Below are 136,704 nucleotides of genomic sequence, written 5' to 3'. Positions count from 1 at the left end.
TTTTGTGAGTGTTTGGCAAACATATGACAAGTACATGAGAAACTTTTTATGCCACCTCATCTGCCCAATGAACCACATCAACTTGAACACTTATACATATCGCGTATGCAAATTTTCTTGAATTCAAGATTAATCTTGAAGACCTACCCTTAACAAAGTTGGAGTTGATCAATGTAGCAAACAATTTTCATATCCAACTCTGAAATGTTGGAGGTGTGTTCTTCAGACCAAAACCCATCACAGGACTGGCCCATTTCGTCACAAATAATTTTTTTTCATTATCTTCTTTTGCCATTAGATATGATTGTATCCACAAAATCTATCCAAAAAATTGTATACTTCATGTGCAGTCCAATTGACAACATCAAGCAACATATTGCAAAAGGGTGGTGGAAACAGAGTTGTAATTGTAGCTGCATTAAGGTTCTTGTAATCTACACAGATTTGAAGCTTTCCATTCATCTTTGGGACTATTACAATGCGCAAAATCCATGTCACTTTTTCAAGAGGATAAATGAAACCAACCTCTAATAGCCCATTGATTTCTTGCTTACTTGCTTAGTAAAATTTGAATTCATCTTGTACTGTCGCTAGACTATAGGAACCACATCCTTCTTTAAGTCGATACGGTGCACACACATTTGGATAAATTTTTTTCATGTCTGTGTATTCCCAAGAAAAAATTATCATTGCACTCTTTAAGCAATGTTAGCAAGTTATTTTACAATTGGTCTTCCATATGAACATTGATTTTTATGGTGTTGGTATTCTCCTTTATACCCAAATTGAGATATTTAAGATCATCTTCTTTGATTCATGACGTTCTTTGCATTTGTTCTTTGTACGCTACATTGGCTCTTGTAATGGCACCCTGATTCCACTCTTGTTGATGAGAAACTTCCTCGGTATTGGATTCTACTTCTGACTCCATCACATGTTTTCCTAGCTTCTATAATTTCTGATTAAACTTGAGTGTGAAAATAGCAATAGATATTTGGATTGGCATCTATAATTTTTTCTTTCTCATCATCATCAAGTCTAACACCGTGTTTACCCTTGAGCCATCAATGAGTAAATTTCCTTCTTTAGCACCACCTTTGCTATCTTTTCCAATTTCATCTTTCCACTCCAAAGAATAAGCTTGGATGCACCTTAATCCTATTTGATACGTGCGACTTTGAACCTTAGCCTTCCTGAGGCATTGGATATGGTGTGTCTCCTTCCTTCATTTTCAAGATGACAAAATTAACATGAAAGATCAAGCCTTAAATCTTAATTTGCTGTTTTGGTATGATGCCTTGTGAACTGGACTGTGTTGATCTGCATTGTCATGAGGAAAAAAGCTACATCCAAATTTGACAGACCCATATGCTTGTGCATGAGATACATAAGATGTTACTTTGGATCAACCATCGAGTAATGTCTCGGGTAGCTCCACTGCATTGCACCTTCAAAGGGATAGCCTTATAATCCATGTCCTCTCATTTTGCTTGAAAAGCTGATAGGTTGTTTGGTGGCTGTCGTACCTCTTGAATGGATTTATCCACAATGTTCAGATCATTTTCTAATGAACACAACTCTATTAAGTTTTCCCAAACCTTGGTACCATACGTGATAGATGATCTAGTGTTATCTGAATATGTGCTTGCTTCAAGGCTTTCAATAGATTACTAAACAAATTTTCTGATGCAGAGAACTTACCTCCAAATTACATTCCTCGAATTTCTTTGGACTGGATTTTTTGACATTAGATTACTTGTGTTATTGGTATGTGTCCGTCCCATTGTGCATAGATGCCATTACAAGTTGCCAACCACATTGGTCTTATCTTTCCCCTACTACTTTTGGATCTCCTTCGGTAAAGCCATTCCTACTTCTTATTGATCTTTCCATCACAGTTGTTTGTCCTTTATAATTGGCTTTGGTAGTCTGGATTCTCAAACTGGACTTGTGGATCGACTAATTGCAAGAAATTAGCCTTTGTTTGGATCCTCCTAGACTCCCTCTATCTACATGCAACCTGAGCAATTGCATGATCATGGAGATCAATTTAAGTGTTACTTAGATTAACAAAAGTCTTCTTATCGAATGTAAGTGGTAGCTCGTGAAAGGTTACGGCATTTGCTTGCACTAGGGGTTGTTGGTCTTGAGTTGATGGTCCATGTCTCTCAACCTTTACTGCCATACCAAACTATCAAAATTCCTCTCTCTTGTTTGTTCTTGACCTGTAGTGAACAATTTTTTCCTGTGCAAAATTCTTTTCTCTTGTTTGTTCTTGACCCATAGAGGGAAATTTGATTATGTGCAATGTTCATTTACCAAACCAATAAGTTCAATCTTTGTCTACTCTTGAATTCTTACACCATGTATTCCTTTGCTAGTTCCCAATTATTTTTTTCCCAATTCAAGTTATTCCTTTGTTCAGGTGCTTGACGGACCGCATTTGGATCCAACGCATCTGGTTTGCACCAATATTTGGAGTTCATGCTAATTGTTACCCCAGATTCATTCTTGCATTGGGATTGTACCAACATAACTCCATGGGATGATTCTTTTGAAAATTCTAGCATTCAAACTTTGGATTGCCTTGGTGACAACCAAATTCTTCAACTTTTATTCTATATGTTTCTCCACTTTTGATAATGTGGTTTCTTTCTTCTGTTTGCGTTTACCCTTTTTGACTCTATTTTTGACTTCTTCTACTACTTCTTTTCCTTTTTCTTATGCTTCTTGTCATCATCATCACATTGACTCCTTGGCACTCTCAGTATTTGGATCCAAAGGAGGTTCCAATGTTGTGGTTGCTTTCTTCTATTTGTGTTTATCCTCTTTGGACTTCTTTGACTTTGTTTTTGACTTCTTCTGTTGCTTCTTTTTCTTTTTCTTTTTCTTACGCTTTTTATCATTGTAACTAGACTCACCATTTTACATCTCTATATTAGGCTTTGAATCTCCTTCAAATAAAAATATAACTCCTTTGAATTAGAATCCAATTCACTATCCAAATATGAGTCATCCTTCTTTAATTTCTTTTTGCCATGCTACATCTTCTTTTGGCTATTTTCACCGAGTCAATGAGTGCATTAAACCCTCATGTACATGCTCTAATCGTCCAATTGCACTGTGAATCTCTCCTTGAACTCCCTTCTAGAAGTATTTAGTGAGCATTCCATTGGTTTGTCGTTTCTTGAGATCCAATCTTGCGTTTAAGTTATGGAACTTTTGGGCATAATCCTCTACCAACAAATTTTAAATCTCGATTCCCTCAGCTTTTGCCTAACACTGTTTAAGGTCTTTCTTTCAAAAAAAAAGGTAATAAGAGTGCCACACAATATAGTCTAAACCATATCCACAAATTGCTCCCTCTTCTCCACATTACCAAACATCATCTTGAAGCTTCTTGCTTCCTAGTATATTTCAAATTGTGTGACATGGATGTTCGGGTCTTCTTTTTTGTGACCTTTGAAATTTGCAGCTTTTCACTTCAAAATCATTGCATTTTGGATTTATATTTTTTGGGGGAGAACCTACTGGAGGTACTATGGGTGGGGCACCTAGTGGTGGCACAGGTGGTGGTTGTTGCATTACTAGTAGAGTCACTAGATTTTGTTAGCTGCAGACCTATAGGTTGAATCACTTGTGGTTATGATTGTTGCTATTTCTATTGTTGAGTACTTAGAGGGGGAATTACCTGCACTTGTTGTTCATCTTCTTCATAATTTAGATGGTGTTTGTAGATCTACTTTTGATACTACTTTGAGATCATACCTTTCATCCCCATCCAATGATGCCAAAACTATTTTGGCATCATTAGATGGTGTTTGTAGATCTACTTTTGATACTTCTTTGAGATCATACCTTTCATCCCCATTCGATGATGTCGTCGTCCTCCAATTTTTGAATATTAGGTGGTAATTCCATTGGTCTGGATCACCCTATCTACAGAGGGCCAAATTGTAGACAATGCTTAGACCTCCAATTCTGGAATGTTAGGTGGTAATTCCATTGGTCTGGATCACCCTATTTAGAGAGGGTCAAATTGTAGACAATGCTTAGACCTCCATCTCACCAATGTGATAGTTCCAATGATGGCTGCAAAATTTGGGTTTGCTATCAACTAGGCTCTGAAATTTGGACCCCCATCTGACCAATGTGATAGTCTCGATGATGGTTGCAAAATCTAGCTATAAAATCTAGGTTGGCTGGATATCTACTAGGTTCTTTCAATTGAACCCTTGGAGTAGCCATCTATAGAACTTCATCAACATTTTGGGTAGCCATCTGTACTTCTTCATCCATGTGTGATAGTTCATCAGCATGGATTCTGATATCTACTATGGGTATTGGAGGGCTCTATTGGTGTCTGATCTGCTCTTGCTTGAGTCAAGTTTGACATCATGTGTAATAGGATCCAAACCCCTGCCCCTCATATCCATCTGACATGCAATCTTTTGCATCTCACTTTCCATACCAACACACCTCTTCTAATTGGTCTTTAGACAAGGGAGATCAAAAACATCATCAGTTTCAAGCACCAAAACCCTTGGGTACTTGCGTCATTTTGAAATTCTAGACTGGGGTGGTTTGGCTGTTGAAATAAAAAACTAGTTTTTGATCACCAAACAAAAAATAACAATCCTTCAAGTTGATGAATGTATCACCAAATGTGCTGAATGTGAATATTCATGGGTAACAATCATCATATTCATGCGAGTAAATATCAGCTCCATTTTGCATAGCCTATGGACTGCAACATCTCATTGTTACTATGTGCACTCAATCATCTTCTTTCATCCATGTAACTAGTCTTCCACAGCGTTTGATCTAATGACTTAATTGAGCCTTTAAGTTCAGAAGATTTCTAGTGTTGATGGGGTTAAAGATTTCAAAACATGTAGACCAGAGGTACATTTTGGAATATGTAATATGCCTAATAAACATGATTCAAAATTTAGAATAAAAAATTGGTGACTAAACCCATTGAATAGATATTGCAAATTTCTTCAAATTGATGCATGAAACATAAAACTTAATCATATTTAGAAATACAAAATATGAATTTTAAAGTAGAGACAGTAAAGACTACAAACTCTGCATATATTCAGTTATCAATCACATCATAGAGTCTTTGATAATCTCGATTATAAATGATTATTGGTTATACAACCATACATGTGAGATGTTAAGAATCACAACCCAACAAAGGTGGTCTTCATAGCTAAAATAACAAGATGATGTCCTTATGCATTAGGCTATCTTGCATACATATTTGCTAAGAATATTTGGAGTATATTTATCTCCAGTTGAGCAATGAAAGCTCATCAAAATTCCCAAAAATTTGGATATTTTTCATTCTTTAATGACTCTACATCCCTTGCTCACCAACAATTCAAGAGTTTTTTTTTTGGTCCCAAAAATCCTTGTTTTACCATGGTTGATCCTAGACCTTGAGGCTGAGCAAAATAATTCCAGACATTGCATTTCTCATTCTTTGATGACTCTACATCCCTTGTTCAACAATAGCTCAAGGGTTTTTTTTTTGGTCCAAAAAATCATTGTTTTACCATGGTTGATCCTAGACCTTGAGGCTGAGCAAAACAATCCCAATTGAAACTGGATCAATTTGGGTGATATATTTGTTGACTCATATTCTACCTCCCATCATCTAATTGGATATGTTTTATTAGTTTGTCTCTGCCCACCATTCCCTTGTATACACTTTTTTGAGTTTGCTTTTTTTGTGAGCTTTTTGTAAGCTCATAACTTTTGGTGAGCTTTCAAATTGTAGAATTATAGGAAAATCCTTAAGCAAGGTGAGCTTTTTGTAAGCTCACAACTTTTGGTAAGCTTCCAGATTTCAAAATTGTAGGAAAATTATAGGAAAATCCGTCATCATATAATTACAACAGGCTTCTTCAAAGACTTCACCTTGGTCTAGAAAAGCATCCCATCAACTACTCCACACCAGCATGCACATTATCTATAACCCATTTGTCCCCTCACTTCTCTACCTAGGCCCGTGCCTACTTCAAATTGCTCATTGCCTACTCGTCGTTGATTATACTGCTGCTGTCTTACTAGGCTGACTAGGTTGGGCTATTGCTTTAAGGAAGCTTTGCAAACCGACTAATCGAGCACTGATGCATAGATCTTGGACATGACATGTCCAATCATTATGGCCCTATATTTTTTTGTGCCCATGGGATCTCCTACCTTGTGAATGGGAGTGATGGTGTTAAGGGTCTAGGTGTGAGGGAAACTGATGCAAACCTCTTCGTTTTAAAAATCTTTGCTAAGACCATGGCCAAACTATTTATTCTATATCCAATGAACTCTATGTGTAGGACCTCACATTCGGCCGATGTGAGGCTTCAGGGCTGCATGTTTGACACCATAGGCTGTGAAAAGTGTGCGCGGTGCTGAGAGATTAAGTAATCGCTGGTTGGGGACATCATATAGCACATGTGCATAGGAGTGCCAGAGTTTGGTGTCTATTGATAAGCAAAAAAAGGGAAAAATCCTAGAAAATATTTGATTACCAATTCTTAGTTGAAGATGCAACCGGGACACCAGCAGAATCAGTAGCAGCGTGGAGCTCAATAGGAAAGGAGCATATGCACATCTACCCAGAGCACGTATCTTATCATAAGACTCAAGGACAACTCCACAAAACTGTTTGAAAATAAACACACAAACACACAATAGATCTCTGGTTCATAATGCTGAAGACGAGGATGATTTTAGATTAGAATAACTGTCACAAACACTTCTGCCAGTTCTCACCAACCACATAAAGCTACATATCCATAGCTCACAAGAAGACTTATCCTCGGGTTTGCTCAAGAATTAATCACAAACAATTTCACAATCATCTTTCCATCACCAATTAGGCTGCGCATAATTTGAGGCAAACTCCATCTTAAGTGGCTCAGACGTCAACGATGTGCTCCCAACATCAGTTCAGCAAATGATCAACCACATGAATATCATAAAGCCATAGGAGATCAACCAGTCACATCACTAGAACCATACTCTTCTATCTCCACGTCAAGAAGATTGGTGCAAACAACATTTGTATCGCTAGGCCATCCACGTACATGCGACATTAAAGAAACAAAATCCCTTTATTTTTGCCCATAGGCCAACCAACCGAACAAGTCAAAGGCAAGCTTCTCCTTATGATCCATAAAAGTTAACGAATTGCATTAATTTGCATTAATCATTAGCAAAACGACAATCCTTCATGATCCTTTGAGGAAACGTCCAATTCCTTTAGGACTTCCCCACAATGGAATCATCAATTTCAGATTCAAACTATTCAACTTTTCTTTATTTAGATCAGCAAACCAACATGAGCTATTGAAGGGGAATCCAATTCCTTTAGGACACTCTCCCATTCTGAAATTTTCAATTCCCAGAACCCTATCCACTTCTCTGTGTCAAACTGTGCCTCCAATTCCAGCGTGCTCTCTTTGCAAATTTCTAGCAGCTCGCCATCTCCATGTGATTCATGCCAGCTCTCTCTCCAAAAGCATACAAATATTCATCATGTAGGCACCTCGCATGCACATGCTAACCTTCCAAATTTCCAGCCACCCCACCACATAGAATTTACCACTCTCCTTTTCTTTCCCCCAAAACTTAGACCAAGGCATTTAATCCCTAAATCCCAACCTTAGGAACCACCCTTTCCACATAACCTTCAAGCAAGGCATTTAATGCATGCATACCCACATGTGACCACACATAAATCAACCCCAACCCGTACATGAATGCTCACTTGACTTCACCACAATATGGAAGACCACTCATGACAATATGAACACTTGGCAAAGGACTACAAAGATGGACATATATCATCCACAACCAATGCATGCTTACCAGGTCCTTCAGGAAACTTGAATTCTAGCTAACTCATTTGTCAGTTTTATCTTTAACTCTGCTACCTGCTATTGTAGATAAAATTTTTGCTCATCGTACCCAATTATGGATCGGTCTAGACCTTCTCGTAGGTATGTGTGCGCATATGGAGAGGGTCTTTTGGTTGTGGCATATCAGGTCTGTGCATACGGAGAGGGTGTCATCATTGGAACTATGGCATATTGGGCCGTGTTCGATCGGGCTATTGGGGTTTGGGGGGATTTTGAGGAGGGGCTCGGCCATTCCTTGGTGGCCATGCTTGCTATTGCCCACTGGATGAACTAACCCCGTAGCTATGCTGGGGTTTCAGCCCAGCTAGGGAGCTACTGCCTGTTGCTATGACTTGTTAGGCATACGGAGGCTGGATGGAAGATGTACGGAGGGTGAACGAAGACTGTACAAAGAGAGAGAAGACCAAAGAGGTCCAAAGAGCCAATGGAAGGAGCAGAACTCTTTGTGTCATTGCTTGCTGCACAACCTTTGCATGGGCAACTAATGCATGTAGTAGGTACTCCAGTTCCACCCATCACCCCCCATGCAATACAAGTAGATGAACATCATCTTGTTCTACCTCACGATCAACTCTCGCCCTCACATCAATCCACGCCTCTTCCATGTGGATTGATCTGCCACCATGACACACTCTCTCTCTCTCTCTACCTGCTATCTACATCCCTCCACCTCTCTCCACTCCATTCCTCTCCATGCCCTCTCTCTACATGCCTCCCTCTCTCTCTCCACCCCCTCCCTCTTCATCCCTCCATCTCTCTCCATTGCATCCCTCTCCACCCCCTCTTTGTACATGCTTCTCTCTCTCCACCCACTCCCTCTACATCCCTCCTCTCCCCACTCTATCCCTCTCCCCCCCCTTTCTCTACATATCTCCCTCTCTCTCCACCCTCTCCCTCCACATCCCTCCACATCTCCATTTCTCTCCATTGCCTCTCTCTACATCCCTGCACCTCTCTCCACTCCATCCCTCTCCAACCTATTCTCTCTACATACTTCCATCTCTCTCCCACCCTCCCTTGACATCCCCTACATACCTCCCTCTCTCTCCACCCCCTCTCGCCACATCCTACACCTCTCTCTAGGATCTACACATGTGGCAAATTCAAAAATATATTGTGCCATGCTAGCAATTAAAATTTCAGCTCCCAAAGCTACCTACCCTACCAACTGCCTCACTGCTTTTTCCCTCACCCTCCTTCCTTTACCACACCCCTCAGATCTCATCATTTGCTAAATTCAATTGCAACCCCTTACATCTCATCTCTCCCCCTCAACATTGATTTGCAGTAGCTGTGGGGGTTAAAGGTCACTATGCCTTTACCCCAGTTATGTACAATACTCAAACACATATATAAATGAATGAAAAAGAAGATTAGGGTGGTTCTGCACCCACCAAAACTTGTGTGGCTCTCTGTTTCTCTCTCTCCCTCTTCCGTTCTTGCTTCCATTGAGAGCATTCTCAACTGGTATCAGAGCCCAAGTGATCTAGCTGAGCGTGCATGAATGCTTGAAGCTCAACAGTTGTGTGGGAGGAAGGAGAAGCTCTGTGGGAAGCTTTGTGGGTGACTTTACTTGTATCCGAGTGTATAGAGACCTTGGAGGAACCTTTGGAAAAGTCACTTTGGTTTTGCGAAGTGGTTTTGAGAGCCTGTTAAATGTTTTCAAAGAAAAAAGTCGTTTTTTGAGCTTTTCCCTGTTCCGTTCGATGACAGAGACTCCATATTGCCTTGTAGAGGCAATTATTGCTTGCTTTTGGTGTCCACTTCACTTCAGGAGCTTGGGAACACCTTCATTCTTGAATCTGGGATCATTTCATTGGATTTCTGACTCATTGTGTCAGTTTCTACATTTTTCTGCCCGGGTGTTAGAACTCAAGTTTGGAGCAACCATTTGCAGATTTGTTAGTTCCAGTGGACTCAGGAGGTCCTAAAACTTCTATGTTGCTCATCATTCGCACTCCGGTGGAGTTTACAAATAGCTCTGTTTTTAAAAACGTTTTTTAGTCCGTGTGTTGGACCCAGTGATTGAGACCACGGTTTCCAAAACCGTCTATCCCATTGCGTTCCGAACGCCCAAAAACCCCTACCTGTCAGTTCTTACGCGATTCGGTGGAGGATTTTCAGAGTTATAGATCTCTGTGTATTCGATTTCGTCTCTCTATTATGCATTTTTCATTCTAAGGTTTTGAAACCTTAGATTTATGCCACATGGCAGTGGATAAGTGTTGACTCCCATTTCTCACTCATCGGTTGGGATTTTGGAGTTCCGGCAGAAGAGAGATATTTGCATATTTTCTTGCTGAGTCCGATTATGCAATGGTGTCCATGTTTTAAGGCATCTCAAGTTCTATTTTCGGTAGCGATCATTACCGTGGGACCATGATTTCTTGAGCATACCTTATGCAGATCACTCTAGTTACAGTTTGAGCGGTGTGCGCTCATTCGTGGTGTGCATTGGGTTGCAGTGGATGATTTATAGGCCATTTGGATGCATTGTGGTCCTTATTGGATGCGCTGATATGCCCAAATTGCCTTGTGGAATGCTATTTTTTATGGACGCTTTGCACATGGATGCTATTTTATGCTGAGGGACAGCTTTGACACATTGCAAGTGATGCACTGATAGTGCTATGCTCTCTTGGATGAGATATTATTAATGCATATGCCAGTGGATGGTGTTTATGCTTGAGTCATTTGGCACTTATTGGCATTTTGGATTGCCATTGCAGTTAGCATTTTCTTTTGGGCTAGATTTGCTCATATGGATGCATAGTATATGCACATGAGTCAGATGCTTTGAGACATGAGTTTTGGTGATATTTCACTCTATTGTGGCATACACATTTGGGTGCACCTGGTATTTGGTGTGATTCTCTCTTATAGGCACTAGCATTTGGGATTTTGCTTTATTTGCATTATGGCATCCTCTTCCATGTTTGAAAAGGAGTTTTTCAACATTAAAAATTTTGATGGGACAAACTTTTCTTTGTGGAAGGAACAGATAAGGGATGTGCTTATTCAAAAGAAGCAGATTAAACCCTTGGCAGGGATTGAAGCTAAGCCTACAAATATGTCTGAGGATGATTGGAATGAGTTGGATGCATAAGCAAAGTCTACTATTAGACTTCATCTTGCAGAGTCAGTTTATTTCACAGTAGTAAATGAGCAAACTACGGAAGATTTGTGGAAGAAACTGTGTGCCACTTATGAGAAGGAGACTGCCTCTAATAAAGTTTACCTCATGAAGAGGTTGTTTGAGCTACAGATGAAGGAAGGGGTCTCCATTGCTTCTCACTTGAATGAATTCAATATTATTTTCAGCCAGCTTTAGGCTCAAAGGATGAATTTTGATGCGGAGACTAAGGCAATATTTCTCTTATGTTCATTGCCATCCTCATGGGATACCTTTCGTACAGCTGTCAGTAACTCTGCACCTGGTGGAGTACTGAAATTTGATGATGTTACGGGTAGCTTGTTGGCCGAGGAGATTAGACAGAAGCCTATGGACAGCTACAAGCAAGATGCAGCCTTAAATGTGCAAAGGGCCAAATCACAGTTCAGGGGGAAGTCCCAAGAAAGAGGAAAGTCTCATAGCAAATCCAGGGCATGGAACATTGAGTGTTACCACTATGGCAAGAAGGGCCATATGAAAAAGGATTGCTACAAGCTGAAAAGAGAAGCTGAAAAGAGAGCAAAAGGATAAGAAAAAGAATGCAAATTGGGGTGCAAATCAAAAGGAAGAGAGTCCAAGGGAGGACAAAGGAAAAGTGAAGATCGAGGAGATCAATGCAGTCACACATGATAGTGACAATGACGTTCTCTTCATGTCTAGTTTATCTGTAGAGTTGCTTACCACTTCAGAAGATGCATATTCCCAAGATTGGATTTTGGATTCTGGTGCTTCATTCCATGTTACTCCCCATAGGGAATGGTTCTCCACTTATGACAGTGGAAAGACAAGTTGTGTGCATCTTGGAAATGACTATGCATGTGACATAGTCGGAGCAGGTGACATAAAGTTTTCTTTTGCAAATGGGTCTGCATTTATTTTGAAACATGTGAGATATGTGCCTAAGTTGACCAAGAGTCTTATTTCAGTGGGTCAGCTAGATGATGCTGGTTTTCACACCACTTTTGGCTTTCAGAGTTGGAAAATTCAGAAGGGCTCTATGCTTTTGGCCAGGGGTGCCAAGTGTGGGACTTTGTATCCCTTACATTTATCAGGGGTATTTGATCATGTTGTTGCAATAATCGAGCATCCAAGCACTTCTTTGTGGCATTGCAGGTTGGGGCACATGAGCCAGAATGGAATGAAACTCTTATGCCGTTTGGGTTATGTACCGCATTTGAGTTTCTCTGATTTTGAATTTTATGAGCACTGTCTCTATGGGAAGCAGACTAAATTAGCCCATAAAAGAAGGGGAAAGAAAGAGTTTGAAAAGCTTGATTTGGTGCATTCAGACGTATGTGGTCCCATGCCTACACGGTCAGTAGGCGGGGCTGAATACTATGTGACATTCATTGATGATGCAACTAGGAAAGTGTGGGCTTATGCTATAGCTCAAAAGAATGATGTGATGTGTTCCAGGTATTTCAGAAATGGCTGGCCTTGGTTGAGAATCAGTCAGGTAGAATGCTTAAATGCCTATGGACTAACAATGGTGGAGAGTATCTCTCTCATGACTTTCAACATTTCTGTGATACATGTGGGATTAAGAGGGAGCTCACATCCCCTTGTACTCCAGAGCTAAATCCAGTTGCAAAAAAGGTGAATCGTACCATTCAAGAAAGGTTGCAATGCATGCTTTCCAATGCAAGTCTTTCTAGTGGTTTTTGGGTTGAGGCAATGAAGACTGCAGTGCATGCGATCAATACATCACCTAGTAAGAGTTTGGATGGTGGTATTCCTAAAGAGGCATGGAGTGGCAAGAAGCCCTCTTACTCTCATTTGCGTATATTTGGGTGTGAGGCATATGCACATGTGCCGAAAGAGCTTCGAAAGAAGCTAGCTCCTAAGTCTAGGAAATGCATCTTTCTGGGTTATGGTGAAAGTGGAGAGGGGCTATCATCTCTGGGATCCAGAAGCAAAGAAGATCATACACAGCCATGATGTAGTCTTCAATGAGAAGAAGATGCATAAGGTACCCATGAGGGATGTTGAAATAAGGAGAATCACTTTTCAGAATGTGAATCCACCTGCATATGTTGATAGACAGCAAGCTGTCCATGCACCAAATGTGCAAGAAATGGTACCACCAAGTACTCCCACAGATATACAATCAAGGGTAGATGATGGATCATCTATTGGTGGAATTGATGAGCCAAATGTGGCTGATATATGCAGGTGGGACAGCAAGCTGAAATGCCGTTGAGAAGATCATCTAGAGTGTCTAGACTGCCTGATAGGTTTGTTCCAGGGGTAGACTATGTGATGCTTACTAATTGCGGGGAGCCTTCTTACTACAGAGAGGCTATGATGCAGGATCAACGCAAGGGTGAGTATTCTATGCAATCAGAGATGAGTTCACTTATGAAGAATAAGACTTAAGACTTGGGACTTGGTTTCTTTACCGCATGGAAAGAAAGTGTTGCCATCTAAATGGGTCTACAAAATGAAGGTCACAGGTGATGATGTGCCTAGGTACAAGGCCCGTTTGGTCGCTAAAGTGTTCAAGTAAGAGAAGGGTGTGGACTTTGTTGAGATATTCTCTCCAGTTGTGAAGATGACCACACTTAGATGCATGCTTGGACTAGTGGCATCAAAGGATATGGAGCTTATGCAGATGGATGTCAAGACAGCTTTCTTGCATGGGGATTTGCATGAGGAAATTTACATGGTGCAGCCGGCAGGCTTTGAAGAAAAGGGAAAAGGGCATTTAGTTTGCAAGCTGAAGAAGAGTCTCTATGGTCTTAAGCAAGTGCCTAGAGAATGGTATCAAAAGTTTGATGCTTTCATTCGGTCCCAAGGTTTTAGAAGGAGTGAAATTGATCACTGTCTCTACACTAAAAGGACTAAGGATAATAGCCTGATAATCTTGGCACTATATGTGGATGATATGCTATTGGCTAGCAAGAATACTTATGAGCTAGATGCATTAAAGGCCAAGTTGCATGAGGCCTTTGATATGAAGGATTTGGGACTTGCAAGTCATATTCTTGGTATGCGCATCACGCGTGATCGGAGTAGGAAACTCCTTTGGCTTTCACAAAAAGAGTATGTTACAAAAGTATTGCAGCATTTCAATATGAAGGGGGGGAAGGCAGTGAGTACTCCATTGCCTCCATATGTGAAATTGAGTCATACAGATAGTCCCAAATCAGATGAGGAAAGGGCCATGATGGCCAAGGTTCCTTATGCATTAGCGATTGGGAGTCTTATGTATGCTATGATAGCTACTAGACCAGACATTGCATTTGCAGTGGGAGTTGTTAGCCGATATATGGCTAATCTAGGAAAGAGGCATTGGGAGGCAGTTAAGTGCATCATGAGGTACATGAAACCAAGGAGATGTGCATCTACTTTGGTAGAGGAGACATGCGTGTACTTGGGTACACAGATTCAGACTATGCAGGGCATGTGGATAGTAGGAGATCTACTTCTGGTTATGTGTTCACCTTTGCAAGTGGTGCAGTGTCGTGGATGTCTCACGCACAGAAGTGCATTGCTTTGTCTACCACAGAGGTTGAGTATGTTGCAGCCACAGAGGGTTGCAAGGAGGCTATATGGCTTGATCGGCTAGTGGGAGATTTGGGGATTCATACAGGTGTACCGACATTGCATAGTGATTCCATGAGTGCTATTCAGTTAGCACGAAATCCGGTTTTTCATGCAAAGACTAAACACATTGAGGTCAGGTATCATTTCATCAGGGAGGTACTTGAGGACAAGTGCATAGAGCTTGTCAAGGTTCATATAGATGATAACCCTACAGATATGCTGACGAAGAGTCTACCTAGTCAACGGTTTGAGTAATGTCGTGTATTGATGGGCATTGGATAGCATGCTCACTGGTTGTTCTCCCTTAAAGGCACATTGTCCTTTAAGTGGGAGGTTGTGGGGGTTAAAGGTCACTGTTCCTTTACCCCGGTTATGTACAATACTCAAACACATATATAAATGAATGAAAAAGAAGATTAGGGTGGTTCTGCACCCACCAAAACTTGTGTGGCTCTCTGTTTCTCTCTCCCTCTTTTGTTCTTGCTTTCGTTGAGAGCACTCTCAGTAGCCCCTCCTTACCATCATTTTTCATCCCCATTGCTTCTCATCTCTCCCCCTATGAATTGCTTTCTAGCAGCCCTCTTGTTGTGTCTCACGTGGACCTCCTTGTAGCCCCCATCACGTTGCAGCCCTATGAATTACTTTCTAGCAATTCTCTTATTGTGCCTCACGTGGAACTCCTTGTAGCCCTCATCTTCTTGCAGAATTGCACTTGCTTGTAGCCCCCAATCACTGGAAGCTTTTTTACTATGCCTTTTCTTCTTGTAGTCGCCTCCTTGACAGATTCCCTTGCTGTAACTTCTCTTGTTGCGGCCCCTTCCCCTTGTGCATATCCTTTGCCCCCCTTGCACCAAACTTTCTCCTCACTTACAAATTTGTAGTATCCCCCTTGTGAATTGCAACCTCCTCCTCTCTCCCCATCAGCTCAAAAGTTGTAGCCCACTGGCTCCTCTTTCCCCCTTAATTGTGGTTGCAACCCCCCACCATCGTGCTCCTCTTCTCTCCCCCTCAATTGTGACTTGAGGCTACCCCTTTGCTTCTAGCATCCCTTTGCCTATGTATAGATTGTTGTATGTGGAGCTTGATCTTATTTTAGAGGTTGTTTTTTGTTGTGCTTTGGACCCAAGTGTGTTTATACCCTTCCATGAAGGCGGGATAGGGGCCAAAAAGTCCCCCCTAGGACTATCATGGGGAGGTTCCTCCTTTTCACACCATTTTCCACAAACAAAAGGGAACCCACAAATGCTCATGCTGGCCACATCTCACTATTTTCCTATAATAAGTGGCAAGCAACTATCCCATCGATAGATGTAGTCATTTCATCCATCCCAGAGGGTTATGTAGGTGGAAAACTTACATTAGTGGACTCTACCAGGTCATCTCCCTTATATAAAACTTTGGATGAGACCCTACTCTTTGCTGGCTATGTTGGGCATTCTCTTGCCTATGTACAACTCATGTTTCTTGCAGCCCATATCAAAGCACATGACTCAGATGTCTAGCTAGTTTGGTTTGAATCTAGCTTTGGGTATGGGCTCCTACAAACTATAGGCCTATCTCATGGGCTCCATCTTTGAGATATGCAATAACCTCCTTCTCTTTCTCTTAGGACTCCCCTACTCCTCACTTCACATAGAATGACTCCCTCCGCCTTTAAGAAAAAGGTCTCCTGTGTGCTTAGAGGAGGACTTGGATCAAAAACTCTTCACTATGCCCTTGCAGGAGATCTTGGCAAGCAACTTGTAGTCATCTACTAGCACATGTGATCTCAACATTGATATCTTGCATTGATGTACACTTTAGAGCTTATGGAGGGTCATGGCGTGCAAGCTATGTTTGGAGAGTATGGTGAGGTGATTGACATGGTTGACCCACATGAGTTACAATGGGTGGGAGTTGCACTTCCTCTCAGCAGAATTGTATGAGAGGTTGTATGAATGGTTCAAGATTAGCAAACTCAAGGACTGTCTAGGAAAGAAACTACCTCGGAAATTCATTCTATCTCTTCATTTTCATTCTAAAGTGTTTAGTGGAATGCAATTTGTTGGCAATTCAAGAGTGTTAATTAGAATGAATTTTATAGATTGTCTATTCTATTAAGTAAGCACAATTAGAAAGCATGAAAAACTAAATATCATGCTTTTATCAAACCATAGCTTATTATACTTCGTCTTTATAGAGTTTTCTTGTCGCTTTTTATAGCACTTATCAGAGGCTTCATCAATGAGAATCAATGATTATTTCACTAAAAAGTAAAAAATCTACTAAGACTAAATATATAGTATGACTATTTTTATACTCTTAAAAATCAAATTCAAGATTTAAGACTAGAAATGATATAATTATAGCTTTTAACCTTGAAGATGTGCTCAAATGGCCTTTTTTGTTTGATTTGAGTGGCTAAATGACTATGTATGGACATTGGATGTGAAAGTTATGACATTCTAAAAAATGTTGTCCAAGATAACTTCACCACCGAAACTACCTTGGAAGGCTTCCTACAAATGGCTTTATTGGAGAAACCCCCCATAAAAAGGGGTGATGAGAGCATTTCTTCAAAGTCCAAGGTAGTTTCACAATGAAAGTGCTTCCTTCAAATGAGTTTCTTTGGAGAAAACCCCCATGAAGAGGGGTTATGAGAGGTTTTCTTCAAATAGACTACCCTTTTAAATAGCAGTTATAAGGGGATTTTCTATGAGAACCCACTTTATATGTGGGTTTTTTCAAAATCCTTTCCATCCCAGTATCCACCATGCCTAACATCATTGTCATTATTAGATGAAGTCCTCCATCTTTGTGCTAAGATCTATGGATAAACATATAGTTTCTATGAGAAACATGGTTTTAGTGACATACCCTGATATGCTTTTTTTGAAGTAGAAATATGAAAATTTTGTCAAGTTTTGGCTCAAAAAAGGGCCACCCCCCAATGATAGCTATGCCTAGGCCAAGTGGTCTATGTAGATTGCATGGTGGATCATGGATGAGACCTTTGCATTTTGGGTGCTACACTTTTCAAATCGATGGGTCAAACTCAACACATGCTATCCTAAAAACAACATTTGAAGCTGGAGTTGGAAAAGGCCACAAAATCTCATCGCAAGGAATGGCATGCCAAACTTTAGGACAGGGACGAAGAAAGGAAAAGATAGCAAGAGTAAAAACTTAATGAGAAGGAGAAAGTATGGAAAGGACAACAAGATGCACTTCAGTATAGGCAGCATCCCCTTTAGAGGTAGGAGGGGGAAGCACAACACAAGCCATGCAAAACCACCACACAGTCCAACAAGCAAGGCTACAATAGGGGTTGATTGTGCTATAAGAGGCTTGCATGTCTATGGTGTCAAAGCATGAGAAGTCTAAAATGCAGGTTTTTAAATTTTAGACTCAACTTGTAACAACGGAGCAGAGCCATAGGGACTTATCACAACTTTGTGCGAAGCATTCAACACTTGAAGAGTCCCAATTGACTTTGCAGTACGAGCATCTTTCCCTAAAGGTTGAAGTTTCTCTTCTTAGATCCCAGCATTCCCAATTGACTTTGCAGTACAAGCATCTTTCCCTAAAGGTTGAAGTTTCTCTTCTTAGATCCCAGCATGATCACTACAAGTTGGGCTACCATCTCTACAAGTCTAAATATAAGGAGTTATGAATGTTTTGTACACCATTATAGAGGAGGATGATACCCATTTGGGCGATCTGTAGCTTTATCATAGTTTATGAGATGTAGTGGACATGAGCTACTCTTTCACCTTGATCCAATGAGTTTTAGCTTCTAGAAAATCTTTATATATCTTTTTAGTTATGTAATTTCAAATTTTTAACACTTGTATATATGATGGTTTTCTTTTCACCTAGGGTGGTCTTCTTGTTATTTTCATTTATCAATTGTAAGGCCATGATCCATTTCTATTTTCCTCTATCATTTTTCAATTGCAAGGCCAAGAACCATTTTATTTTTCTTTGTAAGGCCACAAGCCAAGGCATGTAACTTCTCCACTACATTGTATTGAACATAAACATGAAGATATACATGTGAACCCCTTAGGGTTAGGGTTTGGGTCACTTTGTGTATTCTTGGTGAGATCTCTTTGTATCATTTGAGAGGTGGACTTGTGCATTTGACTTTATTATTCATGTTAGTGACTCATGTACTTCGACTGACTTGGTGAGCTTGTTTTCCATTTTTAGTGACTTGTGTACTGTGGCTGACTTGGTCATCCTCTTGTCATTTCTATTCCTCTAGCACGTGCATTCAATTATGACCCTTTTGAGTATGAATATTGTTGTTTTCCTTATGTGTGTTCCATTTCCTCTTTTTTCATAGAGTTTTATTCCATCATGTACTGCACCATCAGTAGCACCATAGTCCACTCCATTACCACTGCATAGTTGTACCATCACCACATGATCCACTACACCATAGCATACATACCACCATGCACTCCTGGCACCTCACACTAATGGATATTGGTCTCTAATAACACCTCTAGAAGTGATAGGACTCCCTTGAGAAAATCCCATTTTTTATATCCCATGCTCTTGTTGTGAATTCCTTGTACCTTTCCCAACCCCAACATCACTTGCTTGCCTTATGATCACCCACTATTCTTTAACACTTTATGCTTGCCTCTACCCTAACCCCCTAGCATTTCCTCTTAGCCATTCTTGCCTTGTACACTTTATGCTTGCCTTCCCTTGAGAAAATCCAGTTTCCTAGATCCCATGCTCTTTTTGAGACCTTGTTTCCCAACCTGAACAATAATAGATTTTCCTTGTGATCACCCATTATTCTTTAGAGTTGTATGCCCCCAAACTCCCTAGCATTTACTCTTAGCCAGGGCTTGCATTGTGCACATTATGCTGCCGCCCCTGCACTTTCCTCTCAGCCTCCTAGTCAAGCAAGTCTTAAGCATGCTGCTAGATCAATAAGGTACATTCTTTCATTTGTGCACAAAACTAAGTGTTTTCTCCCTTCACATATAAGCCTCAATTTTAAGATTTAACCACACAATTGAAAGCATTTTTCTTATGTAGTGTGGTGCAATCCTAAATAAACTTTATATGAAGATGGTGACTTTGGTTTCTTAGACCAAGTCTCACCATTGCACATTTAAGCAATTTAGAGCTTTAGTATGTGGTTTCAATTTTCTTATAAAGCTTAAAATACAAAATGGTATCCTAATCATGCCATTTTCCTACTAAGTTGTGAGCCATACGTTAAACCTTAAACCATGTTTGATAGTGTACACTAAGTAATCCTATGGTAGCAACTAGTTGATGCCTCCCTTGATAATGATTCTCTTATAGGGACCACTCTTGACTCAATAATATGCCTAATGGTATGCCATCAATTTTGAATTCCTATTGACAACTTTTGATTCTTAATAAGAGAAGGGGGGTTTATCATGTAGCATTTGTGGTGAAGATGAATGATATAATAGGCCAACTAGCAATGGCAAACAAGTCAATTGATTTAGATTTCCTTAAGGAAACATCCTATACATGCCCATCGAGAATCTATCATTGTTCCACTTGAATCAAATTGTCCCATGGAAGTAATCAAAATTATCTACATGTCCAACTATGATATTGGAACCAAACTTTTTCAAGCTCTAATTTCTAGTCACTTTCATATCCTTGAAATTTTTTATGCACATTGAATAGGGTGGGCAATCAAAATGGCCCACTTTTATATGGGTGCCTTTGTGTAGACAAAATAAGCATTATTGGATTGTGACTTCATGACTCTTCTTTCTATATTTTTAATGTACTTTCAAGGTCTCATGAGCATAGGACGCCCATTGGAAGGGTTGGAAATAAAAAAGGATCATTTTTGTGTGTGTGGGTGCCTTTGTATAGGAAAAACACACATTAGTTGATCATTGCTACATGTCCAAGTATTTTATTATAACTAAACTTTGCACGACTCTTAAAAAATATGCATCTGTGTGCTTCTACCATCATGTCATGTGTCCAATGGGTATGATACTTTGTAGAGGCCTTAACATGAGTAATCTCTATGTGTTTCAAATTTTTATCTAATTTGGATTTCATTTACATGGTGAAACATCATGCACCATGCATACATGCTAAGAAAATATGCATCTGTGTGCTTCGACCATCAAATGTATGTGTATAATGGATATGACACAAGGACTTAATGTGAGAAATATCCATGAGCTTGCAAATTTAACTATGATTTGTATATATTTTTTATAATAAGACATGCATATTTCCTTGTTCTTTAATCATGCACCATGTATAAGTATGGAAAAACTATGCATCAATACTTTTGCATAAAAAAATATGTGTATTTTATTATGCATCATGCAGAAGGGTTAAGAAAATATGCATCAATGTTCTTCTACCACCATGCATATGTGTTCGATGAGTGTGATACTTTGCAAAGGCATTAACATGAGTAATATCCATGCGTAGGCAAAGTTTGATGAGATTGGATATCATTCACATTATCAAACATGTTTATTTTTTGTTTTTTAAATTATGCACCGTGTGTAAGCATTAAGAAAAAATGCATTGGTGTGCTTCTACCATAAAATGTAGGTGTCCAATGGGTATGGTACTTTGCAGGGCTTTAATGTGACTGATATCCATGTCCTTGCAAAGACTTATGTGATTCAAATGTTATTGTCATTGTAAAACATGCATAATTTTTGTATTTGTTATCACGCACCCTCTATAAGTGTTAACAAAAATGTATTAGTTTGCTTCTACCACCATGTATGTGTCTGATAGGTATAATACTTTTTCTAGACATTGATTTGAGTAATATTGATGCTTTCATAGATTCTACCACCATGTGTATGTGGTTGGGTATTATACTTTTATAGAGGCCTTAGTGCAAGTAATATTCATGTGCTCAAAAAGCTTGATGTGATTTAGACATCATTTTCATGGTAAAACATGTGTATTTCTATGGTATTTATCATGCACCACGTGTAAGTGGTAAGAAAATATGCATCAGTGTGTTTCTACCACCATGCATGTGTGCCCAATGGGTATGGTACTTTGCAAAGGCCTTAACATGAGTAATATCCATGTTCTTCCAAAGCTTTATGTGATTCAAATATTACTTGCATCATCAAACATGCATATTTTCAAGTTTTTTGATCATGCACCATGCATAAGAACTAAGAAAATTTACATAGGTGTTGTGCCTCTACCATAAAATGTATGTGTTTAATGGTATAATACTCTATGGGGTCCTTAATGTGATTAATTTCCACGTTCTTGCAAATTTTGATATGACTTGGATGTCTTTTGCATCGTAAAACATGCGTATTTTTGTGCTTTTTAAATGCACAATCATATGCATTAAGTAAATATGCATTGGTGTGCTTCTATAACCATGGCTATGTGTTTGATAGGTATGATATTTTGAAAATGAATTAATTTTGAACAATGTCTAATCCACATCAAGGCTTGCAAGATAATGCAAGTGCCTATAAACAAGAGACATGGAAGGTTTAGTTCAAATTCGATACTGGGATAGGTGGCAGCAATCGACCGATTCTTATTTTTTCTACATGTAGGCACCCACACATATGAAAGGTGGGCAACTTGATTGCTCACCCTTCAAATTGGAGTCCAATGCTAATTAAATATTGCAAACACATGCAAGTGACTAGAAATAAGAGCCATGCAAAGGGTGGTACCAATCTGATACTCGGACATGCGGCTATAATTGATGAATGTGGCAAGTTTAGATTTCATCATGATGTGGCAAGAGGGCCTCCTTTTGATGATTTGGCATCTCACATGTCCTTTTGTGGTGAACTAGAAGGTCCTTCTACATGGACAAGTTGCCCCAACGTGAGACCAAGATCTAGGTAAGTCCTTGAGGGGAATCTCTATCTTGGACCCTCACTTGGGAGTGGGTGTTGCTTTGCTAATGACCTATAAGTCAATCACAGGAAATGCATCTTCTTCTATAGTGTAAAACCAAGCTCAAGGTGATTCCTTGAAAAGAATGTCTAAAAATGAACCTCGCTTCCCTAGATGAAAATCTTGAGGAAGACCAAGAAATATTGCCCGCCTTTGGTAGATTCTTTACTCATTCAACCTCCTAGATTACACACTTCTCTTGACAAGCGGCCATTTGGCTTTAGAGACGATGAGGTGGCTACTAGCTTGTGATCCATCAAATCACACTAAAACAACACGTAATCCGAATCAATAAAAACTCAAATCAAAGAAATGGTCCGTTCATTTACTACATAAAAAAGACAAGGAGCCCTCAAAATAAACCCTTTCACAATTGCAACTCAATTCAAGAACAAAATTATTTTTTGACATCTAAGGACTCTATTGACTGACTAAACTTAAGACTACTACAACATCTTATTCCATGAAGCCTAAACTACAAACCAACTCTCATTGCGCTAGGCAATATCAAATCAGGTCTCATGGACCTTCCAAGCGAAGAAACTCAATGTCGCCTTCATCTTTATGTAGAAGCTAGAACTTGGATTCATGTTGCCAAGTGGCTGCCATGCATAGAGCAACCTCTACAAGCCAACCCTAAGTCACCAATTCCATGAGTCAATCAACAACATTGCCACAAGCCCAACCTCCACCAATGAATCACCAAATGTCACCTCCTCTCACCAATGATTGGTCCATGCAAAAGACCCTTACAAAGATCACATAGCTAACAATCCCCCCTAGATCTGCTGAGCAGGGGTACATATGAAACATTCATAAAAAGTTGTTCATGGTGAGCCTTACACAAAACTAGAAAATAGTGATAGAAAAATTCATAAAAGGGTGTTCATGGTGAGCCTTACACAAAACTAGAAAACAGTGATAGAAAGCTACCCATGCCCCTCAATGGATCACCACCCACATAGGGCAGGATGACAAATATGTGGATTACCCATGTAGGCACAACCCAATAAAAATAAAGCTCAAAACAAACATTTCTTAGAAAGCCAACCATCTTCTTACACACGATCTTCTTCCACTACCAGTCCAATGAACTCTTTTGTTGGAGGGGTCTCCTCAGCTCTACATATGCCTTTTCTTTCTTGGACTGTGAATCATATGCATTCTTGTAACAATGACGCTCATCATGACCATCTTTCCCATAGTACAGACATTTCATTGGCTCTTTCCCTTTGCTATAGTCCTTCTTTTTTTGTCTTTTGTTGATGAATGCCATATGTGCAGGTTCCCCAACTAATGGCATTAAATTCATCCTCCTCACCTCACACAGTAGAGGTGCAACAACATCAATAAACTCAATCTCATCTAAACTAACCCATAAGATTTTTACTAGAGTTGGATATCTCTGAGAGATAGTGGAGAGAAGTACTGCTTTTGAATCCTCATCATCCAGCTTAGATCCAAAATGCAAACAATTGCTTCAAGAGAGATTATAATCAGTTTAAATAGGTGCCCAAACTCTTAGCCTCACCATTTGAAATCTAAACTAAGGAAAGACTTGGAATGCTTCATTTTTGCACCAAACAAGGTCTCTAAAGTTGTCCAGTTGTCTGAAGCATTCTTTGACACCTAAAGGGTTGGAAAATTATGGTCCCAAGGCTTTAGCTAAGACGCCGATCACTTTTCATTCTCTAATTCCACAAAGACAGTTTGTCGGGATTGTTGTCCTTGGGTGCCTGCCAAAAGGCTCCAAAGGTCTTTTTGCATGAGGTCTAGCTTTGTTGATAGCTACCACGCCACAAAGTTTCATCCATCAAACCTCAGAACTAAACTCTCCCCCGACTTATCCTTCTTCTAGGGATCTATGCTTATGCTCGAAATATCTGTTTGTGGACGACTACATGGAAAATTATTTCCGATCTCCATTGCTTCTTCTTTTCTTAGTATTGCATCCAACCCTCTATATACTCCCAATGCAAGTTTTACCACTCCTATCTATATGCCTTATCCCTTCCCCCCTTGTTTGTGCACTTTCCCTTTTCTCCCATGGCCCCTTACCTCCCTTGCACCCCCTTCTCCACCCTTACATGCAAGTTTGAAACCCCCACCCACACTTGTGCACATGTCCCTCCCACCCCCGTTATACAACCACCCCCCAACCTTATGCACATGTCCTCTCCTTGTGTGCATGCCTCCCCCCTACCCTCAAGGGAGCTTACATGTTCCCCCATCCTGCCTTATGCACATGTGCCCTTGCTCCCACCCACTCACGTGTGCATGTGTGACCCCCCGACTTCCCTGCCCCTCCCCATTACTACCCCCTTGTAGGCATGTGGAATACTTGATTGCCCCTTGCATGTATACATGTGCACCCCCCCACCTTGCATGCATGCACAAACCCCTGCTTGCCCCGTCCTTGTGCACATGTTCCCCCTACATCCCCTTTCATGGCCCTCCCCTTCTATATAGGCCCTTCCCTTTTCTCTCATGCCCCTCCCCACTTGTGTCCCCCCCCCGGTCCGTTTTATCACCCACCCTTACATGTATGTGCAACCCCCTGATATCCATTGTGCACATGTCCCCCCTCGCCCCCCTTGTGCACCACCCCCCATTGCGCCCACCTCCCACTCATGCTTGCATGCATGCACAAACCCCCGCCCCCCCCACCCTTGCCCCCTCTTGCACATAGTCCCCCCTAAACCCCCCTTGCAGTGCATCTGCAATCCCCTCCTTCCCTTTGCTCCCATGCTGCCCCCATCCTCCTTATGTGCATGCACACCCCCTTACCTCTTGCCCCCACCCCCACCTGCCCTTGTGTGCATGTACAACCCCCCCCCATCCAAACTACCATGGACCCCCACATTTGCATGCATATGCCAAGCGCCAACCCTCCCACCCTTGTGCGAATGTCCCCCTTGCCCCACTCTCTATTCCCATACCTGCTGACCCTCCCCCTTTGCTACCATGCTTGTGTACCACCGCCCATGCCCCACTCCACACGTGTGCACATGCGCAACCCCCCCTTTGTACCCATGTGTTGGAAAAGTTATTGACAAAATCTTATGTTTGATTTTCAATCACACTATCAAAAGGGATAACACACCTTTCCTCATCCAAACAAGGACCCTCGGCAATCATTGAGATAATCATAGTCATCCATGTCAATAGATATTGTCGACTTTATAGGATTACTATGCCTTCTAATAGTGAACAACCCTTAGTTATCAAGTAAATTCCAATCTACAAGTTTCCTTTTCAACAGTTCAACAATATTGTAATACTAATATATTTGGTGTTGCAATTTGAACCTTTGTTTCATCTTTTGCTTGTGTAATTCGATGTACCCATGTTGAAGCACTGAAAGAACAAGAAACAAGCAAACACATAGGTTCATTTTAGATCAATCAATCATACAAAGACACATAAAGTAAAAATGCTAAAATACTTAGGACTTTCACAAGCTGTTTGCTTTTTTTTGGTAATGTTAATACTGCTTGTATCAAGTATACAAAGAGAAGGATAAGAGAATGTTTAAGTCTATATCTTGCTTCAATCCATCCTACCTTACTTATAGACACAAGTTCCTTTGTGAACATGACCATACACACACTCTCTATGTTTGAACCTACATATTTATATGCTCACTTGCATGCATGTGATTTTCCAATCACCACACAACTGGTGACGCTTTGACTACATTGTAAGATATCACCCTCCAATGAATATTGACCTAAAAGAATGACATACTTATGCTTTAAAAAATATATCAATGTGATGTCAATTCAGAATTATTTTGAAGCAACTACTTCAATGGCTCAGTATTTGCTTTCGACTCATCCCCCTTAGAATGAATTAAATCTAGCTACACATAAAGAGGTCATTGGGCATTGCCTTTTTATTGTAGCTCCTCCCCCAGCATTTCCACCCTCTTTCTTTTGATTTATAGCATTGCATCAACAACTTGACACTAGCTAGATGGTGATGACATGAGCATTGAGATTTTGACATAGTGTCCCTTTGTAGCTTCTCCACTATGCTCAAGGATGCTTCTCACAACGTGGCCATTTGCAACTTGAGTGCCCTTGGTCTTTGTCCTTTGAGAATTTTATCCCATTTCAAAGCTACTCCTCAAACGGTTCATGTGTTCTCCTACATAAAAATGTCAGTCTCCAACGCCATGCTATATTTGAATCAAATGGAATAGAAATCATAGAAGCTCACTTATCTTAAATACGAGATCGATTACATGATCATGGCCATCTACAAGCCTCCCAATATCAACACACAATCGCTTCTCACTCTCCTCTACCACGTGAAAGAAAGAATAAAAATCCTCATGGGTGATTTCCAACATGGACATGCACAAACAAAATTCAGCAACATCAAAACTCCTCACTTTAGGACAAATACAAATTCACATTGAAGTTCCCACAACAATGTATGGAAGCGTCCTTGATCACATTTGGACAAACATTCCCAAAGGCAAAGCCATTACACGAACCTCTTATGCGTACTGGACGGACCACTCTGTTTCTTGCATATAAAATTTAAAAACAAGAGCTAACATATCTATCTCTTGAGGGTCCATATGGCTTTGCCACCTTGTTTTTTTAACCCAAATTCTTGCATCTCATTTCTTCATTTTTGTTGGTCAGTAGAACTGATTTGAGCTAGTGCGACTATGGCGGATCCTCAGACTGATGTTGCCTTGCCCGACGTATTTTTAACCGCTGAAGAAGGAAAGGAGGAAAGTATCTCAGCTGCAGAAGACCACGATCTGGGAAAACCCAGTAGCTCAGCAGATATGCTTCCTCCCCAGGTCGGGGACATCCGGCATTTCGATGAGAACGGCGTTCCCCCTGGTGGGAGAGATAAGCGCGGCCTTAGCCGTGTGGATACAGATGACGCTTATGTAACCCGAGACGATCTCGAACCTTTCGAACGAGCAGACCATTCAGAGGAGTACGACCCAGCTGAACCTTTGGTCATAGAAGACCTTATGCGGAAGGATGATTTAGTCCCTGGCGTGGAGGTACCGGAAGGCGTCGAACCAGGCGTGTTGGATTTCATGAAGAGGGACCCCGAAGAGGACGCTGGAACGGAGGAGGATCAGATGGATTTCGCCCGAGAATTGGAGGCTTTCTTCACGGAGAGGAAGATGGAATACAAGCATCCCAAATTTTATGGGCAGAATTTGAATTGCTTGCAGTAAGTTTGGTGCACCACTTTAAACTTCCGAAACTATAAGTTTGTGCGTCATACATTGAACTTCTGAGACTGTTTCGCACGCAGCATCGCAGAGGGTTTTACAAGCCCTTTTACCACGTGCTAAGGACGAAGTCCCCAAGCTCTTTTGTCCTAGATTTGATCTTTGTAGAGGTAATATTGTATCCATCGGAAATATGGTTCGACCGTGAGATTTTTAAACAGCAGAGTTCTGTTTGTGTTTTGCGATGCAGACTATGGAGGACTGTTGTCCGGCTAGGCGGTTATAAATCGGTAAGTTTTTAAAACTAAATCTTTGTTAATCTGCATCAATTCAAACGCTCATGGACTGCCATAACCTATTTTCGAAGGCAAGAAACTCAGCGCCTGGACTGGTGTAGGATGGAATTCGCATGGTTTGTATTTCCATGCGAATCCCTTTAAAGAACTGGAGTAGAGTAGAATGGACCACACTTTGGCCCTTTGCAACCAAGTAGGCCAGTGTGATCGAGCTAAGACCCTAAGGCCACCGAGCGGGAAGGAGCTAGTACAAATGCTAAAGTTGTGGAGTACCAAAAGTCCCACTTCAGCCTCTTGTCCTTGTGTCCCTTGCCCCCGGTGCCAACGTCCCTTTCCATTCTTGCAGCCCCATCCAGGGGTGGGCTAGGGCCATTCCTTGCAGCCTCCCTTTCTTTGGCTTTCTTCGAGTTTTGGAGAGTTGAGCCGTGGAACTACATGCATGTTTGTCGCAGCTGCCCCCATAGTCTAGAGGTCTCAGTCATTTGTGTTTGGCCCGTGAAAGGGGGTGTGCTGAGGCAGCAAAGTCAAGTGGGCTCAGGTTTCCTTTCCACAATAGCAAGAGACAAGGTGTGGTCCCAACAAACTTCGATTGGATTTTTAGGTAGTTGATGCTGTCACTCATGGGACGATCTTTTTTGAGGGGCGATACATGCCATGTGGATTAGGTATGCCCAGCCTCTTCGGATGGTGGGACCACATGTTCGGTGCGGCATTAGTGGTGTCTCTTTCAAAGCGATGGACGGATTGGGGCTGTTCAAAGCATTCATTGCAGACTTCATCTACATGAGTTGGACAGCAATGATTTTGGACGTGCATAGCTTTCGTGATTGTGGCACGTGCATGTTAGTAGCCATAGATAAGAGTTGCAACGAGCCCTTGATGGGCGTTCGATGGATGTGTTGATGCTACAGGAGCATATGTTCTAAGCAATGAATAACACTAACGTAGCCACTTGCTTCTCGATCATGGTTTTGAGATTTGGTCATTGGTGGTAGGCCGTCGCAGAGGAGTTTTATTGGGTAGGCCTCGGCGTAAGAGGTCTTTGATTAGGGAGAGCCGATAGGGGTCCAGGCAATGTGGATGTGCATTCTGTTGGGGGATCTCTCGTCTCGGGATCCTCGGTGTTTACGCATCTACATACCGCCAGTAGAGGCCCCCCCTATTCGGTCGAGATGCATGGAGGGAGCTTAAGTTCACCCGACTCTCAAGCAGCCTTCTTTTCTCCTTTGGCTAGCGATGCTGTTATTGTCAAAAGGAGGACTTGATAAGTGATGTTTCTCATGCATATACCAAACACATTGAGATTCACTATCATTATGTCACAGACAGGCCTCATGCACGAGAGATCACATTGCCCTATTAGGATACACATGACAATGTTGCTGATCTATTCCCCAAGGCACTATCCAAATAAAAGTTTGAAGCTTTCGCAAAGCTTTAGGCTTATTTCCTTTGATGATTTATCCATTTATTCACACTGTCACAACAAGCGGGATATTAGAGTATGAGTAGTGTGTATGAGCACACCCTTGGGACACTTTTCCACTCCAATCAGGAGGCTTTTCCCCCTAGGGTTGGTATTAGGATTAGCTTCTTTTGTAGAGGATATATTTCTCAATGTCATAGTTACCACACGTTTCCATACATGGATTTTGGAACGTGTTTGTGTAATCATTTGGAATTTTTTCTAGAAGTCTTCCAAATCATTTTTCATGTGCCTATGCTATAAAAAGTTATATGCCTACTATAAACACACATGCTTGGGTCCTAAACTACATGATTTCGTGCACTAATGGCACTGGGAAAACTCAGGTACATAGAATAAAACATTTCAGGAGTGAGACATTAGGGCTCTTTAGAAACTCAGTATAGCTGCTTATGCTTGGGCATTGATGACGACATAAGCATTTGCTTCGCTTGCTAACACTGTGTACCTTCAGTTTTTCAAAAAATTTGTTAGCTCATTTCCGTTTAGATCAACAAAAATCTGAATTTGTACGATTGGATTATTCTTATCTTACAAAGGGGTGTGTGTGTGTAACGATAAACTAGAAAGCTAGTTGCAACTATGAATTCACATTAATATTTGTGAGAGTGCAGCAGAAACTGAACAAAAGAGAGAGCACACACTGCAAGAACTGAACTGCATAGAGAGAGAGAGAGAGAGAGAGAGAGAGAGAGAGAGAGAGAGATTAGCGTCTTCAGAAAGCCTCATGGGCTTATGGGACAAAGTACAAAGTACAAAACAAAATCCTTACATCATCTGGATAAACCAGAGAAGGTCGAGGAGTGCACATGGCAACTCAGCTCGAGCTTATTTTAACACACATCTAAGTTGTAGTTCTATATCAAAATGGCCTGCATTACATCAGTTTAAGACTAAGGGTCTTTAGATTTAGATTTGAAATCTCGAATTAATGCTATTCCGTCTCGGTTGATTGCCCATTTTCCAGCTTTTCGTGCATCCTTGGCTTTAGTGAGCTCACTATTCCTTTGTTTGAGTTAGAGTCGGGGTGAGCTCCTTAGATATCCATATCTTCGCACCCTTCAACTTATTTGTCTGTCGGAGGATATTGACTCTCTCTGTCCTTTTATTGAAGTAAACTTGCACTTGTGTTCCCTTTCGAGCGATGTAGCTAATATGGGTTTCATCCCATTCAATTTGTGGTATATTCTTCTTGAGGCATATTATCTTCTCATCTTCGGTGAAATCTACATCCTCACTAGAGCAGCCAAAGCAATCCTTGGGCAGCCCCCCAATGCGTAATATTTTCTTGTTATTTACTACTGCTTCCTGCTCTCCTGCATAGAGATCTGCTCTATTAATTTTATTGCTGGCCACAATAGCCATCTCCTCCTTGGCTGAGCTAACTTGAGTATCGATCATCTCTTTGACCGTAGAAACAAGTGTTGGTGTTGGCGGAGAGGTGCTGCATTTTTCCATGACCTCTGCAATGATCTCCTGCTTGTCCTTACTCTCCATCTCCTTCACTTTTCTTCCAAGAGCTGCAACCATAAGCCTGAGCTCTCTAACTTCTTGCTGTAGGTAGTAAATTTGTTCCTGTGGATCTGATCCAATCTTTCTTTTGAATGTCAACGCATAGGGACTAGATGTGGCTGCAACGCAGGAGTACGAAGGCTTACTGGTCGGGGTAGAGGCAAACAACTTAGTCTTGGGAAACTCCATATTGGCCTGCATAAGTCTGAGAAACCCCCTTGTTGAAGCTAACCCCTAAGCTGGGCTAGGGGTTCAGCCCAGCCTAGGGTTGTGGGAAAGAGGGCGACGTTGCTGGCGATGTCCTCGTCGAAAGGCAGTACGGGCTGTACGGAGGTACGGGGCCTTGTACGGCGTTATGGCAAAGGCAAGGTGCTGACGACTGTTGTACGGGGAGGTACGGAAGAGGTACAGGCCTGTACAGGAGAGGTATGGTCGACGGGAGAGGTACGGCTGATGGGAGAGGTACAGCTTGTATAGGAGAGGTACGGCCGAAGAGAGAGAGAGAGAGAGAGAGAGAGAGAGAGAGAGAGTGCAAGGGATCATAGGAAAAGGCCCACAACTGCCACAATGACATGAATACAATGGTGGAAGGAGGGCCTATAAATAGTCTTGGCCCCCTCCAATCGATCAGCTACATATGGCCAACCATGCTGCGACCTGATCCTCTAGTTCACCCTCTAATTCTCCCTCTTCTTCCCCAATGCCATGATCTCCACCTTCCTCCATTACAATGTCATTATTGTCACATTCGTCCTGGCCCATATCGTCATCCTCATCGTCTTCCCTCACTCCTTCCCTACAGATGATACATCAAGAGGTGCTAAAGTCTAACAATATTATCCTACGGCGTACATAATACATGATACTATCATAATTCTTGGGTACACTTGCACATGAGAAGGTTCAAAGCTTGAAAGAGCTTTAGTAAAAAATAAATATAGACTCAGAAGAATCAACTTTCAAGCATGAGTCATAACAACTTACATACTATACGCAAAATTCCAATGCTCAAGGCTAAAGCCATGAGTCATGGCTTACTAAAGTTTTAAGTTATAAATACCAAGTTCACACATTTATGAAAATGTTAAACAATAGTTTCAGATCCTAACATACATATGGCATGAGGACTATGTAACCGGCCTTTGATCAATAAAGGGCAGTGTAACTGACTCTATTATCTCACAAATCTGAAATACAGCCAACTTGAAACATTGCCATTGCCCACAAACAAAACTTAGAGCATATAACTTCACTGCATAGCATCATTGAATCATTTAAGACAAGGGAGGCTAGAATGCCCCTACTCAAAAGCATGAAGAGTGACACCTGTTGGCCCCAACACTTGGCGCCCCTTGCGGTATTTATTTAATTACTGGTTAGCTCAAATACAAAGGGACTCCCTTCAAGAGGTCACCTGCAGGTGCAACCCAGTACAATGCCAACCCGTGGCTGTGCTAGTGACCAACTCCCAGTGCTATTCTCTTGGTTCCTTTCAATAGTCATGCATAACACCAGTAGAACAACCTGACAGCATGCCAAGCAATGCATTCACATATATCCAAGCCATTACTGATAGCCACTGCACCCTCAGGAAGAGAGTATCACAACCGGTGCCCCAATTTTCTCCGGGGCCAATGGCAAGGCATCCAACCTTGCAGAATCTCAGTAAGAATGACAGTAGCATAGAGTAGAAAGAGAAGATAAGAATCAAGCCAACAGAAAGAGCCTGTTTCAGCTCAGAACAGCCCTAGAAGCTGGTTGAATAATAGACAGCAGACTCTGGTAGGAGGGAGCTGCCTATGAGTGGCTTCCAGCACCAGAAGGTAGGGTTCAGCAAGCTGAAACAGATCCGCCATGATTGCGACCACCAGAATCGATATTCCAGCCCACTAGCACCTTTGTTTTCAATGCGCCTTGCACCAAGCAGGAGCAGGAAGACTTTTGTCATGAAGAAAGTCGAGAAAAACTCCAGAGATGGCCCAGAATGGAGGCGTCCAAGTCCAAGAAGCATGCCAACAACAAAGAGCACCAAGGGGAGGAGAATTGTTGCGAAGAAAGCTCAAAAAACGACTTCAGCCAGCAAGAGGGAGGCTGCAAAAATCTGCCATCCTCAGAATGAGGCTGCTCCGGTAGGGGAGAAGACTCAAAACTGCAAGGAAGGGAAAGGAAGGGCTCCAGGGCCTTCCAGGGGCTTTCAGGGGTGACACAAGGCAAGCGGAGAGGCCACACATAGACACATGTACAAAATGAGGCGTGGGATTTTAGTGCCCCTAGGGGAGTCAGATGGCACACCATGACTCTAATGCTTGGGAACCAATGACCCTAGTTTGTAGGATCTCAGGGGGTCAATTTTTATAAAATGACCCCACTGAACCAAACCAATGACCTTAGAAATTGAAACCACTCTAATAGCACTAGGAGTTGCACTTATTGCACATGAAATCATAGGTACCTTTTGGGCATTAACTAAGGCCCTTAGCCTGGTACCCTAGGCTAAATTCAGTGATAGGTAGTTTGGACACTTCAGCATCACCACTACGTGACTTTCCAAGGCAGCACGGGACCAGTTGATGGAGTGCAAGGGTAGTACAGATGATTGTGATAGCTTCTCTAGACGATTTGAAGTACGATAGGACTCCTTTTGCACAAAGTACAACAGCCAAAAAGCGGCATTTCAAAAAGCCACTTGTTTGAAAACGTTAATAAGAAACGATTTAAAATTTAAAAAACGTGTTTCATTGCAACCTCATTTTGGTCATTCTTTGTAACACAACTCCTGTATTCTCAATACATCTCCACAATTGGTGTTCTCCGCTCAGCCCATTCCCAACATCGGTTCCCGACCCTTCAAAGCTGTGCATGCATCTGTGGGCTCTTCTTGGGAGATACTTGCAAGTATTGCAACGTGGCGTATAGAGAGCTAGACACACAGAAGCATTGAATGGATCCTAAGTCCACCATTCTTTTACTTTGGCCACTTTATGGACGGACACTATACATACATTGATGGCGATTTGGGAGACCATGCAAGGGTCCTCTTTGGCAACGTCCGCTAGAAGGGCTATGTTTTCTAGAGAATGGGCGGGCTCGCCCTTCTTCTCTAAGACTACTACAAGGTTGAGATGGCATTTTCAGCCTCAACCTTGGTTGTTTCCTACCTCTTTCTAAGGAGCGTGCTCTCATGGGTTGTGTTCATACTTAATAGAAGTCTTTTTTCTGCCCAAACAAAAAAAATCGGTTCCTCTTTTGGTATGAAATGGTGTCCTATGTTGCTTGCCATACACACACCCTTAGCATAATTCCCATTTGCCAATCCTAGTTAAACCATGAACCAGATTGTTCTTTGTTATGAGCTGTAATGATTAGTCAGCTATCTGAGCCTTGGATGACATAAATTTGCTTAGCTGTGAGCAATTAAGCATACTCTACTAGCCAAAAAATATACCATCTCTTACACAATGGGCAAGAGTGATGATACCGCAAATCTCTCTCTCTATGAACCAGATGTACGATAATTCATAAGATCCATCAAATGTTATTAGTAGTATCAATTCAACCATGTGTTTGGGAATGAAGCTTATAAGAAGACTTTCACGTTGTGCGAAGCTTGCAAAGAATGCCTTCTAGGAATTCCTAGGAGTAGGCTTCTAAGTTTTGGTCCCACTGGAACACTAGTGCCTTATGCAATTCATTATAATACCTCGTGGTGGTGATGTGATGCCATGCTAAAGGTGACAGAAACTATACTGAAGATAGCATACATGTTGATAAGCCATGGTAAGAGCTCCAAACTGTGAATAACCATGCGTGCAGGATTTGTAGAAGATAACTGGCCCGGTGTGATGTCCTGTCACAAGAACTCACACAAACAAAACTCACACGTGTGGTCAATAGACATGAGATCATAATAAATGTAAACACAATATCCATTAACAATCCAAAATGTTGCATTCCTTCCGTCGCCAAAGCAGTTGTCCTCAACTGACAACAACTAGGCGGGGGTACTTAACTTCATAGTAGCAAGCAGACGTTTGCATACTGCAAATGTTTGTATCAGAGGGGTGGTTCAAAAAGCGTGGACCCTATAAAATACGTGCTATTTTCCCTGGCTGCTGGTTTTCCCAGAAGTAGCACTTCAGAAATACACTTGCTATTTATCTAACTACCTCCTATTTTGCTGCTGTTATATACCTGCTGTTTTTTGCAGAAATAACACATCTACCAGAAATGCTATTCAAATACATGCACATCAGCAATACATATCAGAAATACTACTTCAGAAATATACCAGAAATACTACTTCAGATTTACCTGTGCTATTTATGTAACTACCTGCTAGTTTGCTGTTGTTAAATACCTGCTGGTTTTTCTCAGATATTACACCTCAGAAATATACCAGAAATGCTATCCAAATGCATCCACATCAGCAATTCTATCAGAAACACTACATCAGAAATATACCAGAAATACTACCTCTCTAGTCTAGCCAATGAAGCGTACCCTCTACCCAAGTGGGCTTGCATTGCGGGTCTCATAGTGAAGATGGGTCTGGAGAAGACAACCACAAGATACGTGTATGATGAAACTATCTCAACAGGTGACCCATCAAACGTGAACTGGTGGAGCATCGTCATCGACGTGTTGGCATTGGGCCGAGGTGTGTCGGTGAGAGGGGGTGTTGGAAAGGTCACCTCCCCATTGTAAGCCCCCATATGAGGAGAGCATGGGGGGGGATGAACCTGGGTCTTGAGAGACTGACACATGGGCATGGTTATGTCTGCCATGAATCAAAGAGAAAATAAAAGAGATGTACCTGGAGGGACCATAATGGCTGTAACAGACGGAGCTGAAAGCCAGGAGAAAGAGATGCACAGAACATGGATCTGGCCTGGAAGAGGAAGATCTGGAGCAGCAAACATGGCAAGGACTTCCCAGGGAAGTAGCGCCTGTGTGGCAAGCCAAAAGACGGAGTTTGTGGGCAGGAAGGCGACCTGCAACAGAGCCAGAATATGGCGCAATGGAAGAGGCAGATCTGGAGCAGCAAACATGGCAAGGACTTCCCAGGGAAGTAGCGCCTGTGTGGCAAGCCAAAAGACGGAGTTTGTGGGCAGGAAGGCAACCTGCAACAGAGCCAGAATATTGGCGCAATGATGACGGGACAAACCAGTGGACAAGTGCCCTGTGTAAGTGGGCTGGTTGGGCTGGGAATAGCCAGCCAACCAGACCTATTGATAGGCTTGGTACTAGGCCAGGCCATGCCTAGAAGTGTGGGCCAAAGGCTCTAGAAATGAGAGCCCCCAAGGGGCATTTATAGAGCAGACCAGGTTAGTCGGATTGTTTGGGTCGGTCAGAGGCAGCCTGACTGGTCGGCTATTTTGAGCAGGCCTTGGGCCTATAAAAGGAGAGGCCCTGGGCCTCATAATTCATCCAACAAGTCAGCCATCAGAGGAGCAGCAGGAGCAGCTGTACTCACACCCTCAGGCCTACAGCCAGGAGGCAGAGGAGACTAGGAGTTGCTGTAGACTAAGTTCATCAAGGGCTGGACCTTGGCTGTCTTCTAGGGCAGCAAGGTGTTGTGATCTGGACGGAGAGTCTACATACGTTCAAGTTGGAGCACGCGGGCTCAAGTCTAGAGATATCTGGCAGATAGTAGAAGTACCTTGTGGTAAGATCAAAGGACCACACGCTGGTGGGACTTTGGATCTCTCTCTCTCTCTCTTGTTGTGTCCATAGTTTTGGACGGAAATATATTGTTTTGTTAGCTTCTATATCTGGGTGGATCATCGTCTATTGATGAGTCTGCACATCTATGTGATGCACATTAAGTAAAGAAGTTTGTGATTCCACACCTCACACACACTGTGTGAGATCTTGGGCTATTCTATTAGTCTTCTGCTGTGCGTACCCTTTGTTGGTTGATTTCTAATAGGCTTTGCTTCCAGGCCCATGGCCTCTTTGGCACGGCCAATGCTAAGGCAGTGCAGCCTATAACCATGGTATCTGCCTCTTGCATGGGTGCATGTCCCTGCTCATACTGTATCCACGCTGCATTTGCTTGACTAGTCTCTGTCTTCATGCATATTTCCTTTGCTGAAGTGGGTGTGAATGGACATGCAATTACTCCAACCCCAGAAATAACCAAGATGTGCGCTCCAATCCTCTTAGCACCACCTTGTAATTCATGTGGGCAATAGATGCACTTGCATAGTGCCATTCCTAAGCCAATGACTTTCAAAACCTGCACATGGCTCCACTCCATGCCCCTTGATCTGCCCATTGCAAAAATAAACCTGCAAATCTCAAAGTAGAAACAACGCTTAAGGTGCGAGTAGGCACTCACTCTTTTCCCACAAATTTACACCAAGATCTTAACATGGGGGAAGAGAGTGGACACCTTCTTGCCAAACATGTGTCACGCATGGATCGCTATTTGGTCTCCGCCAGATATCATTACTGCCACTACACGCCAACTTAACTGCAACATTCATTCTCGTACTATTCTCTTAAATCGGCTCGCCTTTGATAGGAGATGACTTAATGTGATGGAAGTTCTCCCTGTCACCGGTTTATGGGGCATTTAACGCACGCTAGGCTTGGTCTACTGGTTCACTAAACCTCCTCTGCATCACTTCCTCGGGTCTTGCCCCCCCCCTCCCACTTCCTTGCTACCAAGTCGTCTCTCGCTTGTTTGGCTCTTGCTACCTCGCTTTTGAGTCATCTCCCGCGGGTAGTTTGGGCTCAATAAATTATGAGATGTATGACAGAGGGGAAAAATGCATCTATTAAAAGGGCTATGAAAAGAAGTGATTGATAAGCAATACAAACCTTGTTAGTGAAACAGGGAGGGTAGTTTACATCCTTCTGGACGCTTACAATTGCTACCAATTTCTTAGGGTCTATTAGAATGGATTTCGTACCTGGGTTACCTTCTACAATCAATGGATGGAACTTTATATAACCATTTAAACTGCTTCCAAAAGTTGTAGAATAGTTTATGGAACATGATTTCAGGTTGCACGGGGTCTTAAATGAAATTGTTAGTGATAGAGATGCAAAATTCATGAGCAGTTTTTGGAAGAAACCTTTTCTCTAGGGGGAGCCTTATTGGCTCCTATTACAGCTTACATCTTACCATGGATGCGTCAATAGGTTAATGGATCTTAGAAGAAGAGTATCTCAGGTACTTTGCTTTGAGACACACAAATTCCAGGATAAGTGGCTTAAGTTTGCAGAGTAGTTTTATAGTTCTATCTACAGGCATGAGTCTCTTTTGAGCTCGTAGGACACTTGACAAGCAGATTGCAAACCAAAGTGTGTAGGAGGAGTTGGAGATGACAGAATACCAGAAGGATTTTGGATGAAAAGCCGGGGCTTTATATTACTATTTTAGCAGAGATACCGGTATGGATGAAAGTGTGGAAGTGGACGGATAGAATGTGTATCATAAAGGATTCTGGTATTCAAAGATCTTATATTTCAGAACAATATGCGGGTGGGTACTATTGTTGAGAATCAGCATCTCCAGGAGTGGCCAGCCGACCAGCCCCCATGCAGCAAGGGGGGCCAGAGGGGGTAGGCTGGCCGACCAGCTGGTCGGCCCAGTTGGCCTGACCGACCAGGCTGGTCGGTCCAGCCAGACTGGCCGACTTCCCCCTTGGCCTGCCCTATAAAAGGGCCTCCTTCCCTTCACTTCCTATCACTTCTTCCAGCAGCTCCTCAAGGCTCTTGTCTCAGCCTGCTCCTGGCCATCTTCACCGGAGCCTCCCTTCAGCTGTTCTGTTGGCTGCCCACGCTCCCTCTGCAGATCTTCTGGTGCAGCCCCTCCAGCCTTCTTGCTCCAGGCTCCTCCTGCCTCCTCGTTGCAGGCCCCTCCAGCCTTCTTGCTCCAGGCTTCTCCTGCCTCCTCGCTGCAGGCTCATCCAGCCTCCGTGCTCCACGCTCCTTCAGCCTCCTCGCTTCAGGCTCCTTCAGCCTCCTCGTTCCTAGGCTCCAGCCTCCTCGCCTCAGGCTTCTGCCTCCTCGCTCCAGGCTCATCCAGGCTCCTCGTTCCAGGCTCCTCCAGCCTCCGTGCTCTCAGGCTCCAGCCTCCTTGTGCCCAGATCCTCTGCTCCAGTTCAGCCCCTTCTGCAGCTCCTGTTTCTCATCCTGTTCAGGACTCCTTGTATTACAGTTGCTGCCCTGGTTTATGGGCTAAGTTACAGCAGATCTGTTTGTGGCACATCTTGTTGTCTCTAGTATTCTCTGTGTGATTCTGTAGCTTCAGTTTGCTTACATCTTCTGCTGCCACTCTTGACATGGTATCAGAGCACTAGGTGCTCCCCATCCTCTTGGTTACTGAAGCATCCACCAACACCTAGATGATTTCTTCTATGCATCTCTCTTGCTGGTCGGCAGCCTATGTTCCTCCTGCCTCTGTGATCAGCCCGTTGCCTTCTCCTCCTGCCCCGAGATCGGCACCTTGGTCACTTCTCCCTCTGGTTGGCATCACTGCAGGCTCCTAGTTTGCTGGTCGGCATCTTCCTAGGCACATGTCTTGTTGGTCGGCAGTACCTCTTGTGCACCAATTTTGGTTGGCATCCATCCTACCCCGAAGCCAGGCACCAGTCGGCATCTTGAAAATTGGTTTTGTGAATTTATTTTGAAATTTTGCTCCCAAGTCGGCATCTTGAAAATTGGTTTTGTGAATTTATTTTGAAATTTTGCTCCCAGTACCCCGGACTATCAATAGCAGCCTACTGCTTCATCAAGAGCCTCTCCCCCCCTTCCTTCATCGCACATCGGGTCGGCTCCCGTCTTCACCCGTACGACTTTATTCAGGGGTTTCTGGCAGAACTTATTGGCTCTTGATCTTTGGGTTCGATTGTTCTCTGTTTGGTATTGAAACACATGGGGGGCCTCAGCCACTCAAGAAATCATCAGTCCTGTCTAAAAAGTACGGATCTCCACACCCAGATACAGATCCCAATCCTTCCCCACTTCTCCGAAACTCAGAAGTTTGATGGTACTAACTATGACACCTGGAAGGATAACATCGTCGCAGTTTCAGAGGGGGACAGACATCCTCTTCTCCATTTACTCTCTCGTACAGGTTCTCATCTACCGGATTCTCTTCACCGACAAACCTTCCTCATTTGCACTACACTCCGAGTCTTGGATTGTTTCTTCACATGGCCCCAACCGGAAACATACTCTCGAGGGGGACTCTCCCGTTCACCATCCTTCAACAGTCCGGCTCGTCATCGACAGTACCAGCTTCTTGCGGACTCACCCAGCTCCCTGCTTCTTCTCTGGCTACTTAACACTCGACCGGATCTCGGCTTTTCTGTCGGCACCCTCAGTACCTTTATGCAAACCCCTTCGCTTTCTCATTGGCAAGCTGCTCGACGTCTCCTCCGCCATCTTCAGGGGACCTCTACTTTCGGGCTCTTATATACTGCCGGTGGTTCCTCTCCTTCCCCGCTCACTCTCCGAGGTTGGAGTGACTCCGATTGGGCTGGCGACCCCAATTCTCGCCGCTCTACCATGGGCTATGTTTTCTTCTTTGGCTCTGCGGCTATCTCCTGGTCCAGTAAACGCCAACCCACGGTCGCCCTATCTTCCACCGAGGCTGAGTATCGGGCTATGTGTAGTGCCACCTGTGAGGCTGTGTGGCTTCGGCGCCTTCTTCTCGATTGTGGTTTTCAGCAATCCACTTCCACACTTTTTTTGTGACAATCAAAGCTGTATTGCCCTTGCCCGCAATCCGGTTTTTCATGCTCGGACAAAACACATTGAAATTCAGTACATCTACACGCGAGAGAAGGTTCTTGACGGTACCATTGTGCTCCTATTCAGCACCACTTCCGACAACGTCGCCGACATATTTACCAAATCTGTTTCTCCTCCCCTTCTCCAACGTCATACCAGCTCTCTGGGTCTTGTGCCACACCCTGGAGCTGAGAGGGGGTGTTGAGAATCAGCATCTCCAGGAGTGGCCAGCCGACCAGCCCCCATGCAGCAAGGGGGGCCAGAGGGGGTAGGCTGGCCGACCAGGCTGGTCGGCCCAGTTGGCCTGACCGACCAGGCTGGTCGGTCCAGCCAGACTGGCCGACTTCCCCCTTGGCCTGCCCTATAAAAGGGCCTCCTTCCCTTCACTTCCTATCACTTCTTCCAGCAGCTCCTCAAGGCTCTTGTCTCAGCCTGCTCCTGGCCATCTTCACCGGAGCCTCCCTTCAGCTGTTCTGTTGGCTGCCCACGCTCCCTCTGCAGATCTTCTGGTGCAGCCCCTCCAGCCTTCTTGCTCCAGGCTCCTCCTGCCTCCTCGTTGCAGGCCCCTCCAGCCTTCTTGCTCCAGGCTTCTCCTGCCTCCTCGCTGCAGGCTCATCCAGCCTCCGTGCTCCACGCTCCTTCAGCCTCCTCGCTTCAGGCTCCTTCAGCCTTCTCGTTCCTAGGCTCCAGCCTCCTCGCCTCAGGCTTCTGCCTCCTCGCTCCAGGCTCATCCAGGCTCCTCGTTCCAGGCTCCTCCAGCCTCCGTGCTCTCAGGCTCCAGCCTCCTTGTGCCCAGATCCTTTGCTCCAGTTCAGCCCCTTCTGCAGCTCCTGTTTCTCATCCTGTTCAGGACTCCTTGTATTACAGTTGCTGCCCTGGTTTATGGGCTAAGTTACAGCAGATCTGTTTGTGGCACATCTTGTTGTCTCTAGTATTCTCTGTGTGATTCTGTAGCTTCAGTTTGCTTACATCTTCCGCTGCCACTCTTGACAACTATGTCAAATGAAATGGTCTTCCAGCAGAGGAATCTTCTCCAGCATTTCATTTGTCTTCGACTAAAGTGAAGGGTTTACTGCAGCCAGTTCATGCAGGCTAGACATTGCCAATTCTAAATGAGCACCATGATTGGAATGCTTCTGCATGTGTAGTCTGCAAAAGGAGCAACTATTTTAGCTCCCTGCTTGTCATGAACAAATTTTGGGAGTGCTGTAACAAATATTGTTTACTTAGTCTACACGAGAACGTGTTATGGCGAGAAACCCCTCGGAGAGTAATGTTAAACTTAGAGCTCATATATGAGAGTCATTAGGGAACTGAGGTCGAGCATTGCATAGCTGCCATGTGGCATGAGTAGAATATTAATCCATAAACATAGCTGGCTAGGGGCCGTCAGTGTCACGGGGGCGTGAAATTCTAAGTACTTTAATGTACCACAAGACCGTGACAACTTTGGTTTTAAAAGTCCAAGTGTGGGCTTAATAATGTGTAATTAAGCGCGGCATGGTGCCTAGCACATAAGCGTAATTAATCCCTAGGCCCAAAGGCATTCCAAGGAATTAAAAGAGTGGTTGTTGGGAAATGATGATGTGGCATTTTTAATGGGCCCCCTAGAGGGCCATGTACCTTCAGTGGCCCCCCTAGAGTTCCAGGTGGCTCTAGTGCCTTCTACATGCTCCTTTGCCATTCCTGGACCTTCCTGGGCCTTCTAAACTTCACATGTGTGATTTTCTCTCTCATCTTCTCCCTTTGTTGAGATTTTGGACTGGTTTTTCAGCCTCCTTCAGTTGAATTCCGTTTTTCTTCATAACTCCTCACCCGTTTGGATTCCTCGACTTCCGTTTGGCCCGATGGCTTCCCCTCTGCCTCCCCTTCGTAGTGATATGCTTTTTCCTCCGTGCGTTTGGTAGAACGGGCAGAGCTGAGCACTTCTTTTGCTGGTCGAATTTGCAAAAGTGGCTTTTTCTGGACCTTTTTGCTTCTACCGCCTCCTGGGCCTCTCCTCTTGCAAAGCTACAGCTTTCTGTTGAATTTCGAGTGGTCCCACGCGTTGGTTGACTGGTTTTTCTCAGTTTTGGAGGACTTTTCAGCGATGAAACTTCTCCAAAACCTTCTCACTGTATTCCTCTCTAAAGCACACTTCTTTTGAGCCCAAGAACTCCCACTTCTTCGCGACAGAAGTGCTTCTTTTCGCATTTTTCAGTGGAATTCTTGCTGGTCGGCTCTTGTGAATGCTCTTTCTTCATGCCTTTGCACTCCTCTTTGGCTGAGAATGCAATTGGGCATTGGCTACTATGTCCTCTTGGCGATTGAGGACTTGGTTCGAGTTTTCAGGGCTTGGTGAGTTGTGATTTTGCTACTGCAATTTCTTTTTGCCATAAGCTATTGGTTGGCCTCGTGTGCCGTCTCTTTCTTGGCTCACAGGTGCCGAGGTACCTCTTTCTTGGCTCACAGGTGCCCAGGTAGTGCTACATGAGTCATTCTTTGGTTGGGTGCTTTGCTGATTTTATTTTGGAGCTTTGAAAAGCTTTGTGAATGCCATCTGGAAACCACTCAAAGAGAGTGCAGCTGGGGTGCAGTGTGATTGCATCTGGACAGCCAATGGAATTGCACTCGGAAAAGAGAATGCCTTTGGGTTGAGCCTATGGGTTAAGTGCACTTATGTGATGGTGTTCTATGCTTGAAAGCCTTGCGAAGGCTTAGTGAATTGGGGCTGCGTGCTCAGTTGCAGGGAAGGTCTCCCAGATGCAACTTGTAATCATTTCACTGTGAAATATAAAGAAATACCGAAAGGGGCGCCACGGTGTTTGGGGCCAATCGGGTGCACTTGTCTATGTCTATTGAGTAGGGGCATTCTAGCCTCCATCCCTTTTTCAGTGGTTTTGTTTGTGAACAAATGGGTAAATGCCAAATGGTGATCATGCAATGGTTAATGGTTGTGATATATGCTTTGTGAGCTGTAAATAAGTGCTGAAGTGATTAAAGGTTTAGTTATACTGCCCTCTGAGTGATTAGAGGCCGGTTACATTGGTTCCATTGCCGGGATACCACACACTCTTTCTCAAGAGGTGGGCCTCGGTAGTTTGGTGGAAGGATATCTTTGCTGCACTTTTTGACAGCTGAATATTACAACCATAAACATGGTGAGTACCCATGAGCAAGAGAGCTCCACAACTCCTCAAAGGAGAAGGCAGGAAAGCCTTAATGATCCAGCTAGTGTACAGCTGCAGGGAGCACAACAAATTCCTTTTGAGCAGGCCACACATGAAGCTACAACTGAGCTCAACGGTGATACTAGTTCTAGCAGTGAGTCAGATGATGCTACTATGTTGAATGCACAGCTTGCAAGTGCAGTGACTGCTTTGACTCAGCTGGCCCAAAATTTGGCTCAGATTGTGCAAACAAATGCCAAGAAGAAGAAGAAATCAACAAAGCACAAGCACGGAAAGAGTGAGTACACACATGCATCAGCTTCTCATGGCGGACCGCACACTCATGCATCAGTTTCCCATGAGGGATAGCCATCAAAAATGACTCAGAAAGTGACTTCCAAAAGAGAGGAATCACCCAAAAGAGCACTTGAGAAAGAGGTACAAAAAGTACAGCCAGTGCAACAGTATGAGCAGCCAGCACAAGGCCTTGGTTTGGGTACTTCTACTCCTCAAAATAATAATGTGCAGTCCATAAATGTGGCTCAACTACCTTAGCCATATTTGAGGCAGCAACCTGAATATTTTGGTACAGATTCTATCTTTGATGCTATGTTGATTTCACCGCCAATTGGGCATAGAAAGCAAGCCATGTATGACAATGTGGGAATGCAGCCAGGCATGCAAGCCACAGCATATGCTCCCATGCGTAATGTTCAGCCAAGCATGGCTCTCCCTAGTGAAGGGAATGCTGCAAATATACAGCCATCTTTGGGACAGCCAATATCAAATGTATATAAAGAATTTAAGGATGGTGGTTCTCATGTCAAGTTTGATACATATAATGGAGTACAGGACAGGTACAAAGCCCTCACATTCCTTCAACAGTTTGATGCTGCATTTCTTGGGGGTTTGTTTACAGAAGCATCCAAGATGAGGAAGGTTGCCACATTTTTGAAAGGCAATGCACTTAAGTGGTACACCAACCTTATGCTTCATGGAGATGCACCTGCTACTTGGCTGGAATTTGAGCAAGTGTTCTCTTCTACTTGGCTTACTCCAACTTTTGAAGTTGAAGTACTTTCACATTGGCATGACTCGTCATACAAACTTTTAGCTGAAGCAAAAGTTGTGTTCTGAACCCGTTATTATCTTGCCAGATCTTGCAAAACCCTTCGCTGTAACTTGTGATGCATGTGGGAACAGCATAGGAGGCACTTTGATGCAGGATGGCAGAGTGGTTGCATATGAGAGTAGAGTTCTCAAAGATGCTGAATTGTACTTGCAAACATACGAGAAGGAAATGTTAGCAGTGATACATGCTTTGACCACATGGAAACATTACCTTCTTGAAGCTGATTTTTATGTGCAGACAAATCATCAGTCACTTAGATATTTTTTCACGTAGAGAAAATTATCTGAAAAGCACATGAGATGGGCGAACTTCCTCTCAATGTTTCATTTTCAAATTGTACATGTGCCGGGTAACAAAAATGTCGTGGCTGATGCACTTTCCAGGAAACCACAGCCTGAAGCAGTCTCCAAGAAACCCAGTGTTTCAGCAGTGAGCATTGCTTACAACAATGTGTTAGATGTGATGAAAGATCAGTATGTTAATGATGCTGATTTTTCAACTATTTATGATCAGCTTTCTGATGGTCAAAGGCATGATCACTATATGTTGAAAGAGGGTTTCATTTTGATGCATGGACGACTCTGTATCACTGATCAGATGCGACATAAAGTCATAATGGAAAGTCATGCTCCTCCATATGCAGGACATAGGGGAATTACAGCAACAATTACAGTAGTGGAGCAATACTTTTATTGGCCATCTTTGAGGAAAGATGTGGAAGAATATGTGAGAACATGCATGGTTTGTCAAAAAGTAAAGTTTGACAGGTTGAAGGCACCTGGGTTGTTACACCCTTTGCCAATTCCGAATAGACCATGGCAAAGCATAGCTATGGATTTTGTGTTTGATCTTCCACGTACTCCTACTGGACATGATGGATTGTGGACAATAATTTGCAGGTTTAGCAAACAAGCCCACTTTGTGCCAGTAAGAAAGAAAATTACAGCAGATCAAATGGCCAAATTGTTTTTGCAACATGTCTTCAAGTATCATGGGATGCCTGAATCCATAATCAGTGATAGAGATCCGAGGATGACCAGCCTCTTTTGGAGAGGACTGTTTGAAAATATGGGCACTACGCTGAATTTTTCGTGATCTTTTCACCCTCAGTCTGATGGACAATTGGAGAGGAAAACTCTACCATCTTGGATATGTTCAAATGCTATGTCTCAGACCACAAAAGCAAATGGGAGCATTATTTGCCTTTGCTGGAATATGCTTACAATAATACGGTACACACATCCACAGGTAAAGCACCTTTTGAAATAGTGGAAGGTGCTAGGAAGATACCTCCCATTTTGCATACAAAAGAGAAAATCTTCGAAGCTGATCGTTTTGTGGAAAGCCTTGAAGAGGCTTACAAGAAGATCAAATATGCCTTGCAAAGAAGTCAGGACAGGCAGAAAAGAGCAGCAGATAAGCACCACAGGGAATTGGTATTCACAGAAGGTGATTGGGTTTTGCTGCGTTTTCAGAAGGCAAGGCTGAAAAATAAGAAAGGCAAGGAAAGGTTGTACACAAAGCTGAACATGCGTTACTATGGTCCTTTCCAGGTTTCTGAAAAGATAAACGAGGTAGCTTACAGGCTGAAGTTGCCTCCGCATTGGAAGATACATAATGCCTTTCATGTGAGCTTATTAAAGTAATATCATGGAGATATTCCCGAGGATTTACCTGATGAGGTGCAGCCTGAAGTGGAAGAACAGGATGAACTTCTGGTCCCAGAGTAGATTTTGGCACACAGGGATAGAAAGCTCAAGGGTAAAGTTATCCGTTGCTACTTGGTAAAATTTCAAAATTACCCATCACTTGATGCGAAATGGATGGAGGAAGGTGAACTGGCAGATTCACCTGGGATATTGCAGCTTTACCTTGATGCTTTCCAATTGGAGCCGACTGCGGTCCAGGCTCCTACAGGTAGTTCAGCAGAGCGAGCGTCTGGAGCATTATCTGGTGTTCGAGAGGGCGGTAGCACCTCCACTCCCTCAGTACAGACAGGCTCACTGTGATTTCATGAGGTCGCTTGATGACACTGTATGTTTCATCCGAGATACTGAGCTGACAGTATTTCTGCTGTGAGACTTCATGATATTGATGCATCTTGACTATTGATCGCCGAGGATCACATAGATTTTGAGCAGTGTATATGGATGGATGCATGCCTCTCCTAGCCATATTTTCACTGTCTTTGTATACTATAGCTGCGGCTTTCTTGTATACTCTTTTATGCTATATTTCATGCTCGCTCCTGTGTTTTGGGGCAGCAAACTGTGGTTTGCTGTTTCAAAGTACTTTAATGTACTACAAGACCGTGACAACTTTGGTTTTAAAAGTCCAAGCGTGGGCTTAATAATGTGTAATTAAACGCGGCATGGTGCCTAGCACATAAGCGTAATTAATCCCTAGGCCCAAAGGCATTCCAAGGAATTAAAAGAGTGGTTGTTGGGAAATGATGATGTGGCATTTTTAATGGGCTCCTTAGAGGGCCATGCACCTTCAGTGGTTCCCCTAGAGTTCCAGGTGGCTCTAGTGCCTTTTACATGCTCCTTTGCCATTCTTGGACCTTCCTGGGCCTTCTAAACTTCACATGTGTGGTTTTCTCTCTCATCTTCTCCCTTTGTTGAGATTTTGGACTGGTTTTTCAGCCTCCTTCAGCTGAATTCCGTTTTTCTTCATAACTGTTCACCCGTTTGGATTCCTCGACTTCCGTTTGGCCCGATGGCTTCCCCTCTGCCTCCCCCCTCCCCTTCGTAGTGATATGCTTTTCCCTCCGTACGTTTGGTAGAACGGGCAGAGCTGAGCACTTCTTTTGCTGGTCGAATTCGCAAAAGTGGTTTTTTTTGGACCTTTTTGCTTCTACCGCCTCCTGGGCCTCTCCTCTTGCAAAGCTACAGCTTTCTGTTGAATTTCGAGTGGTTTCACGCGTTGGTTGACTGGTTTTTCTCAGTTTTGGAGAACTTTCCGGCGATGAAACTTCTCCAAAACCTTCTCAATGCATTCCTCTCTGAAGCACGCTTCTTTTGAGCCCAAGAACTCCCACTTCTTCGGGACAGAAGTGCTTCTTTTCGCATTTTTCAGTGGAATTCTTGCTGGTCGGCTCTTGTAAATGCTCTTTCTTCATGCCTTTGCACTCCTCTTTGGCTGAGAATGCAATTGGGCATTGGCTACTATGTCCTCTTGGCGATTGAGGAGTTGGTTCGAGTTTTCAGGGCTTGGTGAGTTGTGATTTTGCTACTGCAATTTCTTTTTGCCATAAGCTATGGTTGGCCTCGTCTGCCGTCTCTTTCTTGCCTCACAGGTGCCCAGGCAGTGTTACATGAGTCATTCTTTGGTTGGGTACTTTGCTGATTTTATTTTGGAGCTTTGAAAAGCTTTGTGAATGCCATCTGTGTCACCTAAATTTTCTAATCTAACCTCTACTGCAGATCACGGGAGCAGCACCATGATTCTCCTCCCAGCCAATTCTTGCTAAGGCTACAAGCGAGGCAGAGAGCTACGTTACCAAAATCCACGTGTATCAAATCCTTCTCTTCTCTCTCTAGCCTTAGCAAACCCCAAATCCCTAGATAGATCTAGATGCCACATGTCATCCATATAGGGCCTTCCTAATGCAACATTTCACCCCTCTCTTGGGATGCATTTAATTCCTTGCCCCTAGGCACAATCTTAGCACTAGGCCCTTGGTCTCAGATCTATCTAGTCTGGTGCTATCAGCCCTCACCTAGGACCTTGACATTAAATCCCTCCCGATCATTTACATGAAGCGCAAACGCATATATTACAGAGATAGATCCTTTAAGGGAAATGTCGACTGATTCTTCCGAGGTCATGCTACCTCAGCTAGAGCGTAACATTCCTTCCCTCTTCAGACATCAGCGTCCTCGATGATAAAGTCTGGGAACACTCTCCGCAACTGATATACGGATTCCCAGGTAGCTTCGGATAGAGGCTGACCATGCCATGCAACCAACACCGTGGGTATCTTCCGATTTCGTATTTGCAATGTTCCTCGGTCCAGGATTCTTGTTGGTTTGCGCCTTGCAATATCCTCTATCTCCTGAAACAAAACCACACCTTCGATTAGTGAGTCACCAGTATGTAAAAATTTCTTTAAACGTGAAACATGAAAAACCGGGTGCACCTTACACCCCTGTGGCAATTCTAATTTATAGGCTACACTGCCTATTCTCTTTAGAATTAACCACGGCCCACAGTATCGAGGTGATAACTTAGCACACTCTCTTGAAGTCAACGACTTCGAGTGCGAAGGAATTCTGAGAAAAACTTTTTCTCCTTCTTCAAATACTCTTATAGACCGATTTTCATCCGCATACACCTTGGCTCTATCCATAGCCTGGCGGATATTAGCTCTCGCAAGTGCTAGCATCTCCCGCATCTGAACTACAAAGTTCGCGGCACTAGGCACTTTCTGAGGTACTCCAACTATAGTTGGATTGGCTGGTCTATAACCATAGTTCAGCTCAAACGGACTGAACCTAGTAGATGAATGTTTCCTATCATTGTAGGCAAACTCCAACAATGGCAACCACTTGTCCCATGTATGTTGCCTCAATGACACATATGCTCTCAGCATATCCTCTAAAGTCTGGTTGACTCTCTCCGTCTGACCATCCGTCTCAGGATGATCCCCACTACTCATTCCCAACTCAGTCCTTAGTGTCTCAAATACCGCTGTCCAAAAATGACCGGTAAATCTGACATCTCTGTCTGACACTATTCTAGGCAATCCATGCAGACGAAATATATGTCTAATAAACAAATCCGCCACTTGCGGGGCACTAACAGACTCTCTAGTCGGAATGAAGTGAGCCATCTTGGTTAGACGATCAACCACCACAAGGATAGAATTATACCCTCCTTGTGTTGCAGGTAGCCCTACAATAAAATCCATGGAAATGCTCTCCCACTTACTTAGTGGTATTTCCAAGGGCTGTAAAAGTCCGGGTGGCTTCACCTGCTTGGCCTTACTTACCTGACACGAGAAACACCGTGTCACATATTCATGAATATGCTTTTTCATCTTTGGCCAAAAGAAGTCTCGCTTCACGAGATCATATGTCTTCTCGACACCTGGATGTCCCGCATACGGGCTATCATGGCATTGTCGAATGACTCTCTGCCTGAGATCATTCTGACCAGGTACTACCACCTTGCCATTTCTAACTAGCATACCATCCCTTATGGTATATCTTGCATAAGTTTGGCCTTTTCTGGATGCCAGGTCATCCTTTTCATTTTCCCCGGGTTTTAACACATGAGTCTTAGGCCATAAGCTCTGGACAAACTCGTCCACCTTCTGAGTTTCTCTGATCTCGGTCATTAGAGCACTCTCTAATACCGTGAAACTCAGGTTGTGCATAATGCGAGACAACGCATCAGCAATCTTATTGTCTTTTCCTCTTCGGTACCGAATCGTTAGATTAAACTCCTGCATGAGCTCTGCCCACCTAGCTTGGCGGCCCCTCAAGTCAGGTTGTTTACAAAAATGTTTCAGAGTATCATGATCCACATCCACATAAAACTCTGAACCATACAGATAATGCCTCCATGTTTTCAAAGCATGGATAACAACATACAACTCCAATTCATGAGTTGACCAATTCCTTTGAGAGGGAGAAAGCTTCTTGCTTTCAAAGGCTATTGGCCTTCCCTCTTGAAGGAGGACTGCTCCTACCGCAATGCCACTTGCATCGGTTTCTAGGAACAACGGTTTCTGGGGATCAACTATTTTTAACACCGGTCCTGAGACCACAGCTTGTTTTATGGTGTTAAAACTTTCCTGTTGATTCTGTCTCCAAACAAAAGGTACTTTATCTGAGGTCAGATCAGTCAATGGCGATACTATTCCGGAATATCCTTTGATATGCCTTCTATAAAACTGGACAAATCCCAAGAATGATCGCAACGCGGTCAGACTCTGAGGGATTGGCCAAGTTAGTATCGCAGCCACTTTCTTCGGATCCATTTCTACCCCCTGTGGAGTAATTATGAACCCTAAATACTCAAGCCTAACCATACACAGTATAGTTTTCTTTTTATTCACATAAAGACTGGCTTTCCTCAAAGTACTGAACACTATTCTTAAGTGTTCACGATGCTCAGTAACACTTTTACTGAATATCAAGATATCGTCAATGAAATGTACTACGAACTTTCCGATATACGGACGTAGTAAATCGTTCATAAGCATGACGAAGGTCGCTGGAGCATTGGTAAGTCCGAAGGGCATTACCAAAAACTCATAATGACCAAACCTGCTCCTGAAAGCGGTTTTATGCACATCCTCGGCTCTAATCCGGATCTGATGGTAGCCGCACTTAAGATCTATCTTGCTGAAAATCACGGCTCCATGTAGTGCATCTAGCAAATCATCAATCCGAGCCATCGGATACCTGTGCTTAACAGTGATATTATTCAATGCTCTGTAATCTATACAGAGGCGAAATGTATCATCCTTTTTCCTCTTTAATATCACTGGTGAAGCAAAAGGTGAGAAACTTGGTTGAATCTGCCCCAACTTGAGGTATTCTTCCAGTTGCCTACGCACCTCCGCCTCTTCAGCAAAACTCATCCTATAGGGAGGTCTATTTACAGGTTCTGCCCCCGGGATCAGTTCAATCTTATGCTGAACTTTCCGCTCTGGAGGTAACCCATAAGGTAGTTCATCCCTAAAACATTCAGAGAACTCCTCTGTTATAAGATTAGCCAGCTTGGCCATCTCACCACTTTGCGTAACATCAGTGCTAGTCGAAGAATCATCCATCGACTCTACCGATGCTGTGCAAAGGTACAAAAACTCTACTTGAGCTTTTCTGATTTCCATCACGGAAACCAACGGTCCCTGAGGTATATCTCTTTCACCTCGCAAGACATAAAGCACATCATTCATCTTGAATTGATATACGGCTGGATTCTTCCTAGAATGCCACGCCATTCCCAGGGCTATATCCGCATGAGCAAGCTTGGTTATTTCAAAATCAAGCTTCTCAGCATAGTCCTGAATCCGAAGCTCTAACTGGGTAACCCTTTGGTCCCATACTTCAGTTGAACTTCCATCGGCCATCTTGACTGTATACGCATAGTCAGATGGACTTGTCTTTAATTTCAGCCTCTTCACGAGCTTGGAGTTAATCACATTGTGAGTTGACGCTGAGTCAAACAACACAATGACATCATGACTGGCCACTTGCCCTTTCATTTTGATTAACTCCGTATCATTGAAGGCTGTGTACCCCGTTGCTGCGGGCTTAGATAGGATGTTATCAGGTGCACTCGTCACTAACTTAGTAACAGACACACAGAACAAACAAGGTACTAACCTCTGAGAAGATCCCGCTAGCTGAATCTGCATCTCTTCCGCTCTGGGACTTCCCTGCATCTCCACGTCGCACTCTGAGATCACCATCTCAGCCATCCGACGATCTTTATTACGTGGACAATCTCTCCACTGATGAGGTTGAAGGCAACCAAAGCATAAGCCTTCTCTCCTCGCTTTTTCCCGCTGTTCTGGGTTCAAGGGAGATTTAGACCAAGCCCGAGCTGCCATTGGAGTTACTTTCCTCTTCACTCCAATGGTGGTACTTGGTTTAGGAGTTTCAGCCGGTCTCGCCTGCTTGGCTTGACCACTCGGCTGCGAACCACTCCCTCTACTAGCCCACTTCTTCTTAAACCCAGATTTTTTCGGATACCCATACTGGGTTCCGACCTGTGCAAACCCACTTGGCTTGCTGCCCTTGGCATCCTCGTAGTTCAGGGCTATAGCTATTGCATCATCTAGCGTGTTCGCGTACTTAGCCCGAACTTCCATTTTTATTCGATCATTCAATCCAAATATGAAATCTTTCACTTGGATTGATTGAGGCAGGGGTTCATCAACCTTCATTACACTCTCTCGAAACTTATCAGTGTATTTTGCCACTGATAAATTTCTCTGACGAAGGTTCCTATATTGATCCCAAGCTTGGGATGCCTCGTCAGGAGGTAAGAAGTGTTTCCTGAACTCTCTTTTAAACCCCTCCCAGGTAGTGGATGCTATGCCATCTTTTTGTTGTTTAATCCACCACCGATCCGCTGCCTCACTAAACATATGGGTGGCCTCGCGGATCTTTTTGATGTCATTTCTGATCTCACAAATGGCGAACGCCTCGTCCCATTTGTGTAACCAGGTCTCAATGACATCGGAGCTACGGTCGTTCATCCGACCAGAATACTTTTCCGGTCTGTAATTGGCAATATTCGGCACTTTAGCCTTTCTAGGCTCAACCGTATGGACACTAGACTCCAGTTCCATTGGAGCCTTACCCTTCTCTTCTCGAGAAGGTCTGGCAGACATACTCTGTAACGCTCTCCTAAGCTCAGATTGCCCTGCGTTGGCTTGTAATTGCTGCGCTAACAACTGTTGCAAGGCATCCTCCAGCAATGCAATCCTGCCAGATAAAGTGTGAGCTACTGGGCGCGATCCCTGCTGGGTCGGCCGGACTCCTGATTCACCAGGGTCCCTCCTGGAAGCCCCTTCTTCTGCTTCCATTTAGTTCAGTAGGTGTTTTGTTTTGGGGTTTAAAAAAAAAAAAAAAAAACACCCCTAGAACATTGTAATCACAAGCTGACACAATTCAGTGTACTGACACTCTGAACACAATTCCCTATACTAGGGAATTCCTGCAATCTGACATGCACACTAACTACGCACTTGACATAGGCATATATTCCAATCCCGCCTTTCCCTATACTAGGGAAATTTCTGCAAATTAACTCAGACTCAAGTATACAGGCATCTGCACAGGCATAATCTGTCCCTATAGCATCGTAGACTGGAAACTCATATGCAAGCGGAGCATCATCAAACTAGAACAAGAGAAGGAAACACAGCATTGACAGAAGTGACAGAGTTTCCCCTGGTCTACAAACTCCGATCGAAATTTGTCTGAAGGGATCGAAAACTGTCGAGGCAGCCAGATATCCCGAAGCCTGTGGGTCCTATGCCTTCGTGTTCGCTGCGCCAAATCCTGACTACGTGCTCACCCGAGCAATTTGCTCCTGCATACCGCTCACGAGCTGCTACTGCTCCTTGGACTTTCCGTTCTTATGCAAATAGTTCCCGGACTGCCCATGTCAAAAGACTGACTTCTGCCAACGACCACCGAACATAAACAGTAGTCGAAAACCTTCGTCAACGACCCTCTGTCAGCCCCGATCAAGCCACGATCAGTGCGGGAGATGCTACGCTCAGACACGTCGCCATCGTCCAATTTCTGCGCTCTTCATCCCCCTCTTCGTCAAATCATTTGCGTAAGCCCATTCGTGGGTCAACGTGCTGCACAACGACGTTGCGATCAACGCATCGCTTTGAAAGCCTTGTGCGTCGCCCAACTCATGTACCACGTTGAAAGCCTCCCGCAATTCTGCTCCCACCAGCCTATCGACCGTAGTCACGACAGCTCCGCTCTACGTTGAAGGACCTTCTCTCTTTTCACGTCCAATCCACGTCGCAGGTCGTTCACGAACAGCCTACGCTTCACGTCCCGTCCAATCCACGTCGACCGTATGCCACCACGCTATTCTACGCTCCCTCGTTTCGTCGAGTAGCCTTACGGGAGCGCCGTCTATCACAGACTCCCGCTGTTCATCGTCACAGCACCCCGGTATCTCGACGATCCCACGCCTCTTCAGGACGTCACCCGTCCCTTCTTCTCTCACAAGGCTCTGATACCAATTGTCACCTAAATTTTCTAATCTAACCTCTACTGCAGATCACTGGAGCAGCACCATGATTCTCCTCCCAGCCAATTCTTGCTAAGGCTACAAGCGAGGCAGAGAGCTACGTTACCAAAATCCACGTGTATCAAATCCTTCTCTTCTCTCTCTAGCCTTAGCAAACCCCAAATCCCTAGATAGATCTAGATGCCACATGTCATCCATATAGGGCCTTCCTAATGCAACATTTCACCCCTCTCTTGGGATGCATTTAATTCCTTGCTCCTAGGCACAATCTTAGCACTAGGCCCTTGGTCTCAGATCTATCTAGTCTGGTGCTATCAGCCCTCACCTAGGACCTTGACATTAAATCCCTCCCGATCATTTACATGAAGCGCAAACGCATATATTACAGAGATAGATCCTTTAAGGGAAATGTCGACTGATTCTTCCGAGGTCATGCTACCTCAGCTAGAGCGTAACAATCTGGAAACCACTCAAAGAGAGTGCAGCTGGGGTGCAGTGTGATTGCATTTGGACAGCCAATGGAATTGCACTCGGAAAAGAGAATGCCTTTGGGTTGAGCCTTTGGGTTGAGTGCACTTATGTGATGGTGTTCTATGCTTGAAAGCCTTGCGAAGGCTTAGTGAATTGGGGCTGCGTGCTCAGTTGCAGGGAAGGTCTCCCAGATGCAACTTGTAATCATTTCACTGTGAAATATAAAGAAATACCGAAAGGGGCACCACGGTGTTTGGGGCCAATCGGGTGCACTTGTCTATGTCTGTTGAGCAGGGGCATTCTAGCCTCCATCCCTTTTTCAGTGGTTTTGTTTGTGAACAAATGGGTAAATGCCAAATGGTGATCATGCAATGGTTAATGGTTGTGATATATGCTTTGTGAGCTGAAAATAAGTGCTCAAGTGATTAAAGGTTTAGTTCCACTGCCCTCTGAGTGATAAGAGGCCGGTTATAGTCAGCCTATAAACTATAAGGCCTGCAAATCGCTAACCTAATGCATCTTACACTCATGAAGTCTGGAGCGTGGTTACGATCAAAACAAGGCTTCCTACAGGCTAAGGGCTTGCCAGGTAAGTAGGACTTTTAATCCTCTTGCCCTGTTGCCATCCAGCCCATGACAGCTCTTTGTAAAGTTTCAGTCATGCATTTCCATTCATGAAATTCTACTACCTTTAGGATATATAATCTCCGTTGTAATTGAGCATCAAAGTTTGTACTGGAGATTCGAAAAGCATTGAACTTTTGTGGAATTAACTCTGTTTCATACCTCAGCAATCGAGCCTCCCATTGGAGAGCAATTGTGTACGGCGACTGCTTATGTTGTTTTCATTGTGAGTGCAAATGATTCCTTGTAATCAAATGCCTCCTCTTGCGTATTTCTCTTGGTTATTGTATGGCCTTATATACTTCGCAGATTGCCATATGACTCTTACTTGGACCTGCTGTATCCACTTTGTTCTCTTGATATTCTTCTCACTTGGCTCTCAAAAGATAATGGGAATGCATGAAGGCTTAGTTTTTTTGGGGTTTCCAAATTGTGTATGCTTATCAAGGTTGTTTTTGGAAGATTTGCCTCCTTTGTGAAGGTGGTTTAAATGGCATTTTGGTGTGATTGTGCAAAGGCAGGTTTTGACTCCTTTCATGGCTCTGAATCATATTTAGGGCGGATTGTATGTGTCACTCTTGGATCGTGCCTATGTGAATGCTGGATTTTAGTAGGGGTTATGGAGTCTGTTTAAACTTATGTCCACTTTTAGTAAAGAAGCAGAGTGGATTTGAATACATTTTGAAATTGTATCCTTTTGTGGTTGTAGGTAACGACTCGGAAGTTATGGCGACAAGTTGGGGAGAGGTTCAAACCTCCGAAGTAATGCTTCTTTCAAATCGACATTGCTTACTTTAACCCTGTTTTGAATTTTCAACTGAAAAGCATTCTATTGGGAAGAGGTTCAAACCTCCAAGTAACGGTTTTTTCAAATTGAGATTCCTTGCTTTAATGCCAGATAACAATTTTATTTTTCTTTCTTGGCTAGTTTAAGGAAAATGGCTGCTTGCATTATGTTTATTTCAAAATTCAGGGAATGTAGCTATATGTTTGAGATATGACTATTGAAAAGTTTGTTTTCATATCTTGTTTTCAGGACATGTACAACTGTATCATGGTTATTTCGTGGATTTTATGAGAAGGTAAGGCACCTAAATCGACACAATTGATGTGATAATTGATAGATGATGCTGTCTCTCTCTCTCTCTCATATGCATACACTGACGCAGATGTAGACATAGACTCACATGTAGCACTTAACTCATGCATGCATGATTTCATGCTCACGTGCATGATTTGACATGCACTATGCATGCAAGATGTCCCATGCACACACACTTGCATGATCTCACATGTGCATGCACACACGCACTTGCACACAATATTTGTTCACACATAATATTTCGTGCACACATATGCACATTCCTAAGGTTCTTCATCCAAATGTGCTAGTACACACGAGGTATTTCACATCTCTGCAAGATTGCTGCACACCCACACGAACGATTTCACACTCACGCACGCACCTAAGATTTTGTGCACACGTATGCAAGTGCATGCTTGCAAGATTTCATTCATATGCACACATGGTTACCAGATTTTGCATTCCCATACAAGTATGCAGGCATGCAATATTTCAGACACAAAATATTTCATGAACAAGAATATATGCAACACATGATTTCAAGCACGCACATACATATGCATCATGACATGTATCCACCACATCCTAAGAGTGTGCACATGTTTGTTTTGGATGTCCTTTCTTTTATTAAGCTCTACATTATGAGGGAGGGTGCATTCAATGGGATGGATGGTGCAAACTTTGCAGCTTGTTCCCCAGTTCAAGGCTATGTAGTATCTTCATTCTTTTTGGTTCATTTGATTTGTAAATCTGGTACGGTTCAGTTATGTATGTTTCATTTACAAACCTTCTGACACATTAACGTTGAATTACTTTACATGGATACTTTCTTATAAAAAGTCTAAACTAGGTGGTCCTTGTCGGCAGCAGCATAGGCTGTCACTGTAGAATCCTGTGGGATAGAATAGATGCATCTTGGAAGGGAAGTGAGAGCACAAGATGAAGCCAAAATGTAGTTCTCTGTTATAGATTGTGAGAGAGAGGACTCTCTCTTATAGAAAGGGGGAGAAGGTAGCACCTTCCCTACATCAGTGGCAATCAGGCCCTACATCAGTGGGAATCAGTCCCTACATCAGTGGGACTGGCCTAAATCAAAGGAACCTCCCATGTGGGGGCCTTTGGCTTACATCATCACTTAGGTCACACACTAGACACATCATAGCACTTGATGTGCCTTTACAACACACACAAACACACATGTTACTCCCCTAGATGCACACATGCACCATAGAGCAAGCCCTTGATCACACTTATCCCAACATACCCCCCCTCAAGGGGTTGCCTCTTGCAATGTCAAGGATACATCTAGTCTCATAGTTTCTCATGCCATCTCATGGTGGTCAAGGATAAATCTATGGCTAGGATCTCATGCTAGCAAGGGTTCCCAAGGGTGTGAGGTTCACAGAAATGGGATAGACAAAACACATATCACATGGTCTACATCATATGGTGACCAGAGGTGATTTACAAAAGACATAACATATGACATTCTTTTTGGAGTACTACTCCAGGCAGAGAACCTCAAAATTTGACCAAGTGATGATAAACAAAAATTCAAAAGACAAATTGCTTAAAAAGCATAGTCTTTATTTTTAAAGTTTGATTCTTCATTTGCTGATGGAGTTCTTCCTTCAGCCAGATTTGCTTTGTTGTTGAAGTAGCCCTTCTTCACAAGAAATGCTTGATTCTCTTTGTTGTTCTTCATGGAATAACACATTCCCTTTTCCAATTGTAGGCAAAGGAACTTAATAAGCAAGATATATTTGAAGCATTTTCCTTGTGCACCAAATACTGTGTGTAGATGATCCCAAGCTTCATGTGAAGTTTCAAAGCCATCGATGTGGTGAATGTATGAGTCACTTAATCCCAAAGCAATGATAGCAAGAGCCTTCTTGTCTTTGATCAACCAATTAGCTTCTTCTTTTGTAGACTTCTTTTCCTTTCCATTCACAACATACCATATCTCCATAAACTTAGCTTTTGTTTGCCAAGTATGGAAATTAGTTCCATCAAAGTTCTCTACTTGCTTGGGTTTAGTCATCTTTATAATTCAAGTACTCATCAAAAGAGAATCACATAGTCATCATTCTAAATGTAGAGTATAAGGACACTTATGGACAACTGGCAGGAATCAATTCAACAGCATGGCACATAAATCTCGAATAGGTAATTGTTGTGGTAGGTCCTCAGGAACTACAAAGGTCATGGGTTGGCACAGAGAGATGGGATATAACAGCCGTTAATATACTAGATGATGCATGTGAAATCAGGGAGATAGTGATGCAAAAAGTGCTACAAAAACTAGGCAAAACCCTAGGACAAAAACGCAGTTCTACAAACGGAAGTGAACTCAATGGACAGCTATTGAATGCGGAAATGACTCGGGGAAGACATCTCCATTTTAAAAAGCATCTAATTTGCAAAATTCGAATTGATTCACATGATCTCGAGGTGTATTGGGGGATGACCCAGGATCCCCAGAAAAGAAAGAACTCGTAGAATCTTCCCCACAGAGGAGGTAAAAAATGAGCAGCATGTACTCCTAAGATGTAGAGCCTACACACATCAGGGAAGGTCACGGGAGTAGAAGAGATAATCTGAAACATCCGTTGGAGCAGCCAGCCAAAAAACTAGAAAGCTACTTGAAAGGGATGTTTCTACATAAGAAATTTGTAATATTTTCTCATTAGATGTAAAGAACCACTATCAGTTGATAGTGAGTACCAGTCCCGTAGATCCTGAAGCATCTTACACCACTTTAATACAATCGTATCCTCTCTCTCTCTCTCTCTCTCTCTCTCTCTCTCTCTCTCTCTCCCCCCCCCTTCCTCCTCCTCCTTGCTGCCAACTCTCTCTCTCTCTCTCGCTCTCTATCAGCCCCCAACCCCTGTACCTACTGTACAGTACCACCGTGCGTACTCGTATCGGTTGCCCATACCTGCTGTACAGTACCCTGATACCTACCTGTACCTAATGTACATTATCCCCTACCTATCATACGGAGCCGTACTGACTGTCGCCTCCATCGCGTTCACGTGTTGTACGGTGTACAGCATCGTCATTCGACACTGTTCGCCTCCATCCGTACAGCATCTATACTTGCTGTACGATGCACCTGCACCTATTTTTAGGGATTCATACTTGTTGGTGCCGCTATCACGGGACACCTTGCTGGCCTCCATCACGGAATAAACCAATCCCGAGTTGGATGCCGGGCCCTGCTTGGCGTGGCTTGATTCCGACTGCTGTGAGCAGTCCCTAAGCTTTGCCTAGGGAGTACCTTGCTACTACAAGCAGCCCTACCGGGCCTTGCATGTGCTGATGTACCCTATTGACTTGGTTGCCTGGGTCCCCCATGCGTTGGATCAGCTTGTTGGCTTCTTAGGTTTCCCTCTCTTTCACTTCGTTGTAGACGTCAGCTTTTTACCTTATTGCTAACATTTTCAGCCAGTTTCTGAAGGGTATAAAGTGTGCTATATATGGATGCCTAATAAATCTTCCTAGTTAGAGAGGGAATGGCAGGGTGGTATGCCTCTTTTGCAAAAACGTTGGCACACAGTGCATACATGCGTATTCATTAGGTGGATCCACACGAAAGATACATATGGCTCCATGTTACATTACACCGACATGCCTCTTTCTTTGTGGCTGAATGCTATGTACCACACTATGAATTTGTGGCTCCCACAAAAGATGACCCTTTAGAGACCTTGAGATAGATATTGCAACTATCATGCAGAAAGGTTATGTTATGATTTTGGGGGATATAATGTGAGTTTTAGCAACTTTCAAATTGGGGGAAATCAAGATGAGCTTTTCTTTTGGTGTTGACTTGAATAGTGATCATTTCCTTTATTGTAGATATGAGCTGATGTGTTGGTGGAGATTAAGAACATTTGTGTAACACTTCATGAATAATTTCCTGCGTTCCTTTCCCTCCCATATCAGTGTTTTTCCTTTCTAGAGCATCAATTCTAAGCTTGAGGTCATGAATTGCCTACCGGAAATAATAAATATGCTCTTGCAGGTCTATCATGCTCACTATTTTATTGTGATGTAGGTATGCCTTTGCATATGGCGAGAACGTCTTTGAGAAAAGGTGTGGGGAGGGGACGCAGCTTCAATTTTAGAGTATGTGGGTTTGCTTGGGGTCGTGGCAAACGTCTTCATTTTAGGAGGCTCCATAGTTGGCTTGTGCAAGTCTGAGGAACCCCTCTGTTGAGATTAACCCCCAAGATGGGCCGGGGGTCAACCTAGCCTAGGGTGATCCGAGTGTTGCTGTGATGACGCCCTATGCTTGGGCTTGGACCTAGATCGCTTGGAGGCTTGCTGTGCTACCATACTGGCCTGCTATTGCTGCGTGCGACTCTACTGCTGTTGCGTGTTGAGCGCGTGGTTGTTGTTCTGTGCGTTGCATGAGCTGGTGTTCTTGCGCGTTGCTGTGCATTGCAACCATCTTTGAAAAGACAATGGTATCGAGACTTCTGGTCTCGTAGTATTCCGGGCACCTGAAAGCTCAATCTTAAGTTCAGCTTGTGTAAGCTCCTCTGCTATCCATACTTTGGTACCCTTCAACTTGTAAAATTGTCGAAGAAGCTTAATCCACTTATCTTTTGATTTCAGTGTAAGGATAGCATGACCTTTATAGTGCAAAATAGAAGCTGGCCGGGAGTTGTCATCATCCTGCTCATCATCATCCACCCATTCAATGTTTGGCAAGCTTGCTTTGATCTTTGTCAATATTTCACTATATGTGTCCTCCTCTTTGTGCCAATCTTCTCGGAGCCCCCCTATTCTATCTTCCATACCTTTCGTATCTCTCTCTCTCTCTCTCTCTCTTACCTTTCGTAACCTCCCGTACCTTTCGTACGTAACCTTTCGTAACCTCTCATACCTTCCGTAACTCTCCCATCGTACCTTTCATACCTTCTCGTACAGCCTCACTAGTACCGTCCCTTCCGTACAGCCTCCTCGTATCTTTCATACCTCCCCAGTACAACCTCTCCTGTACAGCATCCGTACCTTTTGCACTGTACCTTCCGTACAACCTCTCCCTTACCTTCCGTATAGCCGTACCTCCCAATACAGCCTCTTTCGTACATCCATACATCCGTACAACCGTACCTCTTGTACATCCTCTCCCGTACCTCCCGTATAGCCGTACAGCTGTACCTCTACCCGTCAACACCTTTCGATCCTCAATACCTCCCGTTCGTACCTAGTCTAGTCTAGTCTAATCCTAGTCTAGTTCTAGTCCTCCCTAACCTCGAGTTGGGCTAAACCCCCAACCCAACCCGGGGGTTAGGTTAAGCGAGGGGGTTCATCATACAGTCAACTATGGATTGGCCTACCCTCTCCTCCAAGTCCCCCTCAACCCCCTCAACTCCTTTAACATCCATCAGGACTCGGTACTCTACAGTTGCAGCCATGACACCCTCCCCATATGCACGGAATTACCAACAAGAAGGCTCAAAACGGCCCATCCTCGGGCAACAGGATCAGATTTTTTATTTGCAATAGGCAGTGAGAGAGCTACGATTGGAGCTGGCAGAAGTAAAGGCCCGACTTCACATCTTGGAAGGGCCTGGTAAGCAGGCAGTAATTGATGAGGCTGTAAAATCTTGTAAGGATTCCCCCCCTACCCCGTAGCTAGTCTCTACAGTCAAAGATTTTTTTTCACACTGAAGTACAAACTGCTAGGAAGGAAGTGTTTGTGGAAGTGGACAACAAAGCAAGTAAGTTTGATATCCAAGTAGAGATTAAAGAACACGAAGCTAGATGTGATAATGCGCTGAAGATTAGAATAGGGGGGCTCCCAAAAGATTGGTACAAAGAGGAGGATACATATAGTGAAATATTGACAAAGATCAAATCAAGTTTGCCCAACATCGAATGGGTGAATGATGATGAGCAGGATGATGACAACTCCAGGCCAGCTTCTATTTTGCACTATAGGGGTCATGCAATCCTTACACTGAAGTCAAAAGATATGCGGATCAAGCTTCTTCGACAATCTTACAAGCTGAAGGGCACCAAAGTATGGATAGCAGAGGAGCTTACACAAACTCAACTCAAGATTAAGGCAATTGAATTAGCTAAAGTCAAGGCTGCCAGAAAGGATGGAAAATGGGCAGTTTATCGTGAAGGGGTGGCACTAATCAGAGAGTTTAAATCAAAACCAAAAGATTCTCAGTCTTAAACTGATGTATGGCTGTTTACTCTTCCAGAATATCATGTAGGTACTGTAAATAATTGGGGTTGCTTTTTGCACTCCTTGGGAGTTGCCATGTGCCCTCCCTAAAGTAGATGTACTAGAGGGTTTCTTTCTGTCCCATAGACCTTTTGGTGTCCAGTGGACGTTAATAGCCTTTCTTTTTTTTCTTTCTTTCTAATCTTCAGCGCATTATCACATCTAGCTTTGTGTTCTTTAATCTTTGCTTGAATATCTGACTTACAAGCTTTGGTGTCCACTTCCACAATCACTTCCTTCTTAGCAGTTTGTACGTCAATGTGAACAAGATCTTCAACTCTAGAGACTAGCTGCGGGGTAGGGGGGGAATCCTTACAAGATTTTATAGCCTCATCAATTACTGCCTGCTTACCAGGCCCTTCCAGAATGTGAAGTCGAGCCTTTACTTTTGCCAGTTCCAATCGTAGCTCTCTCACTGCCTGCTGTAGATAAAAGATATGATCCTTTTGCCCAAGGATGGGTCGTTTTGAGCCTTCTTGTTGGTAATTCCGTGCATATGGAGAGGGTGTCATGGCTGCAACTGTAGAGTACCGAGTCTTGATGGATGTTGAAGGAGTTGAGGGAGTTGAGGGGGACTTGGGGGAGAGGGTAGGCAAGTAGTCCATAGTTGGCTGTCTGTTTGAACCCCCTAGCTTAACCTAACCCCCAGGTTTGGTTGGGGGTTTAGCCCAACTCGAGGTTAGGGATAGTTAGCTGCTTCTAACGGGTACAGAGGGAGAGGTACAAATGGAGATGTACAGCTTCTGTTGACGGGTGGCACAGTATTGGCTGCTTGTTGACAGGCCAGAGAGAGAGAGAGAGGCTAACGGGAGAGGAGAGGCTGAGCGAGGAGAGGCTAGCGGGAGAAAACAAGGAAAGAAATATTAAGGTCCGGGGAAGGGGGGGAGGGGAGGGAGAGAGAGAGAGAGAGAGAGAGAGAGAGAGAGAGAGAGAGAGGAGAGTCCGCGTGAGACCCTTCACGATCTATGGGACTGGCGATCACTATTAACTAAAAGTGATCCCTTACATCTAGTGAAGCGAAAAATCTTACAGCTTTGTCATGTAGTGAGTACTTGTTGGGCTAGCTTGTGAGCTAGACCCAGTACCTTGTCGCGATGTTCTAAAATCTCTTTTAAGTAGCTTCCTAGCCTTTTGGCTGGTTGCTCTAGTAGATTCTTTAGGTCTCTACTTTCCGCATAGCTTTCTCTGATGTGTCAATAGATTCAAAGGCTGAGAGGATAATCCTGTACTTGAAGACTGAAGATGCCAATCTTGAAGCCTGTCTCTTACTTCCAATGTTGGAATCGGAACCAAAGGGAGTAAGAGATCTGCAATAACTTTCCATATGGGTCTATGATGCATCCCAAGATTGTAGTGTTGGCATGTTGCTGGAAAAGAGAGAATATGCCCCTGAGTATCTACCACATCATCAATGAACCGGATGCCCAACTTCATGAGATTGTAAGCTTTGATTGGTTGTTGTACAACAAGAGGAGAGTAAAAACAGCACTCCAGTGAAGGCTTTCCATTCGAAGCGATGAAGCTATAGAAGTAGGATGGGGAGACCATTTGATGCGAGAGAGCACCTGCTTCCAATCTTGAATCAAGGCAGTAGAAAATGGGCAACCAGGGATTTTACCTTGAAACTTGCTAAGTACTACTTCCGATGGATCAACTAGCTAATGCCCATAAGCATTTGTGCGCATCTGGCCACACAAAAATGCCAACACAATAGACCATGGCTGCTTTTGCTGAAAAAAAGCCTTGGGCATAGTGATCTTTCTTGCCAACACATGAAATTTGATGTTTAGAATATTCAAACCACCATGCATTCTTGGTGAGCAAAGCAGGTCTATTTTGAGCAACCTTAAAGCTTTTTTATGAAGCTTAGTTTTCCAAAAAATCTCCATGGCTTGAGACATAAAAGAAGAGAGATCTCGAGATGACCAATGTAATAAAGGGAGGTAAAACTGGACATAAGCTAAAACAATGGACTGGACAATTCGAAGCCGAACATGCAACGGCCAAGTGGAGATCTTCCAATATTCTAATTTGTCCTGAATTTTGTTGAATACCCAAGACATGTGTTGCTTATTTCTGATTTTCCAGCCAATTGGATAACCCAAATGTCTTACTATGTTTTCCGGATGAATAATCTGGCCTGGCCAAAGGAGAGCATGCCAGTCGCAATGCTTGAGAGGCAAGAGTTTTGATTTCTGAAAATTAATTTTTAGACCAGCTGCCAACCCAAAATCAGAAAGGGTATCATCAATAAGCGAAGCTCCAGAGGACAATTCTTTGGCATGAAGAAAGAATGATCTGTATAAGCCTGTGCAATGAAAGGCCGAGAGCCAGGAATCTAAAGCCCCACTAGCTGTCCAGTATCAACCAGATGATCCATATACAGAAGCAAAGGATGTGAAGCAATAGCATAGAGCAAAGCACTGAGAGGGCATCCCTGTCGAACTGATCGTCCCAGAGTCCAAGACTCAGACAAATGATTCCCTATAAAGCATTGAGCAGTGGAATCTGAGTAAAGCCAATATATGACATTAACTAGCTTTGGTCCAAAACCAAGTCTAGACATGATTTGAGAGACATAATCCCACTGTACGGTATCAAATGCCTTTGCCACATCCACCTGCATGACCAAAACATCTTGAGCTGAATATTTAGCATATTCCATTGCGATGAAAGTATTGGAGATATTATCATGTATATTCCTTCTTGGAACAAAACCATATTGCCTGGGATGAAGTCCATTATGAAGAATATCCTTTATCCGATGAACCAACATTTTAGCAATAAGTTTATATATAACAGGCATCAAAGTGATGGGCCTCCAGTCAGCCATAGTCTCACATAGGAGTTTTTTGGGCACAAGCTTGACCAGACCATGCTTCCAAGCTGAAGGAAGATGTTGATGCTGCCAGGCTACATTAATGAGCTTCAAGATTGGACCAGAAGGCTACAAAAAATTCAACCGTCAAACCATCCCAGCCAGGGGATTTATGTTTACCCAAATGTTTGAGGGCTTCATCCAATTCAAGATGTGAAAAAGACACTTCAGCAATGAAGCTTTTGGCAAAGAAACAATAGGAGAAACAAGATCAATAAATTTGCTCCGAGCCAATTCAACCTGAGGAGTAGAAGAAGATGACTGAGAAAAAAGCAGCTGAAAATGATCCAGACATTGTTTTTCTAGCTGAGATAAAGTCTGGGTCCAAATACCATCTGATTTTCTGACTCTCATGATAGATTGACTTTCTCTATATGCATGTAAATTCCGAAAGAAAGATTTTGAGGAACAGCCCTTATCTAGCATAGGCTTAACTCTAGCCCTTGTTTGCCATTTGGAAAGCTTGCCATAGCATCAATCATGGAAGAAGCACAAGACAATGAACTCTGCTCAGAAGCAGAAAGGGAGCTTTGATGGCTAATCTGTACCAAGGACCGCGTGTATGATTTTGCCCACTGGATATGATGCCTGGTTTCTGCCATGTACCATCTTCCATATTCCTTGATGACATTTTGAATATGATGTACAAAAGAGTTCCAAGCAAAGTCAATATCCTCCTGAGCATGAGATAACAATGGCCTGCAAGCCAATCGAATCATTTGCTGGAATTTTTCATGAGAAAGATATAATTGATTGACCTGTAAGTGTGTGACTGAAGAGAGCTGCATGTCATCTAGAGGCATGCCAAATGAAAAGTTCAGCCAAAGTGGAGTGTGATCAGATAGTTGTTGAGAATAGTCAGTCCACATTTGACATGTATAATCATCATATTGCTGAGCATGAATAAGATACAATCTATCAAGCCTGGCCCAATATTCGGTAAAAGCATTATGATGATATGTAAATCCCAAAACTGAAGGGTGAGTTGCTGTCCATAAATCTGCAGTACGAAGTGATCAAATCATATGTTCCCATTGCCGAATTTCAGAGGGCAGCGTATGAGATTTATGTGTGGTATTGTCCTGCCAGTGAGGAGAATTATTGAAATCACCACAAAGTATAGCATTTGTGGACCAAGGATATTGCTTTATGAAGTCCCGCATTCGAGCTCTAGAAGCTGAAGTTTGAGAGGCATACAAGGAACCAATTTAAAAAATCTCTCCATTGATCATTCATCCATCGGCCACATAGATCATTATATGCTACCCAGGGCCGCAAATCATGTCTGGCTAGAATGCACAGCCCAGAGAATTGATCAGAGCTTGCATAAAATATATCATATCCTGAAAAGAACCCATGCTGGTCAGCAAAAGAATGCTGATTATGCTCTTGCAGACACACAACATGTGGATGAGTTTTATTTATATAGTGCCAAAGGAGCCTCCATTTATTCGAGTTGCAGAGGCCCTGTATATTGTAAGAAACATATTTAAGAGAAGCACGCATGAAAATATGTACAAGAAATGAGTAGTCCTTAGAAAGAAAGGGAGGCATCAGGCCTCTGCCGTTGCCTCAGGGTCTTGCTGACCCTCAGAATCCAATTCCCTGACTAGATCATCTTCTTCACAAAGCGGAATACCCTTCTTGACTGCATTAACCCATGCCTTTGAGAGGCTGTCCGAAGAGGTAGATGGTTGACCAGGAGAAGGAGCAGAAGCATCCCAATTACGAGATTGGAGAGGTCTTTGTTTGAGAGGCACTGTCTTCTTTGTAGTCTGCCAACCCTCATGAGAAGATGAATTATTTTCCACTAGCTTGCTCTTTCCTTTATCCTTGTTTTGAGCTGAAATGACTTGGCTCCCTGTATGAACTGAAGGCTTTGCTCCTTTGGCTTCTATCTTTTCCACATAAGTCTTCTGACCTCCTTTATTAGATGGTTGAGGAATGGCAGCTGGAGGAGGTGGATGAAGGATAGAGGGACACTGTCATCCTGCTTCAACATGTATCCACTTGCTTGGTACTATTTCTTTTTGTTTTTCAATAGTATGCTTATTAAGAAATGAAATGTTTTCCTACTGTTCAGTTACGGACAATGGGGACTAGGTCTAGCATTTGAGGGTGGACCCCCTTGCTTGGGGTTATGGGCATTAGTGACCCACAAGAGTGATGGCCTCTCTTTGAGAGGGTCTAGAAACCACACCCCACCTGAGTACCCAAACATGGGACCAATCAAATGCACAGATTGCATACCGACCTAGGAACCATTCAAGAGCTTTGGGTGTGGGCCTGGCAGCATGCCAAGAGTAATGGAGATACAAGATAAGACGACAAACAAATGAGCTCAGTATGGCTCAATTATGACCTTAGAGTACGTCAATAGATAGTCTAAGCTGTTAGGAACCCGTGGGTGCGATCAGAATTAAATTATGACAACTTTGAAATTTTAGGGTTTTTGGGAGTGACGTGGCAATTGACACGTGGCAGACTGCCACATGGAATCTGAGCTGGCAGGTCAGTCCACCTGTCCCACACATGTGGCAGCATGCATGGCAAGTGGCAGGGCATGCAGGCCAAGTGTTTGGCCCCAAATCTGGTAGATTTGGGGCAGGTTGTGGGCTGTCCTCTTTGGGACTGCAGCCCACCAAAAATCTGGGACAAGTGTCCACCTTCCACTCTAGGCCTGGGGGGGGGGCTGACCCTATAAAAGAAGGCCTCTCCCCTTCATTCCTCACATGAAAATTTCGTCACTTTTCTTCCCCCTCCTTTTGGATGATGCAGCAGAACCTCTCCAGCTCCTTGGGTGCAGCCAGCTTCTCCCCAGGCCATTCTCTCACCTCAGCAGCACTTTCTCTCTCTACAACAGCACATTCTCTCTCTACAGTTCCAGCCCCTCCTCTCCAGAAATCTGCCCCCTCTCAGCTCTTCTGGAACAGCAGCAGCATCCTCTCTCCTTCACCTAGCCTGGAGCAGCCACAGCCCCTTTCTCTCTCCTGCTGCAGTCTTTCTCTCTCTACTGCAGAATTTCTCTCTCTACTGTTCCAGCCCATTTCCCTTGCAGAAATCTGCCTTTCTGTGCACCTCTGGAACAGCAGCAGCTCCTCTCTTACATCTCCTCCCTTGGGATCAGCATTGGCACTCTCTCTCTACAGCTATCACTCCATAAAAGCTTTCTCTCTCTAGCCTATAGGCTGTTTTTCTAAGCTGTTGTTCTCATTCCAGCCCCATTTCCACACTCTCCTCACCCAAGGTAGCTTCAGAGGCATCAAGGACTTCATCTACAAAAGGGTCAAGTCACGAAGGGAGCCTGTATTGTCAAGTTTATCTCATTTACAGCACTATTTCATGTTGTTTCTACTATCTTTCTAGAAACTAGTGCTTGTCTCTAATGTTGGATGTAAGTGGTGATTGTTGCAGGCTTCTTCCTTGTGGATTGGGCAAGCCAAGAGTTGAAACCTGAGCTTGGAGTCCTCCTTTTTGTTGTCTACCTTGTACATATGCTCTTGAGTCTTGTATCTAGGTCCTAGGTTTTTCACTGAGTTCATCAGTTTGGAAGGTGCATTGCACCTTGGTCTTGTATCTCCATTTTCAAGAATAAAGTGAGCTTGGATAAGGGGGGGGGGCCGTCTTGGCCCCTCAATCATATTGCATTTTCCAATGATGTCACTTTGTGTTTAAGCTGTATAAGTCTTATTTCCAGCTAAATTGCAAACTCTTAAGTTCAAGTATATGTGTTTGGCAACTCGCAATCATCTCATTCAAATGCCTCTGCAAAATCCGTTGTCTGAATTGATAGAAAGCACCGAGTAGTTTACAGACACTCAGAAGCTAGGTGCCCAAACTTGTGACAAGAGAAACAAGCTCCAGCAAAAATTTCCCATTTCAAAGTGAAAATTTGTTTCCCAAATTAACACCCTCACATCCCTCCACCTCTCTCCAACCTCTCTCTCTCTCTCTCTCTCTCTCTCTCTCTCTCTCTCTCTCTGCGTGTGCGTGAGAGAGAGAGAGAGAGAGAGAGAGAGAGAGCACAAGTGAGTGTGTGAGCGAGACGACCTACTCCACGTTTCCTTTGGACTGTGTGCAACCTGTTTGGAGCCCTTACCTCTGCTCGCGGGAGATTTCGTCACTGTTTCGCTATCCTATGTGCTCTCTAAAGCCTCCTTCAGCGTCTCGTTTTTTGTTTCCTCTCAGTTTTTGCCCACTCTGTCAGTGCGTTGGATTAGTGTAAGTTGTGTGTAAGGCAGTATTCATGCAAGCTTTTTGTCGCAACAAGTTCCCGTGCCCTCTTGTCCAGGTCTCGTGCCCTTCTGTCCAAATCCCGTGCCCAACTGCTATAGCATCGCCACCCTTTTTCTGGTTTCAACTGAACCTGTCTAGTTTGCGTTACTGTATGGTTACTCCCTCTCTCGCATGGATATTGCTCCGCTTGTCTATTCCTTTTCAGCTTGCTATATGCCCCGACTGAATTTTCTATCCAGTCTGTTTATTTCGTCTTGACCCTCATCCCCCTCTATTTCATAGCTTGTTACCTAACTGCAATTTCAGCTTTGAATCTTTCTATTGAATCGACTAGCTTCAATGGCAGAAACAAATAAGTATTATGTAAAGAGGGCGCTCTCTCCAGAACCCAAAAGACAGTCAAGGGAGACTCTGCCCCCCATAGCCCCTTCATCTGAAGATGCTTCCTATGTGTTTGACATGTTGAATGAGGAATTTCAACAAAGTAGAAGAGAATGGATGCTACCTGCTCCGGAACTCACTTACAAAATGAAGTTGCCTTCTCTTGTGCATCCTCTGAAGAAGCTCTCTCAGACTGCAGTCATCATCTTTTTCCCAGGGAAAATACCTTCGGCTAATGATGTGGGACAATGGGTGAATTCCCTCCTAGGTGGATGCTATGTGGAAGGAGTTTATTTTGCCTCCCGAGGATTTTATGAAGTTCATCTCTTGGATGCCTTGACAAAACAAAAGATGCTGGAAATGTCCCCTTTATTTTTTGGACGTCAGATGGTGCACATTATGCCTTGGTCTCCTAATAATCAGAATCTCATCAAGCATCATTGCCCTATATGGGTTGAAGTGGTTGATTTTCCAGATTACATGAGAACGGAGCTTCCTGGCTTAGCAATAACATTGGGACAAGTGATCTGTCCCCCTCCTCCCACAGGTAATAAAAATCGCTTTTACATCTTATGCGATACTGATAGACCAACACCTCCTTCTATTGCTGTTGAGATTAGAGGGAGGGGGTGGAGAAAGAGGGAGTGATGTGGAGAAAGAGGGAGTGACGTCTTTTGCAATAGGAGAGGGCATGGTCTAGTAGATGACAGAGTCGAAAGGCGTAGGAGGTTCGGCCTATCACTCGACGTGAGCGCCAGAGTCGAAAGATCGCTCTTGACATGACATGGAGGTCCGGCCTATCACTCGATGTGAGCGCCAGAGTCGAAAGATCACTCTTGACATGGCTCTGGCGCGCGCCATGTCAAGAGTGATCTTTCGACTCTGGCGCTCATGTCGAGTGATAGGCCGGACCTCCATGGTGCATGGTCTTGTAGATGCCGTTTGCTCCCCCCAGTCCACTTAGCCCGCATATCATCTATCTCCTCCTCCTCCACTAAGTTGTGTCCTACAGATGACTCGAAGGCATAGAAATCTGTGACATGTCCCTGGGTTGCATCTATCTTTGGCTCAGGTAATACTGTCCACATGGGCTGTCTAATCTGTCCTAGAAGAGTCTCTCTATGTCGTCGCATCTCCATCAGTTAAAGACCGACACGGACCTAGTCTTCCAAAGGGTCAAGTGAGAGAGTGGTCCAAATCCGAGCCCCTCCTTATGTAAGCAATGGCACCGCTCTCGAATTTCATAGCATGCTGGACATATGCATAGAGTGTGCTCATCTGGATCCAGCTACCCCAAAGAGAGAGAGAGAGAAGAAAGAAAGAAGAAAGAGAGTTTATTAGCGTCCTCGGGGGGCCAAAAATGACCCATGGGACCCGTCTCGATACAATGTAAAAAGAGTCTCCTCAAGGAGAGAGGTCAGGAGTCTATGAGTTCCTGACGACAGGTAAAAAGACGAGTGACAAAAGATCCCAATGCTACCGGAGAGGCAGTGGAGAGAACTGATGTCAACTTAGCGGAGTCCCCCAGGGACCATGAGACAAAGCACACACAGGAGTCTCTTGGGAGCGCATAAACCCTTTTCCAAAGTTATAATAGATAAGCTAGTAGTCCTCCCTGATATGTGCATATCGGGGGCATTGTAGAGCTACATGTGCCTCCGTCTCAACTGTCTGCATGTCACAAAGGGTACAGACTCTAGCATGTCTAGGCTGGTGTATCCAAGCTCCCTGCTCAATGGCAAATGTATGAGATCTGGTACGGAACGTGGCGATGTTTCTGCGATATAGAAGGGGGATAGGTGTTCTAATATAAGACTGAGCATGAGTCTCTATGGACATGTATGTAGACCAACATGTGGGATTTATGTTGTCTTGGTAATATTCCAGCTTTACCCTCTTTTCACTTGTCAACCAGTGATTCCGCAAAGTGCTCAGTAAAGATAGTTGAAACTCTTGCATGTTGACCTTTTCAGGCGGCATGATCAAATATGCTTCCACTTTCCATCTGCTGAACCATTTTCTTATGTCGGTTGCCCATCCTGTGCAGATGACCTTACTTTTGTAGTTCTTTTGAAGCTTTGTGCTGGCATTCCATGCTTTATGAGGCAGCCTATCAGGTTGCATTTGCTGCACCTCTATTAGGTATTGCATAACTCTGATCAATGCATGAAATTCAATTGGTCTTCTTCCCGTTTCCCACAGAAGTATTGAGTATGGAGTAGTGGGTTTGACACCAAGGTGACTCCTTAGGAAAGCTTTTTGCATTTTCTCAATATCATTCCATGTAGAGGCTGAAATGCTGCCTCCCCATACTTCCACTCCATAGAATACTGTCTGCACTACATATGCATCAAACAATATATTTCGAATTTTCCAGTTCCTAGTGTCGGTGTGCCTGCAATCATTCTCAAGCTGGTAGTACTTCCCCCAACCAGTGTCCATCCTTCTATGTATACATTGCCACCATCTGTGATCTGCCGGGATATCAACCCCTAAGTATTTGAAGGTGTTGACATACTCAATGATCTGTCCATCAAAGGTGATCTCAGGGGGATGTTCTGGCTGATTGGTACAAACTGCCATCATCTTTGTTTTTCCGACATTTACTTGCAGCCCGCTTTCCCTACAAAAAGTCTTAAGCACTTGTAAAAGTTTGTGCATAGATTCCGGATCGTATGCAAAAAGAACGACATCATTTGCGTATAACAACAATAGCACTGTCCAAAGCCCCAATTGCGGTCCTTGCAACCCTTTCTCTACTACAAATTCATTGATGAGTTACTCCAGTTGGTCAATGCATATTCCAAACAAGGTAGGCGATAGAGGGCAACCTTGCTTCACTCCCATATTGCTCTCAAATACATTAGACATACCTTGTGTTTGTTTGAGTCGGCATAATACCTTTTCATAGATGCGAGAGATGCCTACCCTTAAGGCCAAAGGGACTCCTATTTCTTGCATTCTCTTCCATAATCCTCCTCTTGGAACTGTGTCAAATGCTTTCTTGAAATCCACAAAACAACAAAATAGAGTGCGTCCTCTCAGTCTGCATTCATCCATGAGGACCCTTAAGGTAATAAGGTTGTCGGCTGTCCTGTGCTCCTTGCGAAAGCCCGCCTGTCTGGTGGCTCTTTTTTGTGCCTCTTCTGCCCATGAGCTGATTTTCATTTCAAGCACTGTACTGAAGAGCTTGGCCAATGTAGAGCTGATCATTATATTTCTGTAATTTGTGACTGAATTTTTGTCTCCACCTTTGTGTAAAGGCTGGACCCAATTTTCTTGCCATTCCTGAGGGAAACCATGGTGTAGAGCATGTGTTAGGATGTGCGAGAGCCATGTTCTTGCTCGGTCTCCTGTCCATTTCACAAATTCTGCCTGTATCTTCATGTGATCTGATGCTTTGCCATTAGCCATCTTCTTTAGTCCAACTTCAATGTCTTCGAAGGTGAAAGGACCAGTGCATGTGACCGATAGATCCTCCTTCCCCATTTCAGTAGCATGTGCATGATTGTACAACTTGGTAACATAATTAAGCATGGTTGCATCTGATATATCCCCTATGACCTGTTTCCGTCTGCCTTTCACTTGTTTCCAGCCCTTTCTTGGATTTTTGATGAAAGTGACCAAATCAGATTTTTCTCTTTCCAAAATATAATTTCTTTTCTTTTTCCTTGTGAGGGCATTGTATGTCTTCTCCAGTTGTTTATGCCTATCTGCATCCAGTATGTATTTCAGCTCTTGGCGTAGTTGTTTGCATTCCTCGTCATACCATTTCTTGTGTGGTAGGCCTTTGACCTGTTTCTTTTTTCTTGTAGTTGCTGCTCCAAATGTTTGCATGGCTGAGGCAAGTATTGCTTCCTGCAAGGCTGTCCATGTGGGGTTGGTTATTGCTCTCAGCTTTGCATCCAAAGTCTCTGCATAAACTTGGTGTTTGTCTGGGTCTACTTTGAAACCTCCTGTATGTGCTGAGAATTTCTGCTCCCTATGTTCAAGGTGTATGTCAAGATCCATCCATATTGGGAGATGGTCCGATTCCGGATATTTCATCCCTATGTTGAAGCTTGTGATAATGGGTATAGTATCCACATGTACCAAGGCATAATCTAGCACACTCTGTCCTCCGCTGGCTGAGAGACACGTCATCTTGTGTGGGTGTTAGGGAATAGTTGCATTCCATTCAAGACTGGCATATGCAGCCCATTAATCATGCATCGGAGTGCTCTGCCTTGTGTGTTGATGGTGTCGTCCTCGGAGGGAGAGAGAGAGAGAGAGAGAGAGAGAGAGAGAGATTAACGTCCACAGGAGACCTCGTGGGTCTATGGGACAAAAAAAACATACACCAAAAAACATCAACATCGGTTAGAGACTGAGAGTCTTTGGGGGAGTATATCAGCTCAGCCCCAGTTTATTTAGATGCGTAACTAGCTATCTTAGAAAAAACAGCTTGAGCAACATTAGTTTAAGACCGAGAGTCTTTGGGTTTAGATTCGAAATCACGGATCAAGGCTTTTCCATCCCTATATTCTGCCCATTTTCCATCTTTGCGTGCATCCTTGACTTTAGTAAGTTCAACATTCTTTTGTTTGAGGTGATTCGGGGTAAGCTCCTCAGGTATCCATACGCGTATGCCTTTCAATTTGTTTATATGTTCGAGAATCTTGACTCTACCTGCCTTCTCTGTGAACTCAACTTGTACTTGTGTTCCCTTCTGAGAGATCCAACTGATGTTAGCTTCATCCCATTCTATCTGTGGTATCTCCTTCTTGAGACTTGTGATCTTCTCTTCTACTGTGTATCCCTTTGTAAAATCATCTGCAGGACAGCCCATACTATCCTCTGGCACTTTAGTAAGTTCAACATTCCTTTGTTTGAGGTGATTCGGGGTAAGCTCCTCAGATATCCATACCCGTATGCCTTTCAATTTGTTTGTCTGTCAGAGAATCTTGACTCTACCTGCCTTCTCTGTGAACTCAACTTGTACTTGTGTTCCCTTCTGAGAGATCCAACTGATGTCAGTTTCATCCCATTCTATCTGTGGTATCTCCTTCTTGAGACTTGTGATCTTCTCTTCTACTGTGTATCCCTCTGTAAAATTATCTACAGGACAGCCCATACTATCCTCTGGCAGCCCCCTATGCGCAATCTCTACTTGTCTTTTGCTATGGCTTCCTGCTCTTTTACCTCCGTATATAGATCTGCTTTGTTGATTTTGTTGTCGGCTAGAATAGCCATCTCTTTCTTGGCTGAGCTTACCTGAGTGGCGATCATCTCTTCAACTGTGGAGTGTTGGCGCTATTGGAGACGTGTTGTATTTTTCCATAACCTCTGCAATAATTTCTTGATCGCCTATGCTCTACATCTCCTTCACCTTTCTTCCAAGAGATGCAGCCATAAGCCTGAGCTCTCTCACTTCTTGCTTTAGAAAGTATATTTGCTCTTGTGGATCAGATCCAATCCTTCGCTTGTAGCGGAATGCATAGGGGCTGGGTGTCCATATGGAAGCTGCAACATCAGAGTAGTAGGGCTTGCTAATCGGTGGAGAGGCGAAAGTCTTCATGTTCGAGAGTTCCATAGTGGCCTATGCAAACTTAGATGTGCCCTTTTGTTGATGCTAACCCCCAAGCTAAGCCAAGGGCTCAGCTTAGCCTAGGGTGAGGGAGAGGGAAATGACTGTACGGAGAGGTACTACAGGGAGGGAAGGAGGGAGAGAGAGAGAGAGAGAGAGAGAGAGAGAGAGATGATATGATTGTATTAACGTCCTCGTGAGACCCTTCAGGATCCACGAGACAGTGATCACTATCAACAACTAGTGATTGTTTACATCCATTGAAAGAAAATAGCATAAATAAAAGCATAAATGTGCATAAGGTCTGTTGGGGGAAAAAGTAGCGTGTCTTCAACATCTGCAACTTTTCTTGCAAGGGAGTGAAAACTGCAATTTAAAGGAGATTTGGGTTTCTACAAGATGACTAATTGAATATTGGCTATTCTCTTGTTTATGGATTTGATGTGAACACGGCTTTATTTTTTTTGTCTTATTTTTGCAAGAGTATGGAAGTCTCACTACAGTTTTTGGTGTCCTCCCTCTTAATATGTGACGCAGGCTCTTCTTGATTATGAAAGATATAAGCTGCATGGAATGGGCCCTAGTGCTGATGAGGGTGCTGCTCAATATGATGCTTCTGTACAAGGGGCTGAATGTCCATCTGGTGCTGTTTACCCTGGCTCCTCGCAGGTTTTTCATCTTTTTCAATTCTATTAGTGCAGTTGCATGTATTGGCTTGGGACATGTAAAGGTTGTTTGTTGCTACCATATCATACTTTGCATTTGCTTCGTTTTGGTTTGTTTTGTGCATGCAACTTCATCCGTACATTTGTAGGTGCAGTTGTTGGCTGACCCATATATGGCAGGTTAGGTAAATTGTCATCCGCAGTTGCTTCTGTTTGTTCCTGTTTACTTCTTCCGTTTGTTCCTGTTTCCTTCTTTGGAAGCTGCTGTATATCCCACTTTGTATGTTATTCACGTGGCTTAGAAGTGCGTAGCATATGTAGTACACATCTTTATTTGTTCTGAGATCTTTATTTGTTCTCAGACTAAATGAGTGTACTTTTTGATGGATTGAGGTTTAGCACCTCTATTTCACCTTGGAGAGTAAATATGCTTCTCAAGAAAGTTTAATACAAAAAAACTCAAGTATACGCCCCACTTACTAGGGTTTTCATTTTGAGGGTTGGTAGAAGAGCAAGCATGTGTAATTATGGCTTGAATGCCGAATGCCTCTTTCTTCAAGGTGTTTATTGTCATTGAGTGTGCTTAGTGATGAAGATGCAGCTGTCCAAAATTCTTGAATGCAGTTGTGAGTGTTAATACTCATTGACCCTCTTTATACTGGACATCTTGGTTGGACTTGTTGGCCTTGCGCGTGTACGATGCTTGAGCTTTGGTTTTAACTGACTCCGTAATCTCTGCCATATATTCTGTGGTTTTGTTGACTTCAAGAGATGGAGACAACATCCTGTTGAGGAGTGATTTAAACCGTCTTCCAAATGCCGCTTCATAAGATGTGCGACAAATGCTCGAAGAATAGGTATCATTCAAAATGGCTTGCATAAGCGAAAGAAATTGCTCCCACTTTCCCTGAGCATCATGACAATATGATTTTAAAATATCAAACACCATACCATTATACTTTCCAGTCCCTCCATTTGATTGCGGATGGAACGCGTTAGACATCTGTAGCTTAGTACCAAAATTATTAAACAAGGCTCGTAAAAAATAAGATGTGAATTTGGAGTCCTTGTCGGATGTGATGGTCCGTAGTAACTCTCCAATGGGATACCAATACTTTATGGACAAATGAGCTACGTCTTCAGTGCCTGCCGTCTGCTTGTAGGGAATAAGATTACAATATTTACAAAACTGACAAACAATAGTAAGACATTGAGTGTTATGTTGAAAGTGGTGTAGAATCACGTGGGATAGAATAGATGCATTTTGGAAGAGGAGTGAGAGCACAAGATGTAACCAAAAAGTTGTTGACTATAGATTGTGAGAGAGGTGACTCTCTCTTATAGAAAGGGGGAGAAGGTAGCACCTTCCCTACATAAGTGGCAATCAGCTCCTACATCAGTGGGAATCAGCCCCTACATCAGTGGGACTGGCCTAAATCAAAGGAACCTCCCATGTGGGGGCCTTTGCCTTACATCATCACTTAGGTCACACATTAGACACATCATAGCACTTGATGTGCCTTTACAACACACACAAACACACATGTGACTCCCCTAGATGCACACATGCACCATAGAGCAAGCCCTTGATTACACTTATCCCAACAAGTGGTTCCACGAAGTCCATGCTTATGTCTTGGAAACAGTCGTCTCATATGGGCAATGGCATAAGTAAGTCGGCCGCCTTCTTGTGAGAAGCCTTGACCTTTTGGCATATTTGGCAGTTCTGAACATAGCCATATACATCCTTCAGCATCTTTGGCTAATAGAAATACTCTAACTTCTCCAAAGTGCCATTGATACCTCTATGGTCTTGATTGAACCTTTCCGACTTAGAGCGTCGGCAATGGGGTTATTTTTTCCGAGAACATACTCAATCATTCTCTCAAATTGCTGGAATATTTGGCTCCAGCGTTGCTGTTGATCACTCCATTGTGAGCTAGGCATCATCTGAAGCCACTTAAGGGCTTGGTGATCTGTTTTGACCGTGAACGTCTGTCCGTAAAGGAAAGGCTTCCAATGTTCTAATGCCTGAATGACGCCGAGTAACTCTCTATCATAAACTGAATAAATTTTTTCGGCATCGTTGAGATTTATGCAATACATGATGTGAGGGAGAGAGAGAGAGAGAGGCTGGGGAGTGAAGAAGTGATTCTCAATTGAAGACATAATGAAGGCTTTCATTCATTGATCGAGTATGACATTACAAGTGAAGTACAAATCTTATATAGGCTACACACTCACACATGTGCACCAAGTGCATATGGGATAAGTCCGATAGTGACACGTGGCAGTCACACATGACACACACACATGAATAAGTACTAGATCTCCTAGTGTGCTTGCAGGCTCTCCTTGTTCTTCGCAAAGAGAGAGAGAGAGAGAGAGAGAGAGAGAGAGAGAGAGACAGAGAGAGAAAGAGAGAGAGAGAGAGAGAGAGAGAGAGAGAGAGAGAGAGAGACTCAAATGAAGACATAATGAAGGCCTTTATTCATTCATCAAGTATGACATGACAGGTGAAGTACAAGCCTTATATAGGCTACACACTTGCACCTAGTGCATATGGGATAAGTCCCATAGTGACACGTGGCACTCACACATGAGTCACACACATGAACAAGTACTAGATCTCGTAGTACTCAACACCAACTCATCACATCAACACACTCTTGTCGATGATATCTGCAATACCTATCCTCGTGTTGTAAAATTGCCCAATGTCGACATTGCTTGCATCTGTGATTACCAAAAAGAGATCATCCCAAGATGCGATCTTCATGACTGTTGTTGTTGTAGCCAACCGTTGCGAATCATGGAAGGCTTGCAAAGCTTTGCCACTAACTTGAATCTTTTGTCTGCGTGTCTTTACTCCCTTTAGTAAATTTGTAAGAGGGATTGAGTAGGTTAAGAACCCATCCATATCCGAGCTATAGGCTTGACATAAACCCACAAAGGATCAGATCTCTCGAGCCATCGTGGGGACAGCCCATCTGGTTATAGCTTGAATCTTCTTTGGATCTAATCGAATACCTTAAGCACTAATGATGTAGCCCAGATACTGGATTTTCAAAAGCCAGAACTAACTCTTTTTTGCATTGAGATATAGCTGATTATCGTGCAATAACTGTAGGGCACTTCGCACATCCTGAATATGCTGCTCTGCCGTAGCGGAAAAGATAAGGATATCATCCAAAAAAATGAACAGGCACTTTCCAATATAATCTGTAAATACCCAATACAGCATCTTGTTGAAAGTGGGTGGTGCATTCTTTAGACCAAATGGCATGACTACGAACTCATAATGATCTCACTTTGTCCGAAAAGTTGTGTTTGGAATGTTAGCTTCAAAAATCCGGACTTGGTGGTAGCCGCTTTTGAGATTGATTTTTGAGAAATACTTTGCACCATTGAGTCTTTTCAAGATATACTCGATGCGAGACATAGGGAACTTGTTACTTACTGCAAGTTTGTTGAGTGCTCTGTAGTCAACACATAATCGTGCTGACTTATCTTTCTTCTCCACAAAAAGAATATGCATATTGAATGGCGAAGATGATGGTCTTATAAATCTTACGCACAGTAATTGAGGCAACTTTTGCTCTAACCCCCCCGTCCGGTAAGAAAACTTACTCGGAGGTGTGGAGTCTAGAATCAAATCGATGCGATGGTCTTTTGGTCTGGATGGAGGTAGCTAGGGTGGTAGATCGTCCTAGAGCATAATATTTTGGACTCCTAGAGTTGCTCCATCGGAGAAGCGGCTTGAACTGAAGTGATCTGGCAATGAACATAAACAAGTGTACACATTGCTCCCTTGCGGACGGCACAACTTGCTTGGATATGAGATATTAACGGAATCCCTGGTATGCTCCGATCACTGCGTATCACGGCGGGCTCAGGTAGACCTTCCACAATCGTGAAGGTATCCTGCTGTCAATTAGGAGTCGGCACATGCTCACGGAACCACTGAATCCCAAGGATCATGTTGCCCATACAAGGTGTTAGTATAAAGTCTCGTGTAAAAACAGCCTTATGAGCTGAAAAAGTAAATTGAATGGCGTTATGCGTGATGTTTGTGCGCAAGCCGGGTGTAAAGCCATCCGCTGCAAGCTTGTGAGGCACCAAGTGCACCCCATGTCTTGGCAAGCTAAGGAGAGATGGCATCTTCTGAACTCCCAATATCAAACATGACAATGAACTGATGCCGTTTAGCTGTGCCATACGCCGGAATAAGAGCCTTCTTTTGGTCTGAGAGGTCGTTCTCCTTCTTACCTTGAAAGACCACCGACGGAACGGCATTCAAAGCAGACAAGACTGCATTTGTAGTTGAGGCTGGTGGCAGGGCTGGAAGAGCCAATGCCGTGGTGACAGTAGAAGTGGACGCTTTCGTAGCCTTTTCGGCAAGCCACTTAGGACAATCCTTCTTGCCAATGAACGCAACGATGTTCTTTGTGGTACCACTTCCGTTCATCGGGCTGTAAGTAGCCTCCCGTAATGCCTGCTTTAGCCTTCTCATCTGGAGTTATCTTGGGCTTGGACTTCTTTTGCTGACCAGAAGACTGGTAGTCTTTCTTTTGGTACTGGTTGTCCTTCTTTTGATCCTTACCCACTAGGCTGTTTGACTGCTGCGGGGCTTTGGAATCCTTCTGGACCTGTTTGGGCTTTCCCCCGTTCAACATTATTTCTTGATTCTGGGTGAGAGTCAGGTCCTGCTCGTAATTGGGCGGGTCGAAGTTTCAAACGAGAAATCAAATTTTAGTATTGAATCCTCAAATAATTTGCTTCAACTTATTGCTTTCGGACACGCGCAATTGCTGCGTCAGTGTGTTCATTGGGCTGTAAGTAGCCTCCCGTAATGCCCGCTTTAGCCTTCTCATCTGGAGTTATCTTGGGCTTGGACTTCTTCTGCTGACCAGAAGACTGGCAGTCTTTCTTTTGGTACTGGTTGTCCTTCTTCTGATCCTTACCCAGTAGGCTGTTTGATTGCTATGGGGCTTTGGAATCCTTTTGGACCTGTTTGGGCTTTCCCCCGTTCAGCATTATTTCTTGATTCTGGGCGAGAGTCAGGTCCTGCTCGTAATTGGACGGGTCGAAGTTTCAAACGAGAAAACAAATTTTAGTATTGAACTCTCAAATGAATTGCTTTAACTTATTGCTTTCGGACACGCGCAATTGCTGCGTCAATGTGATGACCTTTTTACTATAAGACAACACATGCAACCCATTTTGGGAGAGATGAGGAACCTCATCCTCCCAGTTAAGCATATAATGCGGTGGTAGAAAACAAGCTTATGTTGCCCAAGTGAAATTCGTCATATAAGTTGTTGAGTCAGTATGCTTACTTTCCCAATGTTGCCACCATGTAACCGCCTCACTAGTGAGATGAGGGGCTGCTAGGTGGACTTTGTCTTGCTCATCTTTAATTCACGCTAATGGAAAATGCGCGACAAACTGATGAATAAACTGAAGGATAGTTGAGTGGTCACACTTACCATCATACTTCTCAAAATTTGGTGTGGACTGGGTGAGCAGAGTTACTTTTGCTGATGATGAAGTTGTGGCGGTGACTAGTGTTGCGCTCAAATTGGCCTGCATAGTGGCTAACATCTGTTTGTGCTGGAGAAATTGTGTGTCCTTTCCGGATCTCAACACAACCACACACTCGCGGTAGTCAAGTTGGGATATCGACCGAAGCTCTGATACCAATGTAACATGCAACTATTATCTGATCGTGTAATCACAGCAAGACCTTCTTTAACCTTTAGCGAGGGATTAGCGTTATGCACCATAGAGAGAGAAAGGAGATGAGGGTAGAGAGAATAGAGACGACAACTGATTGGGTCCTTGTAACCACTGAGGGCGGCCCCCTCCCCTAATCAGGGGAGAATTTGCTTTACTACTTGGAGAACTGAAAGATACAAATAACACTCTTCTAGAGTGTAGAGAAGGGGGAAGGGGCAGATTTGGAGATGGGGAGAGAATAGCAGAAGGGAGGAGAAGAGAGGAGAAGGGGAAAGAGAGAGGACGAGAGAGAAGGATGAGGGTATAGAATAATCCCATTTGAGTAAGGAAAACGGGCCACGGCTATATCCAGTTGTGCCTTCCGTTGTGGATGCCTGAGTCAATAAGCTATGAAACTCAATAAGCTATGAAACACATTTCCTACTATGTCTAGAGAAAAAGTGCTTATTGACTCTACCTCCCATCTGAGTCCAAAAAGACTCTCATGCATGAAAGGCATACTCTGCTTTCTGATGTAGTAGTGTCTGCTGATGAGCCCTTGCTGCAGCAACAGAGGGAAGTGGAGTCCTTTTTGCAGTAGCCACAGGAGAGCCTAAGGCAGCTCCTCCACCAGTGGAAGCAATAGTCTTTGGTCTCTTCGCGGGAGGAAATGCCTTGACCTCTCGTTGCAACCTTGCTTTCTCTGCCTCCGAGATTACATTGCATAGCATAATTCCATTTCCCTTGATGCCAAGAAGATGGGCCTTCATCCTATCAGGGATCCCACCTCTTTTCAATCCACACCACTTGCACATGAACGTGGGAGCGCCTCCTTTCTTGGTGTCATACGAACCTAGTAGATCAACTTGAATCCAACAAAAATTTGCTTGGTCGAAGGCCGCCTCGGGATGAGAAGCTTGAAAGAGGGCTGAAACTAGAAAGAGGGCCGAAGGGCTGAAACTTGAACAAACGGGGCTGAAAGGGGACGGAATATAGGGCTGGAAGAGGGGGCTAAAAGGGAATGAAAGAGGGCTGAAAGAGGGGGCTAAAAGGGAATGAAAGAGAGCTGAAAGAGAGGGCTGAAGGAGTGGAGGTTGAGCTATGAAGGAGGGCTGAAGGAAGGAGGGTTGAAGCAGCCTGCAGGAGAGAAAGGACTCCTAGGGAGTGAATGGGGCTCAAGGGGGTGGGAAAACACTCAAAAGTTCAAGAGTGTGAGGCTGAAGGGGCGGTGGGAAAACACTCAAAAGTTCAAGAGTGTGCGGCTGATCTCTTCACCGAAGCATTACTTTTGGCGATTGATGTTGACCTTGTACATTGTGCATTGTTATTGCAGGGGATATTAGAAATATTTGTTTTATGAGGCCACTGATGTTATGTAATAACGGACTAGGGAACTTTTTCCTTTTATTAAGGTTTGTTACCCCTAACCCCAGCTAGAGGTTTAGTTTGTGGCTGAGTTAGTCACCACACATCTTTTGACCCGAGTTAGGGTTCATTGTAGGGTTTTGTCTCTATGACTACACTAGCTTTGTAGTTCATCTGTGTTGCTACATTTGAGTCCAACTTGCTTGAGCTTCATTCTCTCGTGTTCTCTTGCTTCCATTTCCGACAATTTTATCCAATGGTGCCAAGCCCTTTTGGGATGCTCTTGCTCGCACACCAAAACAGTGTGTCTACATAGCTGCTCTAAGGTCTTGACTCAAAAGAATGCACAACATCATTGAAGTCTTTGGTTCAAGCTTTGACAAAACAAGAGCAATCAAAGTCATCCAAGACAACAATCTAATTTAAAAACTAGAAGAGACCTTTCAAAAGCAAGGTAAACTGTTAGAACTGTGAAAAGATAGGCCATATTACAATAAGCCCAAAAGTGGGCAAGGTAGCAATATAGGAAATAATCATTTTTGGTACATGTAGCTAAAATAGTACTTGCTTTTGATAGGTCGAATAAAATTGATGTATCAAGTTGATAAGGATTATTATCGAGATTCTCCAACGTTCTTGATGTGAAAGAAAAGTGCTCAGAGTACCATAATTCAAGAATATTTTGTTGTGGAAAGATGATCCTTAAAAAATTAAGCAAGAAATACAAAATTAAAACTAATAGTAAAAAAAATAAAAAGAAAATTGAGGTTTGAATTTCAAATTTAATTTCATTGACATGGATTGGGTGTATGTGTATAGAAAGACATCGCCTTCTTATTGAGGTCTTCTTATTGAGGTCAAGTTCAATGCGTGTATCCTCTACTCTGGCCTCCCATTACGAATCTCCTCGCCTTTCTCTTTTACATATCCTCTCAATACGCCACCACAACCGAGCTTCATCAACAAGCTCCTCCAATGCAGTAGCTCCAGTAGCTCCTTCACCGACAGAGCGACGAAAATCCGCAGGAAAACATAATCTTCTTAGATTCCGTCGAAATCTAGAAGATTTCGGTGTGGCTATTCCTCTGACATGTGGCACGTTGAGAACCCACCCCAAGGGATAGGGTTACCCACAGCTGCTTGGTTCAAGCCTTGCCAAGGCCATGTCATCACTTTGACCAAGTCAGCATGCCACATCAGCTTTGACCATGTCATCTGCCATGTCGTCTTTGATTGGTCAACCTGCCACATCATCAATGGCTTGTTAGACACTCCTGCCCCTTCACAGGCACATTGTGCATACATTGCATGTGCACCTGCTTACCACCTCACTCAGTGCTCCACAGTCACAGTCCCTTGGCAGGCACACCCTTGCATGTGCCACATCATCATTGAGCACTTTGCACCCTTTTTGCCCCTCCACCTAGATCAAGTCATATCTCTTGATCCAAGAAGAATTTGAGGGCGCTCCAAAAAGGAAAACTGCTCGATTTTTCATGCTCTAGGCGCTCGTCACATCACGCACAGATTTTGGCGTAAATATCACTCACTTTTGAGCCTCGCGACAAATCCACTTCTTACACGCACATCAGCCTCTACATCGACACATCTGACCCAACACATAAAACTGCAGCGCCATACTGTAGTACATAGTTGCGCCACCATCTACATGTCACCCGTCCGTACCGATAATGTTCTGTAGGCTCTGTATTCCCTACTACAGGCTTCGTATTCCATACAGTTAGAGCGCACAGTTTCGTACAGCTCCCGTGGTCATTCCGTACAGTTTGGAGGTGACTGAAGGTCGAACATTTTTCTCTTTGCAGGTGGACTTCGAAAGTTGCATTCTTACAGGGTCCATTTGCAGGCTTTTGTGCATTGAGCCATTGTTTGGCTGTAGCACGCGCTTCTTTGGAGCATGTGGAAGTTTGGGGATTTTGTAGGAGATTAGAAATTTGAGCGACATTTGCTCAATTTCAACCCAAAATTTGGGGCTTTTGGTTTTGCAGTGCAATTTCAGGCATTTTTGGGGCGTTCAGTTAATTTGCCCTCGTTAGGATGCAATTTTCCTGAAGAAATTGAGGGTTTTGGCATTCGGATGCAATTTTGGCATTCGATGATGCTAAGTGTGCAGTCAGAGACAAAGAGAACGATTATGCTTTGATTTTGTCTAGCACTTTGTATCGGGGTCTTTTTCAGCTTGATATATATGAGAAAAGATCCGATCTTGCACTTTCAGTGAGCACTCCCATTGCTGCGACGTAGAATGCGGAGTTATGGCATCCTAGGTATGTGCACATGTGCTATGGCAGCTTAATGACACTTCAGAAGCATGCTATGGTTGATGCATTGCCTCCTTTGGAGTCACCTCCTCTTCATGCATGTGAGGGTTGCATCCTTGGCAAGATGCATAGGTTTCTTTTTAAGAAGGATGGTCCAGTGAGAAAGAAAGAAAGAAAGAAAGAAAGTCTATTAACGTCCACTGGAGACCAAAAGGTCTATGGGACAGCAAGAAACCCTCTAGTACAACTGCTTGAGGGAGGGCACATGGCAGCTCCCAAGGAGTGTAAAAAGCAACCCCAATTATGTAGAGTACCTACATGATATTTTGGAAGAGTAAACAGCCATACATCAGTTTAAGACTGAGAGTCTTTTGGTTTTGATTTAAACTCTCTGATTAGTGCTACCCCTTCACGGTAAACTGCCCATTTTCCATCCTTTGTGGCAGCCCTGACTTTGGCTAATTCAGTTGCCTTAATCTTGAGTTGAGTTTGTGTAAGCTCCTCTGCTATCCATACTTTGGTGCCCTTCAGCTTGTAAGATTGCTGAAGAAGCTTGATCCGCATATCTTTTGACTTCAGTGTAAGGATTGCATGACCTCTAAATTACACGTAAATTACAGTTCATTCACAGTGATGTTTGCGGTCCCACGAGGACACCTGCTTTTGGTGCTTATCTCTATTATGTTACATTCATAGATGACTTCACCAATTACACTTGGGCCTATGGTCTTAAGTCAACGTCACATTGTCCACAGGTCACAGAAAGATGTAGCTGAAGGAAGGAGAAGCGAGGTGGCAAATCATGGCGTGGAGAAGAGAGCTCAAGGAAGGAGAGAAGAGGGAAGCCTTCCAAGGAGGAGGAGGTAGAGTAGCTTCATTGGCCTCCCTCACCTCAACCTCTTGGAAGGGAAAGGGAAAGGAGAGCAGGGCTAGGAACATCGCTCTGATACCACATGAAAGATCATAGTGGTAGGGAGAGAAGCAAGCTAACACTAGGAATGGAAAGGAAAGATAACAAGCATAATGGAAATGAAATGAAAAGAAAATGAAAGCAATGGACAAGTACTCACATGATACCAAAAGAGCTTGATGTTGATTGATGTGTGAAGACTCGAGACAAGTACAACACTATATAGTCTGACACTAGACTCTAGAAAGCCATAGTGTATATCGGATAACTCCCAATATGACATGTGGCATGTCTAGGACTCACTAGACTATAAAACACACCTAAACCAAATCAGAGGTGTTTATGCATTTCAAACACTTTGTGGCTATGGTTGAGAATGAGATAGGACTCGAGATGCAGACACTTTGCACAGATTCAGTCACATGCTGATTTTATTCCTCCACGAGGTGTGGATGATGTTGTCAAGCAAGAGATTCAAGAAATGCATATAGCCAAAACAGTTCCGAATTGGTTGCTACAGACTCTCAGGGAGAGTAGACTTGAGGCACCTTTGCCTGGTAGGACTCGTAGTGCAGTCAGTAAGGCACGCAGAGGGGGCTCTTTTTGGTGAGATAGCTTATGCAGGTACTCTTCTTGATGAAGAAGAACCTGACTCTTTTGAAGCATTGGATGCATGCCATGCACTATGAATTGCAGTCCATTGAGAAAAATCAGACTTGGGATGTTGTGGATTTGCCACCAGGGAAACATGCCATTGGTACCAAATGGGTTTTCAAAGTGAAAAGGAAGCCAGATGGGTCCATTGAAAGACAAGGCACGGCTGGTTGCCAAAGGCTATGCTCAAAAAAAGGGCATACATTATGAGAAGACTTTTGCTCCTACATCTCGAATGACCACCATAAGGTCAGTTATTGGCATGGCTGCAAATTTTGCTTGGAAGGTCCATCAGTTGAACATACAAACAACTTTCCTTAATGGGACTTGCAGAAAGAGGTTGATGTCAAACAACCTCCTGGTTTTGAACTTTCAAGCAATGCACTAATAAAGCTTAATATGTGCTGAAACAAGCCCCACGTGCATGGTATGCCAAGATTGATGCATTCCTGGCAAGTAAGGGGTTACACAATAGTCCCACAGAAAGCACCCTCTACATCAAGAAGGGTGGGGGGGATATTTTGGTCATCATTCTTTATGTAGATGACATGCTGCTCACAGGGTGAAATGAGGAAATAATTTCAGATTTTAAGGCTGAATTGAAAGCTGACTTTGACATGACAAATTCGGGCATGTTAAATTTTTATTTGGGGATCCAGTTTATACAAGACAAGCGTGCCATCGTTATGTCTCAATCCAAGTATGTGCAGAAGCTCTTGGATAGGTTTAACATGCATGATTGTAAGCCTATAGCCACTCCCCTGGATCCGGGGCTGAAGCTTACTATGTATGATGCAAGTGAATCAGTGGATGTCACACTTTACAGCTAGGCTGTTGGATGCCTCATTTATTTGTGCAATACTAGGCCCGATATTTAGTATGCAGTATCTCAGGTGAGCAGATATATGCACAGCCTAAAGACAACACATCTGGTGGCAGGCTGTAAAATGCATCTTCCGTTATTTGCAAGCCACAAAGTCTTATGGCTTGATGTTTCCCAGGGGGGGTGACTTGCAGATGCATGCTTACAGTCATTCAGATTGGGTTGGAGACTATGATGCCAGGCAGTCCACTAGTGGTAATTGTTTCTTTTTGGGCAAAGCTTGCATTTCTTGGCTGAGCAAGAAGCAATCTACAGTGGCTACTTCCTCATGTGAAGCTGAGTATAGGGCAGCTTTCACAGTGACAGTTGAATATGTTTGGCTGCATCGTTTGTTTGCTGATCTTCGTCTGTTATTGGAGGGTCCTTCTCCAATTCTCGCTGATAGTCAGAGTGCTGTAGCAGTGGCAAAGAATCCTGTGTTTCATGATCGCATGGAATAGATTGAGAGTCATTATCATTATGTCAGAGAGAAGTCGCATGCAGGGGAGATCAATATGATATATGTGTCAACACATGACAATGTTGCATACGTATTCACCAAAGCACTTCCACGTGAGAAGTTTGAGGCATTTCGCACTGCCCTAAACTTATCTCCTTTTGGTGATTGATCACTACCTTGTACATCACATTGGCACTGTAGGGGGGTGTTAGAATTATTATCATATTCTAGGCATTGGCCAATGTATTGTAATAAGTAGGTTAGGGGCACTTTTCCCTCATTGAGGTTTTCCCCCCTAACCACAGTCTAATCCCTAACTACGGCTAGTGGATAGGATAGGGTTTTGTTACTTAGACAAAACGCCTCACTACTCTTTTGTACTCACTTCATTTTCAGTACACTATTTAACAGACTTACGTTCAGCTCACTCTCTTGCTCACTCTTACTCTCATTTTGTTCACAATCTTTGTGATCGTTTTCCTTGAATTTCTTTTTGGAGGCATTTTTGGTTGTTTGGTAGATATCCCTCTACAGTAGATTATGCCCAGTTCTTGAGCTGTGTTGCTACTGGGATGTATGGTCGTTATATCATGGCCGTAACATTCGATTGTATAGGCACTCTTCAGTCATTGCTTGCATCAGTCTCTCTAAGATTTGCATTAAGTTTCTTCTTTCAGTTTCTAGTTTTTACTAGTAGCTCCTCCATTTTGGGGCAGCTATGCGTGTGTGCGTGCACATGCTCCCAAAGAACACTAAAACCCATCCTTTTTTTTACAAGAAATTATTTCCAAAAAGACTGTACGTTCATAGCTGTCCCAAAGTGGAACAACTACTACTCATAAATTAAAAACATTGATAAGACACTTCCAATTGGGCCAAAGGGCAAGGTCTTCAAGAGAATGTGCATCTTGGAGAGACCGATGCTAGGACGAACATAAGAAACAATAAACATCCACCAAGGAATGCCTGTAGAATCGCATGTTAGAGGCATGGTATAATAATGACGAGAGAGGCCTAAATAGACATCAGGGAAAAAAGTGAGCATTATCTGTGGTCGAGACGTGTATTGACCAAACAAACAGAACTGTTTGCCAAAAGTGATTCCAGGAAGGCATACATGGGGGTCCATCTTCAATTTGAAAAGAAAGTCACGAGTGGTAGGACATGTGTACAAAAGATGTAGCACAGGTTCCCTTGGATCGGAGCAAATAGGGAAAACCGAGGAAGCATACTTCATTCAGGCAGCCAATTGAGATTCCACAGGTAAGGCCCCTACTAAACAATCCCACAAGAAAACCCGTTGTTTGAGAGAAAGTTTACAACTCCAGATGTATCGAAGACAAGTCTTCCACCAAGCAAGGGACTTGTCAAGATGTCCAAATAGTTTCCAATGCTGCTAGATCCTTGGCTGTGGAAGCAAGAGATGATAAGCTTTCTTGGTAGAGAGATCTACAAATCCAACAAAGAAGAGTACTAAACAGGCGGGAAAGAGGTTGAAGAGGCTGCAGCAAAGTAACGAGAATGTGCCTAATAGTCCTGTGATGCAAACCCAAGTACTGTCTCCTAGCCTAACGAAAAGGAAGAGTGAAGCCGCGATCATCCTCCACATGTTGCACTGTAGAAACACCCAACCGATGCAGAAGATACACCTTTTTGGGCTGAATATGAGCCAAAGGGGGAACAAACACCTGGCTCCATTGATTACTCTACATAGGAGAGAATTGCTTGGGTTTGGAGGGCCATACGACCAAAGCAATTTAATGAGGCGAGAGCAAAGGGGCAGCTAGGGAATCCAATGGCCCAAAGCAGTTGTGCCAAGAGAGCCAACCATACAAGAAAGCATAATAGCCCAAGGTTGATGTTGCTCCCAGAAGGAGAGCAAGAGAGTAGCCTTGTGAGTCAGCATATGAATGTGAATATTAAGAGCATTCAAGCCTCCATGCATCCTCGGCGCCCCTACACACGCACACGCTTGGGCACGGACACATACACACACACACATTGCCTGGATAGCAGACTGGACCTCTAGTGCAACGATTATGTGTGGGTGTTTATATATAGCGCTGTTTCACTGGGGGCTCAGTCTGATATCCAGGCAATGTGTGTGTGTGTGTGTGTGTGTGTGTCTAGGGGGGCGTCACTTTTTGGGGGTATTCAAATTGTAAAGGAGCCACGCTCAAGTGTATCAATTTTGATTCATGAGCTGCAGCAAAGTAACCATATAAAGTATTCACAAACGGTCAGCTATTTGTTTTTTGATGGGCAACACGTGCAATATTACATGTTTGTTATTACTGACAAATTATTCTACTTTACGATCAGTGACTAGTTTGAGTGTGAGTGCAAAATTCTGTCTGATACTAGAAGTAGAAGTGTGTGTTCCTGATGTTCCCATATTTGCTGTGGTCCTGATATTCCCATATGTTGTCTATTGGCATGGTTCCAATGTCCTTAATGAGGAGCCTTCAAGCTTGTTAAACAAGATACAGACCTTGAGCATGTACCTTGTTAAACGTATTGAACATGTGATTACAGTTGAGAAAGAGAGATTGGGTGGAGTACTTCCTGGACCGTGGATTTTTTGTAGTCTTTTCTACTTTGCGGGATGTAATTTGGTGGTCACTGTGATTGAAGTTTCTGTCACTCAAGAAATGCAATCCTTGAGATACGTGCTTTAAGTTTGCTGGTTTTCTTTTGCATTGTAAGGCTTATTTTTTCTCACATTAAAAAGTAAAAGGAAAAAGAGGGGGGGGGGTGTGATGGTGGAGTTGTTTTGGAAAACTAGTATAGGAGGTTCAAGGTAGAGTATCAGAAATGGTGATAAAGAGGACCTTGCCATTTCAGCCATGTACAAGTTATATGCCAAATCTAGGACGGGCTAGACGAGATGCAGCTTCGAGGGCTATGCAGGGCTGGCATTCACCGAGGCTTCTCAGTAATGGAGAGGTTGGAGATCCAATTATTAAGGTATACCAATGATGGATACCCTTTTAAAGTTACATCCTTGGTGGCTTGATTCTCTATATTGACATTATTCAGTTGTTATGTGTCTGATGCATGATATATCCAACTTGCAGGATAGGAGCTCCATTCCCGCTGCTAAGCGAGAGAAACAACTTAAAATGGGTATTTTAAAACTAGTTAGGCTATATGAAGATGTAGAAAGTTGTATGATAACATGGAGATAGAAAAACCAGAGCCCATTGTATGACGTACAATTGGCTTTATTGACATACGTTGGTCTTAAAAAGTTGCAAGCCAGGCTGATTGAATTCTGTTGTCATATTCAGGCCTTCTGAAAAGGAAAAAGGCCACAAACCTTGAAAGGGCTGTACATGCTGCTCGTATCAAGGGGTCAAGGCTTCAGTTTTTTGATGGTACAATTAAGGATGAAATTTACGAGGATGTTGGTAATCCATCCTTCACCACTATGCAGAAGAAGAAAGTCATGAAACAAGAACACGGAAAACACGTCTTGAAAAGCAGGAATTGCAACCCCTTCAATGGAACAGATATATGGGTTGCTGATGAGGGGCCACAAGCTGACTGGGTGAAGATCAATGTGCATAAAACTGTGAGTTCCAACTTCGTTTCTTGTCTTCTTAGCTGTATGTGACAAACCTATGCCATTCTGCAGTGGGTGTTGCTCGTTGGGGTTGTGTACTTTACATAGCTTGAGTGATTTGGGAGCATTGTTGGGAAGCATAGTTGTGGTTTTTCTTGCTCAAGATAGTAGTGATGCTTATGTGGCAGAGGATTTCTTGGATTGGAGCCTGCCGTACACAGCAAGCAACTGATTAGGAAGTAATGTTTGACATGTGGGCAGCGTGATTGCTTTGAGGTGTATGCTCTTGTTCCAGGACTCCTTCGGGAAGAGGTATGTGCAGTTTTCACCTCTTACAGCTCATGTTAGACTGGTTTAAAAAGTAGTTGCGGAGGGTAGTTCTGGATGGCTCTTCCATAGGCTTTCTTTACCAAATAATAATTCTACGTATGGTTGCATTTGTGAACATCTTCAGTTTGGTTGTGCTAGCCTTGGAAAATACTTAATGAATATATCCTTTTTTTACTGGGAAACGTATGTGATGACTGAGAGCTTGTTTTTTTTCACAAGTTGCCATTCTCTTATTCAGCTCAGCACAGGGTCAATCGAACTAAAGTGAGGATATTGGATCAATGAATGCGGAATTTGAATGCTATGGTTTCTTGTTGCTTTTCTTTGCTTATATTTTTCTTGATTATGTCATGTCTCATGTGCATTTCTCTCTGACCTGAGCTATTCACTTGGGTCCACATTTCTGCAGGTCCGAATACAGTGTGAGCCTGGAGGACAAATTGTGATCACTGGTGAACCGGAGCAGCTGAACAATCCATGGGGGGTAACTCCATTTAAAAAGGTAATTCTTTTGCAAATATTGAAAGGGCTTCTAGCTAAAAACAGTTTTAAACAGCATGCAACAGGAAAGCACATATTTACATGACCCAATAATATGCTTAATACCTCACAAATTCTTCACATAATATGCATAAGCCTGTACTTGTCCATAGGCATGTTGTGCAGTAGTTCCAAAGGAGAAGCATTTGAAATCGGAGTGCTTTTAATAACACAGGAAACTTGTAATGCTGAATGCTACAGACTTGAATACAGCTGAGACAAGGAACGTTGTTATCCTGAGAGAATTATAGTGTATCCTTTCCTTGTGAGTGATATTGATTTTCTTTTTGGTCTACTTCTCGTGCAATTCACAGAAATAACAGTAATATGTCTGGATTGAAGCTGTCAAGAAATTGCTTCTCTGAGTCTCAAGCACCTTATTGATTCCGCGATGTCTTTGAAATTCATGCAGGCTTATAGAAGTACAAGCGTATTTAAATAACCTCAAGCTTGACTTGAGTACAAATTGAAGTAATTTATTAGCTGGAGTTCTATAACTGACCATGGTCTTAAACCTAGATCAACCATCCAGAGAGATATGTATCAAGGCACATGACCCGGAAACAAACATGATGATCAACAGGACCTGCATAAAGGTGACTAGCTGACTCACCTTCCAGCCAAAGGTTCCATATGTTGAGCCACATGCAAGATTGATGTCTAGATCATCCCAAACAAGTACTCCCAATCTAGGAATCTGGTGCAGCAAGAGCTTGTATCCTTTGCCACAGGCCTTATGCAGGGCATGACATCTGCAAGGTTCACCTTGCTTGTGATGCAAACCTGTTGTGTGAGGGACAAGTGTGTGAGAACTTTGACTTGGAACAATGCCCAATGAGGCCATGAACGGGTATTTAAAGGATTAAGGTGGCTTGCAATGAAGGGCTTCTAGGGAGGGACCTGTTCCCACGTCCTTGATGTGTGCACCTACAGAAGAGGCTGGAGAGGGCGGTTAAGATGAGACTCAATGTTGAAGAAATGGAATGAAGTTTAGTCTTCCTAGTCCATGCTGCTAGCAGAGAGTCATGCTACTATTTGAAAGAGAAGCTCTATGCCAACACACTCCTCTCCTTTGTTGTACAGCTCAAAAAAAGAACATGGACAGACCTCTCGTGCAAGGCAATGGAAGCAACCAAACACAAGGGTTGCTAGAGAGCAGGAGGTTATTGGATGAAATATTGGAGGGTAGACATGCCAGAATGTCCCGTCTCTTCAAGATATGGCATGCACCAATGAGAACATGGCCTTCTACAAAAGAGAAGGTAATCCAATGCTGGTTCATGGGAGGAAGGAGTATCTCAACGAGAACAACCGTGTCTTCAAAAGAATGACTAATATGCAAACGAATGACCAGCTCTCACGAAGTTGAGGTTGAAATGGGCAGCTGGGAGGATATCTTAAAAGAGGATAGAATCTGTAGTTACGCCCATTGGAACACATTTGAGGATGAACCCCGTACACCCATCGTCGTCGGTTCAATTGGTATATCAGGGAGGATCAGGATTGGATTGGGTCGCGTACTTCAAAATATGAAACGTTAGAAATGTTAGAAACAGATAAGGTATGTGTCAATACTTTCCCCTTCCTCTGCAAATGTGCTGCTGTACAACTTTTATCTGTGCAGCCCTTTTGATGCCTTTGTTGGAGCCGCGTGCAGTGTTCAGATGCGTACCTATTGCTCTTGCAATGTGCAGCAGATAGCAAGAGCTCCAGCCTCCTTTGGAGCCCTGACTGCTCAGCCTGCGTGGATCCCTCATTGCTCAGCCTGTGTGAAATCATAGTCTACTGTCTACAGCAGCATTGCACTGCACAGCTTCAACTTTGACAACCCTGGGTTGTTCCCTGAAGCTTATAACATGGAAAACTGTGCAAACTGAACACTGCAGTGTGCTGTGTGGAATACTGTGCACACTGCATAACATAGTTAGGGGAAACGGAAACGAGGAAATGGAAACGGAAACATTTTGGGATTTCTAGGAGGGCTGAAATGGGGAAACGCCATGTCAGCAAGGGGGGGGGTTTTAGAAAAGGGGGTTTTGAGATGAGAACACACACATTTAGAATGCTACAGCCTATATAGCCCACCTGTCAGTGGAAAACCTTGAGGATGGAGAGAGTATGAGGCTCAAGGAGTGGAAGGAGTGAAACATTGCACAGGGCGCCAAAATCGAAATCACGACGACCAAAATCGGATTGTCTGCAGATTTTCGTGACATTTGGAGACCCTAGACGCTTTGTTGTCTAAAACGGGCGGTTTTTGTACCCTGAAACGCGTTTACGGATCCAGGCTTCACTGAAACAGCGTTTCAGACCTGGCTGGGCTTTGAAACGCGTTTCAGCGTAACTGTGCTGCATAATGCATTGTTCTCTTTTTATATTCGTTTGCAATTCAAGTTTGAAGTTTGAACAAAAGCGATTATCATGCATCAAAATTTCACTTAAGTTTGGTTCTAATTCCCTCTTTTGTAATGCAGACTGTAGTGAGTGAGCTGTAGGAAATGTTAGTAAAAGAGAGAGTGTGAGAACAAGAGAGCTGAACGTAGTGCTTGCAATAGAAGAAGTGTGTAATACAAGAAGTGGGATGGGTTTTGTCTAAGTGACAAAACCTTATCCTTCACTAACCGTAGTTAGTGAACTAACTGTGGTTAGGGGAAAAAACCTCTAAATGAGGGAGAAGTGCCCCTAACCTACTTATTACATTACATTGGTCACTGCTGAATTATAATAATAATTCTAACACCCCCCTGCAGTGCCAATGTCATGTACAAGGAAATGATCAATCACCAAAAGGAGATAAGTTCAGGGCACTGCGAAATGCCTCAAACTTTTCACGTAAAGTGCTTTGGTGAAGATGTGTGCAACATTGTCATGTGTTGACACATAGATCATATTGATCTCTCCTGCATGCAACTTCTCTCTGACATAGTGATAGTGAACCTCAATGTGCTTCGTGCAAGCATGAAACATAGGATTCTTTGCCACTGCTATAGCACTCTGACTATCAGTGAGAATCGGAGAAGGACCCTTTAATGAAAGATGAATATCAGGAAACAAACGACGCACCAAATACATTCAACTGTCGCTGTGAAAGTTGCCCTGTACTCAGCTTCACATGAGGAGGTAGCCACTGTAATGCAAGCATGTCCTAGAAAGAAACAATTCCCACTGGTGGACTGCCTAGTATCATAGTCTCCAGCCCAATCTGAGTCATTGTAAGCATGCATCTGCAAGTCACCCCCCCTGGGAAACATCAAGCCAAAAGACTTTGTACCTTGCAAGTAACGAAAGATGCGTTTTACAGCCTGCCAATGCATAATCTTTGGGCTGTGTATATACCTGCCCACCCGAGAAACTGAAAACTGAATATCAGGTCGTGTATTGCAGAGATAAATGAGGCATCCAACAGCCTGACTATAGAGTGTGACATCAATTGATTCACCCGCATCATGCATTGTAAGCTTCAACCCTGGTTCCATGGGAGTGGACATAGGCTTGCAATCATGCATGTTGAATCTGTCCAAGAGCTTTTGAACATATTTGGACTAAGACATAAATATGCCACGTTTCTCTTGAATAAACTGGATCCCCAAAAAGAAATGTAACAAGCCCAAGTCTAACATATCAAATGTAGCTTTCAATTGGGCCTTGAAATTTGCAATTACTTCCTCATTTGATCCGGTGAGCAGCATGTCATCTACATAAAGAATGATGACCAGAATATCCCCCCCATCCTTCTTGATGTAGAGGGTGCTCTCAGTTGGACTATTGTGCAGCCCCTTGCTGGTCAGAAAGGCATCAATTTTGGCATACCATGCACGTGGGGCTTGTTTCAGCCCATACAAAGCTTTATTCAGCTTGCATACATGAAGTGCATTTCCTGAAATTTCAAAGCCCGGAGGTTGTTTGACATAAACCTCTTCCAACAAGTCTCCATTAAGGAAAGCTGCTTTAATGTCCAACTGATGAACATTCCATTCAAATTTGCAGCCATGGCTATAACTGACCTGATGGTCGTCATCCTGGATGGAGGAGCAAAAGTCTCCTCATAATCTATGTCTTTTTTCTGAGCATATCCTTTTGCAACCAGCCTTGCCTTGTACCGATCAATGGACCCATCTGGCTTTCTTTTGACTTTGAAAACCCACCGTGTACCTATGGCATTCTTACTTGGTGGCAAATCCACAACATCCCAAGTCTGATTTTTATGAATGGACTGCAACTCATCGTGCATGGCATTCATCCAATGCACATTATCTTTTGCTTCTTCAAATGTCTCAGGTGCCTCCTCATCAAGAAGAGTACCTGCATAAGCTGATTCAATTGAATGAGCTCCCTCCATGTGCCTTACTGCACGAGTTTGCTGTCCATCTTTGGAGAGAATTTTACCCCTCACCTTCGGCATCTCCAGGGTACTCTCCACCTCCTTCAGCTCCGCATATCCGATGGGCACAATACTTTTCACACACACCTTCAACTAGGTGGAATTGACTTACATGCAAAGTGGCACACCCATCGGTTGTTGTAAATTCTGATTTTCAGCGGGGGAACCAAATGCTATAGGAAGCATCCCCTCAAACACATCATCTGAAGAGGCCGGAATCTGAAATTCAGCATTTGTATGTGCAGAATTTTCAGAGAATATGACATCTCTATTGACAAAAATCTTGCGTGTAGCAGGATTGTAGAGACGATAGCCTTTGCTTTGTGAACTATATCCCACAAAAATGCATTTTAGTGCCTTATCTGACAACTTGTGTCTGAACTCCACAGGCACGTGGGCATATGCAACACAACGAAAAACTCTGAAGTGGTCCACTGAAGGCTTTCTCCCATGCCATGCCTCATAGGGAGTGATTGTGTTCAAAGCCTTTGTAGGAGCCTGATTTAAAACATAGTTGGCACACACGAGGCCTTCGAGCCAAAACCTGTGAGGCAACGTCTTACTTGTGAGCATGCATCTATCCATTTCCATGGCGGTGCGATTCTTCCGCTCAGCTTTGCCATTCTGTTGAGGTGTAAGCCTCAGTGTCAGCTGATGCATAATGCCTTTTTCTTTCAGAAATGTCTCAAATTCACGAGACATGTACTCCCTCCCTCGCTCTGTGCGAAGTGTCTGCACCTTGAGTCCTGTCTCATTTTCAACCATAGCCACAAAGTGTTTGAAATGAATAAACACTTCTGATTTTGCCTTGAGACCATAGACCCAAGTATAGTTGGTAAAGTCATCTATGAATGTAACAAAATAGAGATAACCCCCGAAAGTAGGTGTCCTCATGGGACTGCAGACATCACTGTGAATAAGCTGCAATTTTCTTGTAGCTTTCACTGCACCATCCTTCTTGAAGGGAAGCCTATGCATTTTGCCAAGAATGCAACCTTCACATGCATGAGGAGGAGGCGACTCCAAAGGAGGTAATGCATCAACCATATCATGCCTCTGAAGTAACCATATCATGCCTCTGAAGTGTCATTAAGTTGCCATAGCTCATGTGCCCATACCTGGCATGCCATAGCTCGGCATTGTGCATCGCAGCAATGGGAGTGCTAACTGATAATGCAAGATGGGATTTTTTTTCATATAGATCAAGCTGAAAAAGACCCCGATACAAAGTGCCAGACAACCTCAAAGCATATTCATTTTCTTTGTCTCTGACTGCACACTTGTCATCATAAAAAACAACCTGAAATCCTCCTCTATTAAGTGAGGACACTAAAAGCAAATTCTTCTTTATACTTGGCACATAGAGTACATCTGAAATTCTGAAATCTGTGCCATCAGTGGATGTGAGAATAATGTCTCCCACTCCACACACTGAATAAGAAGAATTATTTGCACAAGTTACCTTCTTCTTGGTGGGTGAAGAATGCAAAGTTACAAACAGATTTTTCTTGGAAGTGATGTGCTTTGAAGCACCACTATCAAAATACCAAGTATGTAGTGTCTCATCAACACTGAAAGAGCATTCATCCTTTGAAGGATCGTAACTGCAAGTCAAAAAAGCATATGGGTCATCATCCTTAGTGGCTGTAGTATTTGAATTACCCACTAAAAAATCTGAAGTGCAAGTCAAAAAGGCATAGTGCTCTTCAACCAAGTTGGCTGCAACATCTCCTCCATCATGGCAATGTGGACCTGATGCATCTGATACAGCCATACCGGAATCCCTTTTCTTTTCTTTGGCTATGCGCTTCTTGCACTCTCCAATATAATGACTTGGCTTCTTGTAATAATGACAGATGTCCTTTTTTTTTCTGCTTGTTTGTATCAACCTGTGCCTTATAAGAAGGCTGTCCAGAATCAGCTTTATGCTGATGTGTGGGCTGATGGGCATGTGGCTTTTGCTGCCCTTTACCCTTGGGCTTGAACTTAGAGAGCATAGCATGCTCGCCAGCCCGGGTTGCCATATTTTTGCGTGTTTGTTCCTCTTGCAACAGAAGTCCTACAAACTTGTGAAAGGAGAGAGGATTGTTGTCCCCCCTCAATGACAAATTCAGCGAGGTGTGGAAACCGAGATACGACTCAAGAAGAGAGTTCAGAGTGGTGGAGATCATCTCTGAATCCGGAATGACTTCATCAATGTTCAGCAATTGTTCCCTGAGTTCCTGAAGCTTCGTGAGTGAAGCTTCGTGAGGTGAGAATTCATGGAATCTCCCTCCTCCATATGTGTATGGGAAAGTTCTCGCTTCAGAAAGGAAACTCTGGCATCATTTCTTGCTGCAAACATACTCTCCAGTATTACCCAAGCTGCCATAGATGTCTTGCATGACCGAATATGAGGTATAATGAACCTCTTGACAGAAAGAGAAATTATTGAAAGAGCTTGTGCATCTCTAGAGTCCCATCTTTTTTGCTCTGCTGTGGGAGCTCCTGGAGCGGCTGCTCCAATCACCTGTGCTGTATTTGTATCTCTACCCCTGCCTCCAGCTGTAGGAGTGACATGTATAGGCGTTGTATTTGGTCTTTCTTCATCTCCATTGACATAATCCCAAAGATTTCTGCCAACTAAGATATTGCGAACCATGAAACTCCACAAGGAGTAGTTGGTGCCATCCAACTTATCTTCCTGTGTGAGAACCCCGAACACCTCATTTGAGTTGTTCTGTGCCATTTTTGCCAGATAAACTCAGAAATACAGCAAACTGAACAAGTAAATCCCTTCCCGGGATGTACAGTGACAAATACTGTCACAGCCTGTCAAAGGCTCAAAATGCACCACAATGCTTTGCTCAATGCCCAAAAATCTGCAAATAGAATCTGCAAAAGGTGGCAAAAGTCTGCAATTTGACTCGTACTGAGTCCAATACTGTTTGCAGACTTCCAAAATGCCCTTTTAGTTGCAAAATTGCCATCCAAAAGCAAAAGCCCCAATTTCTTGTGGGAAATTGCATACAAAAGAGGGCAAATGGTCTAAAAGCCCCAAATGTTGCACAAATTACTCTCTTCCTGCAAAAGCCCCAAATTTCACTGCAAAATTGCAGTGTGATTGCAAAAGCCCCAAATTTTAGACAACCTGCAACCCAACTGCAATGTCTGTCTACAAATACGGAATGCCCCAAATTCTTGCAAGATCTAAGCCAAACAATGGCTCTCTGCAAACAATGCCTGCCAGAAAACCAATTGCTCGAGTATCTGCAATAATATAACTTGCACAAAAGTGCGGATGCTAACCAAAAGTACAAGGGCCTGCAAAATGTACGGAAATCCGTACGTACGATGTACAGTGTACGGAAGTACTGAAACTTGTAGGGTTGTATAGACGATTTGCAGGTGCCACATGTGCGACGCAGTTGTGCCGTCGTATGTACGGAATGAAAGCAGGTACGTACGGTTTGTACGACGTTGACAGATCGTACGTATGTACAGACGAATTAGTACCTGCAGTACGGCACAAGGCAGCTGGCAGTACGGATACTGATAGCGACGATGTACGGACACTGTACGGGTTGGCGCAGATGTATGGAGTGCTGGCGGGCTAGTCGATGGTACGGACACTGTATGGAATGTACGGAAGCAGACGCAAATGTACGGAAGCATACGCAGATGTACGGATAGCAGGAGCTCCGTGAGCTTGTACCGTTGTACGACAGTACGGACGAAAGGTATGGCTCAGGTATGGGGTGTACGGAATCAGTCGGTACGACTTGTACGGACGGGAGCTTGCAGGAGCAAGGATCAGGGAGTTTGGAGCAGGAAGGTCTTGCGAGCAAGGAGCAGGGAGTAGGGAGCTTGCGGGCTAGGAAGCAAAAAGTTGGATCTTGCTCTGATACCAAATGTTAGTAAAAGAGAGTGTGTGAGAGCAAGAGAGCTGAACGTAGTGCTTGAAATAGAAGAAGTGTGTAATACAAGAAGTGGGATGGGTTTTGTCTAAGTGACAAAACCTTATCCTTTACTAACCGTAGTTAGTGAACTAACTGTGGTTAGGGGAAAAAACCTCTAAATGAGGGAAAAGTGCCCCTAACCTACTTATTACATTACATTGGTCACTGCTGAATTATAATAATAATTCTAACATGAAACAGTGAGTGTGTAGGACAGTTTGGAGGCGTGCGGTCTTAACGATTTGATGTGTGAGTTGCATGAGCATTTTTGGGATGTGAGGTAGATGCCGGACAGTGGGGGAGCCATTCCCGGTGCTACGTGGATGTCGCACACTATATCGGTGGGCATGCAAGGCACGTAGGTCCATGCCGTGAATGGGTGTTGGAGTTGTGTGCGTGAGTGGGGGCATGTAGCCCTGACACCCTTGGGTGCATGGATGTGTCCAAATGGGTGTACGGAACACGGAGGCATAGGAGCCAAATCTTGGGGTGTGCTAGTGTTTTGAGGGTCATGTAGGCACGGAGGATGCCACAGCTCAAGTTTGAACAGCTTTCAATTGAGTTACATTCCGTGAATCCTCTTTGGACCACCTACACCACTATGATAAACTCAAATCCTTCAAGGGTCAAGTACAAAGGAGTGGAAATGCAATTTTATTGTGGTGGAGTGCCTTTCACGAGCTTTGTTTTCCAAGCTTTGGGGGACAATTGATTTGCCATGTATGTGGCCTTGGTGGTAGAGGCATTTGTGCATGTCCTAATGTTCCCCCAAATGGAACAGAGAGAATGCACACCATTTTCGTAAGCCTCATCCCTTGGATAGAGCTGCACAAGAGAAGAGTTTGATGCAAGATGATGACATGCTCGAGTAGGTTGCAGATTCCACTGCTTATATTGAGTCCTTCTCACGCACAGAAGAGGGTTAGAACAGCTCCTTAGTCTTGCACCATCTTCATCTAGGGATGACACTATGAGTACTCCAGCTATATTAACTTGTAAAAGTGAGTAGGAAGAGCGACAAAGATTGGGAGACAATCATTCAATGCAGTTTTGCTTTCAATGTTATCCAAGCTCCGCAGTGGAAGAGAATGATTAAGGCAGTTGCAATGCGCACCACCGTGCTTGACGATGAGATAGCTAGGATCAACAGAGTCATTGATCTTATAAAAAAGAGATGGATTTTTTTGGCATTCTGTCTGATGGTTGGAGTGACGTTCAGAGAAGGGGTATTATCAATATATGAGTCTCCTCATGCCTTGGCACATATTTCTTGATGGCTATAGACATAAGTAGGCGCGCTGTTTATAGTTATGAGGGGATGGGAATGTTTTGAAATTTTGGGTGCCAGAAACGGGAACGCTCTGGGAAGGGGGAACGGGAACCATATTTAGGTCCGTACGCGTACGAACATATTTTTCGTACTCCATCCGTACGTACCGTATTCCATACAAGTTTTTTAAATAAAAAATTTATTTATTTTAGGAGGGGGTGTGGGTTTGTTTGTTGTGGTTTTTGTTGTGTTTGGGGTTTTTTTTGGGGAGGGGGGATCGATTTTGTGCTTGGCCAAAACCTTGGAAAACACATTTTTTAGCACTATTCTAATGGGTACGTTGCTAATCCGTACTCCGTATACTGTTGGCCGACTTTGGCTGTGGTTGGCCTCAAGGATGGTCTCAAGGAGGAGGAGGATGGCATTGATGCAGATGATGATGAGGATGAGAATGAGCAAGACAATGAGGATGAGGATGCAACTTGAGGCTTGAGCCTCATCGGTTGTGAGTTGTGATGCATTCAATTTTCAGGTTTATTTCCGGGCTGTGGCAGCCTTTTCTTATATGATGTTTTGCCTTTGATGTTTTGGTGTACTACCTTCTTCCAAGTTTCTACTACCTACTACCTTTGATCATGATGTTTGGTGTAGTATTGATCTATCATTGACATTATGTATAAGAATCCAGATTCCAGATGACTCTGGTCTCTGGAGGCTGGACTCTTTGAACTTTCATGAATCATGATTCATGACTTTAATATTAATACAAGTTTGAAGTTTGAAGTTGAAAGTTGAAAGTTTTGTAGCTCTATGTTAATGTAATGTGTACAATGTATATTTTCTAAATGTTTTTGGGTAAAATTAGGGTCACGTATGTTTTAGCAACAGGGGCTGAACCATACTCCAATCATACTTCCATACTTGTATGACGTATGCGTATGGTAACGTATGGAAAAAACTATGACGGGAACCAGAACACCACGTCATATGGCACATCATTGATCCATATGAAAATATACCAATTATAAAAATAAAACCACTTTCAGCAGCTCTAACCGTTTCAGGTTTAGACTTTTAAAGACACTTAGAATACTGAAAACTGAAATGTACATGTTTGCAATGTGCATAAAGCATAGGAGTGTAGAATACTGTAGATCCGAGGGCAGATAATATGGAAATTACAAAACAAGGAGGCCATGCCTCGGGCCTGAAGGCCTCAATACAAAATAGGACTCGAGACTCCGGAGTCAAGTACATGGTGTATAGAAAGAAAGAGAGTCAGCCCTAATGATTTGAAGGAGGCATGCCTCTCCCTCACCCTGTTGAGATCCATCATCTTGATCCTGGTTTTTGGGCCTCATTTTCCTCATGCTTGAGAGCATCCTTTGCTGCATCACTGTCGGAGTCTCATCCGGTTTAAATCCAAGATATGGTTCAGGAGTGCACTATGACCTGTAGCAACCAATGCAGAATCAACCAAATTAGCATGTTTTTTCCTAACAGCTGCTCTAGTATGGGCTGGCAGAGGAGCATCTTGTTTGCTGTCTTTTAGAGTGTCAAGCAGCCAACGGGGAAGCCTTTTGGGCTCCTAAATTTCTGCTCTCTTGGTCAATGGCTCTGTTGCACAATATTCTGATCAATCAGAGGCATATCAGGCTGTAAATCATGCTGATTTTCAGACTGCACAAGTGGCTTAAATGACCATTAGGAGGAGGAGGAGAAACCACAGATGTAGCATCATCATGGCGGTCTCACTGAAACAAAGGCATCAAGCTGTGAAATATCTGAAGCATCAACTGTGGGCTGTTTTTGAAGTCCAGCAAAGGCATGGATGATGACTCATAAAAAACAACATCCCTTTTAACAAAAACTTTGCCCGTGCGGGGCTGGTAGACCTTGTAGCCCTTGCTTTCTGAGCTGTACCCAATAAAAATGCATTTCATAGCTTTGTCATCCAACTTTGTTCGTGTCTGTGAAGGCACATGTGCAATGCCAAGCAACCAAAAGTCCTAAGGTGAGAAATCCTGGGCTTATAGCCTGCCCAAGCCTGATAAGGTGTAATGGTTTTCAATGCCTTGGTTGGGCATCTATTCAAAATATAGTCTGCACACATGACAACATCCAACACAATTTGTTAGGAAAGTGCTTGCGTTTTAGCATACACTTGGCCATCTCCATGACTGATCTTTCAGCCACGGAATTCTGATGAGGAGTATAAGGCACAGTGCATTGATGATATATGCCACGTGAGGCCAAAATTACTTTGACATGTATTCACCCCCCCTGTCTGTATTTATGTGGGCAATTTTCAGCCCGCCTTCATTCTCTATGAATGCAATGAAATGTTTGAAACATGCAAAGACTTCAGATTTGGATTTCAAGGCAAAAATCCAAGTGTATTTGGTAAAGTCATCAATGAAAGTGACAAAATAGTAAATTCCTCCAATACTTGCGACCCACATGGGACCATAAACATCACTGTGAATCAAATACAACTTGTGAGATCTATAGTAGGAGTACTAGAAATTGCAAGACCCGACTCCTTCTTTGAGATGCAATTCTCTTTTTGCACTTCGTGATGTCATGCCCAGGTTTGCTGCAATAGCTACATCTCTTTTTCTTTTTCTTCTCGCCAGAAGTAGATGCATCACAAGAATCACGAGCATGTGTATGAGAGGACTTACTAGCTGAAACTTTCCTTTTGCCCTTGTTTTTTATGCTGTGTGGCAAAGGCTTGATCACTAGCCATAGAAGCTTTTCTATTCACACGGCTTTGTTCCTCTTGTAATAAAAGGGTAACCGGATGGTCAAAAGAGTAGTGGTTGGCGTTGCGCATGGCAACCAACCGCAAAGTAGTGGCAATAGCCTGGTAGGAATCATGCAATCCATCAAGTGTCATAGATGCAAGATGAGAATTCGGGACTACCTCATCAATATTTGCCAACTGCTCTTTCAAATCTTTAATACCAGTAAGATGGGCATCCATGTTGCCATCCTCTCCGAGCTTTAAATCCTTTAACTGCTTGCGGAGATAGGCCACTCTAGCCTAATTCCGCACCTGATATAAGGAGGCAAGCTGATTCCATGCTTATTTAGCTGTCTTGCATGAACGGATATGAGGGTTAATAATCCTTTTTACTAACAGAGCATTCAAGGCATGTGCTTTAGCATCATGTCCATCCCACTGAATCTGCTCCTGAGTTTGAGGTAAAATACCTGTAGTGGAAGAGCCAGCTGCACCAGAAGTAGCATTAGACCATCACCAGATGAGCGAGAGGTATCAAGCTGATGTATCTGCCAATGAAAGTAGGCAGCAAAGGCAATAACAATGCAAATAGTAGTAATCTTGGAAGTAGGAGCAAAAGTCTCCTCATAGTCCATGCCATGCTGCTAAGCATAGCCCTTAGTAACAAGACGGGCTTTGTAACGGTCCACTGAACCATCAGCTTTCTGTTTGATGTACACCCACTTAGTTTCAATGGCATTCTTGTCAGGAGGCAAATTACACAACTCTCAAGTGTTATTCTGATGGATAGAATCCAATTCAGCTTGCATGGCCTTCATCCAACAATCATTCTGAAAGGCATCTTGATGACATAATGGCTCTTCATTGCATGTTGTAGCAACCAATGCATAAGCAACAAAACTAGCATGCTCTTTCCGGACAGCTGCTCTGGCAGAGGAGTATCTTGTTTGCTATCTTTTAATGTGTCAAGGAGCCAACGGGGTACCTTTTTGGGCTCCTGAATTTCAGCTCTTTCCTGTCAAGAGCCTTGTGCAAATGATCCTGATCAATGAGAGGCATATCAGGCTGAATTTCTGGCTATACATGTGGCTGCAAATGACCAACAGATGGAGGTACATCCTCAAATGGAACATCATCCCGAGCATCGGATGGAAACAAGGCATCAAGCTGTCAAAAATGTATGGGGCATCAACAACGGGCTGTTTTTGACAGTCCAACAAAGGCATAGTGGAAGATTTATCAAACACAACATCCCGACTGACAAAACACTTGCACGTGAGGGGTTGATATAGCTTATAGCCCTTGCTCTCTGAGCTATGCCCAATAAAAATGCACTTGACAGCTTTACCATCCAATTTAGTGCGTGTTTGTGAAGGCACATGAGCATAAGCTAAGCATCCAAAAGTCCGCATGTGAGAAATGCGAGGCTTATTAACCCGTCCAAGCATCATGAGGTGTGATAGTCTGCAATGCCTTTGTGGGACATCTGTTCAAGATGTAATTTGCACACATGACCGCATCCAACTACAACTTGTTAGGCCAATGTTTGCCTTTCAACATGCACTTGGTCATCTCTATCACTGATCTATTTTTTCGCTCAACCACGGGATTCTGATGAGGAGTATAAGGCTCTGTGCATCGATGATTGATGCCACGAGAAGCCAAAAAAACAGCAAACTTCTTTGACATGTATTCACCTTCCCTGTCTGTATTAAGGTGAGCAATGTGCAGCTCACTCTCATTCTCAGCGAAGGCAATAAAGTGCTTGAAGCATGAAGAAACTTTAGATTTGGATTTCAATGTGAAAATCCAAGTGTACCTGGTGAAGTCATCTATAAAAGTGACAAAATAGTAGAACCCCCCAAGGGCTGCAACCCTCATGGGTCCACAAACATCACTATGAACCAGATAAAGCTTACGTGAAGCACCAACTCTCCCATCCTTGGGAAACACAACACGATGCATCTTACCAAGTAAGCATGGTTCACAAACATGTTTTGTAGGCATATGCATTTTGGGAAGATCAACAACCATATACTTCTTATATAACTTCACCGGGGCTCCAAAATTGAGGTGTCTAAAGTTCTAAACCTCTCATGCCACAAAGGAGTATCTGCCATGGAAGAATCAAGAGCAAAAGCATGTGCATCGGCAGGTGCATCATCATCATCCAAACATCTGCCATAATCATTAAGTCTATAAAGACCTCTAGTCAATGTGCCAGTCAAGACCATGGTAAAGGCATGTGTAGCATCATATAGTGCACACCTAACACCATAAAAGGGAACCTGTAAGCCACATGCATCAATGGCTGAAATAGAAATGAGGTTCTTAGAAATGCCTGGAACATAAAGCACATGCTCTAGAGTAACAATACCACCGGAGTCAGAAGTAAGAGCAACTTGCCCAATACTTTTTATGGTATATGATGCACTATTGGCACATGTGACACTGCCCCCCTGAGATGTATGCTCTAATGAGCTGAATAACTTCTTGCAGGAAGTGATGTGCTTGCTAGCACCACTATCAAAGAACTAGACATCATGAACATCTGAAACTGCCATACAAGCATCATGAACATCAGGATTATACCGACATGTAACCAAGAAAGCCCAATGTTGGTCTTGTGCAAAATTAGCGGAGTCATGTCGATCTTCTGTACTAGAAGAACCAGATACTGCAAGACCAGACTCTTTCTTTTTCTTTTCAGATGCTATGCGCTTCCTGCATTCAGAAATATCATGCCCAGGTTTCTTGCAATAATTACATCTCTTCTTCTTTTTGTTATTCCCCGAAGAAGAGGCACCATGTGAATGATCAACATGGGAATGAGAGGGTTTTCCAGCTGAAACCTTGCCTTTACCGTTGTGTTTGTGATGGGCAGTAAATGCTTGATCACTAGCCATAGAAGCACTGCGATTCACATGACTTTGCTCCTCCTGAAGAAGAGGAGCAACCAGCTGGTCAAATGAGAAATGATTGGCATCACCCCTTGCAACCAACCTCAATGTAGTAGCAAAGCCTTGATATGAATTAGGCAAACCATCAAGGGTATTAGAAACAAAATGAGAATGAAGCATAATCTCATCAATATTGGCCAAGTGCTCTTTCAAATCCTTCACATTAGTGAGATAGGCATCCATGTTACCACCCTCTTTAAGCTTCAAGTCTTTCAACTGCTTGTGGAGATAGGCAACCCTCGCCTCATTCCGTTCCTGATACAAAGATGCAAGCTGATCCCATGCTTGCTTAGCTGTCTTGCAAGACCGGATATAAGCGATAATAACCCGTTTCACTGAAAGAGCAATCAAGGCATGTGCTTTGGCATCACTACCATCCCATTGAATTTGCTCCTGTGTAGGAGGCAAAGCACTTGTAGCAGGAGGTGCAGGTGTCTTGGAAGTAGCATTAGAACCATCACCTGAAGACCCATCACCTGAAGAAGAACCAGAGGCAGTAGGTGCAGCACCAGAAGTGGCAGTGCGTATAGGCCTGGCCTCATAACTTGAAACAATATGCCATAGATTCTTGGCAACCAAAACATGTCCCATCATGTATGACCACATGGGGTAATTGGTGCCATCAAGCTTGTCATCAACCTCAAGCATACCAAAAAGATCATCCTTGTGGCTAGCCATTGATGCAAATGGAGAGCAAATACCACAACTGACAAAGACAATACTAGTGACTGCACAAGCCTCAAGGCTTTCAATAGCACAAATGATTTGCTGTCCCAATAGAGGCTGAATGAACACCAAGGATGTGGCTTCAAGAGTGCAAGAATGAGTCCCAAATGCAAAGAATGGTGACCTTCAATGCTCCAGAGTGTAGCAACAAGCTTCAATTTAGCTGGCAAGAGCCTCGAGGTGAACTGGACTGCTGGAAAAGCCTGTTTCAAATTCCGTACAGGTCCGTACAGGGTGTACGGACCACACGCCTGAAACAAGATGCAGAAAATGCAACCGTACAGCTCTGACAGCTCTGTACGGATGCCATACTGCAGTAAATGCAGCAGTAACTGCTGCTGTCAGTCCGTGCAGCTCCGTGCGCAGCCTTGAATGCCTCCATACAGCCTTAACTGCATCTGGCAGTTTCTGTACACAGCCTTAAAGCACAGTACACAGTTGGTACAATGTTCAAGGCACCTGTCAGCGTTTGTACTGGTATAAATGCGCCTGTCACATGTCCATACTGCAGTAAAGAAGCCTGTCTGCAGTCCGTACTGCAGTTAATGACACTGGCAGCAAACGGTACACTGACAGCAGTCCATACACCACACGTGCGAAAGTTGAAGGCTCAAATGCACTGAAAATGCAGAGCCAAATGACGATAGATCACTTGTGGCAGTCGGAAATGCAGCAGCAGCCTGAAAGAAGTGATTTTTTGGCGACAGAACTGTACGAAACAGCTTTCGTACAGCCCACACGTGTGATGAAAAGCTTGCGTATAGCTCCAAAAGACTACCAAAACAGTTCCAAAGATGAGTACAAAGCTCAGGGAGGCTGCCAATGGCTGGAGGGTTGAACCCTAACCTGCCTTGATACCACTGTTGGCTATGGTAGACAATGGAAACTCAGAAAAAAAGAGTGATAGAAGGCCAAAAACGAGCTGTTGTATTGAAAATGCTGCAAGTACAAGGGAGGAGGCTCAAGGGAGAGCCAACATAACAAATGCATAGGGCTAACTTCCCTAACTGGACTAAGTGTCCTAACGGACCTAGATGGTACATGAACTAACTGTACCAATTGTCCTGACTGACTATAAGTAGGCCTACAAGGCACATACCAAGGAATAAGTGGCACCTACAGGCGGTGACGATCAGTTGCCTTCTTTTGCTTTGCCCAAGTCTTTTGGAGAGCTTGCTTGACCTTCTTATATGCCACATCCATGCTTTCAACATACTTATTAGCCTCAAAAATCTTATCTTGAGTATGCGAAATAGGCGGGACTTTCCTCCGTCCTTCCATTATTTCAAATGGAGCTTTTCTGGTGGAGTATGCACAATGTTGTTGTAAGCCAACTCCACTAAGGGCAAATACTGCAGCCAATATGTCTTATGCTCAGGCACACAACATTTTAGCAAGTCAAGTATAGTGGGATTAGCCTCTTTGGACTGCCCATCTGCTTGAGCATGAAAACAAGATGAAAGACTCTAATGTAGTGCCCATATTCTCAAAGCATCCTCTCCAAAACAAGCTTGTCATGCACGGATCTCTGTAACTAACGATAGACTGGGGCATCCCATGATATTTAAAGACGTTTTGCATGAACAATCCTCCCATGTGATCCGCTATAATTTTCTTCCTCACCGAAATGAAATGTGCCTGCTTACTGAAGTGGCATATAATAGTCCAAAGGCCATCATTCTGCGTAGGTGTCCTTGGAAGATCAAATATAAAATCCATGGCAATGCTCTCCCATGGTCTATGTGGGATTGGGAATGGCTGCAATCATCGAGGTGTCCTCTGCCAGTCAAACTTGACCTTTTGGCAGATGATGCATGTTATCACAAAAGCATCGAGATCCCGTCTCAAAGCTGGCCAATAGAGAAAGTGCTCCACTGCCTTCACGTGGCATCAATGCCTCTATGCCCTACATACACAAAGGCAACCATGCAAAAGGCATCACCTTGAACTCATACAGTCCCCTCTCTGTGCGAAAGCCTATCTTGTGCTCATCACCAGCTTTCATTCTACTCTGATGATAGCCGGACCTCAAATCAATCTTAGTGAAAAACTGACCACCCTTGAGTTCATCCAACAGGTCATCTATCCTGCATATCACAATCATCAACACGGGGAGTGCCACCCTCTTTAGTTACTGACGCATTTAATGCATATATGGTGCTGCCCCTCTTGAGCTCTCTAGCCAACTGCCTTGCTGAAATGACCTGCAATTTAGGAGCTGTAATACCATGCAATGTAACTGATCCATCCCTGTGGACAAAGCTGAGTGTCAAGGCGTTGAAATCCATGCTGATTTTGCCCATTGATCGCAATCAATCACAGCCCAGGACAACATCTATTGGGCCCATGTCAAGTGCCAAGAGATCACCTGCAAAAGTATAGTCATCAGAGAACTTAATCCTTGCATCTTGGAAACAAGATCTACTGATCATATGCTGTCCATTGGCCACTTCTACTCTCAGCCCATGGTCTATCTCAGTAGCAATCAGTCCAACCCTCTCTCTAAGGTCTTGCAGTGAACAAAAGTGTGGGTGCTACTGCTGTCCACCAAAACATGCACAATCCTGCCATTAATCTTGTTAATTTGATAGTATCAGCACTTTTGGCACCCATCAGGGCATGCATGGAAATAGTATAAAGTGTTGGCTGGGCATCCCAATAAACCTCATCCTCGTTCACTGGAGCATTACCACCTGCATCTTCACATGCAAGGTACCGCATCGTGATGCTCCACAGAAAAGAGTGTTGGCCTACGGCCTCTCATGCCACCAGTGGGCAGAATCTCATACGAAAGCATGAGTGTCATGCACAGTAGCACCTTCAGGATCAAAAGGAAAGTCAGTGCCCTTCGTGGCTCCAATGTCAGGAGCCTCATCTGCATCATGTGTATTTGCCATCTCATCTTGAGACGTATCTAAAGAACCTGGGGCATCAAACAATTCCTCGTCATCTGAGAGGTCAATGATCATGCTGAGCTTGGCAGTACCACTGTTGCGCATCTTGCACACATTCCTGTGCTCAGGAGTCCATTTCTTGCCACATTAAAAAAATAAGTTGGCCTTCTTTCTGCTGTCCATTATTTGCCCGTGTATGCTGTTTTATCTCAGCTTGCTCATTTCCAGCAGTAGGCTTGCGTCCAGGCTTGGCATCAGGATACCTGCAAGGCTTGGCATACGGCATCTTACTACCTGAGACAGTAGGAAAGCGAGGAAATGGTGCTGGTGCAGATTTCTTGTCAGTCCACTCAGCAAACTTAGGCTCCGACTCAGCATATTTAGGCTCAAATACTTTTTCAAGCTGAGTTGCCCTCTCAATTGTTTGAGGGTTATGTGCCTTCACATCTGCAGCGAGAGAAGAATTTAACCCATGGATGAAACACAACAGCTTTCCCTTTTCAGATACGTCCTGCACAAACAGGGAAAGCCTCCAAAAGCGTTGCAAGTACTCTTGGACCGTACCGGTCTGTGACAAGGCATAAAATTCAGCATCCAATACAAGTGGAGATACAAATGTAGTGACCATCAATTCTTTGAAGTGGTTGGTTTCTGAGGCGAATCCCTCATGTATCGCCACCAGGTGTGGGCATAGTCCTCCATATGCATACCTGCAAAAATGATGTGCTCCTCCTCAGACTTGGGGTAGAAGCGGAAATAGTCTTCCAGCTTCATGAACCACTCCTTCAACTCATTGGGAGTGCGAGTGTCCCCTTTAAACGTATGCAGTGAGTTTGTCCTTCATATCCTTGGCTGCATAATTCTTGTGTGTGTAACCTCCAGAAGTGCGGGCATCATCACGCTTGAGGTTCACATAATCGAAGAAGGGCATCTCAAGTTTGATGGCCTCAGGTAGGGCCATGTATGAATGCAAAGAATCTGCCAACATGTCATCAAAAGTGGCTTGTTGCCCACCACCAACCCCTTGTTGCGTAGAAGTTGCTGCCATCTGATGCACTGGCTGTGTCTGGCTATATGTGCTCGCGGGCGGAGCGATAGGTGCATGAACTCTGAGCTGGGTCTCTCTGCCAAATGCATCTCTCCGAAATGATGGCATACCATAGGACTGAGAAGAGGACTGACCTCTCTCCTAGGGGTGTGGGCTGCCATATAAACCCAAGCCAACTCCAGGCATACTCGCTGGTGTGGTGAAAGGAGCACTAGCCGGATGCACACCAACGGGTCGGCCCAAAAGAGACGGCTCAGCCTGCATAGATGCCAAAAGTTGAGAGCCAAAAGATGGCCTGACATCCTGCAAGAAGGTGCTCTGTGGCACAGAAAATGCATCATCTATGTCCAAGATAATCCCCAAGCTGGGGTACATGCAATGGTCCAGAAGACTGATGCTCATAGGCACGACGGGCATCTGCCATAAAACCCCTGCGTGGAGGAGACAAAACATCCCGACTGTCTGAATGGTTCCCTTGTTGGGGTGCAGGTTGCTTACCCTTACTCTGCATAGCAATGGCAGAGGTGATCTGCTGACCAATCTGTTGTCCCATCTGGACAAGAGCCATATCCCACTTCCCGGGATGCAGGAGAGAGAGGCTGAGTGGAAGGGACTGCTGTACCACCAACGGATGCAACCACTGTGGCATGCACTTGCTCATATTGAGCAGCCTCATCAGAGTCATGCGATATATCATGAGGAACACGCTTCGGTGCCATGGTGACTGGCCCTAAAGAGAGAGCTCAAATGTAGGCAAGGAGAAATGGATAACAAAACCCGTGCTGTAATGAGCTCTCAGATAGTGTGTGAAAAATACGAAAATGTTGACGGAGAGGCTCAGAAGAAAGGTCGTTGAAGAAGCTTCAAAACGGAGCCAAAATGGCTCCAAAGGGGCTCTGAAAGGCTCCTAAAAAGAGGCTGAAAGTGAACTGTTTATCCTCCTTTACTTTTACTTTTTTTTTTTTGGGGGGGGGGGGGTCCCTAAGTCACCTAGGATAGTTAGTACATCAATAACCTAAGACTCCTAAGGCAGTTAGGATTGTTGGTTAGTCTAACCTAACCAACCTATGAGGTACTCAACCCTAGTTAGTTTGAAACGTAGCCCAACCCAACTAACCCTAGCTGACTAAACCTTAGGAAGCTAAGGTTTTTTTTTTTGCAAGTGTATGGCGACGAGGTGGTAGTGCGGCGTGGGTTGGGAGCAACGATGACAGGGGGGATGGAGTAGGGATGACGGGGGAGCTGGAGCAGGGACGACGAGGAGAGTTGGAGCATCGAAGACCGGGGGAGCTGCTGGCTACTAGCATTATTCTTGTTGGCTGCAGGGGTGACGGCGACAGGGCAGTGGCACAGCGTGGGTTGGGAGCAGGGACGACGGGGGAGCTGGAGCAGGGACGATGGGGGAGCTGGAGCAGGGACTGGGTACTGGCACTATTCTTGTTGGCTGCTCATGATGAGGGGTGGTGACAGGCGGATGGCAGTAGGCCGACGATCTTGCCGTTTGGTCTCCTAGTCATGTGCAGCACTAGACATTTCGGGGCTGTTCTGCCATATCGGGTAGCCCTCATAAGTCGACCTACTCGTCATATGTGCCCCAGCCGAATTGGAGCTCGCTTGTAGGCTCTCACGACCTGCTAGTCATCTGTGCCCCAACTGAATTAGAGCTTGGTGGTCGGCTCGTGTTGCTCGTATGGCATGCTCGAGTCAGCTTCAGAGAGCTGATGCGACACATGTAGGCTTTTTGCGTTGTGGCGCTGGTCAGCCGGTTGTTGTACCTTATTATGCCCTCATAGTAGTCTGTCGTAGGGGTGCTGATGTAGCTTAGAATGAAGGGTGAAAGAGGAAGCAAAAGTGCCAGAATCAGGCTCTGATACCAATGTAGAAAAGCGGTAGGGGCAGATTTAGAGAAAGGGGGATGATAGACTAGTAGAAGGGGAGAGAGATAGGGGAAGAAGGGAGGAGAAGGGGTAGGAGAGAGAGAATGTGGTAGGAAAGAGAGGGAGAGATTGAGAGGGAGTAGGGGAGAGAGAGAGAGAGTGAGTGAGCGTAGGCAGGAAGGAGGAAGGGAGAGTAGAAAGGATTAGATGTCACATCAAAAAGTACATAGTAGGGGGTGGATGGAGACTTATATAGTCCCTCCACATTTTCCAGCTAAAGGGCCTCTAACTTGGCCTCTTTTTCCCCTTCATTACAATTAGGCCGCTGGTCATAATCCTTGAGAAATCCTCTTCCTGAGCATACTGGTCCTTCATTGCATCCAATTCACTTGGTAAGCAATTGGTTACTACGGAAACCTGAGGTTTCCTTGACAATGCATCAGCAACTACGTTCTTTTTACCCTCCACATGCACTATTTGAAAGTGAAATATGGATAAGAAATAGGCCCAACATATGTCCTTTTCAGATAACTTCGTTTGGGTGAGGAAATATCTCAAAGATTGATGATCTGCCTGCATTGTGAAATCAGCCTCAAGTAAACAGTGCTTCATGTAGCAAGGGCATGAATTACAGTCAGCAATTCCTTCTCATAAATGCCTAGATGTCTTTCATCATCTGGCAAAATCCTAGTCTCATAGGTCACTACCGGAACCCTCAGCCAGAATCGGAAGAAGGCCTGGCATGGGATGTTGCATGTAAGAAAACAATACAACGTCTGTGCTCAACAGATAATAGGATCTCGTATGCAAGAGAGAAAAGCTGATAGTATGGAGAATCCAAAATTTGATTACTGTAAAATTGATACAATAGATGGTGCTGCCTCCCAGCCGTGCGCTCCTGTGTGAGAAGCTTCGATGGTGTGCTGGAAACAGTAGAGGACGGAGGCTGGATGCTAAGGAATCAGGGTTGCTGTAGCCTGTGATGATGATGGGCTTCACGGGCTTGCTCTTATATAGCCACCGGTCGTAGTCGGGTAGACCCAATTGGGAGACCGACCCAGTTGGCTCAAAACGGTCGACTAGAGGTCAGTCCCGAAATAGGCCACCGACCACATGTTAGAACCGTGGCATAGAATAGAGCCATCCGGGATCATCTGGGGCTCCAAACGGGCCCCGCAGCCTGAGAGAGGGCTGCCCCGGGAAATGCTTTGTCTACCCTCAGTGCGGTCAGTCATGGGATGCCTTCCCGCACTTGCATGTAGCCTAGTTGGCAGTGTGCCAACTCTATCTGAAGCCGTCCAGCCATCAGGCCACACATGGCCCCCATCTGGTGTCCAAACTAGGACCTATCGGATAATCGAGCTACTCAAATGCCTTCTCCTCACGCGTAGTTACACGAGAGTGGAGCATTGATATCTAACATGGGATGCCTTTTCTGTGATTGCATAGTAGGACAGAAGTACTTGTAAACGAATTATTCAGTTGGCTATCTTTGGGCTAATGCACTACAATGCCTTTCTTGTATTGGAATGCCTTCTAAATCAAGGATAAAGAAATACCGAAAGGGACACTAAGTTTAGGGCCAATTTTCCTTTGGAGATTCCCAAGGCCGGTTACTGTAATAAGTAGTGACATAGGGGTAACGCAAGGCTGCCTCCTCTTACCAACACTTTTTGGTCTCTTTAAAGATGATTTGGAGCCGTGGATGAGAATACGTAGTAAGGAAGATGTTCGGCTTGTAGGATACATTTTGCTAATGCTTGTCTATGTAGGCGATGTGGTAATTTGCGCAATGAGCAAGGAGTATTTGCAGGCACATTTGGATGCGCTGAGAGAATCGCGTAAACACTTAGCAATGCAGTTCAAACAAAGATAAGACAAAGGTAATGGTGATTGGAGCACGTAATAGACAAGCATATGTCACCTTTGAAGGGGAGCTTATGGAAACAATCAACACTTATAAATATCTGGGACTAGATTTCACCGACAACTACAAGTGGAATCCATCCGTTGAAAGGAACATTTTGGGGGGTTTGAAAGCCTTACATAGCTTCCAAAATAAAATGGAGGAGACTCGTATGCAAAATTGGGAGATGAGAGTTTCTATACACCATGCTTGTACAACGTTTCCTGATAGGGGAGCTAGGGGTACCCTATCCTACTAGCTCAAGTAGAAATGATACCGCTAGAAGGGGAAGCATTGTGTCAATTCATGGCTTACCTCAACAAAGTTGAGAAGATGGACGCTAGACTCTACTAGGATACCTCACAAGGCGACGGAAGTTGAGGGATAGGTGAGTAGCATGCACTCCTAAGATGTAGAGCTTGTGCTCACAGTAAGAAAGATATGAGGGTAGGAGAGACAATTTGTAAAATCTGTTGGTGCAGCCAGCCAAAAAGCTAGGAAGCTACTTGAAAGAGGTATTGGAACATCGAAACAAGGTACACGGTCTAGCACACAAGCTAGCCGAACAATCACTCACTACCTAAAGTTTGTAATATTTTCTTTCATGGGTTGTAAGGGATCACTATTAGTTGATAGTGATTGCCAGTCCTATAGACCATTAAGAGTCTCAAAGTAAACTTTAATACAATCATATCATATCATATCATATTCTCTCTCTCTCTCTCTCTCTCTCTCTTACCCATCAATGTAGCCGCCTCAGCCCCCTCAACCTAGCCGCCTCCCTCAGTCCGCCTCCCATCAGCCCCCTCAGCTCGTCTCCCCTCAGCCCCCCTCCGTGAGAGCCCCCTCCCGCGACCCTAAGACTATACATAACCCCCCCCCCCCCCCCCCAAAAAAAAAAAAAAAAAAAGAGCGATCTTAGAACTCTTCGATAACCCTTAACCCGTGAGAGCGCCATAGGGCAATCTCTTCAGCCCCAACCCACCTTTCATGACCCTGAGCCCTCACGATCCACCTCACAGCCGCTAAGAGGGAGGCCTTGCTGTCGCGTGCACCAGAGGAGGATGCTGCGCCTTCCTCGAGGCCCATACGCCGTCATAGAGGGCCGAAGGTACCCGCTCTGATTGTGTCGCCTATCTGCCAGCCCATCGTGGGCTGTTGTTGCCAAAGGGTCAAAGGCCCACAGACCGGATTAAATAACCCCCCTCTATCACCAGGTTACAGGGCTGCTTTCTAGCCTCAGGTGAATCCATCTGTGCTGTCACCAAGACTTGAAATTCTGGACCTTAGGGTAATTTACGGTGAATACCATGGCCTTTGATGAATTAAATGTTAAAAGGCAAGTTCAGTGTAAATAATACCATGGGCCAAGGCAAGGGACAATAAGGACATGCCATCGGATACTTGTTGAAATTGGCCATATATTTTGCATTGAACAGAGATTGCCATTTGAGCCATGGATTTCATTTTGCACGTCGCACATTGACAGGAGGTCTTGGCCCCGATCCTAGCACAGATGTTTAATAATGCTACTAGCCACGATTTTCCCCTGCTTAGAATACCACCATTATTGTGCCGATACACAAGGTAGGAGACCCCATGGACAATACATGGCCAAGATATATGGGTCTGTACTAGAGAGAGAGAGATCAGCGTCTACACGGAGACACATGGGCAGAGGGTATTAGGACAGGTTGGGTTTCGGAGGCAATATTCCACCTTTGATCACATTTTCACCTTGTGTGCAGTCATCAAGGAGGCGAGATTGAGATCCGAGAAAGTCTGCATGTTTTGTAGACTTTCGGAAGGCTTTTGATGCTGCTCCATGATTTCACATGATCGGATGACTTCAGGAGTTGCATATCCTAGGAGATATGATATGGGCAGTGATAAGCCTATATGAGTTTGTCAGAGGGAGAGTACACATACCTAGAGGCTTGTCAGACTGGATTGAGAGCACCATAGGGGTGAAGCAAGGATGCCCTCTGTCATTGACATTATTTCGGCTTTACATTAATGAGATCACGACGTTCATTGACCATCGAGGAGGTGAGGGATCATTGTTGGTTGAGATGATGATACAGTTATTGCTTTATGCAGATGGCATAGTCCTCCTGTGTTTGTCAGCATTGAGCCTATAGTAACACCTAGAGGCCCTGAGGTAAGAGAGAGATCTAACACTCAACCTTGGGAAATGATTTTCAACACTTCATGTGCAATTCTTCACCGACCTGCCTTCACTTACCGAGGGAGTCAGTGGAGGTTGTACACTCATACAATTGTTAGAATTATAGATATAATTCAACAGTGACCAATGTAATATAATAAGCTAGTTAGGGGCACTTTTCCCTCTTTAAGAGGTTTTTCTCCCTAACCGCAGTTAGTTCACTAACTATGGTTAGTGACTACTAAGGTTTTGTCACTAGGACAAAATCTTATCTTTTCCTTCAGTGTGTTGTACTCTTACACTCTTCTATTGCAACTAAGCTTCCAAGCTTCCAGCTCTCACACTCTCTCTTGCTCTCTCTCACTCACTCTCTACTCACATTTGGTATCAGAGCAGGTTCAAGAGCTTCGGGCTCTCTGCTCCCTTCAAGTTCCAGCCCCTTGCTTCAAGTTTCAGCCTGCTCCAACTTGTCCGTACAGTCCGTACGACTGTACGGAATCCCGACGTACTGCACCCCGTACAACCTCCGTGCAAGTTGCGTACAGTCGCCGTACAACTTCCGTACCATCTCCGTACAACTCGCCGTACAGTCCGTACAGTTTTCGTACAGCTTCCGTACAGCGCCGTACAGATCGTTGTACCTGCGCTGCAACGTCCGTACAGTTTCGTCGTACAGATTGATTCCGTACCTGCGCTGTCAGTTCTGTACCGGTCGTACAGTCCGTACGTACTGTACCGTACAGTCCGTACTGTACCGTACCATCTGTACCTTCCATAGATCTGCGTGCATTCCTTCAGTACCACACGTGTGGCAACAATCTGTTCATCCGTACAATCTGTACTTGCAGATCTGTATTTGCAGATTTTCACAGGTTTCCTTCAGCCACAGGTGTTCTTTGGCAGGCACATCTTGCAGAAAACCATAGTTTGGTTCAGTTGTTTGGGAGTACATTTGGGGCATTTTGTATATTGCAAACATTGCAATCATTGTGCAGTTTCGGAGCTACATCTGGAGCAAAATTGCAGATTTTGTTTAAAATTTGGGGCTTTTACAGACAGATCTGCAGATCTAGTCTGAAATTTGGGGCTTTTGTTCAAAAATTGCAGATTTGGGGCTTTTAGTAATTTTGCCCCTTTCTGGTTGCAATTTCAAGCCACAAATTGGGGCTTTTGTATTGGGAGAGCATTTTTTGGAGTATTCAGTTCATACTGCCTTTCTTGGAGTGTTTGAAGCACTTTTGGCAGATATTGGAGAGTTTTTGATGCTTGGACAGATTTCTGACGGTGCAAGTACAAAAATCTAAGTTGCATTTACAGCCCGTGCTTGGCTGTGTTTTTTGGGAGTTGTGCATTTCATTCCCAGTAAGGGAATTCAACTTTGTATCTGCTTCAATCTTTTTCTCAGATATGGCCCATCAAAATCAGAATGAGTTCCAGTTTGGTGGTCTTTCACAAGAAGACAAGTTGGATGGTACCAACTACTCCCTCTGGAGTTTCATGGTACGTAATATTCTGATTTCTCGAAATTTATGGGATTATGTCAATAGGGATGAGATCCGACCAGCAGATATTGCACCTGCTACCCCTCCTCAGCAAGGAGGTGGAAGAGGTCGTGCACAGGGTGCAGCTGCAGGACAAGTTGTTGGTGCAGCTGCAGGACAAGTTGTTGGTGCAGCTACAGTCAATACTCCAGAGCAGAAGAGATGGGATTCACGGGATGCCTTAGCTTTGTCATGCATCTCTCTTTCAGTGAAAAGATCTATCATTCCGCATATCCGGTCGTGTAAGACCTCCAGGGCAGCGTGGGATATCTTGGAAAGCATGTATGCAGCACGGAATGATGCAAGGGTATCTTTCTTGAAAAGAGAGTTGAGCAATACACATATGGAGGAGGGTGACTCCATGTCAGTCCACCTCACAAAGCTACAGGATCTCAGAGAGCAATTGTTAAACATAGATGAAATTATTCCTGATTCAGAGATGATTACAACCACTCTGAATTCTCTTCTGAGTCTTATCTCAGCTTTCACACTTCGCTGAACTTATCATTGAGGGGGGGTGCAAATCCCCTCACTTTTCATGAGTTGATAGGACTTCTGCTTCAGGAAGAGCAGACCAGGAAAAATCTGGCTTCACGTGCAGGTGAACAAGCCATGCTCTCAAAATTTAAATCAAAAACAAAGGGACAGGCAAAGACATCAGTAAATCAGCCTTCCAGTGGGTCAGGACAGCCTTCACAAAAGGCTAAAAATGATGCAAGTAAGCCCAAAAAGAAGGGTTTTTGTCACTACTGCAAAAAGCCAGGTCATCACATAGCAGAATGCAGGAAAAGGCTTGCAAAAGAAAAGAAAAACAGCTCAGGTATGGCTGTTTCAGATTCAGCCCCTCATGCATCTGACAGTGGGGATGCTGCAGCCAACTTTGTTGGACAGGATTATGCCTTTTTATCTTGCATTTCAGATTCAAGGTTGGCTGTTCCAGATGCTCGGGATAGTACAGCCTCTTGCAGTGATGATACATATGCATTTTTGACTTGCAGCTATGACTCTTCTACAGATGCATCTGCTTTCAGTGTTAATGAAACACTGAACACATGGTATTTTGACAGCGGTGCATCCAAGCACATCACTTCTAGGAAGTGTCTTTTTACTTCCTTGCATCCACCTCCCGTTGGTAAGAAAGTCACTTGTGCCAACAACTCATCATATTCAGTACGTGGCACAAGAGAGGTTGAGCTCACTGCCATTGATGGCTCAATTTTTAGACTTTCAGTATGTGCCTGGCATAACCAAAAATCTCTTTTCAGTGTCCACTCTTAACAGAGGGGGATTTCAGGTCATCGTTGAGGATGACAAATGTGCTGTCCGAGACAGGGAAGCTGACTATGCCTTAAGGTTATCTGGTACTCTGCTGCGTGGGCTTTTTCAGCTTGATATTTTTGAGAAAAGAGCAGCCCATGCTCTGGCAGTTTCTACCCCTACAGCTGCCATGCAAAATGCAGAATTATGGCATGCCAGATATGGCCACATGCATTACAACAGCTTGATGACACTTCGGAAGTTTTCAATGGTTGATGCATTGCCACCTCTTGAGATACCTCCTCCACATGTCTGTGAAGGGTGCATTTTAGGTAAGATGCATAGATTCCCCTTCAAGAAGGATGGTTCAGTTAAAGCTGTTCGCAAATTGCAGCTTATACACAGTGATGTCTGTGGTCCCATGAGGACTCCGTCGTTGGGTGGTCATCTCTACTTCGTTACATTTATTGATGACTACTCCAATTTTACTTGGGTTTATGGGCTGAAAAAGAAATCTGAAGTGTTCACGGTGTTTAAACACTTTTCAGCCATGGTTGAAAATGAAACCAGACTCAAGATATAGACATTGCGCACGGATAGAGGTGGGGAATACCTATTTGCAGAATTTGATGCTTTTCTCAAGGGCAAGGGTATTGTGCATCAGCTCACAGTCAGGCTGACCCCTCAGCAAAATGGAAAAGCTGAGAGGAAAAATAGAACCCTCATGGAGATGGACAGATGTATGCTGAAAAGCAAACACATGTCTCATAAGTTCTGGCTAGAGGGTTTGATGTGTGCCAATTACATTTTGAACAGGGCTCCCACGAAGGCTTTAAAAACAAAAACTCCTTATGAGGTTTGGAATGACAGGAAGCCTTCAGTGGATCACTTCCGAGTCTTTGGATGCCTTGCTTATGCACATGTGCCAGTTGAATTTAGGCACAAATTGTCAGATAAAGCCATCAAATGCATATTTGTTGGATACAGTGCAGAAAGCAAGGGTACCGTCTCTACAATCCTGCTACACGCAAAATCATAGTAAGTAGAGATGTGATCTTTTCTGAAAATTCAGCTCACACTCAGGCTGAATTTCAAATGCCTTCGTCTTCAGAGGATGTCTTTGAGGGGTTGCTACCCATTGCTTTGGGTTCCCCTGCTGATTTTTCTGATCCAAATCAGAATTTACAGCAACCTCCAGATGCTTCAGTTCCACCACAGGATGTCTTGCCCGCTCCACAGGCAGTGGAACAGGTGGTGCAGTAAGAAATTGCAGACATACATGCAGCAAAAACAGTCCCAAACTGGCTGTTACAGACTCTCAGGGAGAGTAAACTTGATGCTCCGTTACCTGGCAGGACTCGCAGTGCAGCAAGGCACATGGAAGGTGCTAATTCAGTGGAATCAGCATATGCAGGTACTCTCCTTGATGAGGAGGAGCCTGCCACATTTGAAGAGGCAAAGGATTATGTGCATTGGATGAATGCCATGCACGATGAGTTGCAGTCCATTGCAAAAAATCAGACTTGGGATGTTGTGGACTTGCCACAGGGTAAACATGCCATTGGCACACGATGGGTATTCAAAGTCAAACGGAAGCCAGATGGCTCCATTGACAGATATAAGGCCAGGCTGGTTGCTAAGGGCTATGCTCAGAAAAAGGGCATAGATTATGAGGAGACATTTGCTCCTACATCCCGGATGACCACCATCCGATCAGTAATTGCAATGGCTGCACATTTTGAGTGGAATGTTCATCAGTTGGACATACAAACAGCCTTCTTAAATGGGGACTTGCTGGCAGAGGTGTATGTCAAACCACCTCCGGGCTTTGAAATTACAGCAAATGCACTTCAAGTATGCAAGCTCAATAAAGCTTTATATGGGCTGCAACAGGCCCCTCGTGCATGGTATGCTAAGATACATGCCTTTTTGACCAGCAAGGGGTTGCACAATAGTCCTACTGAGAGCACCCTCTACATCAAGATGGATGGGGGGGAAATATTAGTCATCCTTCTTTATGTCGATGACTTACTGCTCACAGGGTCCAATGAATAAAAAATTGCAGATTTCAAAGCTGATTTGCAGACCAACTTTGACATGTCAGATTTGGGGCTGCTTCACTTTTATTTGGGGATCCAGTTCTCTCATGAGAGACGTGGCACTGTTATGTCTCAGTCCAAGTATGTTCAGAAACTCTTGGACAGATTTAACATGCAAGAGTGTAAGCCCATAGCCACTCCTATGGAGCCGGGGTTGAAACTCACAATGCATGATGCAGGAGAATCAGTTGATGCCACACTTTATAGTCAGGCTGTTGGATGCCTCATATATCTCTGCAACACTAGACCTGATATTCAGTTTGCAGTATCTCAGGTGAGCAGGTACATGCACAGCCCAAAAACTATGCATTGGCAGGCAGTTAAGCGCATCTTCCGTTATTTGCAGGGCACAAAGTCTTTTGGCTTACTATTTCCGAGGGGGGGTGACTTGCAGATGCATGCCTATAGTGATTCAGATTGGGCTGGTGATTATGACACTAGGCAGTCCACTAGTGGCAATTGTTTCTTTTTGGGTAAATCTTGCATTTCATGGCTGAGCAAGAAACAATCTACAGTGGCTACCTCATCATGTGAAGCTGAGTAGAGGGCAGCTTTCACAGCAACAGTTGAATGTGTCTGGCTGCGACGTCTATTTGCTGATCTTCATCTGTCTTTTGAGGGTCCCTCTCCAATTCTCACTGATAGTCAGAGTGCCATTGCAGTGGCAAAGAATCCAGTGTTTCATGCTCGCACGAAACACATCGAGGTTCACTATCACTACGTCAGAGAGAATTTGTATGCAGGAGAGATCAGTATGATCTTTGTGTCCACACATGACAACGTTGCAGATATTTTCACCAAAGCACTACCACGTGAAAAGTTTGAGGCATTTCGCAGTGCCCTGAACTTATATCCGTTTGGTGATTGATTAGCCTTGTACATGACATTGGCACTGCAGGGGGGTGTTAGAATTATAGATATAATTCAGCAGTGACCAATGTAATATAATAAGCTAGTTAGGGGCACTTTTCCCTCTTTAAGAGGTTTTTCCCCCTAACCGCAGTTAGTTCACTAACTATGGTTAGTGACTACTAAGGTTTTGTCACTAGGATAAAACCTTATCTTTTCCTTCAGCGTGTTGTACTCTTACACTCTTCTATTGCAACTAAGCTTCCAAGCTTCCAGCTCTCACACTCTCTCTTGCTCTCTCTCACTCACTCTCTACTCACAACAATTACCTAGAAGCAGTCTTTGCAGGTTCAGTCTTTACTACGACTCGTGCAGCCAGGGCACGCGAGGGCAGGGGTCTCTAGCTTGACTAGAGAGATTATGCTTTAAAGCACATTTTTAGGACCCCCCGACGAAGGGATGGCTATTCTAGTGAGACCGTTGGCCATGTATTCAGCACCCTTTGGGGGAAGGGTGATCTATGAGCGATTAAGGGGCGGCATTTCGATCATACAGGTAGAGTTCGGCATGACATGGTTCCAGGTCTATGCCATCTTCCAAACAGCTACCTATCTCTACAGATCTAGAGGGAGCATAGTTGCACGAAACGTGCGTTTCGTGGGCAGAAACGGAAACGCCGTTTCGTCAAGAAACGGCGTTTCGTATTTTCTGTTTTTTCAAAAACCCTAAAAACGGGATTTCTTTCAGATTTTCGCCGCCTTCGTCTTTCGCCGCCTCCCGCATCCTTTGTGCATCCTTCCTCCACTTCTTCAAGCTCTCTCCATCCCATCCTTTGCTCTTGGACCTACCCTCACCTCCATCCTTCTCTGAGCTCTCTCCATCCTCTTCATCCTTTGCTCCATCTTCTCCATCCTGCAAGCTGCAGCGTGCAGCTTGGCAGCTTGCTCTCCTGACTCCATCCCTCCATCCTTCTTCTCTCCATCCTCTCTTTAATCTTACCTTCTACCTCTCCATCATCCTCCTCTCCATTCTCCTTCACTTCTACGTCTCCATCCTCTTTTACCTCTCTCTCTCCATCCTCCTTCTACGGTCTACCTCCCATCCTTTCTCACGAGTCACTTGTGACCTCTCCATCCTCCTCAATGCCGAGAGATGCTTATTGGGTTCATGTCTCCCTCCTGGATAGTTATAAAGGAGGTGGTGTGTCATGTGCACGGATCGGTATCTGACGTGTACTAGGTACACAGAACTAGCTCAGGTTAGCCTGGGGAGGCTTAGAGCTAGGCAGGCTTGATTCTCGGGTTGAGTGGCAAGGGTACGAACTATTTATAGGTCTTCGCTATTTTTGGCGCCGGGGCCCGAGTCTATAAAAGAGGCCCAGGGGGTTCAGTTCTCAGTGTGCAGTTGGGAGCAAGTCTCGTTCCCAGGTGCTAGGTCTGATCCTGGATTGTGTCGCGGACGCGCGCCTGCATCTTAGCGTAGCCCAAGGCCCAGTGGCAGATCCAGGGCTTCACAGCGCCACCTGGTGGTATGGGACACCAGGTTGGTTGGGATCTGATTGGGAGTTCGTGCCAGTAGCTCAGCTCGTGGCTCGGGGGGACATCTCCTGATTCGGGATCACATCCCGTAGATGTCACGGTTGGGTGGTGAGCAGCCTGCTCAGTTCTGATGTTGTGTGTGGTTATTTTGCAGATCAGGGGTTTCAGGAGTGCTGGGATGTGTCAGTTGGTATCAGAGCCAACTCCTGAGGTAGGAACTTCTGATGCGAGAAATTTGACGGATTTCTCTTCCAGGTATGCCCTGAAATTCGAGATTACCTGCTGCGTTTTTGCTGTCTACCTGGGGTAGAAGGGGTGAAGAAATATCTGGAAAAGGAAGAAGAAGAGGAGTGAAATAGAATCGAAATCTCTGAAGGCTACAGAGAGAAGTTTTGAGGGAGGAGAAGGAGAGCAGAAAGGAAGGAGAGTAGGGCAGGAAATAGACAGCCAGGGAGTAGGGGATGCGGAGCGTAGGAAGGGGCGTTGAAGGCGAGGCAGTGTGGCGGGACAGCTTGTGTAAAAGGCTGTCCCCAGCCAGCGCAGCGGGCTGTCCACAGCCTGCGCAACAGGCTGCGAGCAGCCTGCGCTGAAGCAGGGTGCTTTTTCCGAAAAAGCACCCCTCCAAAGTTGGAGGGGCTCAGGTGCTTTTTCCGAAAAAAGCACCCCTCCAAAGCTGGAGGGGCTTAGCCTTCTTTGGAAGCCTAGCTTCCAAATCAGGCAGCCCTGCACCCTATATAGGTGGGGGGCTGGGTGCTAGACAACCCACAAGCAGCCCAAGATTCGAGAAGCTACCTCGAAATCTGTGCCAGCCAGCCTCGCCCTTCAGCAGCGCCCTATTCGAACAGTTTCCCTGCATCCGCCCTGCCTGCGATAGCCCTGCGCAACTCCCGAAGCTGCCGTACCAGCCGTACAGCCCCAGCGACAGCCGTACAGTCTGTACGGACTGTCCTGCCTGTTTCGAACCAGCTGCTGTACCGAACAGCAGCTGCGCCAGCCTCTGCAGCCACCGTACGGACTGCGTCAGCAGCCGTACAGGCCACGTCAGCAGTCCGTACAGCTCCTATTGTCGACTGCGCATCCGGTTTGCAGATTCGGGGAGGCACCAGGACTCGTGGTCTTCCAGATTCCAGCATCTTTTCTGTCAGATTTATCTGGGACGGTTTTCTTCTACTCCATCTCCCTCCGTGCTCCGTTTCAGTTATTTATTCTCTCCGTTTGTAATCAAATCAGTATTCAGCCATGTCTGATGCTCCGAATCCCGAGTTCACTATGGGAGAGCAGGAATTAGATTACACTCCAGTGGGAGAGGATGATCAGGGTCTCTATGACGACCTGATCACTAAGAAAGCCTTCAGTGAGTTCACGACTGCTCTGGATGGTAAATTTGAGCAGGTCAACGCTAATCAATCGGGGTTGACACAGCAACTCCAAGGGATACAAGCTACTTTGACTCTTCTGGCTAGCACGGTTCAGGCACTCACGCATGTGGATGCCATGGCCTCCGTGCTAGGCCCGAATATCACTCCGGATCCCTTTCCAGGTGACCAGAAATCAAGAACAAAGGAGGTGGTTGACACTTGGTTGCACAAGTGGCAAGTACACTTCCAATTTCACCCCTATCCAGACGAGAAAAAGATTCAGCTAGCAGCAGGGTTTATGTCAGGTAAAGCCTTGCTTTGGTGGAAAGAACTTCAGCCTAAGCCTGACACTTGGACAGAATTTGAGGGTATCTTCAGGAAGGAGTTCCTGAAGAAGGAAGATGACTACGATATCGTCGGCAAGCTCAAGGCCCTCGATATGTCAAAATTGAATTTAACTTTTGAAGTCTATCTTCAAAGATTTAGGGATCTGCAAACCAGGGCCACTAAAATGGATCCTGTAACCTTGTTAGGTTTTTTCGTGGATGGTTTGCCAGATTCCTATAAGTTACAGATTAAGAATAACAAGTGCACAACATTGCAGGAGGCCATGACATATGCGCGCATATATGATGATACCATGGCCGGAACCAAGGCAACCACAGTTACCGAGACCAGCGGAAAGAACAAACGCAAGTTCTTTCAGCATGTGACTGGTATTGGGGAGACGAAGTCTACGGACAACGCCTCCAGGAAAAGCTTAACTCCTGCGAAGAATGGTAAGGCCCGTTTCCTTCGCACTCTCAGGCTCAAGAAAGAGGGCCGGTGTTTTTATTGCGAGGAGCGGGGCCACACGAAGAATGAGTGTCCTAAGCGGAAGAACCAGAAATTGGTGCTAGGACCGAAGCTCCAGGCAGGTCCACGAACCGCAGCCAAGGGAGCCAACCAGGTTACGATGACAGGTATTTCAGTAAATGTCATTACCTGCCCCCTTTCTTGTAATTGTACCTTTAATACTTCGTTGTTTGGTTCCCATGATCTTTTCCGAGTTTATGGAGAAGTTAGGGACCAACAGGTTCACATTCTCTTTGATCCGGGCAGCTCTCACAATTTTGTTAATTACAAATTTGTGCAGAAGATGGGGCTGTCCACAGTACCTAGCGACCACACCTACGAGGTGCAGCTTCCAGCTGGGAAGCAGTTTTGGGATCGCAAGGTTGAAGCGCTTCCCATCCGGATTCAAGCCTACACGGGAGCTCTCACATGTTATGTTATGCATTTAGAGCATGTAGACTTGTTGATCGGGATAGAGTGGTTTAAAACCCACAATATCCAGATTGGATGGACGGAGCATACGCTTTCTTTTGTAGACAAAGGCACCCAATTTTGTATTCAGTGTGATAAGATTACCCCTTCTCAGGGGCCTATTGTATCTGCGATGCAGCTTCAGAATATATTGAACACTTCTCATTATGATGTCTATCAGTGTGTTTTGATTCCACTTTCTTCATTTATTGTTTCGGTAGTTAACAAAAATGAATTAAGTGTGTTTGAACACCGAGAATTGAGAACGTTGTTAGATAATTTTAAGGATGTATTTCCAGCTCAACTGCCGGAAGGTTTACCTCCAGAAAGGGCAGTAGACCATCGCATAGACTTAGTCCCAGGGGCTCAACCTATCAGTGTACCACCGTATAGGATGAGCCAGGTAGAGGAGGATGAGTTAGCTATCCAGCTTCAGGATTACCTGAATATGGGCTATATCCGCCCAAGTAAATCTCCTTGGGGTGCACTTGTCCTCTTAAGAAAGAAGAAGGATTCTTCCTGGAGGATGTGTATAGATTATAAACGACTCAATAAAGTTACAATTAAGAATCGCTATCCTTTACCTCGTTCTGATGATTTGATAGACCGTTTGGCCGGAGCGAAGTATTTCACTAAGATTGATTTGCGTACGGGTTATCATCAAATCCGTATCTATGCTAAACACATAGATAGGATCGCATTCCGGACTAGGTATGGTCATTACGAGTTCCTCGTATTACCTTTTGGTTTGACCAATGCTCCTGCTACTTTTCAGCAGATGATGAACGATTTGTTCAGAGATTATCTCGGCAAATTTGTTGTAGTGTTCTTAGATGATATCTTGGTGTATAGTAAAACGCTTGAGGATCATATAGGACACCTTCGGGTTGTCTTACTTGTTCTAAGACAGCATAAGCTTTATGCCAAGATGAGTAAATGTGACTTCTTTATGAAGGAGATCATTTACTTAGGACACAAGATTTCTTCTGAAGGTATTAGCATTGATCTGGATCGTATCCAGAAGGTTTTAGATTGGCCTATACCTCAGACTGTGAAACAACTTCGCTCTTTCCTAGGATTTACGGTATTTCTTCGGAAGTCAGTCCGTGATTACTCACAAATCACAGTACCCTTGACCAACATATTGAAAGGTCGTGGACGCAGGTCTACTCAACCGATCCCTTGGAATGATGCAATGAACAAAGCTTTTGAAACCTTGAAGTTATCTATCAAGGAAGCACCCGTTCTTGCATTACCCGATCCTACCCGGCCTTATGTTTTAGAGGCCGATGCGAGTGATTATGCGATTGGGGCAGCTCTATTCCAAGAGGGCAGACCAGTAGCTTTTGAGAGTAAGAAGCTAGACGACACTCAGTATCGTTGGCCCACACTTGAGAAGGAACTTTATGCAGTAGTGTATGCTCTCAAGGTTTGGAGACACTACTTGTATGGTTCAAAGTTCCTTGTATTGACTGATCATCAGTCAATTAAGTATGTGTGTGATGGATCAGAATTGAGAGGAAGGAAAGCCAGATGGGCAGAGTTAATGCAGGATTTTGATTTCGAAATACGTTATCGTAAGGGTTCGTTGAATAGTGTGGCGGATGCCTTAAGTCGAGTTAAGTTTGTAAATGCTTTGTCATTTACGGAAATATCCTCAGACCTATTTCAATCCTTGAGAGGGCTATACGCAACTGATAGTCATTTCAGTTCTTATTGGCAGAGAGTCCAGGATGGGAATTCCATGGTTGACCAGGACTCAGGGATTGTGCCACCTAGGATACAGGCGGCGGGAGGTCAGTGGATGATTAGGAACGGCTTGCTGTTCCGGAATGAAAAGATTTGTGTGCCTGATGTTCTGGACCTAAAATCCAAGATTCTCTGGGAGTGTCATGATGCTCCTAGTGCGGGACATCCAGGTATACATAGGACTCTGTCTCTTGTGAAGCATACCTTTTATTGGCCTAAGATGCGTGCATTTATAGAGAACTATGTGGTAGGTTGCCGAGTTTGTCAGGTTACTAAGGCTGAACGCCTTAGTAGCGCGGGCTTATTACAGCCATTACAGATTCCAGGTAATAAATGGGAGAGTATTTCCATGGATTTCATTACTGGTTTGCCTCGTACGCGCAAGGGTCATGACTCTATTTGGGTCATAGTCGACCGTTTGACAAAAATGGCTAGATTCTTACCTACAAGAACAACTATTTCAGCTGTTCAGTTGGCTCACGAGTTTGTGGACCACTTGTTCAAGCTGTATGGTTTGCCATCTGACATAGTCAGTGACAAGGACTCAAAGTTTACAAGTAACTTCTGGACACTTGTATTTGAGAAGTTGGAAACTACTCTAAGCATGAGTTCCTCGGATCATGCACAATCCGATGGCAGTACAGAAAAGGTCAACCAGTTGGTTGAAGACATGCTTCGGGCATATGTATCTAAGAGACAGTCTTCATGGGAAGATTATCTACCCATGATTGAATTTGCTTACAACAGTGCAAAGCATTCTAGTACAGGTTATAGTCCTTTTATGCTTATGTACGGGTTTCAACCTAAGTCACCAGTTATGGTAGGATTAAAAGGGATTCAAAATGATGCTGCTAAGAACTTCTTGCAAGACATGCAGGAAATGTTGCAGTTTGCCAAGGAGTCTATTAGAAGTGCACAAGATCGGGACAGATTTTATGCTAATAGACATCGTTCACCTAGAGAGTTCTCTGAAGGAACGATGGTATATTTGAGAATTCCTAAGGAATCCAAGAGCCTAAGTACTGGTTTGGTTCCGAAATTATCCCCCAGATACTGTGGCCCCTTCAAGGTCATTAAAAGAATTGGACCAGTTGCATATCGACTAGAATTGCCTCCTGATGTTAAAGTACATCCAGTCTTTCATGTCAGTAGACTGAAAGAAGTATTGGGTGCAGATGATCAAATTGTTTCTCCTCATGAGATTATAGAAGTTACAGATTTAACTTTTATTCCTGACGAACCTGAATCTATTCTTGAATTCCGTGAAAGACAGATTCGAAATCGTACTATCACGGAATACAAGATTAAGTGGAAGGATCGTGTTGAGGAGGATGCAACATGGGAGACATTACAAAACCTCCAAAGAACATTTCCCGATTTCTTAGCGAACTCAGGAGTGAGTTCTTAGAGGAGGGGGAGTATGTCATGTGTACGGATCGGTATCTGACGTGTACTAGGTACACAGAACTAGCTCAGGTTAGCCTGGGGAGGCTTAGAGCTAGGCAGGCTTGATTCTCGGGTTGAGTGGCAAGGGTACGAACTATTTATAGGTCTTCGCTATTTTTGGCGCCGGGGCCCGAGTCTATAAAAGAGGCCCAGGGGGTTCAGTTCTCAGTGTGCAGTTGGGAGCAAGTCTCGTTCCCAGGTGCTAGGTCTGATCCTGGATTGTGTCGCGGACGCGCGCCTGCATCTTAGCGTAGCCGAAGGCCCAGTGGCAGATCCAGGGCTTCACAGCGCCAGCTGGTGGTATGGGACACCAGGCTGGTTGGGATCTGATTGGGAGTTCGTGCCAGTAGCTCAGCTCGTGGCTCGGGGGGACATCTTCTGATTCGGGATCACATCCCGTAGATGTCACGGTTGGGTGGTGAGCAGCCTGCTCAGTTCTGATGTTGTGTGTGGTTATTTTGCAGATCAGGGGTTTCAGGAGTGCTGGGATGTGTCACGGTGGCTCCAAGAAGTGGAGATGCAACTATTGCGGCGTAAGCAAGACGGGGTCTGTCACACGGGTGAAAGACCATCTAGCAGGTGTTCCCTGCAAGGATGTAGGACCTTGTGAGTTCGTGCCTACTGCAGTGAAAGGTGGCCTAACAGAATGGAAGCGTGCGCGTATGGCAGCCTTGGCTGCAAAAAGTGGAGGACAAGGGCTGCAAGATGAAGAAGAGGCTGCTGACACTGAGCCATTGGATGATGCCAGCACATTGGGTTCTGCAAAGAGAAGTAGAGGGGCATCAACTACATCGAGCGCGGGTCCTAGTGCCACAAGAACACCCTTGCCACATGGATCAATTAGTGTGGATGCTAGTGCGGGGAAAAGAGGATCACTGCAAAGGTCTAGCATTCAAGCACGCTTGCAAAAGCAAGCAGTGAAGGAGGCCACTAGTGAGCTCACAAAGCTCTTCATACAATGTGCAATACCCTTTCATGTGGCGAAGACTACACGATGGAGGAAGGCCATGAGAGCCGTAAGCCGCATTGGGTATGAATGGGAAGGGCCTACATATGAGGCCTTGCGGACAAGAGAGCTAAGAAGAGAGAGGGAATGTGTGGAAGACCAAATGAAGCCCTTGAAAGAGACTTGGAAAAAATATGGATGCACACTCTTATGCGATGGATGGTCAGATGCACGCAAGAGGAATGTGTACAAGATTTTAGTGTCTTCTTGCAAGGGAACCATGTTCTTGAGAGCCATAGACGCTTCCACTGCAGGTACAGTGATTACAGGGCTGTATATCTAGGAGCATTTACGGGCAGCCATTATGGAGATAGGTGTTGAGTATGTGGTGCAGGTGGTGACAGATAATGGCAGCAATTGTGTGTCAATGGGTGCCATGTTAGAAGATGAGTTCCCTAAGATTGTGTGGACACCCTGTGCCTCACATTGCCTTGATCTTTTGATCGAGGACCTAGGGAAGATACCTTGGATTGATGCCATCTTCTCCACTGCCCGCAGTATGAGACGATGATGTGGAGAGGCGCAGCTGGAGATGCAGAGGCACGCACGATGGAGGTCCAGCCCATTGCAGCTATACTCAGGGAAGATCGATCGACTAGAGGGGTCAATATATATGGCCCGCTGGATCCGGAGATCACGGAGACCACACCCCCCATTGCTGAGAGACAGGACCCAGCAGAACACAGATACGAGATATCTTTGCAGCTCATAGGAGAGCCACCCATGCACTGGGCTATAATTTTGGATCTTGAGTCTGAGTACTACATTGTTGTTATTTTGTTTTAGCTTAGCGTGTAGTACTCTGCTAAGGGCCTTAGTGACCCCTTTGTTTCAGCCCACAGTGGATTGTATGGGTTACTTCTCGTGATTGTACTTTGTCTCATAGGCCCGCAAAGCCTCCAGACGACGTAAATACATCTCTCTCTCTCTCTCTCTCTCTCTCTCTCTCTCGTGTGTGCGCGTGCTCACTCGCACACACACACACATGCAACATCACAAATGGATACCCATCGAGGGAGATATGACTTATTGAGAAAACCTTTTCATTTTGAATCTGTATCGCTCCTTGAAAATGTAGTGCAGAGCAATTAATACAGGTTTTTGGAATCGTTTTCCGTACTGTAAATCTTCATTGATCAAGTTGTTTGCATGTGATTTGGCTCGTCGTGCTTATTTTTGAATGCTTGAGTTCAGGTGATAAACTTGCCATTACCAATTGATGCAAATCAGACAGCCGCAGTTGTTACCCATCATGGACAACTTTTTGTTCGAGTTCCATATGGTCAAATTCATCCGTGATACAATTCATTATTTGGAACTGAATTCAAGGTTTGTTTATGCCTTATGGATAGTGGAGATATACTAAATTTTTTGTATTGTAGTTGCAATTTGGATGAAGAAATGTTTTTGAATCATACTTGCAGCTGATTGTCTCCCATCTACATTGCATGACTGTTAAGTTTGAAGGATGTAGCTATCATGTTGGGATTATCAAGCTTGAGCACTGTGAAATTTTGGCCGAGCTTGTCTTCCATGTTGGCTATTTTGTTTGTGTTGGTACGGTTGCATTTTTTTTCACTTGCTATTGTGCACGCTGCATATTTATCAATTGAATTATGTTTTGTGTGCTGTGGAGGGCTTGGCAGTGTGTATAGTCCATTGTGTATAGCACTATATACATTGTAGGTTTTCCCTTCTTGTTTTTCGTAGTCTTTTTTGAGCTCATGACGTTCTGCAGATGGCTATATGACTCATAAGTGTTTGTGGTCTTTGGATCTCCTGAAACCTTGATCATAGGCCATATGCTTAGAAGCCCTTGAAGTGGACATTGAAGTGAAAAGCTAAGCGTGTCAGAAGTCAAGAGCAATCTATCTGGGCTTCGTAACAGTAACAGGTGGAAGTTTCACGTGTCTTTTACCTAGATGGAACTTGAAGATGGTTAAAGTATGCTGGAACTTGTGCTGCGGGTCTGAATTTTTTCAGACCTCTGATATGTATTTGTTTCGGTCCTTTACATAGCCATGTATTTGTGCTACCTAAATTTGTTGATACACTTACAATGTCTCCAATTTGTGGATCGTTTGAAGCAGCACCAATCAAAAATGTGTTGTCATTTCAGTTTTTGGAAACTATTTAAATCAGAAATATTAATGGCGCAAATGTTTGGATATTGTTTGGCAGCTGATGCAATAGGTTCATGAAAAGCGTAACCTCAACATTCATCGATTGAAAGACTTTGTAACGTCTTGCTTAGAATATTGTTGAATCTGAGGCATACCTATCTTCTTCATATTTAATATTTTTTACTGTACGTGGGTAATTTGGTGTGCTGTGGGGTAGTAGTGGTTTAACTACTTCATTTGTTATCAAAATTCTCATGATCAAAGGCCATTTGATATTTTGTCAAACTTTGTCCAAAAGAGGGTGGTCAACATGAGGATGTGGCATGCATAATGTAGTACTTCATTTGTGTATGCTGCATGCACAACCTGTAGCAGAATGTGCTTAGATGGCACATGATGATACATTGATGTGCATGATGACATGGCATTACCATGTGTCATTTATGATGTGATAGGTAATGTGGTAGTTGAGTATGCAATCAAATAATGTGCTTAGATGGCAAATGATGATATGGCAAACGACATTGATGTGCATGATGACATGGCATTACCATGTGTCATTAATGATATGATAGGTAATCTTGTAGTTGAGTATGCACTCAATCACGCAGCATTGCCATGTATCATGTTGATGTCATAGGATAATGATGTGGCAATGAGCTGGCTATGCTAATATGATGTCATGTGTGTACCCTATCTCTAAATCCTATCTACCATGTTACAATGCCCTGTAACCTCTATAAAGAATATGTGAAGACTCTGACAAATAAGATGCTGAGGTGGTAATGAGCAATGGTTCGATTTTAGAGGATTGGGAGGATAGAGTAGAGTGCACATGAGATGACTAATT

General features: G+C 44.0%; 1 protein-coding gene across 2 annotated transcripts; it reads left to right on the top strand.

Annotated features, from left to right (window-relative positions):
• Positions 1 to 27,027: 27,027 nt before the first annotated feature.
• LOC147901553 (AT-rich interactive domain-containing protein 6-like) lies at positions 27,028 to 136,006 on the top strand. 2 transcript variants are annotated; one of them, XM_087375108.1, is made up of 12 exons: positions 27,029 to 27,765; positions 28,017 to 28,056; positions 56,634 to 56,686; positions 56,961 to 57,006; positions 76,857 to 76,988; positions 92,080 to 92,202; positions 92,313 to 92,361; positions 92,526 to 92,809; positions 93,062 to 93,112; positions 93,540 to 93,632; positions 134,926 to 135,060; positions 135,529 to 136,006. In XM_087375108.1, exons 1-11 carry the CDS (start codon positions 27,239 to 27,241, stop codon positions 135,028 to 135,030), a joined length of 1,503 nt encoding a protein of 500 aa, XP_087231234.1. In that variant the 5' UTR covers positions 27,029 to 27,238; the 3' UTR covers positions 135,031 to 135,060; positions 135,529 to 136,006. The 2 variants fall into 2 exon arrangements, with proteins under 2 accessions (XP_087231235.1, XP_087231234.1); XM_087375109.1 differs by lacking the exons at positions 93,540 to 93,632; positions 134,926 to 135,060; positions 135,529 to 136,006 and having other exon boundaries at positions 27,028 to 27,765; positions 92,989 to 93,112.
• The last annotated feature ends 698 nt before the right edge of the window (positions 136,007 to 136,704 follow it).

The sequence above is a fragment of the Dipteris shenzhenensis genome, chromosome 5 (genome assembly GCF_047967505.1).
Source record: "Dipteris shenzhenensis isolate YYH24624 ecotype China chromosome 5, Dip_SZ_1.0, whole genome shotgun sequence".
Classification (NCBI taxonomy): domain Eukaryota; kingdom Viridiplantae; phylum Streptophyta; class Polypodiopsida; order Gleicheniales; family Dipteridaceae; genus Dipteris; species Dipteris shenzhenensis.
The sequence above is the reverse complement of the archived record's forward strand: the minus strand, read 5'-3'. Positions and strand labels throughout refer to the sequence as shown.

Excerpts from the sequence above, each read along its gene's own strand:
- LOC147901553 (XM_087375108.1), top strand. The coding sequence starts at position 27,239 with ATGGCGGATCCTCAGACTGATGTTGCCTTGCCCGACGTATTTTTAACC. Across the intron at positions 57,007-76,856 it reads TTCGTGGATTTTATGAGAAG|GCTCTTCTTGATTATGAAAG; the intron begins GTAAGGCACCTA and ends TATGTGACGCAG. Across the intron at positions 92,810-93,061 it reads AGATCAATGTGCATAAAACT|CGTGATTGCTTTGAGGTGTA; the intron begins GTGAGTTCCAAC and ends ACATGTGGGCAG.